General features: G+C 45.0%; 1 protein-coding gene and 3 long non-coding RNA genes across 8 annotated transcripts; 1 reads left to right on the forward strand and 3 right to left on the reverse strand.

Moving 5' to 3' along the window:
• Positions 1 to 1,927: 1,927 nt before the first annotated feature.
• On the reverse strand, positions 1,928 to 56,314 carry LOC144720189 (uncharacterized). 3 transcript variants are annotated; one of them, XR_013585723.1, is made up of 7 exons: positions 56,046 to 56,314; positions 51,971 to 52,017; positions 41,135 to 41,245; positions 13,049 to 13,130; positions 7,265 to 7,330; positions 3,339 to 3,488; positions 1,928 to 2,468 (listed from the first exon to the last, which is right to left on the reverse strand). It is a non-coding gene; the product is annotated as an uncharacterized LOC144720189 (long non-coding RNA). The 3 variants fall into 3 exon arrangements; XR_013585725.1 differs by lacking the exon at positions 51,971 to 52,017 and having other exon boundaries at positions 56,046 to 56,126; XR_013585724.1 differs by lacking the exons at positions 51,971 to 52,017; positions 56,046 to 56,314 and adding an exon at positions 49,236 to 49,335.
• Positions 8,038 to 10,469, forward strand: LOC144720190 (uncharacterized). The gene is made up of 2 exons (XR_013585726.1): positions 8,038 to 8,135; positions 10,377 to 10,469. It is a non-coding gene; the product is annotated as an uncharacterized LOC144720190 (long non-coding RNA).
• Positions 56,315 to 62,461: 6,147 nt separating the features above from the next.
• GTF2H3 (general transcription factor IIH subunit 3) lies at positions 62,462 to 90,761 on the reverse strand. Of its 3 annotated transcripts, none has more exons than XM_078596686.1 (13): positions 90,687 to 90,761; positions 84,251 to 84,330; positions 83,589 to 83,695; positions 82,301 to 82,449; positions 82,060 to 82,125; positions 80,540 to 80,569; positions 76,584 to 76,615; positions 75,883 to 75,957; positions 75,008 to 75,062; positions 69,996 to 70,063; positions 69,585 to 69,720; positions 69,015 to 69,051; positions 62,462 to 62,908 (listed from the first exon to the last, which is right to left on the reverse strand). In XM_078596686.1, the coding sequence occupies exons 1-13, from the start codon at positions 90,694 to 90,696 to the stop codon at positions 62,827 to 62,829; spliced, it is 927 nt and encodes a 308-aa protein (XP_078452812.1). In that variant the 5' UTR covers positions 90,697 to 90,761; the 3' UTR covers positions 62,462 to 62,826. The 3 variants fall into 3 exon arrangements, with proteins under 3 accessions (XP_078452812.1, XP_078452815.1, XP_078452813.1); XM_078596689.1 differs by lacking the exon at positions 90,687 to 90,761 and adding an exon at positions 90,489 to 90,594; XM_078596687.1 differs by lacking the exon at positions 75,008 to 75,062 and having other exon boundaries at positions 69,996 to 70,064.
• Positions 90,762 to 97,976: 7,215 nt separating this feature from the next.
• LOC144720192 (uncharacterized) lies at positions 97,977 to 116,785 on the reverse strand. The gene is made up of 3 exons (XR_013585727.1): positions 116,651 to 116,785; positions 98,752 to 98,815; positions 97,977 to 98,551 (listed from the first exon to the last, which is right to left on the reverse strand). It is a non-coding gene; the product is annotated as an uncharacterized LOC144720192 (long non-coding RNA).
• Positions 116,786 to 144,179: the final 27,394 nt, after the last annotated feature.

Genomic DNA, 144,179 nt, shown 5'->3' on the forward strand with positions numbered 1-144,179 from the left:
GCCGCAGAGACGCTATTGACGTCTTTACATACCTACTTTGTGTATTTGAACAAGTAGCTCCGCTTGTGATGCGGCTCTCGAACTATTTTGGTCAAGGACGAAAAAAGTGACTTCTTTGAAAGGTTGCCGACCCCTGCTGTACACACTTTCAAAGATATGTCCAGTCGTGAGCTCCTCACACAATCCATTGCACCAACCCCCATTCCCCTGACCCATCACCACTCCCCCTCCAAAACTACCACAAAAACGATGTCTGCAGTTCCTCCTGCAGCAGTGCCAAGTCTCGCATGGCGGGAGATGGCTACGGTCGGTCATTATCCCTCCTGAGTCGCGTTCACTGTCAACGGGGAAAACAGTGGCACGGGTATCAGCCGTGCTTCACGATTGAGATGTGGGTCAGGCCACCGAATGATCCCGACAGGTTTGTCGCGGGACCCTCCACCATCTGACACGGCCAAACAAATAAAAAAGTCGCGTGCACAAGTGTGTAATGTTTCAATTGAACAATTCTCACAACATAATTGGGCACTTTCACTTTGCGACTACGCCAGTCATCTTCAGGACAAGATCCAGGAAGTAAAGATAAACACCAGGATCATTACGGGGCTTGCAACCCAAACAAATCTAATATGAATCAGAGCACAGTATTGGCTGCGAAAACCCTGCATGTTAATGTAGCCATGCAGACCCTTTGACCTCGATGCGAAATGGCATGACAAGTGGCTCGCTATTAGGAATGTCGAGACAGCTCAATGTAAAACAATGATCAGAGGACCCCCATTGACTAAATACATCTTTATTCATAAGAAATATAATTGAAAATCACCAAAGCAGAAAAAATTACTCCATTAAGCTATTTTAAATTGTAAATGTGTTTTTTATATTCATGTATCTCTGCCTCAAACATTCAAAGCCGCCCCCCCAGTCAGTGGCAGCTGTCTATGTGCGGCACAAGATGACTGAACGGCCTGCAAGTGGGCATTCTGTCAGTAGGAGGCGATGAATGCTGCTCTGTGTAATCCCCGCGGAGTAGTTCGCTGGTAACGTTTCGAATTTAGCAAATGTGGACAATGACGCAGAGCCACACAATGACCTACTCATTGCAAATGACGTCACGGGATCTTTAACATCCACTGTAAAGATGGTGCGTAGTGTCATGGGGTTAACACGCTGTAGCATTAACCAGGGCGGCCTGCCGGATTCAAACCGTGAACCTCAGCAACAAGCGACGAATGTGCTTCCACTAGGCCGCGTCACCACCACCCCCCCCCCCCCTAATCATTACTTAAGGGACGCGCAGGCAGCCGCGAGCAATCTGCTGTCACCTGGCTTTCTGACGAGATGTCCCTCTTCACAGCACCCTGGAACCGCCACCCACAGGTTGCAAAGTCAATCAATGTGCAGACTGCGACTTGGATACCATGCAGGAGAAATTACGAATACAAGTCGCACGTGGAGTTTATCACGGGTAGTTTGTGTGTGCAGCCAGTGTCGCTATAACGCAGCATCTGCCACTCTCTAATGGTATTTGGAATTAGACCAAAACTGTCTCCTGGCAATAACTGGCACAGAGGTGCCCCATTCCAAAAGTGCACAGCTACATTTTAAGAATGGTATTTTCTTTACAGCTAGGAGAGTGGACATTGAGGGATGTTCCACAGTGAAAGATGAGGCTTGGGCAGGACACGTGATGGCTGGAAGGGATGATGGTGTTGATGATGGCCAGCGGGCGAGACTAATGACCGAGTGGCGGCCAAAGGAAGGGAAACACGCCTGAGGAGAATGTTACCACAGTTTGAGCAATGTGTTCCAGCAACTCATGCGTGCCAACAGCTGTGTAGAGTTGCCATGAGTGGACTTTGGGGAGAGGGGGGTGCACGGTGAACCGGTGGGGGGGGGGGTCTCCATACTTAAACGGTTGAAAATCAATTAATTGCATCTTTAATGAAAGAGTGTTATTATTTCACAGCGAGTACGTAATGGGTTATCTGCCACTGCAGGGTACGCTGTATGTATGTACACACCACAGAGACCTAACACGTGTGTGTGTGCCGAGCGTCGGTGAATTGTGCTGTGTGTGAAGTCAATGTATCCACTGCAGTTTCCTGCCATGAAAAATAAGAGTCAAAACAACCAACAGAATAAAGTATGCCCATCATATACTCTAGACACAGTGAAGTTTTCCTGGGCAAAGACTATTAAACATATCCAGCTTGTATTACGTATGCACAATACACATCAAATGTAACGGTGTTATGTGTTGAAGTTTATATATTGTGCAGTATGTGATTCAATAAGCTAGACTCATCAGCATACACAGAACGCCTCGTGAATATTTATTCGTGGTAAGTTGACAAATTTATCCAAAATCATAATTTGTGTTTATGTAGCCTCATGATGGACACTGCTTTGCGTAGGGCATATTTACTCGACAGTATCCAAGCAGGAATCCAACTTATCAGCCATCCCTGCAAAGGCAAAAAATAGCATCATGTTAGTATGCACCAGAGGTGGGACAAAGTCATTGTTATGCAAGTCCAAGTCGAGTCGCAAGTCATCAAATTCATGACTCGAGTCTGACTCGAGTCCAAGTCACATGACTCGAGTCCACATCTCATAGGTGGGACAAAGTCATTGTTATGCAAGTCCAAGACGAGTCGCAAGTCATCAAATTCATGACTCGAGTCTGACTCGAGTCCAAGTCACATGACTCGAGTCCACATCTCATAGGTGGGACAAAGTCATTGTTATGCAAGTCCAAGTCGAGTCGCAAGTCATCAAATTCAGGACTCGAGTCTGACTCGAGTCCAAGTCACATGACTCGAGTCCACACCTCTGGTATGCACAAACAGCAGCAACTGCCAATCAGCTGAGCAGGGAACCTGACAGATAGATGCACTCTCTTCTGCCTCCTGTGATGGTATATTCCCTTGCCCAATCTACAGGGGACATTACAGGCCACTGGCACGAGCTCGGGCTATTCAGTTCCACATTCTCCTGCACCACATCCTGTACCCCAACCCCCCCATTCCAAACCAGCTCATCCCCACAAACATCCCCCACGTCCTCACTTCACCTCCTCTGGTCTAACAAAAATTATCAGGCTTGTTAGTGGCTGACACGCAGAACTGCATGACCCAGCTAATGCCAGCATTGATGCAGAGGAACTCGCACGTGATATTTGTGTCCAGATTATTGTAGCATCAATGAGGCCCCTTGAACAATCTAACCTGCTTTGTCCTTAAAGCTGGTGTCAATCGTGGCAACAGTTGCAATTTAATGTGGGTGTATATTTATTGTTATGTATTGATAACAAATATATATTCATTGAAACCCACCTGCAGGCCATGTGCTAAACAGCCATGTGTCCTCTCGGTTAGGCCAACAGTTCTCAGTGCTTCCTGAACAAACTGGTCTGGCTTCCGTATGAAAAAGCCAGGCTGCCTCCATTGGGTCATTGCTGTTGATACCAAAAAAGGCAACACGCTCTGTGGGAAAACAACGAGCCATGAGAACACATTGTGTCTGGCATTTCGCACTCATTGGCAAAGCTACCATCATTTGGCATCCGATCTAATCTGCAAACCTGAATTTCTAACTTTTTGATAGTTCAATAAACACACCAGCTAATGGTAGCCAATCTGATAACTTGACCATTGACCGTGGGTTTCACAATCATCTGCTGTGTTTTCTTATCCTTATTAACCACTTATTCCACTCGCAATACCATCAACTCCTTTGAAAAGTCTAAAATTCCCGTCACTCTTTAGAATTGCAGTAAAGTGTAGACGCTTTTTTTTTGCGTACACATATGTTGTTTACAACATCCAGTTTCTGAGGAATTAAATCAAAGTGATTTCCTGCTTGAGTGAAAATTTAGGCATTGGTGCTCATCTCCCATTTACAGCACGCAGCCAGTGATGTAAATTCCACATTCATAGATGGGGGGGGGCGAGTCTATCCATAACACACTCTTGACTCCCCCCCCCCCCCCCCCACAGAGAGGTACCCATTTTACGCAGCCTGAAGGATGATGGGCCGAGTCAACCCCCAACCAGGACTTGAACTCACAATTTTCCCACCGAGCCGTTCACTTGACCGCTGAGCCACTGGGCTGGTTTTCATGAATGTTCGGGATTAAATGTGAATTACCTTGTCTTTTTGGAGGCAATGGCAGTACTTTACAAAGAGTTTGCACTACAGGTCTCATTGCACCAACAGTCCATTGTGTTCATCTTCTTGGTTCTTTCGGTAAAGTCACGTAGAAGGGAAGTAATAAAATAATAAAAATAAAACACAATAAAATATTTCTCACGACGTTTCGGCTACAACGCAAGCAGCCGTCTTCAGGTGAAGAATGAGACACTGCCAAGCTAGGAGCTTATATATAAGCTGAGTTGGAGGTGTAAGAAGAGCGCCTTAACAGAAGAATGTGCATATCAAGAGGAATTCAGCATATTCATGGGAAATGCGTAGGAGGTGGGTGGGGGGGTTTCAAAGTCATATTATGCCCATGCATTATGCAGGATTATGCACGCGCACCGATCTAGATCAGTTTGACAAGACACTCTACAAATCACACTTATATTTGAGTGCAACAATGTCCACATCGGATTGGGAACATGTAGATAAAATGACTGCCTCTTCAGCTGCCGCTATGTCGACCAAATGTAAGGACAACTTGATTTCCAAATTCGATCGCCTCTCAAACAAGAAACCGGACCCACACATTGAAAAGCTAGATGTTAACAAAGTCGTAATTAATCGCAGTAACAAGTCTATTTCTGAAGGCCTGAAATCCGTTTTAGCTAAAGGACTAAACGTTGCAGTCACACCTAGACACATACCAGTTAATAATATAATTGCTAGAGTAGATGTAGCTCTCAAGGGCCTGAGTCACATCGCTGCAGACGTAGCAAGATCTGAAATCTCTGCAACCCTCAAAAACGCTAAGATGCCAGCTAGCAACATCAGCAAAGATGAGCGTTTTGAATTAGCTCAATTAAAAAAGAGGGATGACATTGTCATCCTCTCAGCCGACAAAGGCAATGCCACTGTCATCATGGACAAAACAGAATACAACAACAAGATTCAGGAACTACTCAACCATGGCAGCTATACAAAAATAAAAAGAGACCCCACCAACAGCCTCGTCTCCAAAACCAACAAAATCATTTCTGCTTCAACCGCATTAATTGATCAGACCAAACAGTTCTCGTTGAAACCTTCTGCAGCCAGGCCACCAAGATTGTATGGCTTACCAAAGATACATAAAGAAGATACACCTCTTCGTCCCATTGTCTCAACTATCAACTCCCCCACTTACAAACTGGCTCGTTTTTTGTCTGAAATCCTACGGCCTTTCACTGGAAAAACCACCTCTGCGGTACTAAACTCTACTGACCTGGTATCGACAATCAAGGGGATTTCCCTGTCCCCAGACGACCTGCTTGTCAGTTTTGATGTGGTTTCCTTGTTCACCAAGGTTCCTGTGCCTGACACCATCGCAATCATTGAAGACTTGGTTCATCAAGGACTGAATACTGGGGTACCCCCCCTGGTGAGACACTGCTTAACCAATACATACTTCACCTGGAATGGCACCTTCTACAAGCAAACTGAGGGCACCCCAATGGGCTCCCCCCTATCTCCGGTTGTAGCCAACATTTTCATGGAGAAATTTGAGACTGACGCAATCCAGACTGCCACTCTACACCCGACCTTATGGAAGAGGTACGTAGATGACACTTTTGTCATCTGGCCACATGGCCGGCCTGCTCTAGACCAATTTCTCGACCACATCAATTCCATACACCCAGCCATCAGATTCACCATGGAAGTCGAAAAAGATGGCAAGCTACCCTTTTTGGATGTCCTAATTAAAAGGAGACCTGATGGTTCAATGAGCCATTCTGTCTACAGGAAAGCCACCCATACGGATGCCTACCTAAAACCGGATTCCCACCACCACCCATCCCATAAGAACTCCCTAATCAAGAACTCTATACCATAGAGCCCAATGCATCTCCGACCAGGAACACATTGCCAGTGAACTCAAACACGTACGCCAAGCTCTTAAGGCTAATGGTTACTCCGACTACACAATCCGAAAAGCCATCACTCCAACCATCAAGAAGGATCCTGTTGATGAGCCTTTCAAAACCATCACCTTACCCTACATTGCTGGGGTCACAAAAAAGATCTCCAAAATCCTGATTAAACACAAGATACAGGTCCGATTCAACACAGTACATAAAATCCGTGATCTGGTCCCGTCTGTAAAAGATGTGGTTCCAGACATACAGTCCCCTGGCGTCTACAAACTAAGTTGCTTCTGTAGTAGCAGTTACATTGGAGAAACCAAACGACATGTCTCGGACCGCATCCGTGAACATAAAGCAGACCTGAAACACGGTAGGACAAACACCTCAGCCGTGGCAGATCACTGTTACAATTCAGTGGGCTCACATGACATTGACTTCTCCAAGACAGAGGTTCTCTGCAAGCTATCTGGCTACCATGAGAGATTCGTTCATGAGGCGATCCACATATACAAACACAGAGACAATTTCAACCGAGAAGATGGATTCTGGCTCAGCAATCATTGGAAGGACGTAATAAACAATTTCGGATCTTAACTGATTGTTGTTCACGTTTACGGTGACTTTCAGACCGCAGTCCACTCACTGGCATTAACTGTGTATCATGTGTTCTCCACAGGGAATGCATTATTTGCTCCGCTGCGGGTCTCCTGCCACCGTTCTCCCATTCACATGTTTCATTGCTTCTACATACTATTAACATTCCCTCCCTTTGTTAATGCTACCCCCTGCCCCCTCCCTTTGGTGCTGCTGATCCTGCATAATGCATGGGCATAATATAACTTTGAAACCCTCCCGCCCACCTCCTACGCATTTCCCATGAATATGCTGAATTCCTCTTGATATGCACATTCTTCTGTTAAGGCCCTCTTCTTAAACCTCCAACTCAGCTTATATATAAGCTCCTAGCTTGGCAGTGTCTCATTCTTCACCTGAAGACGGCTGCTTGCGTTGTAGCCGAAACGTCGTGAGAATTATTTTATTGTTTTTTATTTTTATTATTTTATTACTTCCCTTCTACGTGACTTTACCGAAAGAACCAAGAAGATGAATCCCTGCAGTCACGAAAGCTTTAAATCGAAATTTAGTCCATTGTGTTATTATGTTCACTGTGAGGTGTTTGAGAACGAACAACACAAGTCTCCGGCCATGGCCATGGTTACCTGCACAATAATCCCACGGTCCTTATATTCGGCATGCAATGCTCTTGAAAAATAATCTGTAAAAATCTAAAGGCAGAAAATGCAGGTGAACATGACAGTGCAAGTAAGAATTTTAATAGTATTGCTTGGCATTTCTATCCTTAAATTAACACCACCTTACAGGACAACCTATAACAATCTTGGGTTTTCAACCCTTGTTTCGTTAATATGGGCGAAATTTCACATCTGCACAAGAACCACTCGATATGTAGGTTATGAAAAATTAGAATAGGTTTTACCATTTATGGAAATAAAACAGCTGTCAAGATGTTTAAACACCAAATAGATACATTTTGCAAGGAATCAAGTCTGCATTAACCACACGTACTTGTGGTAGACATGCAAGCATGCTCTAATGTATGCAGGATGTTTCAGTAATAAAGTACACGTTCTTAGCGTTCAAATTAGCTGGAGCATATTGGGAGGTGGGGCAGTGGTTGTGAATGGAATATATAAAAACACATCAAGCGGTCAGTCATTGAGTCATGTGCCCCCTTGCGTTCACGAATTTTTTATTTCACTCTTACCCACGCGTGCTTTGACTTCTTTGCTGGACTTTGCTTTGTTTTTTCTCTCTCTATAAACTGCAATCTATTTTATTCACTAAGGGCCCGCTGAGCTATGTAGCTCTTTTCAGAAGCGACCCAGCCAACACATTATGCTCAACCAAGTGGCTTAATGTGTGGAAATTTCTCGCAGCCAAATTCTCTAAACGCATGTTTCTAAATGTGCAGGGAAAAAGCGGAGGACCCTGAGAAAATTCCACGCGACCACGGGAAGAACATGCAAACTCCAAAGAAAGAGGCGTCAGGGTCCACAACCTCAATACCAGGTGAGGTAGTTAACACCTCGCCACCGTGGCGCCCCATTCAGCAGCACAGATCACAACTGATGATTATGATGATTTTTACACCATGCCCCAACTGCCCGGCTAGCTCAGCTTGTATAAGTTTGCACCCAAAGTGTGGTATGTCGGCAATTTTTTTAAAATTCACGAATATATTTGCGTGAATGTCTCTTTAAATTAAATTCAAAGTCGACTATTGTGGCTCAGCACATGTTCTCAACCTGGACATTCGCAAATTTAAGAAACTCGTGGTTTAAACCCATCTACTACATTACCGGTTACATGGCTGTTCTGCCCTCTACAGACAGAGAGGAGTCATTGCAAGAGGCGCTGCAGCTTCATCGCCAGATCGTGACACACAAAACATTGCTAAAAAACTGAATTACTTGCTTTGTTGCTACAAAGACATTATTAACTAACGCCGGTAAAATGAATATGTAATATATTTGACCGTTTAGTTGAATAATGCAATAAAAAACCTGCCTCAACCCAGGCTTCCCGAAATTTGCACAAAGTTCAGCAAATAGAAACATATAATCTAAAATGGATATTATCGCATAAAATAAGAAATATTTTTTACGTAAAAATACTCTAGAATATGTAATGTAAGCAACTGAACTAGAACACTTTACAAAATCTTCATACTATATTTATATATTTTAAGTTTTGCTGGCTGGCATGCACACAATTATAGATTTGCTAGACTACCAGACATTAAACAAAGACGGCCTTCAAGACGGCGGCCTCGGTTTTCAATAACGTATTGAGGATATGTTTTGATTCTCAAAAGCGATTAAACGTTCATTCATATCATCCCCATCATCCCTTGAAATGATCGATGCTAATAAAAGGAATACCACGAAGAGCAGCAAACAGGGGTAGCGTACGGCTGAAAATGTCCGCAAATAGCATTTAAAAGTGGTTAGCGAGCAATGTGCAATGCTGACTATAATACTCATCTTGACAAAATAAGTTGTCGTGCCTTTCGAGGCCACTGGCAGTTATTTTGACAGTTAAATGGCATCTATATATATACAGTACAAAGAGTATTGCCATTATCCGGTCACGACATGCTAAGTTATGTTCTTAATACTATTTTTGATTCAACAATGTAGCCAATTTTAGTATTTCATTATTCGTCACGGACCCAATAATATCTTACCACGTTGTGTGTTGTAAACATTTATAATAATTCTGTTAACCCGAGAAACGTGTGAGAGAGACCCGTTCAACGTTCTACCGATGCCAAAATTAGCCAATTGCCTCTTCAATTCTTTAGTGGTCCTTATAAGAGGCCACATATATCATGATCCCATCCTAAGAGCTGAAGCTGTGGAGCATGTTGTTAACAACTGGGGGAGGATTCAGGAGTATATTGTTGGTTTTACGTGTGAGGAATATAATAATTATACGGGACCCTTCTGGGGTATATACGGTGGGCATATAGAAATTGGGGCATTCAGTGAGAAATATGCTAAAATATAAGCCCGTGTCTAAAACAATACAGCGCCAGTCCCCACAGACATAGGTCCTGAAAACTGTGAGAGGAAGATACACTTATTTTAGAGTGGGACTAGAGATGCTGGACACTATGGTGTTTTATTACCACATGTAAGTTAACAGAAACATCATCCAGAGGCAGAAGGTCAGATAGCACAGACGGTACTGAAGGAAAGAGATGCAGTACAAAAAATATGAGATCAAGAGACATAAAAAATAAAGTGCCGTAAGGCTTAAAAAATAAATCAAGAGGCAGAAAAGGAAGACAGCGATACGACATGATGAGAAAGCAAGAATGCTTGAAACTTTGGCAGCACAAACTAAACTAAAACTACGAACATTTTTTTATTTTATTTTACCATCATGGGACCTCCTTTGCCAGTACCAAAATATTAGAATAGGTTTTTCCCCTTTTTTCTGGCAACAAAACTGAAACCTTTTTACAATAAATCATGTCTGCATTAACCACAATACTTGTGGTCAGAATGCAAACAAAAAAACATACTCTGATAATATATGCATTGTCCTTGAAACTGATTGGTCCACACCAGTGACAGCTTTCTTTTGAGCTTCGTTTCAAACGGTGTTCGAGGCATACAGCTCAAAGACAATGCACTATCAGAGTAATGAGAGCTCGGGGTGAGCATCTATATCATGGGACCTCCTTTGCCAGTACCAAAATATAATAGGTTTCCTTCTGTCAACGGTGTCCCTGTGTGTCCTGAGGTTGGATACGGATGACAAGCGGCGATACAACATCCCCAGAGTAAACGGATGCGCTACGATCTTCAAGAGCATGGATGGCTCCGGTCTGACGGACATAGACCTGCGCATATACCCAACGGTCGAGCGGAGCCACATCTGGTAGATCGGGTTGTGTTTCCGCGGATGTTCCCCTGGAGGCGACTACGGTTGGACCTAGACTCTTGTTTGAGAACCAGAGAAGACCTGGACCTGAAGGCAAAAAGATGACTCCACTCCAACATTAGTTTCAATTTGGATCACCGCAAGGGGTTCAACGCCGTGCACAACTGTGGTCGTCTTATCACGACAGTAAGTGGTCCGTGCGTACATAATTATGGAGTAACCCACCTGGGTTAAATCAGACACCACCAAAAAAACCTCAGCATCGAGTGCTACGAGGCCCTGATGGACTACGTGAATTCCAGCGTTCTCACCGACAAAAAACTGTCTCGGATTGGGAATATGTTTGTGGCAACACGTGCGTTCTGCCCACAATGCACGGTGCACCACAATTCCATGCGCCATTCACGATTGAGCCCGCGGTCAAACTCCGTCGCCCAGAGCAAGTGGATGGGATCGTCCTTGCCGAGTTATCCGTCCTGGACTCGGATCCTGAGAACCACGCGATTGTCGTGGACTGCTTGCTCCATGGACCTCGCAGACTTCCCTGCCTCTTGGCGGGGAAGGTTGTAAAAAGAGGTTCCCCAAAGGGTTTGTAAGATGTTGTTCACGGCATCCCTTGCACCGTGACAACGTGGAGCTCGGATGCACACAGCCGAACGGCAATGACTCCCGTGGACAATTCGATGGTCGTGCCTCATTGACCCCCCAGTCAGACTCTTCCAGAAATACGATTGCCATGTGAACGCGCTTTGGTGGCCGGAGTGCAGCACGGACATAAATACACCCACAAGAGGGCATGACTGGGCAAAGGTCGGCATCAAGGTGGACAAGACACGATGAGATCAACACAAACATAGACACAAGGTTATGAGTCCCGTAGAGGCAGCTTGGCGAATACTGGAACTGCCTCTCCACGATAAGGTCTCGGATTGTGATGACACCTGGAAAACCTCCTGTCGTCTGAAAAATAAGTATATAGATATAATTGCTCTACCTGAGATATAAATGCTCAAATACTTGCATTGTCTATGTACTGTTCGCCTTTTGGCATTCTCTGGTCTAACATTGGTGGCGAGACAAGGCCACAAAGAAGGCTGGTGTAGGCCAATCAGCTTCAATGACAATGCATATATTATCAGAACATGTTTGCATGTTTTGCCACAAGTATGTGTGGTTAATGCAGACTTTACGCCTTGCAAAAAGGTATCTTTGGTGTGTGAACGTCTCAACACTTCCTGTTTTATTGCCAGAAAGGGTAAACACCAATTCTTATTTTTCATACCTTGATACTGGCAAAAAGAGGTCCTGTAAGATACTCCTGTCATCTACGAGGATGGCCAAGAAGCAGACACCGTGGAGAAGACGACTCACAAAGCACTCCGACCATTTACTTCCCCCTCAAAAGGCCGCGAATCCTAAAGTGCGCTCCCCCGCTCTATTCCGAGATCCCCGTGACCTTTACGCATGGCACTGCAGAACCAAAAGAGCGGAAGCGTCGATTGAAACCCGGCAAAATAATTGGACGGACCATTTCAAAACGATCCATCCGATCGGGCCGCCTGCGTCTCCACGACATTCTGAGAGGTTTCATCTGAAGCTGCTCCTGACCTGCGTCATCGGAGACAGGCCCTTCACAGAACTCCGGAGCGTGGACGGTAAGGTCTGGTTGAAGGAAGTGGCTCTTGGTTTCAGTACACAACACGCAATATGTACTGTACAGCACGTTTTGGTCTATATAGTAAAACAATTGGTATTCGCCACGAGGTGACGGTGATGTCACCACAGCGCCTGTGCCACTTTAGGGCCACGTAAAGTGTTGAACACCTGTCACTGGGCAAACCCAGGTGCCATGGGTTGACGGACTGAAATGACTGGCACCACACACACTGATGTATTGTTCACACAATAAAAGCTGGACATCTCAGCTCAATAAAATAGGGCTCCCCCACAATAGTCCAGCTAGCCAGGGTTCTATTGTCATGTTACGAGAGCTAGCCGAGGTTATACTGTTATATTGGAACTTTTAAAAGGAAAGGACATTTGGGCTCAAACCATTGATCTCATTACACAGGAGAACCGGATTAATCAGTCACCTCAATTGGGCGCACACAGATGAGTACTGCTGGTCCGGTGCTGTCACTCGGAGCACTATGACCCACCCAGGCGCTTCCCCAGTGCATAGCTGTCAATCCCTTATCAGTGCCTACCTTGTTACAGACCAATTCAGACCCTATTGGTCACCCCGTGCCCTTATAAATCTCAACGTTCATCCTGCAAAGCCCCATCACAAGGGGGAAATACAAACAAAACTTATTTTTTGCCCCTATTGAAACGGCTGTACGCCGTATGGACCTGAAAACTCAATTTCCCTGTACAAGAATACGTGTAAAATGTATGGGTCGACGGGTATGACATGAACACAAAATATTCAGTCACAACGATACTAAAGAATTTTTTTTGTTTAATGATCATTCACGTGACCATATAAAAGTTAATGTTATATTATTATTTGCATTTCAAAAGGGGGTTACCTTGGATGATGTGTACATCGTTAGCAAGGGAAACGGGTGTGCTGCCATGCCAGACGAGATGTTAATGATCACACCTTTGTTCCTGAAATAAATACAAACAAATTAGAAAACAAGAACAAACTAAATATTTTTGAGAAAACATATGGTGCAGTGCTGAGGGGCGATTGCAGTGATGATAGTCGTGGTGATGTTGTGATCATAATTATAGGGCCCAGATGATAATGATGTTGCCGATGGTTGTGCTGTTGGTGTAGATGTTGCTAAAGTTGACAATGTGGCTGACGGTGATGTTACTGATGTTGACAATGTAGCTGATGGTGTAGATGTTGCTGATGTTGACAATGCGGCTGATGGTGTAGATGTGGCTGATGGTGATGTTGCTGATGTTGACAATGTAGCTGACGGTGATGTTGCTGATGTTGACAATGTGGCTGATGGTGATCGGAAAAAGCAGGGAGTGTATGACTGGGACTCAAGACCAGTGGGCAGCAGGCAAGGCTACGGACAAATCAGCCGAGCCCTGGGTGGCATTCCGGAGTACTCAGCAAGAACCTGGGTTGGACTATGAAGTACACAGTGGGAACCTGGGAGACACTATGCAGCATCCAGAGGAAACCTGGGAGAGAATACGGAGCACTCGCGCGGGAACCTGGGAGAGAATACGGAGCACTCAGGGGAAATCTAAGAGGTACTATGGAGCACTGAGAATTTAATGTGTGAGAGACTATTGAACACTCAAAGGGAACCTGGGAGAGATTACAGAGCAAACAGAGGGAACCACGTGCAACGCTGGGAAGACATCGCCGGGAAAGGTGCTGCAGTAACTATAGCTGTAGTGATGATGCAGGGAATTTACATAGAGACCATGGGATTCTCGAGAGTTGTATTAGCACTTGCTGGAGGTTTTCCCACCAGTGTATTGTTATTGTTGTGTTAGCAATGTTTTCACAGAATTACTTTCCTGACTCCAAAGACACATGTTTGTGAATAAACTGTCGCCAAGCAAAAAGGGGTGTATGCTCTCAACTTCCTCGGGTAGGTTTGGAACTATGAACACTAAAATCGGCTAACAGGAGGAATACACAAGTGCCAATGATAATCAAACACATTGCCTTTTCTACTGTAGACCAAACCCATGCAAATTTTTCAGTCAGCCTAGATCTATCAATACTGCATTTTACTAAATAACAAGATCTAAGTTAACACTAAGCTACCAACAAGACCATTAAATCCAGGGTCAACATCATCCAAAAGCTGGCAGAGATTTCCTGGAGATGTGACACTGAGACCCTTCAGACATCAACACAGCAGCTTCATAAAACTTGGCCACCGCGGTGGCTGCCAGTACTCGTGAATATCTCGTTGTTGAACATCCATTGGGAATGCTGCAACAATTAGGGAGTGTAAGCTCTTTGAAAAAAAAACTGGATTCCGACATCAAATCCCCCCCCCCCTACCATTTGAAATCGAGACGTCCATTTCGGACAAACAGCCCTGACTCTTCTGCGAGCCAAAAAAGCAACTATACTACCCAGTGGAGTAACACTTAGCACACCAGCGGAGTCCCAATCAAGACAACCTTCAGAATCAGAATATTTATTTATAAAGAAAGAATCCGATGAGCGATAAAGCTCTTTTTCAGAGATATTCAGTAGGGGCGGGTAAGAACGTAACAACAACAAACAGTGCAAAAAACATGATAGTGCAAAGTAGAAGAAAGGTAAAAAATCACCCAAACACATAAAAATACAACTAAACGATCCCCATCTTACCAGGCAAAGCCCACAAGGTATTAACGTATTTTTCAGAAGCAACCTGGCAACAAATGATAGCTCAACAAATTGGCCCATCATTTGGGCATTTATAGCACCAAAACAATCTAAATAATCTCAACGAAAGAACAGCCTCGGTTTCTCTCTATCCGCTCTCAGCCGTCTCCAAACAAGCACGTTGACGGTGTGGATATTTCCTGCTTGAATGGAACAACAAGAGCCCACCAAACTGCAAATGCGGTGAGGTGCAAACCATGAGGTGCATATCAAAATCAGAATATATTTATATTTGAGGAATGCGATGAGCTATAAAGCTCTTTAACAGATGTCCAGTAGCTTCACTTAGCACTTATGACTACCCAATATAACACGCATGTTCTGGTGGAACAAGCAAGACTATACTCAGCTACCCCGGATGCCATGGAATGGCTTACAATTATATTCAGTTTCTGCTTTCAAATGCTATTCAAATAACGAAGAAAGTGCGAACGAATTCCTGCCATAGATGCCAGTTCCCGCACTGTACCGGGTCAAAATCGGACAGATATCAACAAGTCATTACCATAGTCACGATGCAGTCCCTAAATGAACCGCATGTGGCTCCTGAGCCGCAGGTTGCCGACCCCTATCCCATGAATATATTCGGCGTGTGTAATCCAGCAACCCTTTGTAAATGAAAGATTGGGTGATTCAGGCAGTTAAATGGTTAACTATCCCTTTGATGAGCAGTGAATTATTACATTTTATTTGGGAAACGTTTTGTAACCTCCATACACAAGCAACACTCTGGATTAGTTTATAACAATTATTGCCTCTTCAGCAGTCAAGGCTTGCTTGGTGAAATGCCAGATGTTTGTATGCAAGCACCCTTTATATTAGATATTGTTTAAGGGGATATGATTAAATCTCAGGTTTTTTCTTGCAAACAGGAAATATTTGGCAGTTTGGCAAAAGGACTGTTGTTAGGTTGTGATGAGCAGTTTCTTAGGGCTATTGAAGACAGTGAATGAAGGTGTGCTTTGGGCAGATTTTTTTAAGATGGGGGAGGGGGAATTAAAAAAGGGTTCGGGTTATATATGCGCGGGGAGATACGGTTGCATGGGGGTGGTGAGGTGTGATTTTTAAGCTCCGATTTGTAAAGGGAAAGGCTTTGGGATAGTTCACAATTGCCAGCTACAGAGATGTGCAGAGTATGACCTGCGTTTAGTGCTATCTATTTATGAACGAATTTAATACATTTTAATTAACGCTGCCTCTAAAACTATATGTCATTCTTTGAAGTCTCTCTGCACTTGGGTTCCCAGCTATTCAGGTTTGACCCAGTCAGCCCAGGAATTGGCATCTGTGATTGGGTGCCAGGGATTGGTTTTTAACAAGATCCGGTGGTACTGCGTTGAAGTTCATCACAGTAGACTGCATAACGTTGATAACAGATCTAGGCGAACTGAGGCACATATCTGGGTTTGGTCTACAGTGGAAGAGGTTGCGACCCTAATAAGTGTAAAGACCGAAATCAACAGACCACTTACCTATTCTTAGGTTTTTTCGGTGAAGTCACGTAGGTAAAAAATGTAAATTAAAATTAATAAAATTAAAATAAAATAAAAATCACGACGTTTCGGAGGCAACACAAGCTTCCGTCTTCAGGTGGAACCGTCACAGCACGATTGCTTTATCAAGTAAGAGAAATTCCAAGAAAACCGTCCTTGTATATATACTGGTTGAGGGTGGGAGTAGCCAAGGTAGGCCCCTGGATATTATTATTATACTGGTAGGAACGAAGTGGACCAGCCTACAATAGATTATATCGTCCGTCCGTTTGTCCGTCCGTCCATCCTTCCGTGTAGCAACATCGCCCCCTACTGCAAACACTTGGCATGACCCTACAAAAACCTTTAGACTCAGTGACACTTTCCTGGCTAAACAAGTGTAACATTCCCTTATAATTCCCTGAGACAGCTTTTAATTAAAACATTTAAATTACAAATTCACTCACAGCGGCCAAAAGCCTACAGCTAGGCCTAAAGCCTAGAACTAGGCCTCAAACTCTTCCTTCGTATCGTACCCCGCGTGTGTGAAAGGGAGTTAATGTTTAACAATGTTACATTCCCTGGTGTTTTTTAATAGAAACATTTACATTTAAAGCTTTTACATAAATAATTAAAACATTTATATTAAAAATTAACTCACAGCGGCATAAAGCCTACAGCTAGGCCTAAAGCCTAGAACTAGGCCTCAAACTCTCCCTTCGTATCGTCCGATTAGGTGTAGCAACATCGCCCCCTACTGCAAACACTTGGCAGGACCCTACAAAAACCTTTCGACTCAGTGGGGCTTTCCTGGCTAAACAAGTGTAATAATACATTATGTTTATATTTTTGGGTTATTCGTTCCTACCAGCCCACCCCGCAGAGTCCTGTTTATTGTGAGGTTGGTGCGGCTAAAGCCGCTGCTAGGAATGAGCCTTTGTTGTGTAGACTGGTTGAACTGGGAGGAGGTTCCAAGAGTTGTTAAGGTGCGGCTGATGTAAAGGTGTGGCTGCTGTAAATGGGACTGAGCCTTTGTTATGTAGAGGTTGGTGTGGCTGAAACCGCTGCTAGGAATGAGCCTTTGTTGTGTAGACTGGTTGAACTGGGAGGTTCCAAGAGTTGTTAAGGTGCGGCTGCTGTAAATGGGACTGAGCCTTTGTTATGTAGATGAAACATCCCTTTGCTACGTTGCTGGAATTAATTCTAGATTTGCCAAATATGTGTGATAAAACTTAAAGCAGGAAACCAGTGTATGAAAAAAGAAGAAGAAACTATACGGTAACTGAAGAATAGTGCCTGTCAAATAAGATGGTCCAAATATGTGGTGACGTTTCGGAGGCAACACAAGCTTCCGTCTTCAGGTGGAACCGTCACAGCATGATTGCTGTATCAAAAAAGAGAAATTCCAAGAAAACCGTCCTTGTATATATATACTGGTTGAGGGTGGGAGGAGCCAAGGCAGGCCCCTGGATATTATTATTATTGTGAGGTTGGTGTGGCTAAAGCCGCTGCTAGGCTCAGTCCCATTTACAGCAGCCGCACCTTTACATCAGCCGCACCTTAACAACTCTTGGAACCTCCCAGTTCAACCAGTCTACACAACAAAGGCTCATTCCTAGCAGCAGCTTTAGCCACACCAACCTCACAATAATAATAATATCCAGGGGCCTGCATTGGCTCCTCCCACCCTCAACCAGTATATATACAAGGACGGTTTTCTTGGAATTTCTCTTACTTGATACAGCAATCGTGCTGTGACGGTTCCCGTTAAGAGTGTGCTCCTAATCCCAGCTCGTTACCTGTATAAAAGACACCTGTTCACAGAAGCAATCAATCAATCCGATTCCAAACTCTCCACCATGGCCAAGACCAAAGAGCTCTCCAAGGATGTCAGGGACAAGATTGTAGACCTACACAAGGCTGGAATGGGCTACAAGACCATCGCCAAGCAGCATGGTGAGAAGGTGACAACAGTTGGTGCGATTATTCGCAAATGGAAGAAACTCAAAAGAACTGTCAATCTCCCTCGGCCTGGGGCTCCATGCAAGATCTCACCTCGTGGAGTTGCAATGATCATGAGAATGGTGAGAAATCAGCCCAGAACTACACGGGAGGATCTTGTCAATGATCTCAAGGCAGCTGGGACCATAGTCACCAAGAAAACAGTTGGTAACACACTACGCCATGAAGGACTGAAATCCTGCAGCGCCCACAAGGTCCCCCTGCTCAAGAAAGCACATATATATGCCCGTCTGAAGTTTGCCAATGAACATCTGAATGATTCAGAGGACAACTGGGTGAAAGTATTGTGGTCAGATGAGACCAAAATGGAGCTCTTTGGCATCAACTCAACTCGCCATGTTTGGAGGAGGAGGAATGCTGCCTATGCTTTGGGGGTGTTTTTCTGTCTAAGGGGACAGGACAACTTCACCGCATCAAAGGGACGATGGACGGGGCCATGTACCGTCAAATCTTGGGTGAGAACCTCCTTCCCTCAGCCAGGGCATTGAAAATGGGTCGTGGATTGGTATTCCAGCATGACAATGACCCAAAACACACGGCCAAGGCAACAAAGGAGTGGCTCAAGAAGAAGCACATTAAGGTCCTGGAGTGGCCTAGCCAGTCTCCAGACCTTAATCCCATAGAAAATCTGTGGAGGGAGCTGAAGGTTCGAGTTGCCAAACGTCAGCCTCGAAACCTTAATGACTTGGAGAAGATCTGCAAAGAGGAGTGGGACAAAATCCCTCCTGAGATGTGTGCAAACTTGGTGGCCAACTACAAAAAATGTCTGACCTCTGTGATTGCCAACAAGGGTTTTGCCACCAAGTACTAAGTCATGTTTTGCAGAGGGGTCAAATACTTATTTCCCTCATTAAAATGCAAATCAATTTATAACATTTTTGACATGCGTTTTTCTTGATTTTGTTGTTGTTATTCTGTCTCTCACTGTTCAAATAAACCTACCATTAAAATTATAGACTGATCATTTCTTTGTCAGTGGGCAAACGTACAAAATCAGGGGGGATCAAATACGTTTTTCCCCTCACTGTATGTGTCTGTGTGTTGAATTATGATCGTATAACATTTACTGCGTGTCGCTTCATCAGCTGTTAATTCTCCCGCAAACTCTATCCCTTCCAAAAGGTAACCGTCAGACAAATTATGAAGTCGTTTGATGACTGCACTCACAAGTTCATTCCAGCAAACTCGCTGACCTGCAGGCACTCTTCCATCGCTACTACCACGGAGACTCTTCCCAGGAAACGTCACTCGGCGATTCCGCCACCCATGCCGCAGACTCGGTCCGCCAGACACTCACTGTTCCGTCTCATCCACGCCTCATCTAACCACCGCAGTTTGGAATAATTCCCTCAAGTTTAACACGTAGTAGGCTTTCGTGACCAATAATATCCAAAAGAGGTTTTTGGGTTAGATTGCGTAAATATAAATGTGTCGTTAAACCCGCCACCACCAGACAGCCAATTAGTAAGCTTTGTCTCATGAACAGAACATGCCAATGTTACTCGTACAGCACACCGGTGTGTTGGAGAGTAAATCCAATTGTTGTGGGTTTACTCTCCAACACACCGGTGTGGTTAACTAGTAACGAATTGCCATGTTTTCTTTACGTGACAAACCTTACCAATTGGTTGTCGGGTGGTGGAGAGTTTAACGACACATTCATATTTGCGTGATCCAACCTACAAAACCTCTATTATGGACGCTTATACTAACCTTGCTCAATTCTAGAAAGGTGTCGACTAATTATCGACGACAGCTTTGATAGTGCTGCTTCCATTGCTGGCTGCTTGATGTAAAAAAATAAAGAGCCAAATGTGCTCAAAAATAACATCGCAACGTGGTGGCTTGTGTTTATTTATCTAGAGCAGTGGTTCTTAATCAGGGGTGCACGCACCCCTTGGGGTGCGAGATGACCTTTCTGAGAACCAAAGGGGTGCAAGGTTGCATTGAAGTTTAATAACCACTGATCTTGAGTTACAATACATACAGTCACTTGGGTTGAGGATTACCCAAATTTGATGGTTACCAACATGGATTTATATGAAACTAAAATAATGGTGGCAACAGTGCACACCCATCATACCTTATCGATTGCAGGCGTGTTGAGGAAGTGACCTCTATATTCATGAAATGTCATTCCAACATTGTTCACTGCAAATTTAAAATAATGTACAAATTACAGCAGACTCTCGATAATCGGTTTATCTGATTTAACCGCGCACCTGAGATTTTGATAAAAAAGGAAAACTCACAGATTTTCCCAGCCCAAATTAATAGTCTATAAACAGTTATACATTTTTATTATTATTAAAAATGTTACAAGTCACGTGCTTAAGCCGAACAAATATGTGCTCTGGTTAATCTGAAATCCACGTGATCGCGCTACAGTACAGTAGTTGCAATATCTTTACAACAGTGGGCGTAGTTTGTTGTTGATTGGCTGTGGCTCTGCTGCTGTCCACTCAGTGGGCAGTCTTATTATGCGCAGTAACAGGAAAGTGTTATAAAGTGTTGGCCTAGAAATCCGTGGAATATAGTTATATTTTTGGATTATCAGTGATTTAAGTATCCGTGGCTGCCCTCCCCATCATTAGCACGAATAAATAAGAGTTCTACTGTATAGCTTTTAATAGAATGCACCAATTCCATATCCAAACAATACAATGTGGGCCATAAATTAATAATTAATTCACTCAACCTTTGCAAAGTCACTCGGTAACTCGCTCAGTCACTGGAAAACAAATGAATTGGCGGTGCCCGAGTTGGCAGCGGTTCACAAAGCACAATTAACCAAAAACAACTCAACAGCTCAACAATTGTGGCTTTAATTGAAATATATAATTGATGATGTTCCTGGGTGAAAGCCCTTCTTCATAGAGGAGTTTCCTCGAGATGGAGTGGAAAATAAGACTAAGTAAACCCGGTTTGGACTCAAACTTGACCAACTGTAGAGTCTTAATGCACCACTGCACCAAGTTAGTCCGGCAGACCAAATACCATCATTTTCAGGATTCCCCTTTGGGGTATTTTTTTCATACCCTCTTGGATAAAAAAAAGATTATCCCATTTTTTTACTGGAAAGCTACAAAGAAAGACTTTTCGAAGGTAAGACGTCCGAATGAGTGCCATGGACGCTTTTTTGGCTCAATAGCAGTTGCTTTTGTGATCAAACTACGATTGTACATGGAGTTTACCCCACATCTTCCATGGCTCTTGTGCCACACCCTCTAAAATCGGGAATTACATTTTTCTCCCAAATCTCGGAATTTGAAGGCTATACATCAGAGGTGGGACAAAGTCATTGTTATGCAAGTCCAAGTCGAGTCGCAAGTCATCAAATTCATGACTCGAGTCTGACTCGAGTCCAAGTCACATGACTCGAGTCCACATCTCATAGGTGGGACAAAGTCATTGTTATGCAAGTCCAAGTCGAGTCGCAAGTCATCAAATTCATGACTCGAGTCTGACTCGAGTCCAAGTCACATGACTCGAGTCCACACCTCTGCTATACATAAATAACGTTAACGGTGTTAGGTTTACCAAAATTGATAGGTAGAATGCCATGTTGTTACCTTTTTTTATAATCGCTTATATAATATCGTTAAAAAAAATTGAGCACTGTTGTTAGGTTGTGATGAGCAGTTTCTTAGGGCTATTGAAGACAGTGAATGAAGGTGTGCTTTGGGCAGATTTTTTTTAAGATGGGGGAGGGGGAATTAAAAAAGGGTTCGGGTTATATATGCGCGGGGAGATACGGTTGCATGGGGGTGGTGAGGTGTGATTTTTAAGCTCCGATTTGTAAAGGGAAAGGCTTTGGGATAGTTCACAATTGCCAGCTACAGAGATGTGCAGAGTATGACCTGCGTTTAGTGCTATCTATTTATGAACGAATTTAATACATTTTAATTAACGCTGCCTCTAAAACTATATGTCATTCTTTGAAGTCTCTCTGCACTTGGGTTCCCAGCTATTCAGGTTTGACCCAGTCAGCCCAGGAATTGGCATCTGTGATTGGGTGCCAGGGATTGGTTTTTAACAAGATCCGGTGGTACTGCGTTGAAGTTCATCACAGTAGACTGCATAACGTTGATAACAGATCTAGGCGAACTGAGGCACATATCTGGGTTTGGTCTACAGTGGAAGAGGTTGCGACCCTAATAAGTGTAAAGACCGAAATCAACAGACCACTTACCTATTCTTAGGTTTTGTCGGTGAAGTCACGTAGGTAAAAAATGTAAATTAAAATTAATAAAATTAAAATAAAATAAAAATCACGACGTTTCGGAGGCAACACAAGCTTCCGTCTTCAGGTGGAACCGTCACAGCACGATTGCTTTATCAAGTAAGAGAAATTCCAAGAAAACCGTCCTTGTATATATACTGGTTGAGGGTGGGAGTAGCCAAGGTAGGCCCCTGGATATTATTATTATACTGGTAGGAACGAAGTGGACCAGCCTACAATAGATTATATCGTCCGTCCGTTTGTCCGTCCGTCCATCCTTCCGTGTAGCAACATCGCCCCCTACTGCAAACACTTGGCATGACCCTACAAAAACCTTTAGACTCAGTGACACTTTCCTGGCTAAACAAGTGTAACATTCCCTTATAATTCCCTGAGACAGCTTTTAATTAAAACATTTAAATTACAAATTCACTCACAGCGGCCAAAAGCCTACAGCTAGGCCTAAAGCCTAGAACTAGGCCTCAAACTCTTCCTTCGTATCGTACCCCGCGTGTGTGAAAGGGAGTTAATGTTTAACAATGTTACATTCCCTGGTGTTTTTTAATAGAAACATTTACATTTAAAGCTTTTACATAAATAATTAAAACATTTATATTAAAAATTAACTCACAGCGGCATAAAGCCTACAGCTAGGCCTAAAGCCTAGAACTAGGCCTCAAACTCTCCCTTCGTATCGTCCGATTAGGTGTAGCAACATCGCCCTCTACTGCAAACACTTGGCAGGACCCTACAAAAACCTTTCGACTCAGTGGGGCTTTCCTGGCTAAACAAGTGTAATAATACATTATGTTTATATTTTTTGGTTATTCGTTCCTACCAGCCCACCCCGCAGAGTCCTGTTTATTGTGAGGTTGGTGCGGCTAAAGCCGCTGCTAGGAATGAGCCTTTGTTGTGTAGACTGGTTGAACTGGGAGGAGGTTCCAAGAGTTGTTAAGGTGCGGCTGATGTAAAGGTGTGGCTGCTGTAAATGGGACTGAGCCTTTGTTATGTAGAGGTTGGTGTGGCTGAAACCGCTGCTAGGAATGAGCCTTTGTTGTGTAGACTGGTTGAACTGGGAGGTTCCAAGAGTTGTTAAGGTGCGGCTGCTGTAAATGGGACTGAGCCTTTGTTATGTAGATGAAACATCCCTTTGCTACGTTGCTGGAATTAATTCTAGATTTGCCAAATATGTGTGATAAAACTTAAAGCAGGAAACCAGTGTATGAAAAAAGAAGAAGAAACTATACGGTAACTGAAGAATAGTGCCTGTCAAATAAGATGGTCCAAATATGTGGTGACGTTTCGGAGGCAACACAAGCTTCCGTCTTCAGGTGGAACCGTCACAGCATGATTGCTGTATCAAAAAAGAGAAATTCCAAGAAAACCGTCCTTGTATATATATACTGGTTGAGGGTGGGAGGAGCCAAGGCAGGCCCCTGGATATTATTATTATTGTGAGGTTGGTGTGGCTAAAGCCGCTGCTAGGCTCAGTCCCATTTACAGCAGCCGCACCTTTACATCAGCCGCACCTTAACAACTCTTGGAACCTCCCAGTTCAACCAGTCTACACAACAAAGGCTCATTCCTAGCAGCAGCTTTAGCCACACCAACCTCACAATAATAATAATATCCAGGGGCCTGCATTGGCTCCTCCCACCCTCAACCAGTATATATACAAGGACGGTTTTCTTGGAATTTCTCTTACTTGATACAGCAATCGTGCTGTGACGGTTCCCGTTAAGAGTGTGCTCCTAATCCCAGCTCGTTACCTGTATAAAAGACACCTGTTCACAGAAGCAATCAATCAATCCGATTCCAAACTCTCCACCATGGCCAAGACCAAAGAGCTCTCCAAGGATGTCAGGGACAAGATTGTAGACCTACACAAGGCTGGAATGGGCTACAAGACCATCGCCAAGCAGCATGGTGAGAAGGTGACAACAGTTGGTGCGATTATTCGCAAATGGAAGAAACTCAAAAGAACTGTCAATCTCCCTCGGCCTGGGGCTCCATGCAAGATCTCACCTCGTGGAGTTGCAATGATCATGAGAATGGTGAGAAATCAGCCCAGAACTACACGGGAGGATCTTGTCAATGATCTCAAGGCAGCTGGGACCATAGTCACCAAGAAAACAGTTGGTAACACACTACGCCATGAAGGACTGAAATCCTGCAGCGCCCACAAGGTCCCCCTGCTCAAGAAAGCACATATATATGCCCGTCTGAAGTTTGCCAATGAACATCTGAATGATTCAGAGGACAACTGGGTGAAAGTATTGTGGTCAGATGAGACCAAAATGGAGCTCTTTGGCATCAACTCAACTCGCCATGTTTGGAGGAGGAGGAATGCTGCCTATGCTTTGGGGGTGTTTTTCTGTCTAAGGGGACAGGACAACTTCACCGCATCAAAGGGACGATGGACGGGGCCATGTACCGTCAAATCTTGGGTGAGAACCTCCTTCCCTCAGCCAGGGCATTGAAAATGGGTCGTGGATTGGTATTCCAGCATGACAATGACCCAAAACACACGGCCAAGGCAACAAAGGAGTGGCTCAAGAAGAAGCACATTAAGGTCCTGGAGTGGCCTAGCCAGTCTCCAGACCTTAATCCCATAGAAAATCTGTGGAGGGAGCTGAAGGTTCGAGTTGCCAAACGTCAGCCTCGAAACCTTAATGACTTGGAGAAGATCTGCAAAGAGGAGTGGGACAAAATCCCTCCTGAGATGTGTGCAAACTTGGTGGCCAACTACAAAAAATGTCTGACCTCTGTGATTGCCAACAAGGGTTTTGCCACCAAGTACTAAGTCATGTTTTGCAGAGGGGTCAAATACTTATTTCCCTCATTAAAATGCAAATCAATTTATAACATTTTTGACATGCGTTTTTCTTGATTTTGTTGTTGTTATTCTGTCTCTCACTGTTCAAATAAACCTACCATTAAAATTATAGACTGATCATTTCTTTGTCAGTGGGCAAACGTACAAAATCAGGGGGGATCAAATACGTTTTTCCCCTCACTGTATGTGTCTGTGTGTTGAATTATGATCGTATAACATTTACTGCGTGTCGCTTCATCAGCTGTTAATTCTCCCGCAAACTCTATCCCTTCCAAAAGGTAACCGTCAGACAAATTATGAAGTCGTTTGATGACTGCACTCACAAGTTCATTCCAGCAAACTCGCTGACCTGCAGGCACTCTTCCATCGCTACTACCACGGAGACTCTTCCCAGGAAACGTCACTCGGCGATTCCGCCACCCATGCCGCAGACTCGGTCCGCCAGACACTCACTGTTCCGTCTCATCCACGCCTCATCTAACCACCGCAGTTTGGAATAATTCCCTCAAGTTTAACACGTAGTAGGCTTTCGTGACCAATAATATCCAAAAGAGGTTTTTGGGTTAGATTGCGTAAATATAAATGTGTCGTTAAACCCGCCACCACCAGACAGCCAATTAGTAAGCTTTGTCTCATGAACAGAACATGCCAATGTTACTCGTACAGCACACCGGTGTGTTGGAGAGTAAATCCAATTGTTGTGGGTTTACTCTCCAACACACCGGTGTGGTTAACTAGTAACGAATTGCCATGTTTTCTTTACGTGACAAACCTTACCAATTGGTTGTCGGGTGGTGGAGAGTTTAACGACACATTCATATTTGCGTGATCCAACCTACAAAACCTCTATTATGGACGCTTATACTAACCTTGCTCAATTCTAGAAAGGTGTCGACTAATTATCGACGACAGCTTTGATAGTGCTGCTTCCATTGCTGGCTGCTTGATGTAAAAAAATAAAGAGCCAAATGTGCTCAAAAATAACATCGCAACGTGGTGGCTTGTGTTTATTTATCTAGAGCAGTGGTTCTTAATCAGGGGTGCACGCACCCCTTGGGGTGCGAGATGACCTTTCTGAGAACCAAAGGGGTGCAAGGTTGCATTGAAGTTTAATAACCACTGATCTTGAGTTACAATACATACAGTCACTTGGGTTGAGGATTACCCAAATTTGATGGTTACCAACATGGATTTATATGAAACTAAAATAATGGTGGCAACAGTGCACACCCATCATACCTTATCGATTGCAGGCGTGTTGAGGAAGTGACCTCTATATTCATGAAATGTCATTCCAACATTGTTCACTGCAAATTTGAAATAATGTACAAATTACAGCAGACTCTCGATAATCGGTTTATCTGATTTAACCGCGCACCTGAGATTTTGATAAAAAAGGAAAACTCACAGATTTTCCCAGCCCAAATTAATAGTCTATAAACAGTTATACATTTTTATTATTATTAAAAATGTTACAAGTCACGTGCTTAAGCCGAACAAATATGTGCTCTGGTTAATCTGAAATCCACGTGATCGCGCTACAGTACAGTAGTTGCAATATCTTTACAACAGTGGGCGTAGTTTGTTGTTGATTGGCTGTGGCTCTGCTGCTGTCCACTCAGTGGGCAGTCTTATTATGCGCAGTAACAGGAAAGTGTTATAAAGTGTTGGCCTAGAAATCCGTGGAATATAGTTATATTTTTGGATTATCAGTGATTTAAGTATCCGTGGCTGCCCTCCCCATCATTAGCACGAATAAATAAGAGTTCTACTGTATAGCTTTTAATAGAATGCACCAATTCCATATCCAAACAATACAATGTGGGCCATAAATTAATAATTAATTCACTCAACCTTTGCAAAGTCACTCGGTAACTCGCTCAGTCACTGGAAAACAAATGAATTGGCGGTGCCCGAGTTGGCAGCGGTTCACAAAGCACAATTAACCAAAAACAACTCAACAGCTCAACAATTGTGGCTTTAATTGAAATATATAATTGATGATGTTCCTGGGTGAAAGCCCTTCTTCATAGAGGAGTTTCCTCGAGATGGAGTGGAAAATAAGACTAAGTAAACCCGGTTTGGACTCAAACTTGACCAACTGTAGAGTCTTAATGCACCACTGCACCAAGTTAGTCCGGCAGACCAAATACCATCATTTTCAGGATTCCCCTTTGGGGTATTTTTTTCATACCCTCTTGGATAAAAAAAAGATTATCCCATTTTTTTACTGGAAAGCTACAAAGAAAGACTTTTCGAAGGTAAGACGTCCGAATGAGTGCCATGGACGCTTTTTTGGCTCAATAGCAGTTGCTTTTGTGATCAAACTACGATTGTACATGGAGTTTACCCCACATCTTCCATGGCTCTTGTGCCACACCCTCTAAAATCGGGAATTACATTTTTCTCCCAAATCTCGGAATTTGAAGGCTATACATCAGAGGTGGGACAAAGTCATTGTTATGCAAGTCCAAGTCGAGTCGCAAGTCATCAAATTCATGACTCGAGTCTGACTCGAGTCCAAGTCACATGACTCGAGTCCACATCTCATAGGTGGGACAAAGTCATTGTTATGCAAGTCCAAGTCGAGTCGCAAGTCATCAAATTCATGACTCGAGTCTGACTCGAGTCCAAGTCACATGACTCGAGTCCACACCTCTGCTATACATAAATAACGTTAACGGTGTTAGGTTTACCAAAATTGATAGGTAGAATGCCATGTTGTTACCTTTTTTTATAATCGCTTATATAATATCGTTAAAAAAAATTGAGCACTGTTGTTAGGTTGTGATGAGCAGTTTCTTAGGGCTATTGAAGACAGTGAATGAAGGTGTGCTTTGGGCAGATTTTTTTTAAGATGGGGGAGGGGGAATTAAAAAAGGGTTCGGGTTATATATGCGCGGGGAGATACGGTTGCATGGGGGTGGTGAGGTGTGATTTTTAAGCTCCGATTTGTAAAGGGAAAGGCTTTGGGATAGTTCACAATTGCCAGCTACAGAGATGTGCAGAGTATGACCTGCGTTTAGTGCTATCTATTTATGAACGAATTTAATACATTTTAATTAACGCTGCCTCTAAAACTATATGTCATTCTTTGAAGTCTCTCTGCACTTGGGTTCCCAGCTATTCAGGTTTGACCCAGTCAGCCCAGGAATTGGCATCTGTGATTGGGTGCCAGGGATTGGTTTTTAACAAGATCCGGTGGTACTGCGTTGAAGTTCATCACAGTAGACTGCATAACGTTGATAACAGATCTAGGCGAACTGAGGCACATATCTGGGTTTGGTCTACAGTGGAAGAGGTTGCGACCCTAATAAGTGTAAAGACCGAAATCAACAGACCACTTACCTATTCTTAGGTTTTGTCGGTGAAGTCACGTAGGTAAAAAATGTAAATTAAAATTAATAAAATTAAAATAAAATAAAAATCACGACGTTTCGGAGGCACGATTGCTTTATCAAGTAAGAGAAATTCCAAGAAAACCGTCCTTGTATATATACTGGTTGAGGGTGGGAGTAGCCAAGGTAGGCCCCTGGATATTATTATTATACTGGTAGGAACGAAGTGGACCAGCCTACAATAGATTATATCGTCCGTCCGTTTGTCCGTCCGTCCATCCTTCCGTGTAGCAACATCGCCCCCTACTGCAAACACTTGGCATGACCCTACAAAAACCTTTAGACTCAGTGACACTTTCCTGGCTAAACAAGTGTAACATTCCCTTATAATTCCCTGAGACAGCTTTTAATTAAAACATTTAAATTACAAATTCACTCACAGCGGCCAAAAGCCTACAGCTAGGCCTAAAGCCTAGAACTAGGCCTCAAACTCTTCCTTCGTATCGTACCCCGCGTGTGTGAAAGGGAGTTAATGTTTAACAATGTTACATTCCCTGGTGTTTTTTAATAGAAACATTTACATTTAAAGCTTTTACATAAATAATTAAAACATTTATATTAAAAATTAACTCACAGCGGCATAAAGCCTACAGCTAGGCCTAAAGCCTAGAACTAGGCCTCAAACTCTCCCTTCGTATCGTCCGATTAGGTGTAGCAACATCGCCCTCTACTGCAAACACTTGGCAGGACCCTACAAAAACCTTTCGACTCAGTGGGGCTTTCCTGGCTAAACAAGTGTAATAATACATTATGTTTATATTTTTTGGTTATTCGTTCCTACCAGCCCACCCCGCAGAGTCCTGTTTATTGTGAGGTTGGTGCGGCTAAAGCCGCTGCTAGGAATGAGCCTTTGTTGTGTAGACTGGTTGAACTGGGAGGAGGTTCCAAGAGTTGTTAAGGTGCGGCTGATGTAAAGGTGTGGCTGCTGTAAATGGGACTGAGCCTTTGTTATGTAGAGGTTGGTGTGGCTGAAACCGCTGCTAGGAATGAGCCTTTGTTGTGTAGACTGGTTGAACTGGGAGGTTCCAAGAGTTGTTAAGGTGCGGCTGCTGTAAATGGGACTGAGCCTTTGTTATGTAGATGAAACATCCCTTTGCTACGTTGCTGGAATTAATTCTAGATTTGCCAAATATGTGTGATAAAACTTAAAGCAGGAAACCAGTGTATGAAAAAAGAAGAAGAAACTATACGGTAACTGAAGAATAGTGCCTGTCAAATAAGATGGTCCAAATATGTGGTGACGTTTCGGAGGCAACACAAGCTTCCGTCTTCAGGTGGAACCGTCACAGCATGATTGCTGTATCAAAAAAGAGAAATTCCAAGAAAACCGTCCTTGTATATATATACTGGTTGAGGGTGGGAGGAGCCAAGGCAGGCCCCTGGATATTATTATTATTGTGAGGTTGGTGTGGCTAAAGCCGCTGCTAGGCTCAGTCCCATTTACAGCAGCCGCACCTTTACATCAGCCGCACCTTAACAACTCTTGGAACCTCCCAGTTCAACCAGTCTACACAACAAAGGCTCATTCCTAGCAGCAGCTTTAGCCACACCAACCTCACAATAATAATAATATCCAGGGGCCTGCATTGGCTCCTCCCACCCTCAACCAGTATATATACAAGGACGGTTTTCTTGGAATTTCTCTTACTTGATACAGCAATCGTGCTGTGACGGTTCCCGTTAAGAGTGTGCTCCTAATCCCAGCTCGTTACCTGTATAAAAGACACCTGTTCACAGAAGCAATCAATCAATCCGATTCCAAACTCTCCACCATGGCCAAGACCAAAGAGCTCTCCAAGGATGTCAGGGACAAGATTGTAGACCTACACAAGGCTGGAATGGGCTACAAGACCATCGCCAAGCAGCATGGTGAGAAGGTGACAACAGTTGGTGCGATTATTCGCAAATGGAAGAAACTCAAAAGAACTGTCAATCTCCCTCGGCCTGGGGCTCCATGCAAGATCTCACCTCGTGGAGTTGCAATGATCATGAGAATGGTGAGAAATCAGCCCAGAACTACACGGGAGGATCTTGTCAATGATCTCAAGGCAGCTGGGACCATAGTCACCAAGAAAACAGTTGGTAACACACTACGCCATGAAGGACTGAAATCCTGCAGCGCCCACAAGGTCCCCCTGCTCAAGAAAGCACATATATATGCCCGTCTGAAGTTTGCCAATGAACATCTGAATGATTCAGAGGACAACTGGGTGAAAGTATTGTGGTCAGATGAGACCAAAATGGAGCTCTTTGGCATCAACTCAACTCGCCATGTTTGGAGGAGGAGGAATGCTGCCTATGCTTTGGGGGTGTTTTTCTGTCTAAGGGGACAGGACAACTTCACCGCATCAAAGGGACGATGGACGGGGCCATGTACCGTCAAATCTTGGGTGAGAACCTCCTTCCCTCAGCCAGGGCATTGAAAATGGGTCGTGGATTGGTATTCCAGCATGACAATGACCCAAAACACACGGCCAAGGCAACAAAGGAGTGGCTCAAGAAGAAGCACATTAAGGTCCTGGAGTGGCCTAGCCAGTCTCCAGACCTTAATCCCATAGAAAATCTGTGGAGGGAGCTGAAGGTTCGAGTTGCCAAACGTCAGCCTCGAAACCTTAATGACTTGGAGAAGATCTGCAAAGAGGAGTGGGACAAAATCCCTCCTGAGATGTGTGCAAACTTGGTGGCCAACTACAAAAAATGTCTGACCTCTGTGATTGCCAACAAGGGTTTTGCCACCAAGTACTAAGTCATGTTTTGCAGAGGGGTCAAATACTTATTTCCCTCATTAAAATGCAAATCAATTTATAACATTTTTGACATGCGTTTTTCTTGATTTTGTTGTTGTTATTCTGTCTCTCACTGTTCAAATAAACCTACCATTAAAATTATAGACTGATCATTTCTTTGTCAGTGGGCAAACGTACAAAATCAGGGGGGATCAAATACGTTTTTCCCCTCACTGTATGTGTCTGTGTGTTGAATTATGATCGTATAACATTTACTGCGTGTCGCTTCATCAGCTGTTAATTCTCCCGCAAACTCTATCCCTTCCAAAAGGTAACCGTCAGACAAATTATGAAGTCGTTTGATGACTGCACTCACAAGTTCATTCCAGCAAACTCGCTGACCTGCAGGCACTCTTCCATCGCTACTACCACGGAGACTCTTCCCAGGAAACGTCACTCGGCGATTCCGCCACCCATGCCGCAGACTCGGTCCGCCAGACACTCACTGTTCCGTCTCATCCACGCCTCATCTAACCACCGCAGTTTGGAATAATTCCCTCAAGTTTAACACGTAGTAGGCTTTCGTGACCAATAATATCCAAAAGAGGTTTTTGGGTTAGATTGCGTAAATATAAATGTGTCGTTAAACCCGCCACCACCAGACAGCCAATTAGTAAGCTTTGTCTCATGAACAGAACATGCCAATGTTACTCGTACAGCACACCGGTGTGTTGGAGAGTAAATCCAATTGTTGTGGGTTTACTCTCCAACACACCGGTGTGGTTAACTAGTAACGAATTGCCATGTTTTCTTTACGTGACAAACCTTACCAATTGGTTGTCGGGTGGTGGAGAGTTTAACGACACATTCATATTTGCGTGATCCAACCTACAAAACCTCTATTATGGACGCTTATACTAACCTTGCTCAATTCTAGAAAGGTGTCGACTAATTATCGACGACAGCTTTGATAGTGCTGCTTCCATTGCTGGCTGCTTGATGTAAAAAAATAAAGAGCCAAATGTGCTCAAAAATAACATCGCAACGTGGTGGCTTGTGTTTATTTATCTAGAGCAGTGGTTCTTAATCAGGGGTGCACGCACCCCTTGGGGTGCGAGATGACCTTTCTGAGAACCAAAGGGGTGCAAGGTTGCATTGAAGTTTAATAACCACTGATCTTGAGTTACAATACATACAGTCACTTGGGTTGAGGATTACCCAAATTTGATGGTTACCAACATGGATTTATATGAAACTAAAATAATGGTGGCAACAGTGCACACCCATCATACCTTATCGATTGCAGGCGTGTTGAGGAAGTGACCTCTATATTCATGAAATGTCATTCCAACATTGTTCACTGCAAATTTGAAATAATGTACAAATTACAGCAGACTCTCGATAATCGGTTTATCTGATTTAACCGCGCACCTGAGATTTTGATAAAAAAGGAAAACTCACAGATTTTCCCAGCCCAAATTAATAGTCTATAAACAGTTATACATTTTTATTATTATTAAAAATGTTACAAGTCACGTGCTTAAGCCGAACAAATATGTGCTCTGGTTAATCTGAAATCCACGTGATCGCGCTACAGTACAGTAGTTGCAATATCTTTACAACAGTGGGCGTAGTTTGTTGTTGATTGGCTGTGGCTCTGCTGCTGTCCACTCAGTGGGCAGTCTTATTATGCGCAGTAACAGGAAAGTGTTATAAAGTGTTGGCCTAGAAATCCGTGGAATATAGTTATATTTTTGGATTATCAGTGATTTAAGTATCCGTGGCTGCCCTCCCCATCATTAGCACGAATAAATAAGAGTTCTACTGTATAGCTTTTAATAGAATGCACCAATTCCATATCCAAACAATACAATGTGGGCCATAAATTAATAATTAATTCACTCAACCTTTGCAAAGTCACTCGGTAACTCGCTCAGTCACTGGAAAACAAATGAATTGGCGGTGCCCGAGTTGGCAGCGGTTCACAAAGCACAATTAACCAAAAACAACTCAACAGCTCAACAATTGTGGCTTTAATTGAAATATATAATTGATGATGTTCCTGGGTGAAAGCCCTTCTTCATAGAGGAGTTTCCTCGAGATGGAGTGGAAAATAAGACTAAGTAAACCCGGTTTGGACTCAAACTTGACCAACTGTAGAGTCTTAATGCACCACTGCACCAAGTTAGTCCGGCAGACCAAATACCATCATTTTCAGGATTCCCCTTTGGGGTATTTTTTTCATACCCTCTTGGATAAAAAAAAAATTATCCCATTTTTTTACTGGAAAGCTACAAAGAAAGACTTTTCGAAGGTAAGACGTCCGAATGAGTGCCATGGACGCTTTTTTGGCTCAATAGCAGTTGCTTTTGTGATCAAACTACGATTGTACATGGAGTTTACCCCACATCTTCCATGGCTCTTGTGCCACACCCTCTAAAATCGGGAATTACATTTTTCTCCCAAATCTCGGAATTTGAAGGCTATACATCAGAGGTGGGACAAAGTCATTGTTATGCAAGTCCAAGTCGAGTCGCAAGTCATCAAATTCATGACTCGAGTCTGACTCGAGTCCAAGTCACATGACTCGAGTCCACATCTCATAGGTGGGACAAAGTCATTGTTATGCAAGTCCAAGTCGAGTCGCAAGTCATCAAATTCATGACTCGAGTCTGACTCGAGTCCAAGTCACATGACTCGAGTCCACACCTCTGCTATACATAAATAACGTTAACGGTGTTAGGTTTACCAAAATTGATAGGTAGAATGCCATGTTGTTACCTTTTTTTATAATCGCTTATATAATATCGTTAAAAAAAATTGAGCACTGTTGTTAGGTTGTGATGAGCAGTTTCTTAGGGCTATTGAAGACAGTGAATGAAGGTGTGCTTTGGGCAGATTTTTTTTAAGATGGGGGAGGGGGAATTAAAAAAGGGTTCGGGTTATATATGCGCGGGGAGATACGGTTGCATGGGGGTGGTGAGGTGTGATTTTTAAGCTCCGATTTGTAAAGGGAAAGGCTTTGGGATAGTTCACAATTGCCAGCTACAGAGATGTGCAGAGTATGACCTGCGTTTAGTGCTATCTATTTATGAACGAATTTAATACATTTTAATTAACGCTGCCTCTAAAACTATATGTCATTCTTTGAAGTCTCTCTGCACTTGGGTTCCCAGCTATTCAGGTTTGACCCAGTCAGCCCAGGAATTGGCATCTGTGATTGGGTGCCAGGGATTGGTTTTTAACAAGATCCGGTGGTACTGCGTTGAAGTTCATCACAGTAGACTGCATAACGTTGATAACAGATCTAGGCGAACTGAGGCACATATCTGGGTTTGGTCTACAGTGGAAGAGGTTGCGACCCTAATAAGTGTAAAGACCGAAATCAACAGACCACTTACCTATTCTTAGGTTTTGTCGGTGAAGTCACGTAGGTAAAAAATGTAAATTAAAATTAATAAAATTAAAATAAAATAAAAATCACGACGTTTCGGAGGCAACACAAGCTTCCGTCTTCAGGTGGAACCGTCACAGCACGATTGCTTTATCAAGTAAGAGAAATTCCAAGAAAACCGTCCTTGTATATATACTGGTTGAGGGTGGGAGTAGCCAAGGTAGGCCCCTGGATATTATTATTATACTGGTAGGAACGAAGTGGACCAGCCTACAATAGATTATATCGTCCGTCCGTTTGTCCGTCCGTCCATCCTTCCGTGTAGCAACATCGCCCCCTACTGCAAACACTTGGCATGACCCTACAAAAACCTTTAGACTCAGTGACACTTTCCTGGCTAAACAAGTGTAACATTCCCTTATAATTCCCTGAGACAGCTTTTAATTAAAACATTTAAATTACAAATTCACTCACAGCGGCCAAAAGCCTACAGCTAGGCCTAAAGCCTAGAACTAGGCCTCAAACTCTTCCTTCGTATCGTACCCCGCGTGTGTGAAAGGGAGTTAATGTTTAACAATGTTACATTCCCTGGTGTTTTTTAATAGAAACATTTACATTTAAAGCTTTTACATAAATAATTAAAACATTTATATTAAAAATTAACTCACAGCGGCATAAAGCCTACAGCTAGGCCTAAAGCCTAGAACTAGGCCTCAAACTCTCCCTTCGTATCGTCCGATTAGGTGTAGCAACATCGCCCCCTACTGCAAACACTTGGCAGGACCCTACAAAAACCTTTCGACTCAGTGGGGCTTTCCTGGCTAAACAAGTGTAATAATACATTATGTTTATATTTTTTGGTTATTCGTTCCTACCAGCCCACCCCGCAGAGTCCTGTTTATTGTGAGGTTGGTGCGGCTAAAGCCGCTGCTAGGAATGAGCCTTTGTTGTGTAGACTGGTTGAACTGGGAGGAGGTTCCAAGAGTTGTTAAGGTGCGGCTGATGTAAAGGTGTGGCTGCTGTAAATGGGACTGAGCCTTTGTTATGTAGAGGTTGGTGTGGCTGAAACCGCTGCTAGGAATGAGCCTTTGTTGTGTAGACTGGTTGAACTGGGAGGTTCCAAGAGTTGTTAAGGTGCGGCTGCTGTAAATGGGACTGAGCCTTTGTTATGTAGATGAAACATCCCTTTGCTACGTTGCTGGAATTAATTCTAGATTTGCCAAATATGTGTGATAAAACTTAAAGCAGGAAACCAGTGTATGAAAAAAGAAGAAGAAACTATACGGTAACTGAAGAATAGTGCCTGTCAAATAAGATGGTCCAAATATGTGGTGACGTTTCGGAGGCAACACAAGCTTCCGTCTTCAGGTGGAACCGTCACAGCATGATTGCTGTATCAAAAAAGAGAAATTCCAAGAAAACCGTCCTTGTATATATATACTGGTTGAGGGTGGGAGGAGCCAAGGCAGGCCCCTGGATATTATTATTATTGTGAGGTTGGTGTGGCTAAAGCCGCTGCTAGGCTCAGTCCCATTTACAGCAGCCGCACCTTTACATCAGCCGCACCTTAACAACTCTTGGAACCTCCCAGTTCAACCAGTCTACACAACAAAGGCTCATTCCTAGCAGCAGCTTTAGCCACACCAACCTCACAATAATAATAATATCCAGGGGCCTGCATTGGCTCCTCCCACCCTCAACCAGTATATATACAAGGACGGTTTTCTTGGAATTTCTCTTACTTGATACAGCAATCGTGCTGTGACGGTTCCCGTTAAGAGTGTGCTCCTAATCCCAGCTCGTTACCTGTATAAAAGACACCTGTTCACAGAAGCAATCAATCAATCCGATTCCAAACTCTCCACCATGGCCAAGACCAAAGAGCTCTCCAAGGATGTCAGGGACAAGATTGTAGACCTACACAAGGCTGGAATGGGCTACAAGACCATCGCCAAGCAGCATGGTGAGAAGGTGACAACAGTTGGTGCGATTATTCGCAAATGGAAGAAACTCAAAAGAACTGTCAATCTCCCTCGGCCTGGGGCTCCATGCAAGATCTCACCTCGTGGAGTTGCAATGATCATGAGAATGGTGAGAAATCAGCCCAGAACTACACGGGAGGATCTTGTCAATGATCTCAAGGCAGCTGGGACCATAGTCACCAAGAAAACAGTTGGTAACACACTACGCCATGAAGGACTGAAATCCTGCAGCGCCCACAAGGTCCCCCTGCTCAAGAAAGCACATATATATGCCCGTCTGAAGTTTGCCAATGAACATCTGAATGATTCAGAGGACAACTGGGTGAAAGTATTGTGGTCAGATGAGACCAAAATGGAGCTCTTTGGCATCAACTCAACTCGCCATGTTTGGAGGAGGAGGAATGCTGCCTATGCTTTGGGGGTGTTTTTCTGTCTAAGGGGACAGGACAACTTCACCGCATCAAAGGGACGATGGACGGGGCCATGTACCGTCAAATCTTGGGTGAGAACCTCCTTCCCTCAGCCAGGGCATTGAAAATGGGTCGTGGATTGGTATTCCAGCATGACAATGACCCAAAAAACACGGCCAAGGCAACAAAGGAGTGGCTCAAGAAGAAGCACATTAAGGTCCTGGAGTGGCCTAGCCAGTCTCCAGACCTTAATCCCATAGAAAATCTGTGGAGGGAGCTGAAGGTTCGAGTTGCCAAACGTCAGCCTCGAAACCTTAATGACTTGGAGAAGATCTGCAAAGAGGAGTGGGACAAAATCCCTCCTGAGATGTGTGCAAACTTGGTGGCCAACTACAAAAAATGTCTGACCTCTGTGATTGCCAACAAGGGTTTTGCCACCAAGTACTAAGTCATGTTTTGCAGAGGGGTCAAATACTTATTTCCCTCATTAAAATGCAAATCAATTTATAACATTTTTGACATGCGTTTTTCTTGATTTTGTTGTTGTTATTCTGTCTCTCACTGTTCAAATAAACCTACCATTAAAATTATAGACTGATCATTTCTTTGTCAGTGGGCAAACGTACAAAATCAGGGGGGATCAAATACGTTTTTCCCCTCACTGTATGTGTCTGTGTGTTGAATTATGATCGTATAACATTTACTGCGTGTCGCTTCATCAGCTGTTAATTCTCCCGCAAACTCTATCCCTTCCAAAAGGTAACCGTCAGACAAATTATGAAGTCGTTTGATGACTGCACTCACAAGTTCATTCCAGCAAACTCGCTGACCTGCAGGCACTCTTCCATCGCTACTACCACGGAGACTCTTCCCAGGAAACGTCACTCGGCGATTCCGCCACCCATGCCGCAGACTCGGTCCGCCAGACACTCACTGTTCCGTCTCATCCACGCCTCATCTAACCACCGCAGTTTGGAATAATTCCCTCAAGTTTAACACGTAGTAGGCTTTCGTGACCAATAATATCCAAAAGAGGTTTTTGGGTTAGATTGCGTAAATATAAATGTGTCGTTAAACCCGCCACCACCAGACAGCCAATTAGTAAGCTTTGTCTCATGAACAGAACATGCCAATGTTACTCGTACAGCACACCGGTGTGTTGGAGAGTAAATCCAATTGTTGTGGGTTTACTCTCCAACACACCGGTGTGGTTAACTAGTAACGAATTGCCATGTTTTCTTTACGTGACAAACCTTACCAATTGGTTGTCGGGTGGTGGAGAGTTTAACGACACATTCATATTTGCGTGATCCAACCTACAAAACCTCTATTATGGACGCTTATACTAACCTTGCTCAATTCTAGAAAGGTGTCGACTAATTATCGACGACAGCTTTGATAGTGCTGCTTCCATTGCTGGCTGCTTGATGTAAAAAAATAAAGAGCCAAATGTGCTCAAAAATAACATCGCAACGTGGTGGCTTGTGTTTATTTATCTAGAGCAGTGGTTCTTAATCAGGGGTGCACGCACCCCTTGGGGTGCGAGATGACCTTTCTGAGAACCAAAGGGGTGCAAGGTTGCATTGAAGTTTAATAACCACTGATCTTGAGTTACAATACATACAGTCACTTGGGTTGAGGATTACCCAAATTTGATGGTTACCAACATGGATTTATATGAAACTAAAATAATGGTGGCAACAGTGCACACCCATCATACCTTATCGATTGCAGGCGTGTTGAGGAAGTGACCTCTATATTCATGAAATGTCATTCCAACATTGTTCACTGCAAATTTGAAATAATGTACAAATTACAGCAGACTCTCGATAATCGGTTTATCTGATTTAACCGCGCACCTGAGATTTTGATAAAAAAGGAAAACTCACAGATTTTCCCAGCCCAAATTAATAGTCTATAAACAGTTATACATTTTTATTATTATTAAAAATGTTACAAGTCACGTGCTTAAGCCGAACAAATATGTGCTCTGGTTAATCTGAAATCCACGTGATCGCGCTACAGTACAGTAGTTGCAATATCTTTACAACAGTGGGCGTAGTTTGTTGTTGATTGGCTGTGGCTCTGCTGCTGTCCACTCAGTGGGCAGTCTTATTATGCGCAGTAACAGGAAAGTGTTATAAAGTGTTGGCCTAGAAATCCGTGGAATATAGTTATATTTTTGGATTATCAGTGATTTAAGTATCCGTGGCTGCCCTCCCCATCATTAGCACGAATAAATAAGAGTTCTACTGTATAGCTTTTAATAGAATGCACCAATTCCATATCCAAACAATACAATGTGGGCCATAAATTAATAATTAATTCACTCAACCTTTGCAAAGTCACTCGGTAACTCGCTCAGTCACTGGAAAACAAATGAATTGGCGGTGCCCGAGTTGGCAGCGGTTCACAAAGCACAATTAACCAAAAACAACTCAACAGCTCAACAATTGTGGCTTTAATTGAAATATATAATTGATGATGTTCCTGGGTGAAAGCCCTTCTTCATAGAGGAGTTTCCTCGAGATGGAGTGGAAAATAAGACTAAGTAAACCCGGTTTGGACTCAAACTTGACCAACTGTAGAGTCTTAATGCACCACTGCACCAAGTTAGTCCGGCAGACCAAATACCATCATTTTCAGGATTCCCCTTTGGGGTATTTTTTTCATACCCTCTTGGATAAAAAAAAGATTATCCCATTTTTTTACTGGAAAGCTACAAAGAAAGACTTTTCGAAGGTAAGACGTCCGAATGAGTGCCATGGACGCTTTTTTGGCTCAATAGCAGTTGCTTTTGTGATCAAACTACGATTGTACATGGAGTTTACCCCACATCTTCCATGGCTCTTGTGCCACACCCTCTAAAATCGGGAATTACATTTTTCTCCCAAATCTCGGAATTTGAAGGCTATACATCAGAGGTGGGACAAAGTCATTGTTATGCAAGTCCAAGTCGAGTCGCAAGTCATCAAATTCATGACTCGAGTCTGACTCGAGTCCAAGTCACATGACTCGAGTCCACATCTCATAGGTGGGACAAAGTCATTGTTATGCAAGTCCAAGTCGAGTCGCAAGTCATCAAATTCATGACTCGAGTCTGACTCGAGTCCAAGTCACATGACTCGAGTCCACACCTCTGCTATACATAAATAACGTTAACGGTGTTAGGTTTACCAAAATTGATAGGTAGAATGCCATGTTGTTACCTTTTTTATAATCGCTTATATAATATCGTTAAAAAAAATTGAGCACTGTTAGAAAGGTTGTCAGTTGATACAGTAGAATGCGATGTACAGATTATAATCGTTTATCGTTATTATAAATAATGTTAACCATGTTATCAGATTATCAAAGTTGATGATATAGTAGATTGCAATGTTAATTTTATAATTTGAGTATATCGTTAGAAATAATGTTGATGTTAACTCAAACAACCAGAACCGTACACCTCAAGAAGCGCTAAAACAACAACAACTACACACCACAACGAGTCAACCACAATAACGACTCAAAACAACGACTTAACACACAACGACGACTCCCAGAGACTTCTCGTTACACCCAATAGTCGTGGCAGGGGGTGATGGCAGACTCACGGATGCTTGCTATTATTCGTAAATTCCCGTGGGGAATTTGCAACAGGACACGTTATTTTGTTGTTACCAGAAAGAGAGGCAAGAGGACACAAGAAGTTATTTTGACGTTTTCAAAAAGAGCAGTAAGAGGACGCACGATGTTATTTTGGCACTATCACAACAAAATAACTCAACAGTAGCAGAGAGATAAACTTACCCAAAACCCCAATGGTGAGATGTTCGATTTCACTTGAAATTTGAGGATACATTTCCACTCCTCCCGTGAAGTCTGTAACGATTACTTTCGTTTTCACACCAAACCCCGTTTCTTGGATACGCAAAACAAATGTAAAAAACACAGTGCAACACTTTAATATACTCTCCCAATAAGCACTTTTTTATGGATATAAGTATGATTGAAATGTGTGCGATATTGTTTCATAGGTATTTACAAAAAATATATACATTTGTTGGATTACACTGGTCTACAATTTTTTAGATGTCGTCTGTTTCAGAGGTTAAATGTGCTGTTTATTATGGATTTTGATGTGCTGAAGTCAAATATGACAATTAAAACAACCGATTGGCTACTGTTCAAGATGTTTAAGTTTTTACATTTTACATCTATGTATAGTGTAGATGGAGTATTACTCATAAATTGTAAACCTAGGTCTTTTCATGTGTTTATGGTTGCTTTACATGATAACATGTCACCTGTCCTGTTCATTTAACACTTAAAAAATCAGCAAAAGGGTTATATAAATACAATGTATTATGAAACAAAAGACAAACAACTATTATGTATGTATAAGTATATAGTTTATTCATTAAATGGAGCATCTCTTGTCATTGTCCAGCAATAGTCTGCAAGCATTGAGGAGCTCCATTTGCCCTGATAGCGTTTCTCCATTGTTGCAATGTCCTGGTGAAGTCACTCGCCATGCTCGTCGCTCGGTGGGAAAAAAATCTAGATGAGAATGCTAAAAATGTATCTTTAGTGACATGTTGCAACCAAGGCTTTTGTATGCCTTGAGGTTTTCCACCTACTCCCTGTCGTTATCTTGCCTTGTTGTTGCCAAGGAAAAAACTATTTTAGAAAGTACATAGTTTAGTCCTTATTCAGTGTCATCTCGGTGCTTCTTGGCTTGTCTCTTGTATTTGTAGTGAGTAACTTCGGAGACATTAGTAGTAGGAGGCACTCTCGTTTATTCCGCCATCACAGGCACAGGGGATAACTATATAACTGGTCAGGACAGCCGGCACACTGCCTGACCAACAACGCCGAGGAGGTGAAGATGAAGACGTAGCACGACGGGTTACATTCCAAACGACAGCCCTGACCCAGCGTCGGGACCTCCCTTTTATCCCCCCAGCGTGGCCTGGCTCCGCCCTCGGCCACGCCCCCTTCTGGAACCTACCCGAAGGTTTTGGGCTTCACCCCACGTGTCCCCTCTGTCACCTTTGCCTTTCATCCCTTTCTCCCGCCTATCACGTGCCCTGCTAGCTGACCGGGCTGCTACGTCCTCGGATGCCCCTTCTCTGCCAGCAACCAGCTCTACACACCCTAGTGACCCATTCTATGTCACTGCATGCCCTGCAGGCAGACCGTGCTGCTACACTCACAAATCCCCCTCTCTGCCAGTACCCAGCGCTACGTGCCTTAGTGACCCATTCTATGTCACTACATATTCATTAAATGGAGCATCTCTTGTCACCGTCCAGCAATAGTTTGCAAGCATTGATGGGCTCCATTTGCCCTGATAGCGTTTCTCCATTGTTGCAATGTCCTGGTGAAATCGCTCGCCATGCTCGTCGCTCACTGCTCCGCAGTTCGGTGGGAAAAAATTTAGATGAGAGTGCAATTTTTTTTATACAGTGATACCTCGGTTCACGAACGCTTCTGTTCACGAACAACTCGGTTCACGAACAGAAAAGTTCATAAAAATATGCTCCGGTTCATGAACTCCGCTTCGGTTCACGAACAGGAGCCGCGGCCATTTTAATGCTATTTCCAGGCTGTCACATGGTCGTGACTTCCTGTAGGAAGATCGTGGAGAGAAGAAGAGACACAGAAAGAAGTACTGTGAGTACTGTGAAGACACTTTCAGTGACTTTTTGCTTTTTGGTGTGCTTTTTAGCACATACAGTACTGTACTGTACTACTGTACTGTACAATACTGTACTTACTGTATTGTACAGTTCACCCGTTTGAGTGCTTACTGAAGTCATCTCAAGCAAGGTTAGTGTTCTCTCTTTATACATTACTATACTGTACAGTACTAATGTGTATTGTAATTTGTTTCATATTTTTGTGCTTCAAAAACCAAAAAAAAGGTCAGAACGGACTAACCGGATTTACATTGAACCCTATGGGAAAATGTGCCTCGGTTCACGACCAATTCGGTTCGCGACCAGAGTCAGTTCACGAATTAAGTTCGTGAACCGAGGTATCACTGTATTTAGTGACATGTTGCAACCAAGGCTTTTGTATGCCTTGAGGAGGTTTTCCAATAACTCCCTGTAGTTGTCTGCCTTGTTGTTTCCAATACAATTTGCTGCCACTAACTGGAAGGCGTACCATGCCGTCTTTTTCTTGCCACACAGTGTACTGTCAAATGCATCATCTCGAAGAAGTTCACGAATCTGAGGACCAACAAAGACACCTTCCTTTATCTTAGCTTCACTTAACCTTGGAAATTTTCCACAGGAGGTACTTGAAAACTGCTTTGTTTTGTCCATGGCTTTGACAAAGTTCTTCATCAGACCCAGCTTGATGTTTAAGCATGGCAACAAAATCTTCCTGGATTCAACAAGTGGTGGATGCTGAACACTTTTCCTCACAGGCTCCAATGACTGTCGGAGTGGCCAATCTATCTTTATGTAGTGGGAATCACTCGCACGACTATCCCATTTGCAGAGAAAACAGCAGTACTTTGTGTATCCAGTCTGCAGACCAAGCAAAAGAGCAACAACCTTCAAATCGCCAAAAAGCTGCCACTGATATTGGTCATAGTTTATGCACCTCAAAAGTTGTTTCATGTTGTCATAGGTTTCCTTCATATGGACTGCATGACCAACTGGAATTGATGGCAAAACATTGCCATTATGCAGCAAAACAGCTTTAAGACTCATCTTCGATGAATGAATGAACAGTCTCCACTTATCTGGATCATGAACGATGTTGAGGGCTGCTATCACACCATCAATGTTGTGGCAGGCTACAAAATAACCTTCCATGAAGAAGAATGGGACAAGATCCTTTTTACGGTCACGGAACATGGAAACCCTAACATCCACTTTTTATTCTTTGACACACCTTTCCAAACTGGAGGCGCCATGCAGAAGTAACAATTGCTGATATGATCGGTTGGCTCTCTCCAAATCATTGGCACTGCAAAAAGGCATAGATTTCCTTTTCCTGTTCAACCACTGGCAAAGATTTGTTGCACAAGTGTTGCAGATTATGTGTGGGCCCACATATTGTTCTGATCTCCAATTTTGCAGCTAAAATAAATGTGATACTTTTTTAACCATAGTGGTTATACTGCACTTTTGTGATGCAAAAGTCACTTCACCACAACCATAGCAGAAGTTATCTGCTTTGTTCACACCAGTACGAGGTATCTCTGCTCACTTTGACTAAACAGAAATGTGTCCCTTTGCAAAATCAAACACTGACAAATACGAGAGCACAACACTGCATGATTTCTAGAGCTGATGTAGGGCAATTTGTTCAGCAGAGGGATATAAGCCTAGTTATGATTGTATCATCCATGACTTCTAGGAATAACATGATGGAATTTATATCATGTATGATGCAATACCACGTTCAGATTGCATCAATGTTTTTCTCAAAAAGCAAGTACTGTCCAAATCCAGTCATAGATGTATAGATCCAGTCAAAGATGTATTTTAGTCATTTCTGGTTTAAATTGAGATCCCTTCCCTTCATAACCAACGTATCCTCGGCCATTCCAAAGTCAAGGGTCGTATATACCAACTCGGTAGAATTTATTGAAAACTAGAGCCAATCAACAATTTGAAGCATCATTTTCATTCTCAGCGACCCAGAATTAGTAAATTTGGACTACATTTATTTCGGAAGCATTTTGGCTAGAGACCAGTGTTATCAGAGATGTAGAAATATACAAAAAACAATTTCTTCTGCCACCTTCACCAACTTGTGGCGGGTCCTGCTGACAGCACCACGCTCAATCCTTGCCTCGCCAACTACAGACACAGCAACCACCATGTTCAATCCATGTTCCTAACCCCAACAATAGCCCTAACCTCGAACTGTACAGGTTTTGTGAATTCGAGTATGGGTTTGCGGTACTGTGCCCCTCCATAATCATGGCAACGATTCACGCAATGGCGATTATGAAATCACGCACTTGGTTGTTAATTTTTTACTGCCATTTGCCATAACATATCGATGATTATTAAGTCTCATTCTATCGTGTCACAGTGCCATTTTGCATACCTGTCAACCCATTATCAGTGCCTACCTTATTACAGACCAATTCATACCTTATTGGTCACCCTGTGCCCTTATAAAACTCAATATTCATCCTACAAAGTCCCATCACAAGGTAGAAACACAAAGACAAATTTAGGCTTTTTTTGCCTGTATTGAAATGGCTGTATGCTGTATGGACCCGAAAACTCAATTACCCTGTACAAGAATATGGCTAAACTGTATGGGTTGACAGGTATGATTTCAGGTCACAATCTTTCTCCACTGTAGACCAAACCAAGAATAAATTTTCGATTTAAAGCTTTCGTGACTGCAGGGATTCATCTTCTTGGTTCTTTCGGTAAAGTCACGTAGAAGGGAAATAATAAAATCATAAAAATAAAACATAATAAAATACAATTCTCACGACGTTTCGGCCACAATGCAAGCAGCGGTCCTCAGGTGAAGAACAGGTCTGTCGGAAAGACAGCGTCTGAATGAACACCACCAAGCTTGGCAGAATATATTTAAGCTGGGTTAGAGGGAAGGGCGCCTTGACAAAGGAATTTGCATATCAACAGAGGAATTTATCATATTGATGATATTGATGTAGTTTATATTTTAGTTTTTTACGTGGTGGTTTGGCTGCTGCAGCTCCTTACTATTAAAATTCCTTCCCTTTATTACTGCTAACCCTACTTCCTCCATTTGTTGCTGCTAATCCTACATAATGCACGGGCATAATATGACTTTGAGACCCCCCCCACCTCCTACGCATTCCACAAGTAGTGACTAATCCCATATCTGCATTTTCCATAAATATGATGTTGATTGGCTGTGGCTCTGCTGCTGTCCAATTGGTGGGTTGAGTCTTCTGTGCAGGAGTAGCAAAGTGTTATTAATTAGCACGCGCACCGATAGGTAAACAAATTTTTGTTTAGTTCATTAACAAACTAAATTTTCCTAACGTATACATCATTTATATCTATATTAGTGGGTTTTTGGCATAGAGATCCGCGGAAAATGGATATTTTTGGATTATCCGCGATTTTGAATTAGCACGATTAATTGAGAGCTTTCTCTATAACAAATATTCATGACAATGCGTTATTTGTGTAAGTGACCGTGCTGACACAGGCAAGAGTGTTTATTAGGCAGGCTAAATTTATATGGTCCAGATGTGGTGGAAGGGCAATGTGGTTTTCATTGTCATATTGTGATTGTCGTTATATTATGGCTGTTGTGGTTACAGTAAAACCTTGGATTGCGAGTAACTTGCTCTGCGAGTGTTTTGCAAGACGAGCAAAAATTGTAAGTAAATATTAATTTGATAACCGAACGAGGTCTTGCAATACGAGTAGTATATATACGCTTTGTCTGCCGAGCGTCACGTGATCACAACTGATATACGAGTGCTTTGATATACGAGTGCTTTGATATATAAAACACATTTCCGGAACGAATTATGCTCGCAATCCAAGGTTTTACTGTATTTGGTTATGGTTTTAACTGTGGGGAGCAGTAGTGTAGTGGTTAGCACGCTGTGCTATGAACCTTGCAACCCGAGTTCGATTCCCACTCACGGCCAACACCAGTGACAATTGTCTGAAAGGGTCATGGGCCTCCCCTAGGTCGACTCAGCCTCAAATTTGTACCTGGTGTTGTATAAACATCGCCACTAGGGATACAAAGGCGGCTGGGCGTGGTGTTGGCCACCCACCCCCTCGTGTGCTGTGCCAGCCTTCACAGGTGCTTGCTAACAGCACTTGCCTCAACAGTCTGTTAAAGGCTATACGGGGGTCTTTGTGTTTTTTTTATATGATTGTTACTATAATGCCGGTTTGCTTATGGTTGTATTGCAGACGTTTTGGTTATAATGTGGTTGTAGTTATAATGGTTGTGGATATATTATGGCTTCAGTTGAGGTTGTAAAATAGTTGTACATCTGTCTTAGTCATATTTATACATGTCATGATGTTATCATTATTGTTGTTGATAATGATTACTTTTTCGGTTGTTGATATACTGTTGATGTTAATATGAACAATATTATTATATTTTGGTTTTGATGTTGATGTCTTGTTATTGATATTATTATAACCAAAAAAATAAGTTTGATTATCGAGGGAACATTAAATCACCAGGTATTAAACATTTTCCATGATAAAACATAAATATGCTGAATTGGTATGTGTTGTCGATTATCAAACATAGATTTATGCTGTAATATTAAATTGGTCTGCCCCACGGCAGATATGGGGGTGTGTTTACACAGGAACTTCCTGATATGTTGAGTTTTGTCACGTGACCAGGAAGTTAGGGGTCGTCCATAAATTACATCACGCGATTTTGGCAGATTTTCGACCCCCCTCGTCACACGGCGTCATAAAAAGTCAGACCCCCCCCCCCCCTAAAATATGACGCCACAAAGCTCTGCCCCCCCCCCCCCCAAAAACTATATTTCCATTTTGAAAATAAAACATGCTTCAAATCACTTTAAGCTATTGTCATTGTAGTGCGTATTTTATGTGGCGCTGCACTCTAATGTAGGAGGCGTTGGAAAGCTGAAATTTAGCATAAAATTCACTTCTAAATATTCATCGTTTAACTAAAACTGCAGATGTTCAGAATATTATTTTAAAATTATCTTATAATTATCAAATATTTAAAGTAATTATAACTATAAAAAAATACTTGAAACTTTGTAGTAGAACGAAGCAAAATGGAGAGTACAATTATAACAATCACATATTCCTTCCACAGAATGAAAAGCCCTGGTAGAATCAAAATTTTTAATAACAATCATTAAATATTTTTTTTAAAAATGTAGCTTCTCCATTCTCCCATGTTGAAGCAAAATGCTCCTTTCATGGAAAAGAAATATTATTTTTTGCGCATAAAATACTAAATCGTGCACAAGATATACTGAATCGTGAGCGGTTTAATTTTTTTTTCATAAGGGAACTCCGTAGTTAAATTAAAGATCCTAATGGTTAAATTCAGTCACTCATGGTTCATAGTAGGCCAATGGCGAAAAAAAGGATGACGCCATTTTCTGGTTACAAAGAACTACAATTTCATGGAGGAACAATTAATCATGGAGAACGCGTTGGCTATTGTACGCTTGCCTAATTAACGTATATTTAGTAGGTACTCCATGATTAATTATCCCTCCATGCTCAAAAATGGCTGCTTGATATCTTTGTACCCAAAACCGTTTCTCTCTATATTATTATAAATGTTATCGTAACATAATAATATAAAAATGTAATTATCTCGGCCTCGCTGTGCGCTGCGTTGCACCGCTAGTCGAGTAGATAACCATGTGTTCAATAAACCCTCGGAGCCAGGATGACCGTCCAACTCCGATCGTCATTTATTGATTGTAACAGGTAAAACTGGTGAGAAAACACAGATACAGCATCTGTTATAATTCGGAAACACCCACACAATGAACACCACAGCATCAGAACATTGTCTCAGATAACAATAGATCCTGGAAGGACCAGGCCCCCACATTACCCCTGAACAACTAGACAAAGGCACAAGCTGGTGCATTGCATACAGGCACATAGTGTAGTCATCCCACTGCACCCCAAATGTACAGCATTACACTTAACACTAAACTGTGGATGAGATACTTCGTCATCACTCTCAGGATCGCAACATAGGCACAAGTCTGACTCGACCTACTAAATCACAAGTAACATCCACAATAAGGAACGTCACAGGCTTCGTTACTAACTAGGCCTCGTATTTACTACAACAACTTAACGGCACCATAAAGGCATTTACATTGCTATAACGGTCATTCCAACATTACAACAGCATTTCCAATATTATAGGAATATAAACAACTTACAGATAATGCTTCTTAAGCTCCCACAATGGACAAGTGCAGCTGTGATCTCACTGAGATGCGATGCGTGCCGCCATCTTGACTTATCTGTGTAGTGGCTGACGCCCGCGTGGTACAGTGGAAATCTAACATCGTCACTTCCTGGTCACGTGACCAACATTAGCATAAAAAAACAGGAACTTCCTGTGAACACACGCTCCACATCTGCCGTGAGGCAAGACAGTAATACTGATATTAAAAATTTAATAAACAAATGTGTGATTTAAAATTCTGTCCATTGATATGACAGGAAAAAATAGTGCTTACGTTTTTTAAAATTCGTATTCGAAACTATAAAGCGTTTTTAATATAACGACTGCATTACATTATTATTTGCACTTCCTCGTCCTGACGAAGTATTATTCTCTATAAAAGTGTGACGTAGTTTGACTGCCAGTTCTTATGTTTAACATTATAATATAATCTATACTATTAATAAAAGATGACCTTAATAAATTTAAATAATCAAAACGTAAATAATGAAAATTTACTGTTATACCAATTATATTTAATTAAGTAGAACGTTTTGTTTATATTTATTTAAAGTTGTGCATTTGAATGCGACGTCACATTTCTCAAACCCCCCCTCCCCCCCACTAGGTGCGTGACGTCATTTATGAACGGCCCCTTACAAGTTAAGGGTCTCGAAGCCACGAGGCAAGGCAGGGGTGTCAGCCATTACAAAGAGTACAAAATGGAGGCACAATTAGCGTCTCAGTGAAGACGGGTGCATCTGTTCATTGTGGGACTTTAAGAAGCATCATCTCTAAGTTCGTTTATGTTCTTATAATACTGGGAATGATGTTATGTTAGGATTGACGTTATAATGCTGTTACATTGTTATGATAAATGAGGCCTAGTTAACAACGAAGCCTACCTCTTGCATTATTGTGAGCAAGGATGAAGAAGTATCTCATCCGCAGTTCAGTGTTACGTGCAGCGCTGTACATTTGGGCTGCAGTATGGTGATTACACAAAGTGACCTTATTTAACACAGTAGCTTATTCTCTTGATGTATAGCTATTCAGTGCTAATGTAGGTGTCTGGTCCATTCAGGACCTATTATTGAGATTCATGTTATCTAAGACAATGTTATGATGCTGCAGTGTTCATTCATTGTATTGATATTGCAAGTATTAACAGATGCTGTATTTTGTGCTGTGTTTTTCCATCAGTTTACCTTGTACTATTTATTAAATACGTTGGAGTCGGATGTTCACCCTGGCTCTGAAGGTGTATTGAATGCGAGGTTAACTACTCGGATAGTGGTGCAACGCAGTGCACAGCGAGGCCAAGGCAAATACTTTTACTAAATATGTTGGCATTTTTTGAATGGATACAAAACTGCAACAATTAAACTAAAACTCAACTATATCTTTATTTGATCAGGTAAGGCCCACCGAGCTATTTAGCTCTTTTTAAATCCTTTATATTAAGTTTGCTTGCTTGCTTGCTTGCGTGCTTGCTTGCTTATGACCGTGCAAATCTTTCGGTCGTTTTTTAACCCACTTCCCGTGATCCAATCGAGCTGACATTTTGCACACAGACTCGTTGTGCGTGACAATTTATTTTCTTGAAAAAAAATTTCCATAACTTTACACTTTTTAGGAATTTTTTTTTTTATATTTAATTACCAATTGCTTAATGGTGGCAGGCAATCATCTGACCCATAGGTGGCAGCCATCTCAAGCCAGAGGACGAGAGGACTCTAGCCGCCACGCATATAAAGGATTTATAGTGAAAAACTTTGTTTTTACAGGTTAATTTTTTGAGAAGCTACGTGGCCATAAATGATAGCTCAACAAAGTGGCTTATCATGTGGGAATTTATATCAGCAAAATACTCTAAACGCATGTTTCTAAACTTGGAGAGAAAAACCAGAGGACCCGGAGAAAAATCCACACGACCACGGGGAGAACACGCAAACTCCAAATATACAGGTGTCAGGATCGAACCTATGACCTCATGTATACCAGGCGAGGTAGTTAACATCTCGTCACCATAGGACAAATTCCATGCCATACAAATGCGCAGGCACTTTGTGCCATTTAGTCTATAAATGTGTCATTACTAATTGGCTGATCGCTATTCCAGGACGATCCTGATTGGTTAGGTGGAACAGCCACTGAAAATTGATGGTCTGTCCGACCAACCAGCATTGGGATGGGCAAGGGGATTTGAACGGGAACTGGTGGGAGTTTATTTCAAGTTGTCATCGGCTGAGAGAAGGTTCTAGTAAGGATCGTGAGAGAGTGCTAGAAGGGACAGGAGAGCTTAGGGTCCATGGAGGATCTCCCTGCGGGGTGGACCGCTGATGGTGTGAGCTGTGAAGAAGTGTGCATACAGTGGACTTTCAACTTACGCATGCAAACTCTACTGCACTCAAATAAAGTTGTCGGTCGAGTTGCCACCTTGTCTGGATTGGGCCCCGCACAGTCTGGAAATTTGGTGGTGGTCTGTATACGGGTGCCAAGACATGATTTGTACCGAGATCTGGTATTGCTGTGTTGAACGTTATCACCCTTGACTGCAGACCTGGGCTTGATTGAGACATATGTATGGGTTTGGTCTGTGAAAAAATATATTATCACCCTATACAATAGTAATATCACTATGGCTATGTATGTGGCAATGTAGCATGCGCTCAACGTGTCAAATGCAGTAATAGAAAATGCCTAATAAACATGCACTGTACTCACTTCAATTGCATAAGCCTTTCCAATTCCATCAGAGGCACCTGTAACAACTGCAATATGGAGAAGAAAAATAGAATCATGAAACATCCCCAGACGTCTGTGCAGCGTTTTACGGAGTCAACTGGAACGACGTTCCCTTCATCTCCGAATTAAAGGCGGAGAGAAAGGACGGAAGCACTTGTGGTTATTGTACGGCTTAACAAAAACAAACTAAAACTACGCTATTTTGTATTTTACCAGGTAAGGCCCCACTTAGCTGCTGTGTAGCTAATGTTTAGAAGCAACCTGGCTATCACAAATATTAGCTCAACAAAGTGGATTGTCACGTGGACATTATTGTGATCAAATACGTGACCACGGGGAGATGCAAACTCCAAATATACAGTAGGCGTCAGTCGGAATCCAACCTACGATCTCCTGTATACCAGGCCACCACGGCACCCAACAACAATGATGATCGTATCACTCTACCAAAATCGCTTCATCCATTCCCGTAACAAAAAAACAGTGCATTATCGTATTTCGTAACGTAATATTTGCGAAACACACACTAATTATGTTTAAAATGTAAGACAGCTATATCACACGTCGAACAATGTGCTTTTATTTCGCATCACAACCGAAAGCCCAGACTACCCTAGTCACGCATGTTATTTATACCTTGTGTTACCGCGAGTTGTGTGCGCGACAAGTGTTAAAGATTGTAAAATTGTCATGATTAATAGGAGACTCGCGGCAGACAACTAAACTGCAAGTGATGTTTTTACTTGCACTGGGACTATCTGCTGTATAGCAAAGCATGAAAATAGCCGCATGATTAGAATGTGACAAAACGTAATTCGATAAGACGGGCGATGGTCAACTGAATAAGTGCGACGGGTACGCATCCAAGAGGATGTAAGCTGAGGAGCCAGAGGGACGAACTCTGACCGTGGTGCGGCACGTTGGGTTGTTGCGTCGCAGAAACGTGAGGTGGCCGACGGCTTGCAGAGACCTTGATCCAGCAGTGGTTTGATCGCGGTTTTGTGACGACGAATACTGTCCCGAATAAGGTACTGTTCGTAATTACTGCCAAATGCTTTTTTTTGGGCCTGTTATGGGCGTTTCACTAGTTATATTGTAAACCCCTTCAAGCAAAACTAATTCTAGTTTTGCTTGAAGGCAAATAACCCTGGTCCAGTAGGGCCATTTTACTTGTGAAATTTTGGAAAACATGCCACACATTCGTCAATTCAAGTGAATGATCTACGATTCACGTGTTTACTTTCCACCTCAGAGCAGTCAGGGACATTTTGGCATTACGGTGATGCCACCCGATAGCATGAATCTCCTTACTAACGAATCGAAAAGTGTTCCCATGCGGTCGTACACAGTGCTGGCTCGTGGCAGGTATTTTCACTTTCCTTCAGTGAGAACCCATCTGTTCTCCAGTGAGCACCCATCTCTTCTTCTGAGGTCCCACCTCTTCTCTCTCTCGTAAGAGGAATTGTCGAGTCTATCTTGACTGTGGATTTACCATAAGCACAGTGATCGTGAGCATAATGATTGAAAATAAGTTACCCCATTAAACGATTATGCTTTACTTAACATGTAATCGTGTCTGTGCCACGGTGGCGAGATGTTAAATACCTCGCCTGGTATACAGGAGATCGTGGGTTCGATCCCGATCCCGACCCTAACGCCTGCTGCTGTATATTTGGAGTTTGCGTCTCTGTCTCTCTCTCTCTCTCCGTGGTCGTGTGGATTTTTCTTCAAGTCCTCCGGTTGTTTCTCTCCAAATTTAGAATCAACATTACTCGTTTAAGAGTATTTGGCTGATATGAATTTCCACGTGATAAGCCGATTCGTTGTGATAGCTAGGTCGCTTCTGAAAAAGAGCCGTTATAGATAACTCAGTGGGCCTTACCTGGTAAAATAGAAATAGTTCACTAATTGTTTTATAATTATCACCAGCTACGATCTACCCCCACCACTCGACGAACGCCTTCCCAATATGGTGGCGTCGGCGCTGGTCCTGCCATGCAACAATCCAGCCAGCGCCCGCACACGGAGCTGATTTCATCGCTCCATCTCCTCGGCGGACATCCTCTCTGACGCGTTCACATTCTTCGGCTGCCACTCCACGTTATTATTCTTGACCATGGTCCATCGTCCGCTGCTCGCGACGTGTCCTGCCCATTGCATTCGTCGTTTCGCTCAATGTGGTTGTTTTCCCTCGCAGAGTGATTGAGGGCATGGCGATTATGTATGCCATCGTTTTAGTAGCTTGTTTTAACGGACTTGTGTGTTGTGTAACTGACAGCGTGTGCACTATACATTAATGAGAGAATTGTTTGTGGGTAGGCTCGTTCTGCGTGCACTGCGGTTAATTAATTTAATAATTTTTTTGTTCGGACCGGCAGTACAGCGCACACGCACAATAACAGTGTGAGATACGGGCAAAGCGTAGTGCTGCCCACCAACGATATCGCGATAATCGTGGCATGATGTAATTGTATATCTTATCGTGAAAAAATATATTTTGCAAGCCCAACAAACACACGTACAGACAGACTCACAAACATGCCCTCGAAAATCTAGTATTAACACACGGACTCATACAAATACACACACACACATCCCGCAAACGCACGTTCTTGGGACATTAGCAAGCGCCTTCGAAGGGCGGAATGGTGCCGGTAGGGGTGGCGTGGCCAGCCACTCGCCCGGCCGTCTTTGTCTCCCCAGTGCTGATGTTCACACACCGTGCCGGGTACTCATTCAAGGCCGAGTTTACCCTCTCACCCAAACAAAGACAATGATCCCACATAGACCCTTTACGTGACTGTTTTTGGCGAGCACCAATGAAGACTGACACGGTACGCGAGGGGGTGGGTGGCCAGCATTGCGCCCGACTGCCTTTGTCTCCCCAACGCTGATGTTTACACACAGCACCGGGAACTCATTTAACGCTGAGCCGACCTAAGGGAGGCCCAGGATCGGTTCAAAATATTTCTCACCGATGTCGCCGCCGCGAGCAGGAATTGAACTCGAGGGGCCGCGGGTTCGTGGTGCAGCGCGATAACCACTGCGCCACCGCTCCCCCCAAACGCGCTGTCACGCGCTGACCCGCAGAGTGCGCGTGTCAGTGTGACCCACACTGACACGCACGTTGACCTACACTGACCCTCTCGCGCTCAACACAGAAATGCCTGTGTCCAAAACACTCACGGTGTAGCACAATGAGTGGTATTCATGTCCACACAACACACTCACACGGAGACAAAGACCCTCCGTCGAGCCGAGAATAAACAATTGTGGCGAGCGCCTCTGAAGGCCCGGACGCACACGATGGGGCGGGTGGCCAGCACCCACGGGTGCCTTTGTCTCTCCTAGTGCTGATGTTTAACACAGCGCATCACAGAGTACCCGCGCGTACCCCGCATCGAATGTTGGGGCTACTGCTGCTAGCGACTCACACACTCACACGCCGACTCGCTCACACACTCACACACGGACTCACACGCTCACTCACACGCCGACACACACGGACTCACTCACACACTCACACACGGACTCACTCACACGGACTCGCTCACACACTCACTCGCTCACACTCACACACGCCGACTCGCTTACACTCACACACGGGCTAACTCATGCACACGGATTCACTCACACCCACTTACGGACTCCTTCACACTCAGACGGACCCGTACATCCACGGACTCGCTCACACGTTCTCGCAGACTTGCTAACACACACGGGACACTCTCACACACTCACACAATGACTTTCACACACGGACACTCTCAATCTCACACGCGGACTCCTTGAAACACGGACTCGCCCACACTCCCCCACACGGATTCATTCACGCACACTCACGGACTCACGCACATACTCGCACACACTCACACACACGGACTCACGCACACACACACACGGACTCACGCACACACACACGCACTCACGCACACACTCACGGACTCGCGCACACACACACGGACTCACGCACACACTCACGGACTCACGCACACACTCACACACACGGACTCACGCACACACTCACGGACATACTCACGGACTCGCGCGTTACCTGCCCAGTCCCCGCTGGCGCGGAGGAGCGGAGACACCGCGCGGGGTCGGCCCCCCCAGAGCGCGCGGTGCGTGCGGAGCGCGATCGCGAGGAGCCACGCGGCGCGACCCGCGGCGAGCAGCAGCGCGCAGAGACCCATCACGGAGAGGCATCCCCACGTGGCGCTCATCCCCAGCCCCGGGACGGCGGTGGGGACACTGCGCACGCAGCGCTCACTCACAGAGCGCGCGGACGGACGGACGAGCTCCCCGCAGTGTCCGGGCGGGGATTGCCCACCACGCACACTCGGCGAGGACGGCACGCAGAGGGGGGTTTAGGGAGAATTGACGAAGCGCACACGCAGAGCAGGAACCGCCCATATATATAACAAGAGGCAAAGATCACCGGTGTAGCCTCAATACACTTTTGGGGCAAGTGAAGGCCAGAACCGCACTCCAGCGGGTGGGTGGCCAGCACCACGCCCGTGCCGCCTTTGTCTCCCTCGTGACGATGTTTACACACCGCACCAGGTACTCATTTGAGGCTGAGTCGCCCTAGGGGAGGCTTATAACAGGTTCAAATATTCGTCACTGTTCTTGGCAGTGAACAGGAATCGAAATCGGGTTGCCGGTTTCCTAGCGCATTGTGCTAACCATTACACCACCACTCCCCACAGCTCCCCCATACACATATACCCAGGAACCCCCATTCGCTATACGTGGCTGGTCGTCACACATGCCACTTTGGCTGCACTTAAGAGGGCACAGGAAGTCAGTCCCCCTGTAGAGAGGAAGGTCCCAGGTGGTTTTAGTTAATACTAATGACCGCCAGATGCGCCGATTGCACTCCCAAAAGTACCAAATTGCTCCAGTCATGATACATTAAGGAGCGGTTTAACATACCGTCACTCATGCAGGCTACACATTAAAATGTTGCACCATCCGCAACATACGGAGGCTCAGGCATATGCAGATGCTTTCACCCGATTAATGGGCGTTTATCCACGCGAGAGGAAACCGGATCAACCGGAGAAGGGTCAGATGATAATTATACTCTTGGGTTCTTTCGGTAAAGTCACGTAGGTAGAAAAAAAATAGATCACGACGTTTCGATCGCAACACCAACAATCGTCATCAGGTGAGACTACAGCAAAAAAAACTGCTGTAGTAGACGAGAGCTGCCGTGGCACGAGGTTATATAGGTATCGGCGGTAGGGGGGAGAGAGAAGGGGGGGAGGGGCGGGGCAGAAAGTGGGACCCCGCAGCAGCACCGGGTGAGAGATCTGCTGAGAGGCCCCGCAAGCAGCACCTGAGTCACTGGGGGAGAGATCCGAGAGAGGCACAGAGAGAGACAAGGAGTCGGAAATAACAGCTGACATAGGCAGGTAGGATGGAAACATCACAGTCAGTTAAGACTTTACCTGGTTAATAATGTCCTTCCAATGATTGCTCAGTTTGTACCCATCTTCTCGGTTGAAGTTGTGTCTGTTTATATATCTGGATGGCTTCATGAACAAATCTCTAATAGCCGGTGGGTTTGCAGAGTACCTTCGTCTTGGAAAAGTCAATTTCGTGTGAACCCACTGCGTTAAAACAATGATCAGCAACGGCAGAGGTATTGGTCCTACCGTGTTTCAGATCCGACTTGTGTTCGCGAACACGGTCCGAGACATGTCGTTTCATTTCTCCAATGTAACTGCTGCCGCAGCCACAACTTAGTTTGTAGACACGAGGGTATTGCATGTCAGGAATGACATCCTTTACAGATGGGATCAAATCACGGATTTTGTGTACTGTGTTGAAACGAACCTGGATCTTGTGTTTGTTTAAGATTTTGGAAATATTTTTGGTAACCCCTGCTATATATGGCAAAGTGATGGTATTGGTTGGATCCTCAGATGTTTGTCTCCCCATGGCTGGGGAGACAGCTTTGCGGATTGTACGGTCAGAATATCCATTCATCCTGAGGGCTTGGTGTACGTACTCCAGCTCACTAGCTAGGTGGTGCTGGTCGGAGATGCAATGGGCCCTATGGTGTAGTGTTTTGATGAGGGAATTCTTCTGGGCTTGATGGTGGTGGGAGTCAGGCTTTAGATAGGCCCTGCCCCCCCCCCTTCTCTCTCCCCCTACCGCCGATACCTATATAACCTCGTGCCACGGCAGCTCTCTTGCTGTAGTTCTCACCTGATGACGATTGCTTGTGTTGCGATCGAAACGTCGTGATCTATTATTTTTCTACCTACGTGACTTTACCGAAAGAACCAAAAAGTATGGATTCCTGCAGTCACGAAAGCTTCAAATCAAGATAATTATAATTCGTCCACACTTGGGCTGTTGCCGCCTTCTACTGGCAAGCCAGGGTAGGGCACCTCGACACCCACGAGAAGGAAGTTTCACTACACGTGTGATCCACCAGCCCACGTCACCTCCACGGAGTTTAAGTACAGGCCCTTTTGTGATAACCATCTAGTGCTTTGCTCCTGTGGTGCGCATCACTCCCATTGTTGCTGTAAGCCGACTGCTGCCAACCGCCAAGTTGCATCGTTATCAGCAAAGATCTCGCATATGATTCTTATGGCGGTACCCCGGGGTACCAAATAATACAAAATGGCCGCGGCAATAAAATATTTTATTTCTGGGACACTATTTTTTCCCAGGGGTGTACTTAACTCCGCGACTGGGGTACCAATCAATCCGAAATTAGCGGTACTCCGCGATGTCAAAACGTCAAACAGCATTAAAAAAATCCGTTATCGAAAATGCAACTTTGAATAGTGCATCGTGTCCAGCTCGTCGAGATGAGTCGATTGCCGCATCGCCGACCATCAACAGACTAGAAATGACTGCATCACGGACATATAGCCTGTAAACAAACGGAAGTACTATTAACGAGTAGCGCCTATGAAAGGCAGCACGGTGCACGAGGGGGTGGGAGGCTCAGCATCACGCCCTTTTGTCAAGTGACGATGTTTACACACCGCACCAGGTACTCAATTGATGCCGAGTCGACCTAGGGCAGGCCCCAGGACCGGTTCAGATAATTGTAACTGGTGTTGGCCGTGAGCAGGAATCGAACTCGGGTTTCCGAGTTCGTAGCGCATCGTGCTAACCTCTGCACAGCGCACAGTCTGAGCTAAACACAGCTGGTACCATTCATCAATGAATTCACTCAATTATAAGTCCTCCTTTACCACATCTCATCTCCCTAGCCTGTCAGGCTCCCTCTCTCTAGCCAGCCAAACAGAAGCTGCTTGGGCATCCGGTGGCTGGGCATGTGGCTACATGACCCAGCCAACTAATTATCGCCTGCTGGCAGCTCACTACGTCCACAACTATCAAGTCTCCGAGCTTCTACCGTAATCTAATCTGGTTAAATCAATCTCGAACGTTTCAAGCTGGCACACATGTTCAATGCTGTCAAACAATATTTGGAGCTTTGGGTGGTGGCTGGCTTATACACTGCCCTGTAACTGGGACTCCTCCACCCTGTAGACCAATACACGGTAACTCAAGAAGTTATCGGGGTTTGATGACACCTGACACATCTTCTATATACATATAAAAGGGAAATTTGTGAATGTGTCTGTTCAAAATGTTTAGCGTACCTCCCGACATGCAACAAACTGGAAATTTGCCTGTACACCATGCAAAAATTATAAAAATAGACTTTTGTATTTTGGGGGGGGGGGGCGCAATAATGGATATATTTTGCACGCAAGTGAGCGGTGACGTCACATCTGTTGTCACCCGCATGTGGAAGCGTGACGCTGTGTGCCTGCTGACGTCACGCATCCTCCCCCCCCCAACCGTCCGCGGAGGCCGTGTATCCCGCACAAATGCGCGGCTGGGGGAGGGAAAATAGGTAACTTTAAATTTACCATGTGGCTAGCTCCCATACTGTACACAATGTAAAATGCATAAAAAATACTTTTGTATTTTGGGGGGGGGGGGGAATGATAAGCAGGTGTTTTTCTTTGGAGGGGCTGATGGAAAGGTATCACCACCTCTTTATAGCAAGCTCCTGGTGCAGAAGTCTCCAACCACTCAGCGAATGAGTAGAAATGTCCAGGTCATCAGCAAATGTAACATGGCTGACCGGAAAGAAGCCATTCCTTGAGCACACTGGGCATTTTGCTAAAATACATCCATTTAACCCTGAAATATACTTTAGGGGTCCTACCGATTTCCCATAAACACAAAAACAATTCCGGCCATTAGTTAATTACGATTGCGCAGTGCCAATTGGGTAGGGTGGCCACCTGTCCGTGTTTGACCAGAACAGTCTTGTAATTTGATCCGTGTTCTGGTGGGAAGAGTTGATTTATACCGAGATCAGGTGGTGTTCTTTTGAGCTTCAGGACAGTTTTCTGTGTCGGGGTTGCCGTGTGATGTCACGCAATGCGAAATCTACATGTGCTGGGTGGCGGAATTGGTTGATCGGTGCCACACGAGGCCTTGCTGGCATGGCGAGTACTGGCCCGGGGTAGCTCCCGCCTCTGGTAGGCCATCATAGCTGGTCTTGGTTAGCAACTCCTCCGGGGGCGCGTCGCGTGGCCCTCTTAATACGCCGCCGGGCCTGGCTGCAGACTCGATGGGCCCGCCTCCGGCAGGTCTCCATCTCTTCCTCATTGTCCTCATCCCCTGTATAGGACAGTCCTTCCCCCGAGCACGGCAGCTCCTGGGAGGTACTTCTCCACCTGGTGTGCCCAGCTCGGTGGCAATCGAACCCAAAAGTTGTGGGTTCCAGCAGGACACAACGCCTCCCCGTTTCTCCGCACGTCCACTCCCCAGTTCGCCCTCTGCCTCCCCTTTCCTGGTTCCCGCCCACTCTGGGCCCTAGCTTCCAGATTCGCTACCGAACAGGAGGGGTCGTGCGGGACTCGTCAGCGCCGATCATATCACCCAGACTTTCCCATTCCAAACCCACCCCTCCTCCCTTAAACCCCTCAACTGCCCGTTAACTGCTAATTAGCTTTTGAATTAATCCCAGCGAGAAGTAGTCGTTCTCACAGGCTTTGGACCAGGCCATTTCCTTCATTCTGCTGGGGACCACCACGTGTATTATCAACATTGAGCCTCGTACATTCGGAAAACACATAGTCAGGCCTCCAACTTGGGAGTGACTTGCTTAAAGACTTTTGTCCTGGGTGTGGGGAATGACGGTCCTAACATAGACCAAGTGGCAGAGAGAGATCCGTAAACAATGTGTATTTCACATTGAGCTTGTCCCTGCGTAGTAAACGGGGATTTCCAAAGGTTCCTTTGTGTTTGTGTGCTTATCTACATCTGCATGGCTGCATTATATGCATGGCATCTTTGGCACACGCAGGTGTGTGATGATGACGTTAATCATGTGAGAGCTGTGCCTCCTGGGGGGTGCACCTGCCCTGCTGCCCACATTAGCAGGTAAATGGTGCAGGCTTGAGCACAGGTCATGGTCCGCTCGGTGGTCTATGGCTCCACAGACGTTTGCCGGGGAGGTGAGCGGGGTGTATCGGTTGCATCAACTCTCAGCCCGAGTTAAGCTCGTTCTTCAGTAAAAACTTGAAAATTTATCAAACTCACCAAAGTATGCAATCGGTCAACTACAATAAATGATATGTACACAGTTTTCACAGTTGAAAGGAATTATCTTGAATGCGATTACTCTCCGTTAAATCGCCGGTGTGTAACCCAGCCTCTTACCGACCCCCAGCCGAACAGCAGACCGCCCGCCCCGGGTCTTCTCCCTGTCCGTGGGCTCCCAACACTCCTACTTTTAACCCCCCCCCCCCAACACTGCTCGTCACGTAGGCCACCCGTCTCCCCCTAGCCCCTCCACATGAAACCTTGCCTCATTAACTTCAACATTCTGTAGCCCTGGGTGGCCGTTTTGAGAGATATCGCAACTGCGAGGTGCGCTGCATCGTGTCAACCTCGCTGCGAGCCCTGTTGACCTCCCCTCTTCAGTAACCCCCCACCACACTATTCTCCAACTTATCGCTGGCCCCCTCGCTGAGGCAACCTCAATGCTATTCTAAGTGCTGCCCCTATCCGTGGCAGCACCGCAATGACTCCCAAGTCAGTGCGACGACGTCACTGTACCTATTGCCCTATTTTAGGTTTACAAAAACGGTCACTGCATCGCGCACTCTCAGATGCGCTTCTGCGGCTGTCTGGAACACTCTTCCATCCCATATTAGTAAGCCACTGGAGCTACGAACCTTTAAATCTAAATTGAAAACTCATTTCTTTAGAACTGCCTTTTGTGTTTAGTTTGTCCTTCTCTGTACCTCCAATTAGCACGGTTGGCTACGCACGGTGCAAAAGAAGTTCAACATACATATGTTCTTTGGTTCTTTCGGTAAAGTCACGTAGGTATAAAATAAAATATATACCTACGTGACTTTACCGAAAGAACCAAAGAGTATGGATTCCTGCAGTCACGAAAGCTTCAAATGAAGATCATTCATATGTTGTTGTTGTTATTCACCAGCTAAATAAAATTTTGACATCAATTGGCTTATTTTATGGCTCAATACAACTGCACGTTACTGACAGACCGAGGCTGACTTTGAGAAATATGTCCGGGGTTGGTGAGTGGAACCTGCAGTAACCCCCAACACCTCCAAGGTGGTTCTTGCAAAGCACGTGTGGGTCACTTGTTGCATCTGTATGCCAAATGCATTTGTATGCCAAATGCAATAAATGTGCCTTTGCCAGCGGGGGAGGGACAGGGGTAAATCTGAAATAAGAATGTACACAATGCTTAACGTAGCGTCGTGTACGTATACACAGTGCACATGCACATTCTGTTGGCATGTCTAAGATGTCAGCCCAGATGGAAGTTTTGATTTCTTCTTCTTGGTTTTGAGTCCAAGAGGTAGAGCCAGCCGGAATGCTGTCCTGTATGTGCATAGTGATGTAACATAGTGATATATTTAGCAGTCAAGCATGTAGCATAGTGATGTATGTAGCATCGTGACGTATGAAGCAGTCATGTATGTAGCATCGTGATGTAACAAACATACATGTAGCATAGTGATGTAACATGATAGAAATAACAGTGAAATATGTAGCATAGGGATGTATGTAACATGGTGATACATGCAGGATAGTGGTGTATAATGCAGATATTTAGCGTGTATGTGCGATGTGCAGCTTTCAATGAAGGTGATAGGTTTATGAAGAACTAGTGTTAAGTAACTGGCGGTGCCCCGGCGAAAAAGACAAGACACACACATTGACTTACACACAGACATCGACCCACACACATCGAAACTTACACGCACACACACATATAAGGACTCACACACACAGACATCGACTTTAGACACACACACATCGACTCACACATACATATATAGATTCACACACACCTTGACCTACACACACATATGGACTTACAAAGACACTCATATGAGACACACACATGGACTGAGATGACTGGCTGATGCACCACCTGTGCCCCCTACTGTGCCAAATTTCTGTGCTTTAGCCACCCGGCACTCCGCTCGTCGTTGTGAGCGTCACTCCTCTGCCCTCCGTTGTTGTTGAAGGGCAACTGTGCCTTCAACTGCCAGCATCCTTCACGAGCCTCCTCCACATAGGCCGATCTTGACACCGCTTGTACCAATCATCGGCAAGTCCACTCAGCTCCACATCCTCTTGTACCACATCACTCCATCTCTTCTCTAGCCAGTGCCGCGTCCGTTTAGCCCCCTCGATCCGGCCGAACAAAAGTTGTTTAGGCATGCGGTGACTTGGCATGCGGGCTAACTGACCCAGCCAACGCAGCCTTGCCTGCCGGAGGAGCTCACCGATGAGACTGTGTCTAGATCTTTCAAGGATTTGTGAGCTCCTCACATAATCCAGCCTGGTTAAACCCAGGATGAATCGTAGGCAGGCCAGCCTAAATGTTTCTAACCGGCGAAGATCTTCCATTAGGGGGGTCCATGTTTCGCAAGCGTAGAGAAGGGAGGGAATGACTGTGGCCGAGAAGACCTGAAGCTTCGTGTGAAGCGACAGACAAGGTAGCTTCCACACAGCATTACGCAACCGATGAAAAGATAATGCCGCTCGACTGATTCGGAGTGAGACCTCTGCTGTTAAACCGGAGCCGGTCATAAGCACACTGCCCAGATATGGGAAACTCTCCACTCTCTCCACAACTGCCCCATCACCAATTGGGAGTTGTAGGGGTGAAGTGTCCAATGGTACAAAATACCCTGGCAGGTGCTTAGTTTTGGTGGGGCTGATGGTAAGGCCCCACCTCTTAGTGGCAAGCTCCAGGTTTAGCAGCAGCGCCTCCAACTCCTCCTCTGAGTGAGCAGCGATTACCAGATCATCGGCATACATAACATGGTTGAGCAATAGGGAGCCATCCCTTGACCGCATCCGGGCATCGATCAGCCTCCCATTATATCTGTACCAGATGGAAATTCCTCCCGTACAGCTATTGAAGGCCTCACGAACTACGTAATCAAAATAGATGTTAGATAATGTGGGAGCCAGAGGACATCCCTGTCGCACCCCAAGGTGTAAAGCTAATGGCTCTGACTCCCGGCCACATAGTTTTACCCAGGCCCGCTCACCATCATGAAGGTCTTTAATGATCGTGAGCAGAGGGTCAGGGAATCCGAAAGCACGAAGAACAACCTAGAGCCCAGGCCTACTGATGGTATCATAGGCCTTGACCAGCTCAATAAAGCAGAGATGTAGGTCTTGTTGGAATTCCCTACACCTCTGCTGTAGCAAACGGACAGAAAATATGGCATCCGTGCAGGACCGCCCTTTCCTGAAACCACATTGAGGCTCCACAAGCCTCTCCTCAGCGTGCCTAGCAAGGCGATGTTGAATAATCCTTGCCAGGACCTTTTCCGGCACACTGAGGAGTGAGATGCCCCTGTAGTTGTTACAGTCTGTGTGGTCCCCCTTCTTAAAGAGGGGGACCACCAAGGCATCCTTCCAGTCCTGCGGAACCCATCCAGTGGTCCAGACTGTTGTTATGATGTCATGTAGGGCAGTCTGTGCACAAACGCTACCCTCCCTCAGCATTTTGCTTGGGAGATCATCTCTGCCCGGTGCCTTTCCTGGTCTCAGACTCTGGATCGCCTTTAGTACTTCCTCAACAGATGGCACCTCAGCCAGCCACTCACAGGGGGTGACTTCTTCAAATATTTGGGGCACCGCAGCCTCCGCAGGGTCATCCCCACTTTGTCCCACGATGTTTCCCATGTTCAGGGTTTCCCCTCCCCCAGGACTTCACAGAAATGCTCAGCAAATCTGCAAACCTGCCACGCACACACAGCGACTAACACACACGCACATTGACTGACACACACATGCACATATCGACCCACACACACAAACACATCGACTTACACACACACATATGGACTCTCACACACACATAGACATCCACTTTAGATACAGACACATGGAGTTACACACACATATCGACGTACACACATACAGAGACTCACATACACATTGACCTAAACACACATATGTACTTACATACACACATATCGACTAAGACACACACACATGGACTTACACACACACATCGAGTGACACGCACACATCTATGGACTTACACACACATGTGAATTAACACACACACATTGACTGACACACACACATCGACATACACACACTCACTTCGACAGACACACAAACGCACATTGACTTACACACTCACATGGAGCCATGCACACACATCGACTACCACACACATCGACTAACACACACACACAGCGACTGATACATACACATGGACTGACACGCACACTTGGACTGAGAACAACAACAACCGCCATTCGCCACTAAGTGGCGGTGACGTCACCACGACGCTTGTGCCAGGCTGATACACACACACACATAGACGTACGCACACGCATGGACCTACACGCACATACATATGGACTCAAACACACACACATCGACTCACACACACATACATCGACGTGCACAGCAGTCCCCGATGATGGCACAGCTATTAGCATCGCAGTACTATGTATCACTAAATAGCATGATGTGAGCAATCGAAACAATGGAAATGAATTGAAGATATAAGCTAGAATAAGTCGACATTATAGAGCAGCAGTATGCGCAGGTAAGTTAAGAAGCAGGCTACAGTCTAGATTATAGACCTCCAGGACGCAGACTCAATGACATAGGCATCACAAGAGTTGACATAATAAGCTGGGAATATGGTCAGCAGCTGAAAAATCCGGATACAGTCTACATGAAAGGCTGGCACTACCCTGAGTGAGATAAAGAAGCAGGCAACATTATACAGTGGCATACACTCTAAATGGCCAAAATAAATATTAACAGTGGAAATAATAGAGTGGCAGTGCACTGACGTTAATTAAGAAGCAGGCAGCAGGCCACATGACAAGACTGCCAGTACACTGGCTCAGCCTCATGAAAACATACCTAACTAAAAAAATGAGCTACTTTATATTGAAATCTAAGTTGTCTACACACAAACATTATTAAAGTAATATTTGCAAACAAAATTGTTTCATAATAGTAAACGATCTACGTGAGTTATTCGTGAAAGAAGCAATACAATTGTAACGAGCATTGCCGTGGTGAGGCCTAGTCCCGTGCAGAGCCTGCGTACTTGCCTAGATTGCCCAGCCGGCCGAGGTGCCTCCCTGGCAGGCTGTGGGCTGTGCCGCGACACCCCCCCCACCATGAATAATAATGCGAAAGCACTATAACATATACATATAGGGACTTTATAGTAGTAACTGCACGCATGTTGGTAGGGGGGGGGGGACATAAGACTGTGAGGAATTAACCTCAGCGTTGTGTGTATTTGGTGCATTTTTATCGCGAATTGAAATGTGTGCCGATCATGTGTGCGTTGCTAGGGGCAACCCCTGTCAGCAGTTAAAAGTATAATTTTATAAATACGTAGTGAGGGAAAAAAGTATTTGATCCCCTGCTGATTTTGTACGTTTGCCCACTGACAAAGAAATGATCAGTCTATAATTTTAATGGTAGGTTTATTTGAACAGTGAGAGACAGAATAACAACAAAAAAATCCAGAAAAACGCATGTCAAAAATGTTATAAATTGATTTGCATTTTAATGAGGGAAATAAGTATTTGACCCCCTCTCAATAAGAAAGATTTCTGGCTCCCAGTTGTCTTTTATACAGGAAACGAGCTGAGATTAGGAGCACACTCCAAACTCTCCACCATGGCCAAGACCAAAGAGCTCTCCAAGGGTGTCAGGGACAAGATTGTAGACCTACACAAGGCTGGAATGGGCTACAAGACCATCGCCAAGCAGCTTGGTGAGAAGGTGACAACAGTTGGTGTGATTATTCGCAAATGGAAGAAACACAAAAGACCTGTCAATCTCCCTCGGCCTGGGGCTCCATGCAAGATCTTACCTCGTGGAGTTGCAATGATCATGAGAACGGTGAGGAATCAGCCCAGAGCTACACGGAAGGATCTTGTCAATGATCTCAAGGCAGCTGGGACCATAGTCACCAAGAAAACAGTTGGTAACACACTACGCCGTGAAGGACTGAAATGCTGCAGCGACCGCAATGTCCCCCTGCTCAAGAAAGCACATATACATGCCCGTCTGAAGTTTTCCAATGAACATCTGAATGATTCAGAGGACAACTGGGTGAAAGTGTTGTGGTCAGATGAGACCAAGATGGAGCTCTTTGGCAACTCAACTCGCCGTGTTTGGAGGAGGAGGAATGCTGCCTATGACCCCAAGAACACCATCCCCACCGTCAAACATGGAGGTGGAAACATTATGCTTTGGGGGTGTTTTTCTGCTAAGGGGAAAGGACAACTTCACCGCATCAAAGAAACGATGGACGGGGCCATGTACCGTCAAATCTTGGGTGAGAACCTCCTTCCCTCAGCCAGGGCATTGAAAATGGGTCGTGGATGGGTATTCCAGCATGACAATGACCCAGAACACACGACCAAGGCAACAAAAGAGTGGCTCAAGAAGAAGCACATTAAGGTCCTGGAGTGGCCTAGCCAATCTCCAGACCTTAACCCCATAGAAAATCTGTGGAGGGACCTGAAGGTTCGAGTTGCCAAACGTAAGCCTCGAAACCTTAATGACTTGGAGAAGATCTGCAAAGAGGAGTGGGACAAAATCCCTCCTGAGATGTGTGCAAACCTGGTGGCCAACTACAAGAAACGTCTGACCTCTGTGATTGCCAACAAGGGTTTTGCCACCAAGTACTAAGTCATGTTTTGCAGAGGGTTCAAATACTTATTTCCCTCATTAAAATGCAAATCAATGTATAACATTTTTGACATGCGTTTTTCTGGATTTTGTTGTTGTTATTCTGTCTCTCACTGTTCAAATACACCTACCATTAAAATTATAGACTGATCATTTCTTTGTCAGTGGGCAAACGTACAAAATCAGCAGGGGATCAAATACTTTTTTCCCTCACTGTATAATACTAATGTGTGCGACTTACCTTGTAGAGTGTGCAGGCGAATAAAGAACCACACACACCTCTGGCGATGGCGCGTGTGGATTGCTAGGGGCTAACCTTGTGGGTGTTGTGCGCAAGTGCAGCCTGCTGCGTTGTCGCTGCAGAAGCGGCGAACGGAAATAAATAATACCAAAACTAAATATATAAATAAAGAAAAATCGCCCCGAAACACTATTTAAACTAATTTCAAGGTGACGGACGTGAAAAAAAGCGCTTGCCAACCGCGGGGCTTACGGCGTGGTACCTGGCAAAATATTTTTTATGTAAACCCCACCGTTTGAGAGCCAAATCCCTCGCAAGCGCGTGAACACACACAAACAAAAAATGACATTTATACATAAGATGAGACATGACATAGTACGTGACACGGTACGTGGCATGTTCATGAAATATTTGCACACGAGAGAAAAAAAAACGAATTATGCATTGTCAATAACAATAATATTGTACCTTTTGGAAATATTACAGTTTAAAAAAACTAGAACTCTGTCATGATGTGCAGTTGGGAACACTTACTCGCAAGTTGTGCAGATTGGGCTAAAGGTGCAGAAAACTGCAGGGCAGAGGGAGGGAGGAAACACAAATGGACTTAACACATTAAACAAACGTGTGTTATGGTTTATCGTCCTCGAGTGGCAGATCGCTATTTCTTCTGCACTTCGAGATGAAGGCCTCTGCATAATGATGTCATCCCTTACAATCCCACTGTGTCACAATCCATCTAGCTTCTGGAAACTAGCTGATCTCACAGCTCCAACTCCGTGGTGGGCTTCCTTTCGGGCATGTTCCCTGTTTTGACTGCTTTTCAATCAGCAGTTTTAACAATGGGCCATCATCCTGTAAAAGCTACATGTCTTGCCCAACCCACTTACTTTTAAGAAGTCAAGATGATATCTCTGACTGTGAAAGACACACATTTAATATGATGCGAGAATGATGCTTGCAGGATAGGTATGCCACCATTTCCACAGACCAAATGCGTATTTCTCTACAATGTTTTGGTCAACCAAAACCCAAACACACAGATGCCAGTTCCTATACTAATTGGTTCAAACCCGGCCGGGTGGTACACGCGTAGGGCCTTACTGGAGAGGCAAACAGAGCAGACGTAGCCGATGGCGATGAGGTTGCGATGGCAGAAGCAGGCAGCGCGGTAGTCCACCTGCACGGGGGGTGGGAGGACCAAGCTGGCACGCAGCTCAGGGTCTGGGAGGAACACCCACTGGGTGAAGTGGGGGGAGAGCAGGAGGGGGCACATTAGGGTGCGACGGAGGGAAGGCAAAATGTGGCAGTGGGGAACAGATCCAAGTGGAATTGGGAGGGGCATGAATGATGAAGGAAAAGGGAAATTGAGAATAGAAAGGAAATTACACAAATCAGGGAAAAACAATAGTTAGCAAAATTTGCAAAGTACAAAATTCTACGTTAAAATATTAAGTTGCATAGTTTATAATTAAAGCACGTGTGTGTAATTTTACAATTAAAATAGTTACAAACCTGCAAATATTGCAATAAGGCTGCTATCTGTGGAACTTGCAGATAGATGCCACCTGTGATGTCACATGCCTGTCAAAATATGAAATACTCTTAATGGAGATGCAACTTTCCATGATTTACTTTTACAAACTTGCTAGCATAGCCAAAACATTCGTATGTGTAAGTACAGTAGACTCTCGATAATCCGCGCTAATAATGCGGAGGCCGCGGATAATTCACAATCATGGATAATCCAAAATAACCATTTTCCGCCGATCTTGATGCCAATAGCCACTAATATACATTGTTACTCTTTGGGTCTTTCGATAAAGTCACGTAGATAGAAAAATAATAAAGAATTACGACGTTTCGATCGCAACACAAACAATCATCTGCAGGTGAAAAAATACAGCAGGGGAACTGCTGAGGCAGGATAAATATAGTGAGAGAACTACTGCAGAAAGAGGTTATATAGGTTTTAGATGGGTACAACCCAAGGGTAAGTGGGCGGGGCGAGACATGGAATTTACTAGTAATATCCCTCGGCCATTGTATTGCTAGAGATTAGCATGTCAATCTGTTAATGTAACCCCATGACTACAGTGCTGAAGAAGCCATTGTATTTCTAGAGATTAGAGATAAGCATGACAATGTGAGATGGCTACCGCAGCAGCGGCTATATTAATGAGACACATTAAGCCTATTAAACAATGAGCCACCGCCACATCGAGGAAAAGGAAAGCAGCGGCTATGTTAGTGAGACATTTAGCCTGTTAATGTAAAGACATTTAACAAGGTAATGTAACTCAGAATCGGAAATAACTGTTAACATCGGCAGGTAGGATGGAAGCATCACAGCCAGTTATATGACTTTACCTGGTTAATAACATCCTTCCAATGATTGCTCAGTTTGTACCCATCTTCTCGGTTGAAATTGTGTCTGTGTTTATATATCTGGATGGCTTCATGAACAAATCTTTGTTGATAGCCAGTGGGTTTGCATAGTACCTTCGTCGTGGAGGAATCAATTTAATGTATGCCCACAGCGTTAAAACAGTGATCAGCCACGGCAGAAGTATTAGTCTTACCGTGTTTCAGATCCGCCTTGTGTTCACGAACACGGTCTGACATGTTGCTTGGTTTCTCCAATGTAACTACTGCCGCAATATAGTAATATACCTCGGCCATTGTATTGCTAGAGATTAGCATGTCAATCTGTTAATCCATAAAGAAGGTACACCACTCCGTCCTATCGTCTCCACCATTGACTCATCCCACCTACAAACTGGCCTGATTTCTGAGACCTTGCTTCCATTCACTGGCAAGACCACCTCAGCTGTACTTAATTCAGATCACTTGGTATCTCTAATTAAAGACATCTCACTATCTCCAGGTGATTTGCTTGTCAGTTTCGATGTAGTTTCTTTGTTTACCAAAGTTCCTGTGCCTGACACCGTTGCAATCATTGAAGATGTGGCCCAACAAGGACTGAATGCTGATGTACCGGCCCTGGTGAAACACTGCCTCACCAACATTTACTTCACCTGGAATGGTACATTCTACAAACAAGTTGAAGGTACCCAAATGGGTTCTCCATTATCTCCAGTGGTAGCCAATGTTTTCATGGAAAAAATTGAGACAGATGCCATCCAGGCATCCATCTTACGTCCTTCCTTTTGGAAAAGATACGTAGATGACACGTTTGTCATCTGGCCACATGGCCTGCCAGCTCTGAACCAATTCTTGAACCACATCAATTCCATACACCCAGCCATCAATTTCACCATGGAGGTGGAAACGGATGGCAAGTTACCGTTCTTGGATGTTTTAATCGAAAAGAGACCAGATGGCTCATTGGGACACTGTCTACAGGAAGGCCACCCACACGGATGCCTATCTAAAACCTGACTCCCACCACCATCCAGCCCAGAAGAATTCCCTCATCAAAACTCTACACCACAGGGCTCGTTGCATTGCCGACCATCACCACCTAGCCAGTGAACTAGAGCACATACACCAAGCCCTCAAAATGAATGGATATTCGGATTGCACAGTCCGTAAAGCTATCACCCCAACCGTTGGGAGAGAACCACCTGAGGACCAATCAAAACCATCACCTTGCCATGTATAGCAGGGGTCACCAAAAATATTTCCAAAATAATGAGCAAACACAAGATCCAGGTTCGATTCAACACAGTACATAAAATTCGTGATCTGTGAAGGATGTGATCCCTGACATGCAATACCCCGGTGTCTACAAACTAAGTTGTGCCTGCGGCAGTAGTTACATTGGAGAAACCAAGCGACATGTCTCAGACCGTGTTCGTGAACACAAGGCGGATCTGAAACACGGTAAGACTAATACCTCTGCCGTGACTGATCACTGTTTTAACGCTGTGGGCACACATTAAATTGATTTCTCCAAGACGAAGGTACTATGCAAACCCACTGGCTATCAACACAGATTTGTTCATCTTCTTGGTTCTTTCGGTAAAGTCACGTAGAAGGAAAATAATAAAAATAAAACATAATAAAATAATTCTCACGACGTTTCGGCCACAACGCAAGCAGCCGTCCTCAGGTGAAGAATGAAACACCACCAAGCTTGGAGCGTATATTTAAGCTGGGTTGATGGGAGAAGAGCGCCTTGACAAAGGAATTTGCATATCAAGAGGAATTTAGCATATTTATGGGAAATGCAGATATGGGATTAGTCACTACTTGTGAAATGCGTAGGTGGTGGGCGGGGGGTTTCAAAGTCATATTATGCCCGTGCATTATGCAGGATTAGCAGCATCAAACCGAGAAGATGGATTCTGGCTCAGCAATCATTGGAAGGACGTAATAAACCATTTCGGATCTTAACTGATTGTGTTCACGTTTATGGTGACGTTCAGACCGCAGTCCACTCACTAGCATTGACTATTTATCTTGTATTCTCCACAGGGAATGGATTATTTGCTCCGCTGCAAGTCTCCAACCACCACTCTCCCATTGACATATTTCGTTGCTTCCTCTTAGTATCTTTCATGCGACGATCAATGGTATAGTGTATAGCAGATTGTATAAATAGTATAAAATTGTAATGTTTAATACAATGTATAAGGTAATATACAGTATCGTAATTGTATAGTGAATATACAGCAGTGTGGTATACAGTAGGGTAGGTAGAATAATACTTAGTGTAATATTATAGTCGAAGGTATAGGGTGGTGTATAGTAATCCAGTATATAATTTAATTTTGGGTTTGTCTATGGGAGTATATAGTTACGGGGTAGACACGTGTGATGTAAGAGAAAAAAGTTTAGCTGGAAGCATATTAAATATATATATATTTTTTGCGACATAAAATTGTAATGTATTACTTACTGTTAGTAGCTCAGCTTATTGGAGAGTATATTTAGTATACTGATGATACTATGTAGTTTATACTTTCGTTTTTTACGTGGTGGTTTAGTAACTGCAACTACATACCATTAACATTCCTTCCCTTTGTTAATGCTAAACCTATCCCCTCCCTTTGATGCTGCTAATCCTGCATAATGCACGGGCATAATATGACTTTGAAACCCCCCGCCCACCTCCTACGCATTTCACAAGTAGTGACTAATCCCATATCTGCATTTCCCATAAATATGCTAAATTCCTCTTGATATGCAAATTCATTTGTCAAGGCGCTCTTCTCCCAACAACCCAGCTTAAATATACGCTCGAAGCTTGATGGTGTTTCATTCTTCACCTGATGACGGCTGCTTGCGTTGTGGCTGAAACGTCGTGAGAATTATTTTATTATGTTTTATTATTTTATTATTTTCCTTCTACGTGACTTTACCGAAAGAACCAAGAAGATGAATCCCTGTAGTCACGAAAGCTTTAAATCGAAATTTAAAGATTTGTTCATGAAGCCATCCAGATATATAAACACAGACACAATTTCACAATTTCACAATTTCAAACTGAGCAATCATTGGAAGGATGTTATTAACCAGGTAAAGTCATAACTGGCTGTGATGCTTCCATCCTACCTGCCGATGTTAACAGTTATTTCCGACTCTCTGAGTTACATTACCTTGTTGAATGTCTTTACATTAACAGGCTAAATGTCTCACTAACATAGCCGCTGCTTTCCTTTTCCTCGATGTGGCGGTGGCTCATTATTTAATAGGCTTAATGTGTCTCATTAACACAGCCGCTGCTGCGGGAGCCATCTCACATTGACATGCTAATCCTAATCTCTAGCAATACAATGGCTTCTTCAGCACCGTAGTCGTGGGGTTACATTAACAGATTGAGATGCTAATCTCTAGCAATACAATGGCCGAGGGATATTACTTGTAAATTCCATGTCTCGCCCTGCCCACTTACCTTTGGGTTGTACCCATCTCAACCTATATAATCTCTTGCTGCAGTAGTTCTCTCACTATATTTATCCTGCCTCAGCAGTTCGCCTGCTGTATTTTTTCACCTGAAGATGATTGCTCGTGTTGCGATCGAAACGTCGTGATTATTTATTATTTTTCTATCTACGTGCTTTACCGAAAAAAACCAAAGAGTATGAATTCCTGCAGTCACGAAAGCTTTAAGTCAACATTATGTTACGGTTAAGAAATTTTGTTTGTTAAGGAACAAAACTAAAATTTGTAGTAAAGAATGTGTTGATCTTGTTTTCTAGCAAAATTCCAGAAGACTCAGCCTACCAAGTGGACAGCAGCAGAGCCACGCCAATCAACATCAATCAAAGTCCGCCAACTGTTGTAAAGATATGCCACCACTGTATTGTAGAGGCGATCACGTGGATTTAGGATTAACCAGAACACATATTTGTTCGGTTTAAGCAGGTGACTTGTAATAAATATTTCCTAGAATAACAATGTATAACTGTTTTTAGATTATAAATGTGGGCATAAGGGAAAATACATGAGTTACTAATTTATGTAAAAATGTCAGGTACTCGGTTAATCCGCAAATCGGATAAACCATACGTGGATAATCGAGTCTACTGTACACAGTAAAAACATAGGAAAACTACTTTCCTGTTGCAGAAGACCTGAGTCTGATCCCAAAACACAGGCATCAATAAATATATTCTGTGGGAAAGAGGAACATATCAGAACAGCATTGGCATCATACCGTACATACACATGATATAATTAATGGGAGGTTTTAAAGAGCGCATCTTAGAATTTGCAGGGAATTTGTTGTAATTGGTGCAATGGTAAGCGAGGCAAGAAGGTGGTGCGAGTTGAAGGCAAGGTGGAATGATAACAATGGAGAAGGTTTCAATAGTTGTAAAGATGCAAGCAAACTGATAGGGAACAATTACAGAACAGTGATACGTTCAGTACTGTTATATGGTGCAGCGACGTGTTCACCAAGGGACAAAGAAGAGGCTTGAAAAGACAAACATGCCGAGATGGGGTTTGAGATTATCTTCCAAGGTAAAGGAGAATTGGAGAAGTTAAAGCCTCTTCACAGGTGACTAAAATATGTTCTAGGTCAGAGAGGTGAGACTTCGAAGGAGATTAGAGTTTCAAAGACTCACATAAAGACCCACAAGTCTCACACGGAGACCCATAGACTCACACAAGAGACCCATTTACTCACATAAGAGAGCCATAGATTCACACAAGAGACCCATAGAGTCACTCAGATACCCACAGATTACAAGAGCTAAGGAGATGCCAACAGTGCAGGGCAGAAGTATAATACTGAGAAGGCAATGGGAGGATGTGGTGGAACAAGATACGTGGACAGCGGACCTTACTGGAGAAGAGGCACAGAATATAAGCTCATGGAGCAGGGAAATCCGAACAGCCGACTGCCGTGCAAAGATGGGACTTTTTGGCTGAGTGTAAGTATAGATGTATACACAATTGTATACATTTTAAGTAAAGTGTTGATACAAACCTGTTTCTGTGCAGCAAAAATGACATTCATGAAGTTCATGTACTGAGAAGCACTGTCGTCCGCAGCTTTAATCACCTGGCAAGACACACACCGGAGTTTCAATAGTTGCAGGTCAATATACATTTCAAAGCTTTTAAGGTGGTTAAGAAAATTATCTGCATGGTTGTTGGTCTATATAACAGATGCTGAAACAGAATTTTTTTTACGTGATAAAGGCAAAATCGATGTTTATCACAATTTAAAATAAACATTTTCATTGAAATAGAATTTTTAATTAAATTGGAATTTGAAATTGTCTCATTAAATGTTAATGGATGATTAAGACAAGCGTACTGTAGAGTTCCACTGTGACCCTTACAATTAATCGAGCATTCTCCATCTCCCTTGGTGCTGATAGCATGAGCAAAGCTCCACATGAGCCGCAAGACTGCGCAGCCTGGAAGGCTTGTGGGGGATGTATGTTGGTGAATACAAAACAAAAGGATTGTGGCTCTGCTGATTTGTATCTTTATGTGTCTATGCCATGCTGCTTAATACCAGATGTGTATTCAGGCGAGTCTAATTGCTGTTACAAGAAAAAAATACAGCTCACACTAATACATTTTAATAAGGGGCCAAAAATGTGTATCGTAGAAGCTGTAGTTGAGACACTGTGTATAATGTGTAGGTGATGGGATTTCAGTGTATATGAATAAACCGACCAGAATTCTGGACTTTACATCTTGTCCTGCCCCTACACACATTGGTGAACACATGCGCACACAGTTAGAAGCAAATAAGGGCTTGGATAATGCATATAGATTATAACATTAATAAGTGCATCACTACAATGTTACTATACTCTTTGGTTCTTTCGGTAAAGTCACATAGGTATAAAATAAAATAAATCACGACGTTTCGGGCGCAAGACAAGCGTCCATCATCAGGTGGGAAAGCATGGTCTGCCTCAGCAGCAGACCATGCTTTTCCACCTGCCTCAGCAGCAGACCATGCTTTCCCATCTGATGATGGACGCTTGTGTTGCGCCCGAAACGTCGTGATTTATATTATACCTACGTGACTTTACCAAAAGAGTATGGATTCCTGCAGTCACGAAAGCTTCAAATCAAGATACAATGTTACTCTTAAGATGGTTAGATGAAGGAGGCATAGAGTAGTATGGCTGGAGAGAAATAACTGCAAAGCCTTTGCCAATGCACTCAAGTGCGAAGGCCTCTCAATCTAATGAGGAGCTGTTTGACCATACATCATCATCCTAAGTCGGTGCAAGTTAGTGAAAGCGGGGCCCAAAGACTAGTCCAGATATCACTTGCCACCGATGTTAACTGTAGACATCTGTTCTCAAATAACCGAGGGCATCGAATCTGCCGTATACTTTCTGCCCATGTATCCTAAATTATAATCAGAATTTGTATTTATACTGGAGGAATCCGATTAGCTATAAAGCTATTTTTCACAGATGTCCAGTAGGGGCAGGTAAGAACGTTACAACAACAAAAAATAAAAAAAGCACCAGAGGAGTGTAAAGTAGAGGAAAGGCAAACATATCACTTCAAATATACAAATCTAAATATTTTTTTATCTTACCAGGTAAATCCCACTGAGGTATTAACTTATTTTTCAGACGTGACCTGGCCACAAATGAAAGCTTAAGAAAGTGGCTTATCATGTGTAAATTTATAGCAGCAAGTTAATCTAAATAATCTCAATGTCGGGCCTGCCACCAGTCTCTTTACCACACTACATAGTTTAAGTTTATTGTATTTGTCATACAGATGGTCTCGTTTAGCCAGTTTCCTGGCTATTTTACAAGGGGGATATGTGGTGCATGAGCACAGCAACAACAAAACAAAAACATAAATGTCGCCAAGGTTGAGTTACTTGATCCTTCTGGAATATCGCACAACAATCGAGGTATTTAACGGTTGTCAATGACACACACACGAATAAAAAAAACTGTGCAAATATAATGAGATCAAAATGCGCCAAAAAAAGTGATCTATAAATGCAATTAAGCTCTGTGTATTTGTTGTTTAATAGAGAAATAAAGAAGGGGAGTGAAGCGAGGAATAAGGGGGTGCTTTTGAGGCTAGGGGAGAGGGCGTTAGAGGAACAAGTGGTCCTTTCAGTAATTGGCGGATTTAAGACGACGTTTAGGATGAAGACAGACCAGTGACGGTCTCTCTGGATATCCAGGGGGGACAGGTTTGAGTTAATTCATTCATTCAAAACTGTTTTGGAGTAAAAACTCACCCCCTCTAAGCAGGGCATCACAATACTTTACAGTATAAATTAAACGAAGGTAGTCCTACCTATAAAATCAAGACATAAAAACATTAAAATAAGGGGACATGCTCAAGGAAAAGCTAATTTATAGGTTGTGCTGATGAGGAGGCATCAAGGGCAAAACAGAGTGGAGTTGTGCAATGGAATAAGACATCTTTGGGGAAACTAAGCGACATGTCCCGGACCGTGTTTGTGAACATAAGGCAAATCTGAAACACGGTAGGACCAATACCTCGGCCGTGGCTGATCATTTTTTTAATGCGGTGGGCTCACACGAAATAGATTCCTCTAAGACGAAGGTACTTTGCAAACCTACTGGCTATCAACAAAGATTTGTTCATGAAGCTATCCATATATATAGACATAAACACATTTTAAACCGAGAAGATAGGTACAAACTCAGCAATCACTGGAAGGATGTTATCAACCAGTTTAAGTCATAACTGGCTGTAATGTTGCCATTTTAGACCTGGCAGCCCTTTAATTGGTGGAAGCCCACCACCGGGACCATCACTGTCCACTACTACCATCACCACTAGCAGTAGCCCTTTATTGGTGGAAGCCCACCACCAGTGCCGTCACCTCTAGCAGCAACCTCCACCGTCAACAGTGTGAGTGTGTAAAGCGAGGTGCAATGATTACTTGGCAACCCTTTAATTGGTGGAAACACACCACCAGCGTAGTCGTCACCCTCTACGAGTACCATCACCTCTTACGCCTCACTACATCACCTTCTAGCACCCCCTACATGCTGGGGCACACCGTTTTTAATCCTTTACATTAACATTAGCTTCCCCACCCATGCCGCTGACACTTGGGCTACACCCATTTCAAACCTTTATAAACAGTTTGCCTTTAGAGGCTAACCCCCTTTTCCTGATGACGACCGCTTGTGTTGCGATCGATACGTCGTAGTTTTTGTTATTTTCCTTGAAACTAACAATGTGACTTTTACCGAAAGATCCAAAGAATATGGAATGAGACATTTTAAGGAATATACAGAAGCTAGGTGGTAGATAATGTCACATTTGACAAATATGAGCAGGGTGGTAGCTTAAACTATATTCAAACGGAGTCGAGGTGGAATACAACGTTTGTTTATGTATAGGAATCCAATTGTGGGTTTTACATTATTGGCCATGTGATCAATGTGGGACTTGAAAAACGATTTTGAGCCCAGGAAAATAACTAGATATTTAAAATTGTCAACCTGCCCAACAATACTATTACTATTGTTGTCGATTATCAAACATAGGTTTATGCTGTAATATTAAATGTTTTTTGAACGTAAACAAAATGGCAACAAATCTAAACAAAAACTCCAGGTAAGGCCCACTGAGCTTTTCGCTCTTTTTCAGAAGCGACTTGGCCACAAATGATAGCTGACATTTCTAACAGTGTTGAGGATGAGTTTTAGGGCATTAAGAAGAAGTTGAATATGATCAAAGTCCTGTTCGAAGATGCTGTTGCAACTCCTCCATGAAATGACCGAAGGCCATGGAAGCAAAAAGGTTAATGTCAGAGTACAGATTGTTGAAGTAGAGAGAAAACAGGATAGGACCAAGGACAGAGCTCCGAGGACCTCCCTTAGTAAAGGCACATAACTGCATTCATTAGTAAAGGGAGGTCCTGTCAAATGATGTAGTATTGATGGAGACAATTTGATATTGGTCAAAAAATTAGTTACAAATCCAGTGGATTGCACAATCCAAAAATTAACGAATTTAAGCCTTTGCAACATTACAGCATGATCCACAGTGTCAAATGGTGCAGGCACGTCGAGGAATAGGTTGTCACGATGACAACGAGACTCAAGACTGTTGAAGACAGAGTCAGGAGTATGGAAAACCGCAGAGGCTGTGATAGATTTTTCTCGAAAGCCAGATTGCTTAGGGTGGACTAAGAAATGTTCTGAGATGAAATTTGTGATTTGTGATTTTAAGACCTTCTCAAAGATCTTGACGAGAAGATTCAGATTCAGAAATTGTTTGGGTCGTCTGCAGCGCCACCTTTATGATGAGGGTGTGCAAGAGCAGTTTTCCATTCAGGAGGGATGCATGCCTCCAGAATGGAAAGGCACATTGAGGTACATCGTCATTCTCTACAGTTGGGCTTTCAGTCTCAGTGGCACACGCTTGTCACATGCAACCCCCTCCCCCCGAGGTATTATTTCACTCTTGCATCAGGCCCTTGCACAAATAACCATGGCAGCAAGGAATTTAACTGCTCGCTCACAAGGGGTTGTTAATCTAAATTTTATAAGCTGAAGATATTACTATTTTTGACCCATAAATTGTACAACTATTGGCCCATTCGGTGTTTGTCCCCACAGGGAAAAAATGTCACACAGACATTTACAATAAATACGTACCTTCATTCTCTTTCATGATTCTGTGAATGTCTGATGAGGTCAAGTCAAGGTTATGGTCATGGTTGTTCATGTACACGTAGTAAGCCGAAGATAATATTACATATACATATTAAGTATAGGCACATAACTGCATTCATTCATCCATCAAATGAAATCGATTATGCTCACAATACATATGAATCGTGCAAACGAGTCAATTATCTTATATTCGTGTTTGTTGTCATGAGTAAACATCAGCTTAGCCACTGTTCCAAAACACACGTTTCTTGAATTTAATCACGACCCAGAATGACAATTCTTATAATCGCGAGGGAGAAGCATTTAAGCCTTATTGAATCTCAAGATTGTTTTCATGAGGGTCCTGATAGGCATTTTTGCAGCACAGGCAACAATTGCAATGTTTTCCAATTGAGCAATGTGCCATGTAATTTTTCTAAATTTGTATCATGATGCTGCACGCAACAGCCTGCTCTTCTTCGAATTACATCACAGGTAACTTCAACATCTTCCGTGAGCACACGACACATTTCATGATTAATACACCCGCACAATAAACCTTCTGGATCACAGCAACCTCACTCCATTCCACAAATACAAATGAAGAGGAGAGATGGAAGCAAGTCTGGACTGCGGCCGACATCAAAAATAAACATCTCATACAGGACCCTACCGTTGAATCTCCCCGTTTCAACCTTCCACGCCGCCAACGGTCGACCATCAACCGAATGGGGACCGGGCATGGCCGATGCGACCACCCAATGCACAAATGGTGCATCGAAATTAGGGCGGCCTGCGAGTGCGGCCCAAAATCCCAAACCATCAACCGCATCGTAAACACCCAGCTGCTGTTGTGGTGCCACGACCGCGGAGCCACTCCGCAAGCGCCGCGATTCCCCCCCTACCCCCGCCCTGAACGCAAACACGCCGCGCACACACACACGTAGCGTCCTGGCGGGGGATCGCCTGGCACCATGGGTTTTCATCTGAAGGGTCCCTAGGTGGGAAGTCCCGCGGTTTCCCGGTGCCAGAATGGCCGACCCCCCCAGGACAAATCACATTGCGGCCCCCCTAAATTGGCTTGAAATTGTTTGGGCGCACAAAAGTTCACCGGGCCAGCCGCAATGAGTCACTCACAACGCCGGGGAGGGGCCAGGGTGAATATTAAGCGAGCGGTGCAGGCGATGAGGTCAGGGGGAAATCCTAGGGCACACTCGCAGGTGTGTATTCGCCAACTGGGCGGCCTTCCAGATTAAACCGGTTGAGTCAGGGGTTAATGAGACAATGGGAAGAAAAATAGCATAACGTAATGCTCTAGATAAGGGCAGAGAAACGTTTGAAAATCAAAAGGTAAGCGCACAATTGGCTGCGCAGGATGACGTAACGTAACCCTGTATTTTCGAATCACAGGGCATAAAAAGGGGAGCCGAAAACGGTTAAGGCAGTTCTGATCTTCAACAGCTTGGTCGACAAGACCCCCTCTGCCTTCCAGAATAGCGGACCCTGAATTGAACAAAGGATACAACACAGCGCCTTTGCCAAAGATCCAGCCAAAAGTGAATCAGACCTCATATCTGCTGTCACTTCAGCTGAAAAAAACAAACAGAAGGCATTTTGAGAGCTTTAGAATAATATCATCATCATTAAGTAGCCCCACTCCTTAACCTTCTTCCATTCCTCTCCCAAAGCTTACACTGGACAAGTGGTAACACCACTACAATGTAAATAGGGAAGTGGGGAAGTGGGGAAGTGGGAGATGCCTACTGTTGGCAAGCAATGCCGTGATCTGGGTGGCGATGGCGTGGTTGGCGGTCGCCAGCAGCTCACAGCGGCCGTCACGTGGGCCAGCCGAATCCCCCGCATCACTCGCCTGCTGTTCCGTGGCTGTCCCACTCGCCGGGTACAGGAACCGACTGTGCACACGTACGTGGAAAAAGAAGCATCAGTCACACGAGCACAGGCCCAGCAACAAAACAGCACCATCAAAGTCGTAACAGATAAAGAGTTCACATGTCCCTTGAATTGAGCAGTCATACGAGCGTGGGAAAATAAACGACGGGAAGATATTCCAAAGTGGAGAAGTGCGAGGGAAGAAGGAGGAACAGAAGTGTTGTGAGCGGCAGTGTGGTGGGTGGGTGTGTTGTTGTAACTTGCAGTGTGGTGGGTGGGTGGGTGTGTTTATATGACCTGCAGTGTGGTGGGTGGGTGAGAGGGTGTGCTGTTGTGACCTGCAATGTGGTGGGTGGGTGAGAGGGTGTGCTGTTGTGACCTGCAATGTGGTGGGTGGGTGTGTTGTTATGACCTGCAGTGTGGAGGGTGGGTGAGTGGGTGTTTTTGTGACCTGCAGTGTGGGGGGTGGGTGTGTTGTTGTGACCTGCAGTGTGGTAGCTGAACACAGTACGAATTAGTCCAAACAATCAGTTTTGTAGGCCGTGTCCTTAATATGGCTTAATGAATAAATGAGTGAAGTTCACCCAAACAGCAACCATGACAGCAGCGATATAAGCATGACTAGGAGGCGATTGACTGCTGGTGACTGAGCAACCAGAACATCAATCAACTTGACTGCTTTACGTTGAAACCTATTGAGTACTGTGAGGTAGGACTGAGTGCTCCACTCCAGATATGAGAATAGCATTCCAACTTCAGCCAAATTTGCGCTTGGTACAGTTGTAATAATTGTTTGAAATTAAAAAGCGTTTGACACGGAGGGGAAATGGAATGGGATGTGCCCACGGCACTATTCGTGGGGGTCATGACTCGGCCTGGCTAGTATGTATGTCTTTGTATGTTGAACTTCTTTCGCACCATACGTAGCCAACCGTGATAATCGTGGTTTTGGTTTGGCTCAGATCCCAGCATGGCTGTAGCTGCAATGAAGCGAGCGTGCAACCATGGCATATGTTGATGAGATCTGATAATGTGGTCCACATGAAAACATGGCTTCAGGCAAATGCGTTGTTCACGCCAGGAGATGCAACTTCTCGCACGGAAAATCACAGGCAAGCGCACACACGCACGCCCATAAAACCCCCAGCACAAATGGTCTCGCCTCTCTTGGTTGTGGCTTGCGATGACTGCAAGCCGATGGTTCCTGCTCATTGCCAGATGGGAGTTGGCGAAGACCATCACAGCATCCACACAACGTGGCAGTGTAAACTAGGTAAAAAAAACATTACCGAGTTATAATCGTAAAATGTACATTTATTTCTAAATAGAGGCATTACATGCCAGTACCACACGATGACAGCCAGTGAAAATGACAGAACTGTCGAGTCAAAAAGCAACTATTAACGATGCCACATATGGTCAACAACATCCAGCTGTCTTTCTCCCCGGCTGTGATGTTGACAGATTGCACCCAAGCCAATTTAGGGGAGGGCTCGGCCAAATGCAAAAACAATTTGCCAGCGATTGTGAACATGGAAAGGAATTGAACACAGGTCAATGAAAACCTAGTGCAGTGCAATGATCACTCAAACACGACTACCCATAAAAATAAGAGGTAAACATTACATATTATTTTATTATTTCCCTTCTACGTGACTTTACCGAAAGAACTAAGAAGATGAATCCCTGCAGTCACGAAAGCTTTAAATCGAAATTTAAACATTCCATAATTAAGAGTTATAAAATACCAGAGCAAGTTCTGTTAGTTATCAGGATGTATGTCACTAATAGACACTCACACACATTTAAAGTTGAATCAGATACCTCCAGGTTTTGGAGTTTTCTTGTTCCCCACCATATAGGATTCACATCCAACACGATCACCAGCAGGTTAATGTCCTCATCTGTTAAAGAGAGTCAAATCACTTAAAACGTAGGTTTGTGTACCCAATATTGATCCATATTTGTTATTTTCCTTTAATCTATGTGACTAGATTTACTATCTTGCTTCGCCCGAGATTTGGATTCTTGTCTTGGATTAATACACGGCCTACGTGGAGGGTTGGGGGGGATGCGTGACGTCAGCAGGCATACTGCATAATGCTGCCGCATGCGGGTGACATCACAGATGTGACGTCACCGCTCACTTGCCGTGCAAAATATATGCATTATTGCGCCCCCCCCCCCGCTCCCTAAAATACAAAAGTCTATTTTTATACTTTTTGTATTGTGTACAGTCTGGAAGCTACCCACATGCCAAATTTCAAGTTTGTTGCATGTCGGGAAGTACGCTAAACATTTTTAACAGACACACATTCGCAACTTTGTCTTTTATATATACAGTATGGAGATTGAAGGGTTTGTCAGGAACTCAATATCTACTAATAGCAAACTATTTATAGGACAATTTGAGAACTGTTCATAATTATAATTTTTACTTAATGTTATTAGGTTCCATGGTTTAAAGTGCAGACCCCAACTGTTATACTCATCCACTCTGTCTCTGTGGCCTATGTTTGTGCCACGAAGGAAGGCCATTGCCTAAAACGTCGCCTAATGCAATGGTTCTCAACCGGGGGTACGCGGGCCCTTGGGGGGGGGGTACATGGCAATGTCCCAGGGGATATGTAAGGTGATTTATAAATAAAAAATGTGAAATTATATCATGCATGAGTCATCGGTGAATAATGATGTATTAATCTGGCAATATAAAACTACGATGAAATTAAAATCCATAGGGTAACCGATAACGGTATCGAATAACTTTCTAAACTCATTGATCATCAACAATGCGGTTTCCAAGAGTAACCAGCGAGAGCATTCAAATCACGTGACGCGTGCAGTCAGTTATTTAACTAGTTAGGATACCTGACAAAAAAACAATTGGGTTTAAAATATTGACGTTCATTATTCATACATTTATTTCTCAGAAGCGTTTTGGGTCAGTCACGGGGGATTACTCGGTTAAAAAAATGCAACAAGGCGGGCAGAGTAGGAGCAATACAAGGTTGAGAATCACTGGCCTCAGGTACACTTTAACATGCAAGGCAGTCTTAATTTTAGAACTTTCGTGACTGCAGGAATTATTATTTGTTTCTTTCGGTTAAGTCACGTCTAAAGATAAAATAATAAATTAAATTAAATAATAGAATACGACGTTTCGATTGCAACACAAGCAATCATCATCAGGTATAATGAAATAGCGACATAAAATCTAACCAGAAAACTATAGACAGACATATTAGCAGACAGATATCACCAAGATACATAGCGAGAGCAACACAGGTAACAGAGAGGGTGATCGTCTCTGTGTGGTGGCCTTAAATAGACAGAGGGGGGGGGGGCGGAGGCAGAGAGAGGGAGGAGGGTTAGAGAAAAAATTAGCATATCAATGAGTGGTCAACAGACGTGGTGCTGCGAATGCGATGGCACGGCAAGCAAGCCTGAAAATCAGAAGGACACACTAACATTAAATAACCTAGTAAAATATCGAAATGTAATGTAATACAACACAGAGGGTCGGTCAACACACAATTAACGCATAGCCTGGTTGATTACGTATTTCAAAGATTGCTAAGTTAGAATTTAAGTGTGAACAATCTAAAGAGAGGACACAGGCAGAGAAAACAAGTCGCCAGAGAGAGAGAAAAAAGATAAGCTTAAAACTTCCCCGTAGAAGTGGTTCAATCTTAATTTTAGAACTTTCGTGACTGCAGGAATTATTATTTGTTTCTTTCGGTTAAGTCACGTCTAAAGATAAAATAATGAATTAAATTAAATAATAGAATACGACGTTTCGATTGCAACACAAGCAATCATCATCAGGTATAATGAAATAGCGACATAAAATCTAACCAGAAAACTATAGACAGACATATTAGCAGACGATATCACCAAGATACATAGCGAGAGCAACACAGGTAACAGAGAGGGGTGATCGTCTCTGTGTGGTGGCCTTAAATAGACAGAGGGGGGGGCGGAGGCAGAGAGAGGGAGGAGGGTTAGAGAAAAAATTAGCATATCAATGAGTGGTCAACAGACGTGGTACTGCGAATGCGATGGCACGGCAAGCAAGTCTGAAAATCAGGAGGACACACTAAAATTAAATAACCTAGTAAAATATCGAAATGTAATGTAATACAACACAGAGGGTCGGTCAACACACAATTAACGCATAGCCTGGTTGATTACGTATTTCAAAGATTGCTAAGTTAGAATTTAAGTGTGAACAATCTAAAGAGAGGACACAGGCAGAGAAACAAATAATAATTCCTGCAGTCACGAAAGTTCTAAAATTAAGATTGAACCACTTCTACGGGGAAGTTTTAGGCTTATCTTTTTTCTCTCTCTCTGGCGACTTGTTTTCTCTGCCTGTGTCCTCTCTTTAGATTGTTCACACTTAAATTCTAACTTAGCAATCTTTGAAATACGTAATCAACCAGGCTATGCGTTAATTGTGTGTTGACCGACCCTCTGTGTTGTATTACATTACATTTCGATATTTTACTAGGTTATTTAATTTTAGTGTGTCCTTCTCCTGATTTTCAGGCTTGCTTGCCGTGCCATCGCATTCGCAGCACCACGTCTGTTGACCACTCATTGATATGCTAATTTTTTCTCTAACCCTCCTCCCTCTCTCTGCCTCCGCCCCCCTCTGTCTATTTAAGGCCACCACACAGAGACGATCACCCCTCTCTGTTACCTGTGTTGCTCTCGCTATGTATCTTGGTGATATCTGTCTGCTAATATGTCTGTCTATAGTTTTCTGGTTAGATTTTATGTCGCTATTTCATTATACCTGATGATGATTGCTTGTGTTGCAATCGAAACGTCGTATTCTATTATTTAATTTAATTTATTATTTTATCTTTAGACGTGACTTAACCGAAAGAAACAAATAATAATGCAAGCCAGTGTTTTGATGAGTGTGTATTGTTTTTTTATCTTTTCACACAATCGAAATAGTTCGATTGAAACATCACATGTTGGTGTTAAATTAAACAAGTTAAATTCAGGAATCAAATTCTTACACCACCAGTGAGGCGTTTTGATCGGTCACAATTTGATCAATCTGGGATGGATAATAAGTATATTTGTATACGCAACAATCTTTTTGAGCATAGGAGTTGACATGAATTTTGACAGAAAACTAATAATTACTGAACCCAAAAACAAATATGGATCAGCAGCGTCAAACATCTTAGATAATACACATTGTTATTTTGCGTCATTGTGGAGAATATAAGTAACAAAATAAATGAGCAGATAAATTACAACTCATCGGCCATGTCACCCATTACATCTTGCCCCCAGTGTTATCGCTGTCAAAGGGTTACCACTCGCCCAGTGTCACCACTATCCCACTGTCACCGTCCCGGTGTCACCACTAGCTCAGTGTTAACACTGTCTAACTGTCACCACTGGCACAGTGTTAACACTGTCTAACTGTCACCACTAGCACAGTGTTAACACTGTCTAACTGTCACCACTGGCACAGTGTTAACACTGTCTAACTGTCACCACTGGCACAGTGTTAACACTGTCTAACTGTCACCACTAGCACAGTGTTAACACTGTCTAACTGTCACCACTAACGCAGTGTTAACACTGTCTAACTGTCACCACTAACACAGTGTTAACACTATCTAACTGTCACCACTGTCTCAGTGTTAACACTGTCTGTCACCACTAACACAGTGTTAACACTGTCTAACTGTCACCACCAACACAGTGTTAACACTGTCTAACTGTCACCACTAGCACAGTGTTAACACTGTCTAACTGTCACCACTAGCACAGTGTTAACACTGTCTAACTGTCACCACTATCTCAGTGTTAACACTGTCTAACTGTCACCACTATCTCAGTGTTAACACTGTCACCACTGTCTCAATGTTAACACTGTCTAACTGTCACCACTAGCACAGTGTTAACACTGTCTGTCACCACTAGCACAGTGTTAACACTGTCTAACTATCACCACTAGCACAGTGTTAACACTGTCTAACTGTCACCACTGTCACAGTGTTAACACTGTCTGTCACCACTAGCACAGTGTTAACACTGTCTAACAATGACCACTAGCACAGTGTTAACACTGTCTAACTGTCACCACTAGCACAGTGTTAACACTGTCTGTCACCACTAGCACAGTGTTAAACACTGTCTAACTATCACCACTAGCAGTGTTAACACTGTCTAACTGTTACCACTGTCACAGTGTTAACACTGTCTAACTGTCACCACTGTCTCAGTGTTAACACTGTCTAACTGTCACCACTGGCACAGTGTTAACACTGTCTAACTGTCACCATTGTCACAGTGTTAACACTGTCTAACTGTCACCACTGGCACAGCGTTAACACTGTCTAACTGTCACCACTGGCACAGTGTTAACACTGTCTAACTGTCACCACTAGCACAGTGTTAACACTGTCTAACTGTCACCACTGTCTCAGTGTTAACACTGTCTAACTGTCATCACTAACACAGTGTTAACACTGTCTAACTGTCACCACTAGCAGTGTTAACACTGTCTAACAGTCACCACTGGCATAGTGTTAAGACTGTCTAACTGTCACCACTAACGAAGTGTTAACACTGTCTAACTGTCACCACTAACACAGTGTTAACACTGTCTGTCACCACTAGAACAGTGTTAACACTGTCTGTCACCACTGTCTCAGTGTTAACACTGTCTAACTGTCACCACTAGCTCAGTGTTAACACTGTCTAACTGTCACCACTAGCACAGTGTTAACACTGTCTAACTGTCACCACTGGCACAGTGTTAACACTGTCTAACTGTCACCACTAGCACAGTGTTAACACTGTCTAACTGTCACCACTGGCAGTGTTAACACTGTCTAACTGTCACCACTAACACAGTGTTAACACTGTCTAACTGTCACCACTGTCTCAGTGTTAACACTGTCTGTCACCACTAACGCAGTGTTAACACTATCTAACTGTCACCACTGTCTCAGTGTTAACACTGTCTGTCACCACTAACAGTGTTAACACTGTCTAACTGTCACCACTAGCACAGTGTTAACACTGTCTAAGTGTCACCACTGTCTCAGTGTTAACACTGTCTGTCACCACTAACACAGTGTTAACACTGTCTAACTGTCACCACTGTCTCAGTGGTAACACTGTCTGTCACCACTAACACAGTGTTAACACTGTCTAACTGTCACCACCAACACAGTGTTAACACTGTCTGTCACACTGTCTAACTGTCACCACCAACACAGTGTTAACACTGTCTGTCACCACTAGCAGTGTTAACACTGTCTAAATGTCACCACTGTCTCAGTGTTAACACTGTCTAACTGTCACCACTAGCACAGTGTTAACACTGTCTGTCACCACTGTCTCAGTGTTAACACTGTCACCACTGTCTCAGTGTTAACACTGTCTGTCACCACTAGCACAGAGTTAACACTGTCTAACTATCACCACTAGCACAGTGTAAACACTGTCTAACTGTCACCACTGTCACAGTGTTAACACTGTCTGTCACCACTAGCACAGTGTTAACACTGTCTAACTATCACGACTAGCACAGTGTTAACACTGTCTAACTGTTACCACTGTCACAGTGTTAACACTGTCTAACTGTCACCACTGTCTCAGTGTTAACCCTGTCTAACTGTCACCACTGTCTCAGTGTTAACACTGTCTAACTGTCACCACTAGCACAGTGTTAACACTGTCTAACTGTCACCACTGTCTCAGTGTTAACACTGTCACCACTGTCTGTGTTAACACTGTCTAACTGTCACCACTGTCTCAGTGTTAACACTGTCTGTCACCACTGTCTGTGTTAACACTGTTTAACTGTCACCACTGTCTCAGTGTTAACACTGTCTAACTGTCACCACTGTCTCAGTGTTAACACTGTCTAACTGTCACCACTAGCACAGTGTTAACACTGTCTAACTGTCACCACTGTCTCAGTGTTAACACTGTCTGTCACCACTGTCTGTGTTAACATTGTCTAACTGCCACCACTGTCACAGAGTCACCATGGGCCTCGCCGCACGAGCGCGGAACTCACTCGCCAGCGGCACCCCTCGCTGTGCCACCGGCTACTGCACCAACACCGCACAGCGCTGCACCAACACCGCACAACGCTGCGCCAACACTGCACCAACACCGCACAGCGCTGCACCAACACCGCACAGCGCCGCACCAACACCCACTTAGCCCGCGTGCAGCACAGCGGCACAATGCCGCACTGTACACACCACTGTACCTGTGGCCATGTCGCCTCCACCAGCGCGCGACGTCCGCGGGGGGGGGGGGTCCACGTGATGCACGCGGGGGCGTGGTCAATCAAAGGGGGTGGTTCAGGAGGCGTGGTCATGCGGAGGGGCGTGGTCAGGCAGGGGGGGTTACGCAGGGGAGGCGTGGTCACGGGATATATGGGCTAGGTATGCGTATTTTTATTACACGCTTTTATTATACTGGTAGGAACCTGGTTACACCAGCCCACATGGGATTATTGTGTCCGTCCGTCCGTCGTGCATCCAAAAATGGGAGGGGTGGGGCTGGGTGGAAAGGGGAGGGTGGGGAGGGGCTGTGTGGGGAGGGTGGGGAGCGGCTGGGTGGGGAGGGGAGGGGCTGGGTGGGGAGGGTGGGGAGCGGCTGGGTGGGGAGGGGAGGGTGGGGCTGGGTGGGGAGGGGAGGGTGGGGAGGGGCTGGGTGGGGAGGGGTGGGAGTGGTGGGGCTGGGTGGGGAGGGGCTGGTCACCCCGTGGTGCCCTTATCAAACTCAATGTTTAACCTACTCAAGTCGGCTTGTGCCCGCCCTCACAGTCGGCCATATTTGCGGATTACACCACGCCGCCGTTGACCCTGGCCATTGACGAGCAACCCAACGTTCCTACCAGCTCCCTCCGCAGGAATGTGTTTTAACTCTGTTGTCGTATCCTCAAAAAATCTTGTAGGTAAATTTTTACCCACTTCCCAATGTGCTAACGACTGCAAACTTGGTAATCTTATGTCATACTGATGACAAACCTATATTCTATCATAAAAAAAAATCTAAAACATTTATTTTAAAACATTCTTTTACACGCTTTTGATAAACTCACTCTGTCTGTTGTCGTATTCTCAACTCTGTCTGTTGTCGTATCCTCAAATCTTGTAACTCAATTTTAACCCACTTCCCAAAGTCGTATCGACTGCAAACTTAGTATATGTATGTCATACTGGTGACAATACTATATTCTATCATTAAGATTAAAAACATATGTTTTTATACAATCTTTTTTATATGTTATGTTTCGGCTTGGGTCTAATTGTCCACGCTCAACTCACGTTGGCTGTAAATCACCACGGTCCCTTGCTTATGGCAAGCCTCGGGATCACATTCTGGAGTCGTGGAGTTCTGCTATTTCTCGTACGGTACATTTCATTAAAGCGTGTTTAAAAAAAGTATTTTTAAATGTTACTTATTAAAGGAGCCTTTTGGCGTCCTCTGGTCGCACACCGTTTGAGACGAGTGTCTCTGGTGTGGACCAATCAGTTTCAAAGACAATGCCAATATATTATCAGAGTATGTTTTTGTTTGCATTCTGACCACAAGTATTGTGGTTAATGCAGACATGATTCATTGTAAAAGGTTTCAGTTTGGTGTTTTAACTTCTTAACACCTGTTTTGTTGCCAGAAAAAAGGGGAATGATTTCCACACAACTCAGACATGACTTCAACCGTGAAGATGGATGCAAAATGTAACAATATTTGGAAGGACGTTGATCAACCAGGTGTAGTGTTAACTGTTGTGTTGGCCGACTCTCTGAGTTGCATTACATTTCTAAGTTCGCTAAGTTTGATTTCTTTTTTCTCTCTGTCACCTTTTTCCCTCTGTAAATTTCACTCCCACCCACTCGCCCGTTGCGGCAGCCCCCCCTCCCCCCTATTTTGCCAATGACTCGGTCTCTTTGCTGGGCTTGTCTGAGTTCACACCTTGGGATTGGTTGCACCGAGCAAGCTAGTGAGTCACAATCCTCCTGTATTTCAATGACATGGAGTGTTATCAATCTGGACCAGACTGTTGATTCCTTATGCTGAATGGGGACTCCATGCATTGTTGCACTAATCACCTCTGGGCTGACTTTTTCAATGCACTGAGCTATGAATCCATCAATGTCCAGTGGCATCCTTGACAGTCCATCAGCATCTGCATTGGTTCTACCTGGGCGGTACTTGATTGTCAAATCAAAGTCGGCCAATTCGGCAACTCATCTTTGTCCAGTTGCATTGAGTTTGGCAGTGGTGAGGACATACGCGAGAGGATTATTTAACACGTAGGCTTTTGCGACAAATATCATCCATAATAGAGGTTTTTTGGGTTAGATTGCGTAAATATATAAATGTGTAGGATAGTGACAGTCTAAGAAGTGAAATTCAACATGTTAAAGAAGTGCTGCAAATGAACGGTTACAATGATGCACAAATCAACACGACATTGAATACCAAAACCAAATCAAATAACAAGAGCATTGAAACTGCCCAAGTAATTAAAACGATCAAAATACCGTACATTGCGGGAGTAACTGATAAACTAGCCAAATGTTTGGAAAAACAAAACATCCGAGTCAGATTTGGCACGTTACATACAGAATTTAATATCTGGTACAAAATATGTATTACTGAAGCTATCAACAGGTGTGTATAGGATTAACTGCACGTGTGATAAATGTTATATCGGGCAAACAGGACGAATGATCAGCACGAGACTAAAAGAACATCAGAGAAATATTAAATTCACCAAATGCAACTATCAGCAGTAGCAGAACGTAGGTTACTGCAGGTCCCCCTGTTCTTTAGATGCAAATCATAGTCTGTCCTTTAATTCGATAGCTCAGAAAAAAAAGTTTAGTGCAGTTGCTCTTGGCTCCTGAGAGATGTTCATCAACTTCTGATAGAGATCAGATGTGCTTTCTTATCTATAGTGTCCCTTCAAAATGTTTTTTTTTACTTAAAAATAGTCAAATCAGTTTTTATTTCTAGCATGTCCCTCAAATTTAGACCAGGACTGATTGGTCTGACTACTGTGACTCTTGTATTTCACCATCCATATCTTCAGATAATTTTGATGGTGGAAGTGTTTGACCTGTTCCCTTGCTGTCTTTGTCTTTCTGCTGTATTGTTTTAATTAAAGACAGCAGGTTTTAAACATATGCACAGGTCTCATCATCTTCTTCTTGGTCTTCAACTTCATCGAGTACCCTTTCTGCCATACGAATCAAAGCCCATCTGCTTTTTATCTTTACCAGTCTCATCATCATGGAAACACTTCAAATATCTGCATGTTTCCATGAGCTGGGCTCTTTGCAGCTGATTCAAAGCAGTACTGGCCTTATCCTGCAGCTGTTCCAGTGCCATGATGTGAAGACCGTTCCGATCCTTGCACGACTGTCTTTACATATGCTGCCTGTACAATTGCTTGGTCCGTCTCATTGTAAGAGTTGATCCTCGTCTGTGAACTCTGGGAAACTCTCCTTCCTGACTCACCAAAATATGTTGCACACTCAAAATGAAGGACGTGGGCAGGTGCTCCAAATCGAGGGCAAACACATTTATTGTGGTCAATCTGTAAAATGTAACAGCACGTGGTGCCACACACACCAATCCGCGTGACTGGTGTACAAGTCTCGTTAATTAATAACAGTTTCTCTTAAACCAAATTCTACTACTGTAAAAAAACATCTTTGTCTTTGACAATAACCCTTGCACTTTACTATTCAAATATTACTTTAATCCTAAGCTGTAGGTCTATCTATACCATCCACTTATATCTGTATCTTACATCCATTATCGGTACTGTATGTGTACCGTATACGTAATGTACTTGTCACCATTGTACAACTTACTACTATAAATGTGTTCTATTCTCAATAGCATTGCAAGTCAGGGGCGGTTTCTTCATTAGGGCGATTGGGCGACGCACCACCAATGTCATTCAACCACAGAGTCACGCTAGCCGTCACTGTGCCTCTGGATATAGTCCAATCAGCGTCATGTCACGTTCTGTGGAGTACCGCCTCCTTTTGGGCGATTTCACTCCGGCTGAGAATCGCCCCGTGTGGTCCCATAGACTTACATTCAAAGATGTTTTTTTTCGAACGGGGGGCGCTGCAATGCATTCTCTATGGCTTCCGGGAGGGCTCGCACTAACGTACTTACATCATCATACGTAAGCACGTTTCATCCAACAATATTATTTATCGCCACCTAGTGGAATCTTTAATAAAAGAAACTTGAGTGGATTGTATTAATAGTGAGTATAGAAACAAACAAGATGTATTGTAAGAGTCACTTTATTTTTCATTAATATTAAAGAAGTGAAGTTGCCTTTACATGCTTAAGCTGTTAATTTATCCTTTGCATGGGTGGACCTTATCCTTATAAATCATCCAGACATTTGCCCCCCCTGAGAGATTTTGCAGGAGCCGCCAATGTTGCAAGTAGTCATACTCTGGGTGCATGGGCGTGGTTATAGAATAAACAGTATTAGGGTTAGATAATTACAAATATTAACTACAGTACATCATCCTTTACAGTGCACAGTGCTAAAACCCCTCCTATTGAATATATTACAAACGAACATTTCAAAGCCAAGCTTGAAGTCTAGAACAAGTCTAAAACATTTCTATAACGATCAAAAACAACCTTTGGGTCCTTTACCTGTGTAATGCTAGCAAGGACAGGGTGGTTGCCGGCCTCCGCGCCGCTCACACGCACCGGTGTAGTGAGAGCGTGTGGGAGGGGCCACTGCTCACCTCGCTCCAATGGGAGCGGGGTGAACGGGGGGGGCGGAGGCAGAGGCAGGATGGAAGGTGGAGTTGGGTCACCTGGGAGAGGGGAATATAAGAGGAGGGCCAGAAGGAGAGAGGGAGAGGAGAGAGAGAACCAAAAAGGGATTCACGCAGGAGGGTGGAAGGAGCCGTGGCGCCATTGCCACGTGGTCGAGAAGGGATAGGCGCCCACGGGAAGGCAGCGTGCGTGGGGGCGGCCAGACAGGGGAGCGTGCGGGATCGCACGGAGAGAGACAGAAGGGAGCGTGTGCGGAGTACCCGAAGGGTGGTGTGGCCGGGCCGGGTGAGGGAGAGCGCACGGAAGGGAGCCAGGTGACGGCGTGGGCGAGAGCCACAGGAGAGCGTGCGCAGGGCGCACGGACGCGCGGGAGGCGAGGCTGGAGCGAGGAACAGCGGGTGCGTGGAAGAACCCAATAAAGGACACGGAGAACAACGAAGTGTGAAGGAGTCCTTTATTACACCTGTAAAATGCAACAGCACGTGTGTCACACAGTAATCCTCAACCGAGTCGCCATTAACCACGTGACTGGTGTACAAGTCTGGTTAATCAATAACCCTGCCAGCCACCCACAGGCCCAACTCAGTTATCGCATGCTGGTGTACACACGTGCATTGATGTACTGCACAGCACATAAGGACTGTCACAAAACCACACTTTACTCCCTTGCTGCACGAGGAAATAATTAAAAGAGTGGTTCATTCCTCATGTGCCACACTTATATGTGAGTTAATTGTGGCAAGGTAACGTTCTGTCTTAACTTTTGCTTAAACAGCCCCTTCTTGACAGGATGCCCATGGAATGCTGTGAGGCTGTCTTGGGATATTCCTCCTCTGCAACATGTCTTCAGCTTCTGTCACCCAGGCATAGTAGGAGGCACTAAGTTTCTGTGGATTAGTCCCTTTTAAGGACTTGCAATGTCCTCAGTTTGGGGTTCAGACCACTTGCCAACAACAAGTCATAAAATCCGATGACATTTTCTGCCCAGAAACAAGCCTTTACTCGTCTAAAATAAGATATTACACATATTTTATCATTTTACCTAAACATTTTACACATTGCATCACACTGTACACGTGGAGTACTGACGAAAATTTAAATTAAGAATGTTTCCATAATTAATAGTACCGTATTTTATTTGCATATGAGCTGTTATCATTTAGAATATATTTAGAAACAGAGGAACCCTTCAAAACATAAAAATGTATTATGCATAAACCAATTTGAAGCATAAGTAAAAGCAAATGGATGGCACGTTGCCTATGTACTATGCTGTACACATAAACATGCGGTACTGTAAGATGACACAGATAGGGTATAGAGATGTTATCGGCATACACATGCATGAAGACAGAGTTAACCATCTCAGATTGTGCTGCTTTTTGAACTATTGGGAGGTCATCCATTGTCGTTTGTCGCCACACTGATGGCATTAGTCAAAGCGAAACACTTAAAATTCAACAAGGCTGTGATAGACATGCTGCACATGTGTGTAACTCATGATGTGTGCCCTTAAATTACGTTCTCCACATCTTCATAATTAATGTACTGTGAAGGAATACTTTCATGTTCAACAACCTCTATGTGTGTGGAAATCCACACACAAAACGAATTCCTCTTCATTTTTAACTTCATGACAAGCTTTGCTGCATCAGTCGTGTTACCTGCCCATCACGTCACACCGCTTATCCTCCCCACACAACGGTCGAGTGAGTACTTGGTAATCCGAAGGGTTGCGAGTTCTAATCCGAGTTGGGAAATTGACAATGCACATGAGCCCTCCACCAGGGTCAATTAAACAAGAGTACCACTTTGTTGGGAAATCGACAGTTATTGTCTTATTCATAGACTTTCCCCCACTTTAGACATTTAGATTTTCCCCACGAGCTCAGGGACTGAGCACCACCTGAATGCCCATTTAAGCAGCAAATCCATTGATTGGACACCCTTAATAAAGTTACCTGTCTCCTACTTGCGCAGTTTCTTGATTTGTGTTTTTCATGTTTATAATGCTAACGATAAGCTTAGATCAAGACAAGATGGGGGCTCTGTTGGTGGTACCGAGATAAGTGGCGGAAATTCCAAGTTCACATGGCAGGGACAAATGTTGAATCCATAGGACAACCACTTTTAACTTCAAAGTGGTTCTTATTTTGTTGCCTGTCAAGGTATGATGGGCCGAGTCGATATTCAAACAGAAATTGAATAAGACTATCGGTCTTACGATGTACCATAGTAACATCCATACAAATTTTAAGCAGTCCTGAAGTGAAGTGTTTACCTTCATTCTACACATGATTAAGGAAATACTTAACATGCAATTATAGGTTCTGTGCACGAATTTACTCGGTCAGTAAATTAGTGTAAGTAGTATTTTTTCAGAAGAAACACAATTCTTTGCATGATCCAAGCAGGGCATTACCTGGGCGTATGTGTCACCATTCAGGGGGAGTGTCACTGCACGTAGCCCAGGGGGTATGGCAGGAAGGGAAAGAAGCACCAATGCCATCTCAACTTCACCGCTATTAACGGTGTTTTCACGAGCTTCATGGTTTACATCATTATTAGCATGTATACCAAATATATCCCTCTTATCTGCAACGTTATCATTATGCCCGACATTAACATTAGCATATTCGTTTGGGTCTTCATAAATATTGCCGCGAAGAAGCAAGCATGAACGGACAGCGCCGTCGTCATGTGTGTGGAAATCCGCACACACCTCCCGCAACCCTTGCAGCATGAGCACGCAACCACCACCACCATTTTCTTCCGTTTTGGTGCAATCACCGCCAACGGCTCCCTCCGTGTTGTAGGCACCTCCGTCTTCATTAGTGGGGTTGTCACTGAACATGCAGCGCGATATGTGAAGTGAATTCAAATGCAGGGGGCACTCGCTGGCCAGGGCATGGGACAAACGCACAGCCAGGTCAGGTGAATCTTTCCAAAGCCACAGTGACAGACTTTCCATGGCTGCATCAGCATCTGTAACGAGTTTGCTTATTTCCACGTGTGTCTCTTGGATGGATGTCTCATTATTAGCAGAGGCTGCGTGAGATTTGCAGACGCAGTTTGTCAGAGCGAAGTGGATATCGCAGTGTGCGGGTGGCAGTGACGCACAGATGCAATGAAAGGACGAAGAGGAAGTGTTTGGTGTTGACGATGCTGAGGATGATGTAATTGGCATTTGGTGTGGGGGTGACCACTGTTCCACAAACAAGATGTGCTTTGCCGTCGTAAAGTGTAGCATTACGTGCACCGTAAGTGCAAGCGCAAGAAGCCCACGTGGTGCCATAGCTGTTCACACATACACACACGCCCCAAAAATCTGTTAAATTTCACAAGAATGTCATCACAAAGGGTCCCAACATTTCCAAAAAAATAATCTAATATTGCATTGAAAATGATTACAAACAAGCACAAAAAACACATCTATGTTGAGATCAACAGCAATAAACAAAAAATTGTGGAAAATTCAATCATTAATCTAATCTTACCAGACAGAAGGTATTGCACTGAGAGATTTTTATATTGTCAACGTAGTTGGATCCAATCTATTTTCTGTAAAAAAAAAAAGATGGGATTTGGTGAACGAGTTTTTCAATGCAAGCATAAAACATATCGATCAGAACCAACCGTTCGCAAAAACAATTGACCAAAAACTGCAAAATTTCGACACTTGAAACTCGACAGTATACAATAGTTTGCAGTATTAATTAAAACAATACTCATGTATTTAATTAAAAGTCACAATTTCCATTGTTTTCATCTGAGGTATTAAATCTTAGTTGTTACGGAATGTTAAGAATCGACGGCTCTGTCGTGTCGATCATGTGACTCGCAAAACGGTGCAGCGTCAGCTGTGTGGTGTTACTTTTCGTTTGTTGACGACGTGCGGCATTAATTTACAGAAAATAAGTTGCATACAACAAACAAAGTACCATTGCCTATGTGGAGACGCCTTGGAATTTATTTTATCCAGCAGGAAAATAATCGGCATGTTTAACATCGAACCCGCAAGTATATGTCTTTTTCTGAGTAGTTAAAATATGTAATTCGCCAAATATCTGATAATTACCAATGTAATCGAACATTTTTAACGGCAAAAATAAATGTAATTTTTTAATGGACAAAAGTGAGACTATGCACTGGTAGCAAAATATGATCCGAAGAAGGATCTGGAGGAGAGCTCGTTCAGAGAGATGCTCACGACTGAAGGCCAACGACAATCTGACGTTGAAGGAGACATTATTGGTGTGAAGTGGTTGTATGAAAAAAGCTCTTGTTGGTTAGATTTAGAAAAATCTATACAGCATTTGTAAATTGTTGTTATTCATTGGTTAACTTTGAATAGTGAAGCTATTTTGTGTAAATTGCGATTTTTGGTTATTGTAAATACTTGCATTGCTATTCTTTCAATATATTTATACGTAGGAATTCTAAAGTATATGATTAACATGAGAATAGTTTTTCCATTCTTTTTGGCAATAAACAGGTGTTAAGATGTTAAAACACCAAACTGAAACTTTTTACAAGGAATCATGTCTGTATTAACCACAATGCTTGTGGTTAGAATGCAACCAAAAAATATACTCTAATAATACAGTATATGCATTCAATCTTGATTTGAAACTTTCGTGACTGCTGGAATCCATCCTCTTTGGTTCTTTCGGTAAAGTCACATAGATAGAAAATTAATAGATCACACAAGCGACCGTAAAAAGGTTTCAGTTTGGTGTTTTTAACATCTTTACACCTGTTTTGTTGCCATAAAAAAGGAGAAACCCCTATTATCATATTTTGGTATTGGCAAAGGAGGTCCCATGATGTAGATGCTCACCCCGAGCTCTGATTACTCTGATAACACTGGTCAACAAACAAAAAAATCTGGCCTGGACTTTTGCAGCTGTTTTAGACTAATTTTAGGGTGCTGATTCTAAATCTGATCTCAGATTTGCTCTATCACATCTCATCTTTATGCTATCGGCATACCCCATTTACATTGATTTTACCCGAAATTAACTCTGTCACTTATGATTGCAAGTTGTTGCGAGTCAGTGACGGCTTTAGTGTTAAAATATGGTGCTGTATTTTTAGGATAGTGTGTTTATAATATAATTTTATGTAGATATCCACATTTATTTAATATTTTTCTTCTGCAGGGCGTGATCTAACAATGGCTACAACATCCGAAAGAAGGAAATGCAGTAATGACCCAGATATCTTCTGCTACATCTGTGGCAGCTTCACTTTGCAGGATCAAAGGCGCAACATCAATACCTTTGTCAAGAAGGTTTATCTTGCCTACTTTAAAGTACGACTTGGAGACCAAGACAAAATTGGGCTCCTCACAAAGTGTGTAAAACCTGTGTTTAAACTTTGCGATCATGGTCTAAAGGAAAGAATGCTAAGCTGAAGTTTGGTGTGCCAATGGTTTGGAGAGAACCTACAAACAATTTGGATAACTGCTACTTCTGCCTTGTCAATGTAAAAGGTTTCAATAAGAAAAACAAATAACACTTACAATACCCAGATATCCCATCTGCCAGACGACCAGTTGAGCAATGTGAGGAAATACCTGTGCCTGTATTTACTGAGCTACCAGAAATTGATGTTGAATCTCTCAGTTTACCTGCTTCTACAGATGATGATGATGATGCTCAGATCGAATATACGCCATCTAATGCAGATTGTGATAAAATTTCTCTATTTAGTCAGCCTGAATTGAATGATCTTGTAAGAGATTTGTATTTGCCAAAGCAGTCTGCTGAATTGTTGGCTTCCAGGCTGCAAGAGAAAGGACTACTCAGACCTGGCACTAGTGTCTCCTTTTATCGTAACAGAGAAGCAGCACTGCGAAAGTACTTCTATTCAGATGGTCAACTTGTTTATTGTAATGATGTTGAAGGGCTTCTTCTCAATATGGGACTGCCCGCATATGATTCAAGTGAATGGAGACTTTTTATTGACAGTAGTAAAAGGAGTTTGAAATGTGTGTTACTTCACAACAGAAATATATACGGTTCAATCCCAATAGGACACTCTGTAAAAATGAATGAAGAGTATGCCAACATCAAGATTGTTCTGGATAGATTGGAATACCATGTTCATGGATGGCTAATTTGTGTTGATTTGAAAATGGTTAATTTTATGCTGGGTCAGCAAGGAGGTCACACCAAATACCCTTGTTTCCTGTGCTACTGGGACAGTAGGGCTAGATTAGAACACTGGGTTAAAAAGAACTGGCCACCCAGAATCAGTTTGACGCCTGGTGACAAGAACATCAAGAATGAGCCTCTGGTTGATAGGAATAAAATTGTATTTCCCCCACTGCACATAAAACTTGGGTTAATGAAGCAATTTGTCAAAGCTCTTGATCACACTGGAGACTGCTTCAGCTATATATGTTACAACCTTTTCAAGTCTCAGTGCCGAGAAGAAAAAGGCAGCAATATTTGATGGCCCTCAAATAAGAACACTAATCAGGGATCCACACTTTGTTACATCAATGACTGAGGCAGAGGCTAGAGCTGGGAATGCATTCTCTGATGTGGTGCGGAATTTCCTTGGGAACAGGGAAGCGGGCAACTATCGAGAGATTGTGGAGGAGCTGCTCTTGAGTTTCCAAGCACTTGGATGTAGAATGAGCATCAAGGTTTACTACTTACATAGTCACTTGGTCCAGTTTCCAGAGAACATGGGTCACGTGAGCAAAGAGCAAGGTGAACGCTTTCATCAAGACATTACAGTTATGGAAGAACGTTACCAAGGCCGATGGGACTCAAACATGATGGCAGATTACTGCTGGTCCTTGATGAGAGACATTCCACAAGCTGTACATCGGAGATCGTCAAAGAAGAGGTCGTTTATGCAGATGTAACATCACTATTGTGAATGACCTCTTTGTACATATTTTTCTTATCTTCACAATTCAATTCTTACATGGTAATATGCATTCACTCACATTGTTATGCAGTCACTCTCACAACTTTGTGCTACGGCTCATTAAATGTTTGTTTCATTTTTATTGTATATTGTATCTTATCTTATTCTTGTATGGATGTCTGTTTAGCTATTCGTATATGAGCATAAATTTGCTGTTTTTATTGAAAATGCAATATTTGATATCTCAAAAACCTGATGTGATAGACAAAAACTGATGCCAAATTTGGAATCAGCACCCCAAAATTACCTTAAAACCGTTGGAATACCTTATGCCAGAAAAAGTGTGATGACCAGTGTAATGCTTGTCTTTGTCCTGTACGCCTTTTGGCGTTCTCTGGTCTAACACCGTTTTGAGACGAGGCTCATCAGAAAGCTGTCTCTGGTGTGGACCAATCAGTTTCAAAGACAATGCATATATTATCAGAGTATGTATTTTGGTTGCATTTTGACCACAAGCATGGTGGTTAATGCAGACATGATCCCTTATAAAAGGTTTCAGTTTGGTGTTTTAACATCTTAACACCTATACTCTTTGGTTCTTTCGGTAAAGTCACGTAGGTAGAAATGAAACAAAATAAATCACGACGTTTCGATAGCAACACAAGCCATAATCTTCAGGTGAAAATCGCGATAGCCGCGATGTTTGCTGCGAGCAGCACGATGTCTGCTGCTTTGTGAAGAGAAGCTGTTACCAGCAAAAGTTTATATAAGTTTTTGTGAACAAAGGTAGCCGAAGTAGTTATCGGTCTGTGTTTATATATCTGGATGGCTTCATGAACAAATCTCTGATGATAGCTAGTGGGTTTTCAGAGTTCCTTCAATTTCGTGTGTGCCCATAGCGTTAAAACAATAATCACCAATGGCAGACGTATTGGTCCTACCGTGCTTCAGATCTGCCTTGTGTTTGCGAACACGGTCCGAGATATTTCGTTTCGTTTCCCCAATGTAACTGCTGCCACAGCCACATAGTTTGTAGATACCAGGATATTGCATGTCAGGAATCACATCCTTTACAGATGGGATCAAATCACAAATTTTGCATACTGTGTGGAAACGAGCCTGGATCTTGTGTTTGTTTAAGATTTTGGAAATCTTTTTGGTAACACCTGCTATGTATGGCAAGGTGATGGTTTTGATTGGGCCCTCAGATGGTTGTCTCCCCATGGCTGGGGAGACAGCTTTGCTGATTGTACGGTCAGAATATCCATTCATCCTGAGGGCTTGGTGTAAGTGCTCTAACTCACTGGCTGGTGGTGGTGGTCGGAGATGCAATGGGCCCTATGGTGGAGTGTTTTGATGGGGGAATTCTTCTGGGCTGGATGGTGGTGGGAGTCTAGCTTTAGATAGGCATCCGTGTGGGTGGCTTTCCTGTAGACAAAATGTTCCAACGAGCCATCAGGTCTCTTCTCGATCAAAACATCCAGGAATGGTAACTTGCCATTCTTTTCCACTTCCATGGTGAATTTTACGGCTGGGTGTATGGAATTGATGTTCATAATCAACGATTTTTGGGTTTAGATCGCGTTATTTATAAATGTGTCGTAACCCTCCACCACCCGACACGGCCAATCAGTAAAAAAGTGTCACGTTGACAAAAGACAAATAGTTCACTGCTTTAGCCCACCGGTGTGTTGAAGCGTGAAACCATAACATTTACAATTTGAGTACGACGTTTCGCTGGTAATTGCATCCAGCATCATCGGGCAATTCGCCAGAATGGTGAGGCTCTGCTGTGTCTCCCGTTCTTTTTAACTGATTGGCCGTGTCGGGTGGTGGAGGGTTATGACACATTTATAAATAACGCGATCTAAACCCAAAAATCGTTGATTATGAACAATATTGGTCGCGAAAGCCTACGTGTTAAACTGGAATTGATGTTGTTGAAGAATTGGTTTAGTGCTGGCTGGCCATGTGGCCAGATGACGAACGTGTCATCTACGTATCTCTTCCACAAGGAAGGACGTAGAGTAGATGTCTGGATGACATCTGTCTCAAATTTCTCCATGAAAACATTCGCTACCACTGGCGATAAGGGAGAACCCATTGGGGTACCCTCCTCTTGTTTGTAGAATGTACCAGTCCAGGTGAAGTGTGTATTGGTAAGGCAGTGCCTTACCAAAGTTGGCACATCAGAATTTAGTCCCTGTTGGACTAAGTCCTCAATCATTGCAATGGTGTCAGGCACAGGTATCTTGGTGAACAGAGTGACTACATCGAAACTGACAAGCAAATCATCTGGAGACCGTGAGATGTCTTTGATTAGAGAAACCAAGTGAGCTGAGTTAAGTACAGCTGAGGTGGTCTTGCCAGTGAATGGAAGCAGGGTCTCAGACAAAAATCGTGCCAGTTTGTAGGTGGGTGAGTTAATGGTGGAGACGATGGGATGGAGCGGTGTACCTTCTTTGTAAATTTTTGGAAGGCCATAAAATCTGGGTGGTCTAGCAGCAGAAGGTTTTAGAGAGAGCAGCTTGGTTGGTTCGATTAGAGAAGTCGAGTTAGTGATGACATTGTTGGTTTACGTAACCAAGCAGTTGGTAGGATCTCTATTGATTTTGGTATAGCTACCATCTATAACAAGGTCCTGAATCTTGTTGTTGTATGTGGTTATATCCATGATGACAGTGGCATTGCCCTTGTCGGCTGAAAGGATGACAATATCATCTCTCTTTTTTTATTGAGCGAGTTCAAAACGCATAGTGTGCTGATCTTTAAAGGTGTATTGAAACATTTGGATACTGCGACTGATACTCCTGCTGTTATGGAGGGATTCATGCAGCCAGCTATGGCTGCAAAGTTTGGTCGTAAATGTTATGTATATCGTTTATTGTTAAATTTGAATCACAGTTCATATGATCACTGTTACATTGTTTTTATAGCTTTATTTTGGTGATTTTGAAAACGTTTTGGTTTAGCCATTTTCGTTTGTTGTAGTACAGAGTTAGCCTTATAACTTTAATCTAAATTGACTTATGGTTGTTATTGTTTGACTTGCATCCCACTGGGATTTTTGCACACAGCGTTTATATACGGTGTTTTTTTCTGGAAGACTTTGCTGTTTTTTTTAATGGATTTTCTGTTGCGTGTAGTCACTTTGAGATGTTTCTTGTTCATGTTTTTGTTTGTTGCGGTTGCACACGAGTCAAGAACCGCATGGCTCACAGGGTTATACCTAATAAATGAAATGAAACTGAAATCCCAGTGGGAACAGTGGCCAGCTTATTGTGACTGCAGTGCGTTGCACTCAGCCATTGCTTTGCTGGCAGGGATGGTGACACACTTGCTCAAGCTGATGACCGGGTTTGGACTCTTATTTGTACTCATTCAAGTACGAAGGGTAAAATGTGAACGTGGGGTTTTCTGACATTTCAGTTTTAATTAAACGCAATCGCAAATGTAGCAGTGTTATTGTTATTGTGCAATCACATATTTACACAAAACATACGATTTCACTTATTGAGGACTTTTGTCCTGTTATTTACTTGTTTTGCTCATTTAGCTTTTTGGTTTTATTGCTGTTACAGTTAAGTGAATTATTTACCAATTAAATTGTTTCCAATAAAGCCAAAACTGATTAATTGAGCAGTTGAATACTATGTTTTTCCTGGGCAAGGCTACTTATTTATGGGCTCTAAAACTAGTGGTGCCAACTGTCTGGTTTTGTCCTTGCTTTACAGTCTCAGGCCAATTACACCCAGCAGAGGATCTTACCTTTGCTCTAGAACAAATTTTCAGCGACTCCTATAAACCATGGGCCGTATTACATGCCACTACTAATATGTGTGAACCATAGCGACTCCGTTTATCAATGGGCACTGTGACCCACGACTCATTATGCGTGCACCATAAGGGGGAACATTAAACATTGTCAGGACAATTATACGTTGGACAGGGCATTACAATTGCTATCGGACAAATTAGTCATGACTTCTATTATCCATGGACCCTACTATGCGCAACTACTACATAAGGTTTGAAAGAAGTTCAGCATACATACATCTGTGGACCATAACTATTACCCACGACTCAGCATTTTCCATTACCAATGACTCCTGTTATCTGGGGGAAACTGTAGGGTTTACACAAGCTCCTATGATCCGTGGCCCTCAGCTTCCAATTATCTGTATCTGCCTTTATTCTCATCCTGCTTTGCATATTGGCTTCTTCCTGAAAATATGTGAAGTTTTTGTGTGAAAATAACGACTTAACAATAATAATCTGTAATCTTTCCGAAGAGTATTCTGGTGGATGCAGCTGGTTTTTCAGGGAATTGACTTGTAACTTTATAGTGGTTGAGTGCACTTTAGCAATCATTAATTACAGAAATCCCATTGGAATTGATGATTGTAGACAAAGCATGATAACATGCTGTTTAATTTGATATCACTTCCTTCCTGCAAGTTGTATTTCAAAACTCTGTATAATTAGAAATGCGCAGTTTGTGTATGGAAACCACAGGCAGTAGGGAATGCAGTCAAGACCGGCACTACCAACATTTGCCCAAACTCAGTGGTTCTATATGGGGATGTTTGTCAACTCTATGACCGAGTAAGGGTCTGTGTGAAAGGAGACCGGAGCAACTGAAGAAACACCACATGTGTGAAGGGGCTAACACTCAATCCCAGTGCAGGATTCCTGATTCGAAGTTCATCCGCTTGCTCTGCTGAGATACCCTGGCAAGTCAGGAAATGGCCACTGCGGCGCCCTTGAGAGTTTCACGAATGTGTGATGTATGTGTAATGAGCAACTTCCGCGACATGTCGTGTAGAGGGTACTTCTTTTATTACTCACACTGGGCACAACACAGGCCAACACGTATTCTTGCTCACATTGAGTACAACACTCAATATTAACGTCTCTACTGGCTACACACAGCCAATCACTCGGCGTGGTCCCATCGCCCTCACTTGGCTACACTGCTGGCTGGCAGCGTGACGATGACGGTGATGGAAACCACGCAGGAGATCTTCCACGTGGCCAGACGACAGAGAGAGATGTCGGCGAGCAGCGACGCAGCCTGGACCCAGGACCCCACACACGAGCTCCGAGCCCCTTTATATCCCCCCAGGCATGGCTAGGCTCCGCCTCTGCCCACGCCCTCTCGTGGAACCTTCGAGCAGGTTCTCGAAGTATCTCGGCTAGCCCCACCTGTTATCTTGCCCCAGATACACCTCCTTCTCTGATTGGTTGGTACTTAACCGTGCCCGTACCCCTGATTCCCTTCCCGGCCAGCAGGTGTCACCCTGTCATTACATCACCCCCCCCTCATTAAAAAAAGATAGCCGTTCCGGCTAATAATAACGAAATTTCAGGTAAAAACACCCCTGTACAACACCAAAGTACAGCAATAAAAGAGTTAATGAAGCACTGACTCCAGTTTTTTTAAGCAAGGTGGAACAATCCGCAGGAACAATCATGAAGCACTTAACAAGGCAAGGGATAACGAGAAAATTGCGAGAAGTAACAAGATCGAGGGGAGAGAAAAAAAATCACAAATCAAGGAACAAACCACAATCCCCCCTCCCTTATACAGCACACAGGGACATCCATATTTAACGGAATCTTAAGCATTTAGACCGAGTTCGTGACGCCGGTCCGTCGACGGGAACGGTCTTCATCTCCTGCACAGGGGGTGTGCACACCGCCGGAACCACCCGGAGAAGTAGGTGGCAACATCGGCTTCACAGGTGCTAAAGGCTCGGCGGCAGCAGGCAACTTCTCACGTTTGGTGAGGCTTTGAAGTCCATCCACTGTCATGGGCTCGGATGCTGTGGGTGGCATGACAATCTTTCTGATGTATGCCCTCAGCCCGCACCACCTCCGGCTCGTTGGACACAACAAACACCAGCTAAACAAAATTAAACAATTTTTGGAGATTAAGAGTCAGCCTGAGGAGGAACAAATGGTTTCAACCGAGACAGATGGACAAACCAACGGCGACGGCCCACCCGTACACTCACACACTGTGGCCGTTTGACCTCGATCACTTCCACGGGACCCTGCCAAGGCTTATGCAGCTTAGGGGACGTACCCACCGGCACCTGTAGGCAATACAACCATGCACTGTCACCTATGGACCATGGCACAACGTGCATTTCGTGCTTTGGCGGTGTTCACTTTGGCTGCTTCCCAAGCCGCCGACATTCATTCCAGCGTAATTTGCACATGCACAGGCAATTTGGATTTCCCCTTTTCCTGCGACGAATCCAAATGAGCGTCCATATGAGGAAAAATTTTCCTCCCATACATGAGAAAAAACGGCGAAAATCCCGTGGAAGCATGGGGCCATTCTATACGCATCTAATACACTCGGAACATGCAAATCCCAATCCGTTTGCGTCGCGACAACTGTCTGACAAAGCATGGATGTCAGAGTCCAATTCAGCCGCTCCACCATCCCATCTGCCTGGCGATGGCATGGCGACATTCTAATTTTCTTAGTGCCCAAAGCGTCGCAGACCTCGTGCAGCAGTTTCGCCCCTGATCAGTGAGCAACTGCTCAGCGGCCCCCTTGTCCATTATGTATCCGTACAAAAACGCCTCAGCAATCGAAGCTGCCGACTGGTCAGGCAGCGGCCAAGCCATAGGCCATCATGAGAAATATTCAACCCCCACCATGAGAAATCTATTCCCTATTTGAGTGGTCGGGAAGGGCCCAAGGATATTGAGTGCTACTAACTGCGAAATGGATTGCAGCGGAGGCTGGGACTTCCTCAGCGGCGGTATCCTACGCGCACACTCCGTACACCCTTGGACCAAGTGGCACACATCACTTGACATACCCGGCCAATAATAATCACGCTGCAGCGTTAGCAAAGTCTTCCTGACCCCAAGATGCAACAATTTATCTTCGTGCACCACTTGAATCAATTTATCTCGAAGGGCAGTGGGGATGACAACACGACAACGGTATAACATATCTTCTCTCAACATCAACAGGTCATCCTGAAGGACCATTCGCGGCCCGTCAACAGGCGCGGGAGCCTTTTGTTCCAACTCTGTGCGATGCCGCAATGCCGTTAGGGAATTATCATCCAATTGCTCTCGAACCCATTCAGAGCGCGTAAGGTGCAAAACGCTATCCGCAGGTGCAACCACCTGGGCAGGCTCAGCGTCCTCAAACGCTGCCTTGACAGTAGCTGAGCTTGCCGTCGGAGATTTACAACGGCCCGCACCGGTCGAACATGCACAGCTAGATGATTGAGGCAACCGGGACAATGCATTAGCGTTGCAATGCCGAACCCCTATCCGATATATCACACGGAATGAGTATTCCTGTAAAATTTCAAACCAATGCGAAAGTTGGCCAGAAGGTTGATCAACCTTCAAGGAGTACTGAAGGGCCACATGATCTGTGTGGGCAATTAATTCTCTACCATACAAATAAGGCCTTTCTTAACAAGCACGACGGGCGCTCCCCAAGGGCTGGTAGACGAAGAATATTATCAGTGGCCAATATCTCATCGACCGCCTGTTGCACACGTTCCTTTTCGAATGGACTCAATCGATACGAGTTCTGATGAATAGGGCTGGCCTCCCTCGTGTCGATACGATGTTGCAATAAGGAGGTATGGACAATATCAAATTAACTTTTGCTAAATACGTCAGAGAATTCACACAGCAGTGATCGCAATTCCCCTCGCTGCACCGAAGCCAACTGCAAATTCTCCTGGCATAGCACTTCTGCGTACATCCCGTTCACAAATCCAGTCTCTTCCACTGCAGCAATCACACCACTGGTCGCATCAGCATTATTCTCACGAAATGCGGTCATCATGTGAGCCGATACCATACCTGCCTGGACCGAAACCGTTCCCGGACCCACGTTAAGCACTTGTGTAGTGAGTCCAACTGAGTCGCAGACGTTATCTTGGGAGCAACACTATTTATTCCGCATTAACACGTAACACAACACAATCTACACTCGGGTCTCGAATGCCCATCTAACCACGCTACAGCTGAACTAGACACGTACGCTATCCCAGTCCGGACCACAAGCTGGGTCCTGGACCGTGTGGCTAGAGGCTTCTTCTCCCCGACGTGGATCTTCCAACACCAACCCGTGAAGAACCCCGAGCTGCTCACGGAGCTTTCTTTATATGCCCCCGGGTTGGGGCTGGCTCCGCCCTTAGCCCCGCCCACCTTCCAGGCTTCTCGAGCTCCTTCTCGAATGTTCCTGAGAGCCCCTCGGGACCATGTGACTGCCCCTCGGCCCCCGTCCACCGGTGACCCCCCTCCAGTATTGTCCAGTCACGTGACAACAGGTCAGCCAGAGAGTCACGCCCCAGAGTAACCCTGGCTGGTTGACGTTCCCTCTCGCTCCCTTACTGGGAGCCGGTATCACACACTGCTCGCGGTGCCTCTGCACTAACCAGCGCTGACTCAACCACCCCTAGGATTGGTACTGCAGCCCATAACCCGGGCTGCCCGTAATGACAACATTACCGGCCGTGACTTCACAAGTCCCAGCACCATACAGTGATGAGTACAGTCACTACACTTGTAAGAACGTCTGTGCGCCAGTAGCGCCAATCCACGGGACGGAGTCAGAAAGACGCCCGCCTTCGGATCAACCTTTGCCAACCGCTTGCAATAGCGTAATGGTACAAGCATCTGCGAGCCCGGTGGAATCTCCACCAAGTCCCTAGCAAGGACTTGGACCGTGACACACACAGCCGTACTCATATGCAGAGACGCCAAAAAACAATTTGCGACCCGATGGCATTTCCACACAACCCTGATCGACCAGGATCTTAACAGGCATTTTTCTTAGAAAATCGGTACCCAAAAGGCAGGGCACCACCAGCGTCCTCGAGATTAGCACAGGCCCTACCACAGTGACCTCGCCAATTTCGATGCGGGTCTCCACTTGCCCAATGATACCCATGCTCCCATCGTTCGCCGCAACACAAGCATTTACAACAGGTCGCACTGGTTGTTCAGACATCGGCAACAATAAAACAAATGACATCATAAATTATGGTGGCCAAAGCTCCTGTGTCCACCAAGACATGAACCTCAATTCCTTGAATAGAGCCAGATACCGCCTAGGAACCCGCAGCCGCCACGATCACTCGATGTGCCAAATTTCTCCACTGCGTCCCAAAAACTAGGCCACCCATACGCAACAAAATTCGGCTGCCCGGTGTCAATGTGTGTATCATGCTGGGTGGAGATGACCCTCGAACCCTTAGATGTCTGAGATTGCAATATGGGCCGGGTGTCTGATGTGTCTCGACTCGCCTGTTGGGGTTGAGATGTAGCCGTCAGTGGAGCTGTGGGCGTCGGAGTCGTGGTCGCTGCCCGAGGACGGTTCTGACAACCCCGTGCGAAGTGGCCCGGCTGGCTGCAGCGAAAGCAGGTAAGCGAGGGCCTCCACAGCGTCCAATCTTCCTGCTCCTGCGGTCTCCAGCTCCTCTGACGCCGTGCAGCATCTCCTCTCCTCCGACTCCACACCCGGAGGGCAGCAGCGATGTCCTCCTCTGAAGTCGCACTCTCAGCCGGCTGCACCACGATGTTCCGTGGCGACCACCCCTTCGGCTCCCCATCTCGGCTGGGGTCCCTTGTCCACGCCGCCATTTGAGCCCATCGATGTAAATTTGTGTCGGCCTAAAGACACCTGGCGGCCCACCTGGAAGTCTGTTCATCTTCGTCACACACCGGCATGACAACCCCCATCTCTCATGCCAGTCCCAACATCCTTTCAACGATGAGCGAGTCAAGGGCTTTCGGATCCATCCCAGGGAAAGCTGCTCCCGCCAACGCCAACAACGCGCTACAGTAGGCGAGAGGCGTCTCGGTCTCTCCTCGCCTATGCTGAAGAAATTTCCTGCACGTGTTGGAACGCGGCTCGTACACGTCCGCTATCTTAGTATAAGCACCTTGAAGTGTAACCTTATTAGCAATGGGAACAGCCCTGACAACAGCAAGAGCGTCGTTGTCCAAAACAGTCGGCAGAGCCCTCAGCGAATCATCTTCTGTCCAATGTACTGATCAGAAAACCATTTCAAATCGCCACGTGAAGGCTCCTGCTGCGATTAATTCCTTAACCTGAGGTAATCTGTGAGCACGTTCGGTTCCTCTTTCTACGTTTCTAGCGGCAGACGCCGCGTCTTGCGTATCACGCTTGTTTCGTAAAATGGCAGACTACGTCCACGCCTCCCCCATGCCGCCCATAATAGCAGCCTCCGGTTGCGCATCCTTCCTGCCACGTGTAATGGTGGCCGTCGCGCTTGCAGATATTCCCGCCAGAACATCAATTCCGGCTCAAGGTCACTCCTTCCCGGCGATGTCCGTGGAGCGCGACCCGCGATTGTAGTCTCTATCACGAGCGTCACCAACTGCACGACAACCACCCGCAACAGGTCCAGCTATACTGACACCATCCACCAGCCGTCTTCGGGCTGCTGTTGCGGAGTAGCTGCTCCCGGTTCCACCGTCAACTCACTCGCCGTGGCTTCAATAACCAGGACCACAGTTCCCGGGGCAGGTAGGAAGTCTTTAGTAGCATTTTCATCGTCATCGGCAGACGCCACAGGTGGGCTCCATTTGTTCTAATGCTTAGACAGACTTCCTTCTTCGCTGTCTAGCACTAATTAATGTTTTCAACCACTTCTGACTCCAATGGAATGAGCGACTTCCGTGACACGTCGTGTAGAGGATACTTATTTTATTATTCACATTAGGCACAACACAGGCCAACACTTATTCTTCTTCACACTGAGTACAACACTCGATATTAACGGGTTTACTAGCTACACACAGCCGATCACTTGGCATGGACCCGTCGCCCTCACTTGGCCACACCGCTGGCTGGCGGCGTGATGATGACGGCGATGGAAACCACACAGGAGATCTTCCACATGGCCGGACAATGGAGAGAGATGTCGGCGAGCAGCGACACATCCTGGACCCAAGACCCCACACACGAGCCCCTAGCCGCGGGTCCACTCCCCCTTATATACCCCCAGGCATGGCTAGGCCCCGCCTCCGGCATCGCCATCTCGTGGAACCTTTGAGCAGGTTCCCGGAGTTCTCGTCTAGCCCCACCTGTTACCTTTGACCCAGATACACCTCCTTCTCTGATTGGTACTTAACCATGCCCGTACCCGTGATTCCCTTTCCGGCCAGCAGGTGCCACCCTGTCATTACATCTGAACCATATATTCTTTGGGTTTTTCGGTAAAGTCACGTAGATAGGTTTAAAGAAAATAACAACATATCTACGTGACCTTTACCGAAATACCCAAGGAATATGAATTCCTGCAGTCACGAAAGCTTTAAGTCAAGATTTATGTACTATATGTTTAACTTATTTCACACCGTATGTAGCCAACCATGCTAATCGGAGGTGTGATCCACCAACCCTTGCCATCCCAGTGCTAGATTACAGGGTAATTATATCAGGCTGTCGCTTTCTAAACACACATGAGAAATGTACATTGATACGTACTCCCAACTTGTAAACATATCTTCTTGCTGAAACGAGCGTGGAGTGGTGCCAATTTTCATTGGAGTCAGGAATGTAAAGTCTGCATTATAACTAACTATTAACTAATGTTATTTACCAGGTTAAGACCCACTGAGCTGTAAAGCTATTTTTCAGAAGCTCAAATAAGTGTTTTATCACGTGGAAATTTATCGCGACCAAATACTCTTCACAGATATTTCTAAATGTGGAGAGAAAAAATTGGAGGACCCGGACAAAAATCCACATGACCACTGGGATAGAGACATGTAAAGTCCAAATATACAGCCGACGTCAGGGTTGAGATCGAACCCACGACCCCTGTACACTAGGCAAGGTAATTAACATTTCGCCACAATGGCGAGACCCTACTGCGTAGCTGAGATTGAGGTGTTTGGCAGTTAACTTAAGCAGAAAGTGGCTACTGGGAGAGCTTTCATCTTTTCACAATTTGAATGTTCCGCAGCAAGGCCGTTTGAGGGACAAGGCGTCTTCTGCAAGCGGCAATGAGCCGGAGGGGACCGGTCTATCAATAAGAACATCGCCGTTGGCTCCCAACACATATACATTTTTGACCTCAGGTGGATGATAGTCCGAGTTGAATCCCCATTGTGACAATAACTTGCAACATTCCAATTGCTCGTTTAGGTGCTCAGACACAACACCGCGTTAGCTGCATACAACATTCGCCATTCGCGACTTAGTAGCAGTGACGTCACCATATCACTTGTGACAGGCTAGGTGTACTTTGGAAGCCACGTGAAGTGTAGTAAACTCACCGACAGGCTCATATTTACTTACAGCACATCTCTGTATGAGCCATGTCGTTTCATCGCCTTTCATTTAGCTATGTCCATAATATCACGCAAGGACTTTACATTACATACTGCCAGTTGCATCCAATTATTAACTTTGCTTATGCACTTAATTCACTCTCTTCCCCGGCTTGTTGTACCTATACCGTTTCGAATAAAACGTTATATTCGAAATCTTATTTTCTCATTACATGTTCAAGACATCTAAACTAGCCTTTCTAGAATGTCTTATACTGGTAGGAACGAAGTGGACCAGCCTACAACAGATTATATCGTCCGTCCGTCCATCCGTCCGTCCGTCCGTGTAGCAACATCGCCCCCTACTGCAAACACTTGGCATGACCCTACAAAAACCTTTAGAGTCAGTGAGGCTTTCCTGGCTAAACAAGCGTAACATTCCCTTATAATTCCCTCAGATAGCTTTTAATTAAAAGATTTAAATTAATGAGGCTTCCCTGGCTAAACAAGTGTAACATTCCCTTATAATTCCCTGAGATAGCTTTTAATTAAAACTTTTAAATTAAAATTTAACTCACAGCGCCCTAAAGCCTACAGCTAGGCCTAAAGCCTCGAACTATGCCTCAAACTCTCCCTTCGTATCGTACCCCCGCGTGTGTGCAAGGGAGTTAATGTTTAACAATGTTACATTCCCTGATGCTTTTAAATAGAAACATTTAAATTTAAAGCTTTTACATAAATAATAAAAACATTTAAATTTAAAATTAACTCACGGCGGCCTAAAGCCTACAGCTAGGCCTAAAGCCTAGAACTAGGCCTCAAACTCTCCCTTCGTATCGTACCCCCGCGTGTGTGAAAGGGAGTTAATGTTTAACAATGTTACATTCCCTCATGTTTTTAAATAGAAACATTTACATTTAAAGCTTTTACATAAATAATTAAAACATTTAAATTACAATTAACTCACAGCGGCCTAACGCCTACAGCTAGGCCTAAAGCCTAGAAGTAGGCCTCACACTCTCCCTTCGTATCGTCCAATTCGGTGTAGCAACATCGCCCCCTACTGCAAACACTTGGCAGGACCCTACAAAATCCTTTAGACTCAGTGGGGCTTTCCTGGCTAAACAAGTGTAATAATACATTATGTTTCTATTCTTTGGTTATTCGTTCCTACCAGCCCACCCCGCAGGGTCCTGTTTAATTGTCTTGCTGTTGCACCCTGCTATCTATAATACATTCATGTTACTCATCGTATTTGTCCATGAAGTTGTTTACATACATAAAACAAAATAAACTTTTCTATTGCTGCTAGTTTGCTTTGTATTGTCATTGTAATAGTCCATATATATGAGAATATACCACATGCGACACTGCAGTATTTTAATTATTGTTTTCATTATTAATTCTGTTTCAATCTAGATCCTATTGTCTGAAGTATATATTTTGCCAGTGCTCGTTTTTAGTTATCACGCCACCTAAACAGTTGAAATGCTCCACCCGTTCAATGTTGGTGCCACTGACTTGTACTTGACATGAGAGTGTGATGTTCTTCTCTGATACAACCTTTCATATTGTTTTCCTTTCACAGTTCATTGTTAATCGTTTCTTTCGACTTTCTATAATTTTACCCATATTTTGCAAATATATGTCGAGATTCTGCACCTCTGGTTAGTACGGATGGCTACATACAGTGCATACATTAATATAATTCAGGTATCATCAGGCGTATCTCGGGTGATTTATATTCTGAGCACCAACCTCTCCTGAATATCGCTGCTCTATCTCTCAGAATCATTTCACGATATAGAGAAAACGAGTCAGCTGATTATGCACATCCTTGTCTAAAGCCTCTCTTTACGGACACAACACTTAACCTCTCCATCAACTCTAATAGCTGCTGTTTCCCTCCCAAAATAAACGAATTATTACTCTAAGGTGTATTCCATATCGATGGACATTCCCGAGCGCAATCATTTCTTCTTCACGCCTCTCTTTATTGTCATCTTTCGTGCAGTCAATAAAATGTAAAATATTAACATATTTCTGAACCACTACTGCCCGTTTGCTCAACATTAATATTGTAAGACATTTTTACTTACGGCATACGATTATAAATGTGCAATTACAAGAAATCAAACTCGTACACATAAACGTATGTTATCGATAGAACCAGCAACGGATGTGTGTTTAGGCACGAATGTGGATGCTGTTTACCTTTACAAAGGAGTTAACTGCAAACGCTGTTGTTTAAATGTATTGATGACACGAACAGAGATCTCAGGTTATTGCGGAAAATTGTATTAACACGTGCAGTGTCGAGTTATCACTCAAACATCGGCTGTCGCTGTACTTTGGAATGCCTTAAAATCACATACCAGTTGCCTTTATATAAGGGAAGTGTTGTTGGTGTTGAGACTTCAAAATAACGCCTAGTCATACGGCCAGTTGCCTTGGCGTTCCAAAGTAAAAACACAGTATGCCACTTAATGCTGCAGTGCCTTCAAGAGTATATGTGCAGGTGTTCTGGCGAGGTTGTTAACATCTCGCTACCGTGGCGCCGTAGTCACACATTTATCCACTTTATTTTGGTGAAATGCATTAATACAAGCCATGCAAAGTTTTTACTCAAAATCTGCGTTCCCTGTACTTTCAAATGTTTAAAAATCGTATACAAGTCACCGCAATGTGAAGAAAGTGTCGTTTAAGTTGAGACTTAAAAGTAAGTCATACAGCCAGTTGCCTTAGCGTTCGAAGTAAAACCACACAACAGCATGCCACTTAACGCTGCAGTGGCTTCAAGTGTATCTGTGCGGGTGCATGTTTGAGTGCCACTGTGAGGACAATGCGCACCGACTCCACAGAAGCCCATGGCTGGCTGAGCTGCGCTCCCCAACCCTGTAGCACTGAGCACTCAAAGCCCCTGGTCGGCACACGCGCAATCTTGCCAGCTGGTTGTACTGTAGCTCTAGTTTCTCGGTGCTTGCAGGAATCCCAGTAGGAACAGTGGCCAGCTTCTTGTGACTGCAGTGTTACAGAGTCACTGCACGCAGGCATGGTGAAACACTTGCTCAAGCTGATTAAATGGTTTAGCATCTTTTTCAATATTCATCGGGTGGAATGTTAGCGCAATGGTAGAACACATTTTCCTCGCAGAAAGAAGGGCCTGGCGTTCGTTTTCCAACGTGGGCACCTTTCTTTGTTACGTGTATAATCTCCCATTGTTCATCAGCCCTTAACCAGTTCACGATATGGAACAATAATAAAAGTCAAAGATCGAATTGTTCAACACGTGAAGGGCTCGGTGCCTATGAAGTCGACAATAATTGCAAAGCAAAGTGAGTGGTGCGATCAGCGAAATGGGAAAAAAAACGGTTGCTTATACGGTGTCAGGGCCAGAATTAGCATAATGCTGATAAAAAAGCGTGGGTGCTTTCACAGATTTTTGATAACATTAAATTAAGTGGGGAAGCCGCTAATGCTGATGTGGAAGCAGCAGCTCGTGAATACCCTGACCGTTGGGCTTATACGATTCGCAATGAGGGGAGGGGGGGTCAGTAGGTGTTCAACGTGGATTAGATGGGGCTTTTTTGGAAGAAGATTCCTGCTCGTACTTACATCGCACAAGAGGATACGTCTTATGCCAGAGTTTAAAGCCGCAAAAGACAGGTTAATCATATTGCTTGGTGATAATTCAGCTGGCAGCTGCAAACTAAAGCCTCTTTTGGTCGAGAACCCTAGGGCCCCCTAGAGGGCATCTCCAAGGCATCATTTATTCTCATCTGGAAGTCGAATGCCACGCCGTGGGTGACTGGGAACATTTTCGAGGACTGGTTTTGGCATACTTTAGTGAACGAACTGGATAGGTTACTGTTCATCCAATTAGCTGGCCTTTAAGATATTGATCACGTTGGATAATGCTCCTGGCCACGCTGCACACTTAAATAATTTTCATCCCAGTGTAGTGTCCTCTTCAGTGTGTGTGTGTGTAGCGCACACTCAGTCGAAGACGAAGTAGTTGCAGGAGGCACCTTCTCTCTCTTTATTTCCGTTACACCAACTCGGCCGTTCTCACTCACACGAATCGCCTCCTCTCTCGATCACGTTGCCATACAGCCCAGCCTAGACACAACCCTGACCACATTGCTCTGACAGCGTCGACGGAGACAGCAAACTACTGTCTGGCCACTCAATTATTGGGCGAAGGCGGCAGCGACGAAGGTGGCGAAGATGACAGCGACAACGAGATGAGTCCACTCCCAGAACCGGCAGCCCAGAGCTCTTGCTCTTGACTGCTTTTATTCCACTCGGTGTGGCCTGGCTCTGCCCTGGCCGCGCCTCCCTTCCCGAACCCACTAGCGGGTTCCAGGGGCCTCCCAATGAGGTCTTCCGTGACCCTTTCCCCAGTTCCTTCGCCCTGCCGGCACACTCGTGTATATGCTCGACGCCATGTGCGCTAACTGTCCGCCGCAGTTGCCGCTGCTGGACAGCAGTAGGCGCTGTGTCACTACACCAGTATGAAGGTTGTCTTCCTGCCACCCAACGCAACATTCATCTTGCAACAAACAGATTAGGGGATTATTGCCTCATTTAAAGCCTACCACATACGTAGGACATTTGGAGATGCAAATAGACAAAACAGAAGGTGATGCCAAACTTTAAGGAGTTTTTGAAGGGTTTAAATATTGACCAAAAGACATCAAGAACATTTCAGAGTCATGGGAAGAGGTGAAGCCAATTATTTCAGGGGGTGTGAGGACACTGTGGACACAGTGACAGACAAAGCGGTTGAATTGGGAAAGCAACTTGAGAGATGATGATGATGCTAAGCAGTTACTCGGCTCCCATTAGCAAGAGCTAATCAATGTGCATATCGTGGAACTGGAGGCACAGACTTATGCAGACGAAGCCAAAGTCGCTGACATTCCGGAGCCCAAGAGGTTCACAATCAAACAATTGGCGGAAACTTTCCGTCATTTTGAAGCTGGCTTGGCTGTCCTTGAGGCACAAGACCACGACGCGTCTCGATTTGCCAATGTCGTGAGAGTTATCAACGATGGGCTGAGTTGCTACGAAGAGATTTATGAAGAGGAAAAAAAGAAGATGGCATCTGTTCCAGTTCCCCTTGGTCGGCTTTTCAGGAAGGTTGAAAGAGAGCTAGAGCCGACCTCATCAACATCGTCATCAATAACTCTGGAAGAGTCTCCTGAAAAGTCCACTTCACCATCCTGGCCTACATCACTATCTTCTTCCAATTAATCATCCATCTCTCCTCTTAGACAAGCAAGCCAGTATCAGGACTAAAGGTAAGGATTTTTTTTTCATGTTGATGTATTTATGTTTATTTACTATAAAATATGTATTAGAGTATTATGTGCAGGTGTACAATATGTATTCTTATTTATGAGTTTAACAATGCTTCCGTTTTTTGTTGAACCATAACAGATTTTACAACACTTATTGTATGTACAATTAAACAAAGTAATTGTATGAGTTCCGAGATACGAACAAATAGACTTATGAACGGGTCTCCAGAACGAAACCCTTTCATAAGTCGGGCCCGTAATTAAATACCATTGCAAAGTTAGCTGTAGTATATTATTACTACTTTTGTGTGGAAATTCATAAGAACATATAATTGCAGTTATTTCTTTGCTTTGCTCATTTTGCTATTTGGATTTTACTGATTGCTGTTCTACAGTTGAGTGAATTTATTTGCCAAGTAAGTAGCAACCGGCAAAGGCAAAAAAGTTATGATTTGAATATATGTATATTTGTTATTCAACACATTATTCACTAGTGTTTGGTATTTAATCTGGCAACACATTTTTTCCCGAATCTTTGGGGCTTTTTAAGTATTGCTAATTTATTTAGCAAGCCACAATGAGTGGTAATATTCTTTTTCAGGAGGTTCCTGCTAAATTGTGATTTTTGTTTAAGATGCATAGAGCTAATGAATGGTTGTCAATACGAGTGGGGCTGGTCACCCCGTGGTGCCCTTATAAAACTCAATGTTTAACCTACTCACGCTGGCTTGTGCCCGCCCTCACAGTCGGCCATATTTGCGGAATACACCACGCCGCCGTTGACCCTGGCCATTGACCGAGCAACCCAACGTTCCTACCAGCTCCCTCCGCAGGAATGTGTTGGAAGACACTGTTTGGTTCTTTCTCTCCCCCGGCTACCGCGGGGTGGTTTCAACACAGCTCTTTCATTGACATGCTCATTTCTCTGCTCCAGCAGACACACCTCTCTCTCTGCCCAACCCCCCCCCCCCACCTCTTTATTTAAGGCCTCGACACAGAGGCGTTGGGTCTCTGTATGTCTATGTTGTGTGTCTCTTTCTGTGTGTCTCTGTGTTTCCTCTCTCTGCTTGTGTGTCTGTCTGTGTCCCCGTGGCTGTGTTTTGTCTCTCTCTCAAATTTAGCAATCTTTGGAAGAACGTAATAAACCAGGTAGGGTTAAATTTCGATTTAAAGCTTTCGTGACTGCAGGGATTCATCTTCTTGGTTCTTTCGGTAAAGTCACGTAGAGTCACGTACGTGACTTTACCGAAAGAACCAAGAAGATGAACCAGGTAGGGTGTTGACTGTTTACTTAGCCGACTCTCTGTGTTGTATTGCATTATATTTCTAAGTTTACTAGGTTTGTTTGCTCTTTCATTTGTACCTGATGATGATTGCTTGTGTTGCAATCGATACGTCGTATGCTATTAAAAAAAATTCTACGTGACTTTGCCGAAAGAACCAAAAAGTAATTCCTGCAATCACGAAAGCTCCAAATCAAGTTTGAACCACCTCCACGGGGAGGTTTAAAGTTTGTTTTCTCTCTCTCTTTGTGTATCTATGTGTTCTCTCTCTGCTTGTGTGTCTGTCTTCATGTCTGTGTCTTGTCTCTCTCCCTCAAATTTCACACTTAACTTCTAATTTAGCAATCTTTGGAAGAACATAATCAACCAGGCTATTGTGGGGGCAGACGCCCACCTCCTCCACTCCCCCTCCTCCTCGGCCACTTCTTGCCAGGCTACCCCGATCGGGTGATCGGCCCCCCCGCACCAGCGCCCTCTCTGTAGGACATGGCGAAGTGGCTGGCTCACCATCGCCCAGAGTTATCCCACACACTCCCCACGTACACCACCACTAATGCGGAGGTGGCTACGTGCACGCGCGTGCCCGTGCAGGAGCACATCGCCCACCACGGCTAGCGCAAAAAATCGCCGTATGAATATGCACGCGCCCTTCCCCCCTCTTGTGGGTCGGCCTTAATCCGCTGTTCAAACAGATGCTAATGCTAGCGGGAAGGGGACGATTGGGACAGGGCTGTATGAATATGCACTCCTACCCTACCACCACTGATATAAACGAAAAGTAGGAGATGGCCTGCGGCGGGACCCTGGGTGCAAGTCTCGCCGTTAAGGCTATTTCTACCGTGTAAACGCGCCGCATAAAGTGCTCTGTGCAAACACGCGCGCGAGCGCAAGCACGCGTAAACAATGACGGTCGTATAGATGGTAATTGATGCGCACCTCAAATGCCAACCCCGCGCTGACACCCTGCAGCCCCGCGCTCGCTCTCTCACGCACCCCGCCATGGCACGCACCACACTATGCGTTAATTGTGTGTTGACCAACTCTCTGTGTTGCATTGCATTACATTTCCAAATTTTACTCAGTTTGTTTTCATTAAGTATGTATTCTCTCTCTCTGTGTGTCTCTGTGTTGTCTCTCTAGTATTTCCTGCAGTTTGTTTTTTCTCTCTCTCTGTGTCTCTGTGTTGTCTCTCTGCTTGTGTGTCTGTCTTTGTGTCTCTGTGTCTGCGTCTTGTCTCTCTCTCAAATTTCACACTTAACTTCTAATTTAGCAATCTTTGGAAGAACGTAATCAACTAGGCTATGCGTTGTGTATTGACCGACTCTCTGTGTTGCATTGCATTACATTTCCAAATGTTGCTGAGTTTGTTTGATTAAGTGTATTTTCTCTCTCTCTCTGTGCCCTCGTGTTGTAGTATTTCCTGCAGTCACGAAAGCTCCAAATCTCTCATTGACATGCTAATTTATCTACCCCCCCCCCCTCTCTCTGCCCCCCTCTCTCTCTATTTAAGGCCTCGACACAGAGGCGTTGTTTCTCTGTGTGTGTGTCTCTGTGTCATCTTTCTCTGCTTATGTGTCTGTCTATGTGTCTCCGTGTCTGTGTTTTGTCTCTCTCAAATTTATCAATCTTTGTAAGAACGTAATCAACCAGGTAGGGTGTTGACTGTTATGTTAGCCGACTCTCTTTTTTGTATTGCATTATATTTCTAAGTTTACGAGTTTTTTTTATCTTAAATTTGTACCTGATGATAATTGCTTGTGTTGCAATCGAAACGTCGTATGCTATTATTTAATTTATTTATTTTCTACGTGACTTTACCGAAAAAACCAAAGAGTAATTCCTGCAGTCACGAAAGCTCCAAATCAAGTTTGAACGACCTTTACGGGAGGTTTGAAATGTTTCTCTCTCTCTCTGTGTGTGTCTCTGTGTTATCTCTCTCTGCTTGTGTGTCTGTGTCTTGTCTTTCTCTCACATTTCACACTTAACTTCTAATTTATCAATCTTTGCAATAACGTAATCTACAATGCAATGCGTTAATTGTGTGTTGACCGACTCTGTGTGTCTCTGTGTTATCTCTCTCTGCTTATGTGTCTGTCTATGTGTCTCCGTGTCTGTACTTTTTCTTTCTCTCAAATTTAGTAATCTTTGGAAGAAAGTAATCAACAAGATAGTGGGTTGACTGTTATGTTAGCCGACTCTCTGTGTTGTATTGCATTTACGGCTGGAGTTTGCAAGTAAATGTAAGGCTAGCAAACATAAGGCTTTTAAACGTCAGCTAATGGTATTTACAGAGGGAAACAAGGTGACCCAGGTCCTCGAACTGCCAGGGGGCCTCCAAGCCTCAGGCCACGTGCGGTGCGTGACCCAAGACTTCTGAAGGAAGTTGAACGCCAGGATCCTCAGTGGTCATAGTACAAGCTGATCACTCGGCCCATGGGTGCTCATAGCGTGAGCTAACCACTAGGGCCCCCCGGACCCCTCAGCGCTTACATTGTGAGAGCCCCCGGGCCCCTTGGCGTTTACAGAGTGAGCTGACCACTAGGGACCCTGGGCCCCTCGGTACCTACAGTGTGAGGGTCCCTGGGCCCCTCCGCGCTAAAAGAATGAACTGACTACTAGGGCCCTCGGGCCCCGCAGCGCTTACAATGTGAGGCCCCTCGGTGCTTAAAGCATGAGCTGACTACTAGCGCCCCCGGGTGCCTAGGTGCTTACAGTGTGAGTTGACCACTAGGGCCCCCAAGCCCCTCAGTGCATCCATCGAGCATAACACCTGTGCCCCTTGGTACATACAGTGCATGCATAAAACGAGAGCCTCTCAAAGAATACAGTGCTTCCGTAGAACTGAGCCACTGGTTGGCATGCTACAATATGCTGTGACATGATACAATATTCACCAACAAGTTAGTTTATTCTGGATAATAGGACAGTTTCAAGGGCGTCATATTATAATAATAATAGTTCAATTTGTAACGCGCGCAAATTTGCAGACGTAGTGGCCGCAACTCAGAGGCGCGGAGCCAAGCTCAGAGTCGCTCGAAAGCATGATTGTAGAGCTGAGTTTTTAAGTCTCTCTTGAAGGAGGCGATTGAGGTGATGCTGCGAATGTGCAGAGGGATATCGTTCCAGACTGTTGGGGCTGCCACCGAGAAGCGGTGCATAGACATGACCATCCTGGATCTTGGTAACAAAAGGAGGTCGTGAGTCGCGCTGCGCAGGCATCTGCCGTGTGCTGAGCTGCAAGTTGTCAATAATGAAGAAAGGTACAACGGGCAGGCGGATATGAAGGCATTGTGGCAGAGGCAGGCGGTCTTGTATGTGACCCTACTGGCGATGGGTAGCCAGTTGAGAGCACGGAGACAAGCTAGTGAGTCGAGACGGGGATGAGTGTGGGCAATGACGACGTGTGCTAGGTTATTTTGTAGTCTTTGAAGTTTCTTTAGGTTGCCAGCGGAGGTCCGGACTAGGACGGAGTTGCAATAGTCAAGGCGAGACCCAACTATGCAACATGCCAATGTGTTGGCAATTTCAGTAGTGATGAGTGGACGGACGTATGTGTCTGAGAGCCTTCAGGTGAAAGTTACATGAGCTGATGATATGGTTGGTTTGATGGTCGAAGGATAAAGTTGAATCTAGGATGACACCGAGGTAGCTGAAGTGGTCGGTGAACTTGATGCTGTGACCGAAGATGTGTATGTGTGTTGGGAGTGATAATGAGTTGAGACGTTGCTTGGTACCTAACATGATGGCCACTGACTTTTTCGGATTAAGGGCTAGGTTGTGTGCAGTGAACCATTGTTGCACGGCGGTGGTACATTCCGAGAGCGTCTCGAATCCAGATGCATTGATAGAATCGATGGCGGTCAATATAATCGTGTCATCCGCGTATAAGTGATGCTTAACACCGAAGCTTACGATGAGCCGGCCGATCGGGGAAGTGTAGGCTGTGAAGAGCAGGGGACCTAGTACAGAGCCCTGGGGAACCCCACATAATGCTATTGTTTCAGGCGATGTGGACATGCCCACCCTGACTGAAGATTGCCGGTCAAAAAGGTACAAAACTATCCACTTGAGTGCTATGGCAAGCCGTTCGTTATTTGACTTACCGTAACTATCCCTTTATTTTAGCTAGCTGCCCCTTTTCCCTAGCTAGCTGTCCATATCATTCAGCTTGTTAACAGAAATTGGTAAGCTATCTGCCATTTTTGCAAGCTAGCTGCCCTTACCACCAAATTATCTGCACTAAAAATCCAGCTTGTGAGACCGAGTGCCCGTCGTTTGTTGAGAGCTTAGTTAGCCGTTGACAAATCAATTATTAAAAATACACAGCAGTTTCGTGAAACATATAAAATATATGCCAAATCTTGATTTGAAGCTTTTGTGACCGGAGGAATTAATACTCTTTGGTTCTTTCGGTAAAGTCACGTAGATAGAAAATAGCTAATAGATTACTATGTTTCGATAGCAAAACAAGCCATCGTCTTCAGGTGAAACAATACAGCAGGTGGACTGCTGAGGCAGGAGGAAATACTGTATAGCGACGGAGTTACTGCAACCAGAGGTTATATACGTTTGTGGTGGGTACCACCCAAGGGTAAGTGGGCGAGACAAGGGATTGAATTTGCAAGTAAATGTAAGGCAAGCAAATGTAAGGCTAGTAAACATCAGCTAATGAAATTTACAGATGGAATTTGCAAGTAAATGTAAGGTTAGCAAACGTAAGTCTAGTAAACGTCAAATAATTAGATTTACAGAGGGAAACAAGGTGATGGAGAGAAAAAAAGAAAAAATATATCAAACTTAGCAAACTTATAAATGTAATACAACTCAAAGGGTCGACCAAAACAACAGTTAACATTTTAATACACTGCAAAGTTTGCAATAGTATTTAAATACAGTACAACGGAAACGTCAATCCCCGACCCAGCGAATCAGAAATATGCCAATTCATTATTAGTATAGCACACCGGTCTGTTGGAGATTAAACCCACAATATTTACAATTCGATTTCTTGCACCCAAAAACGGCAGGATGTACATTCATGGTGTGCATGCATAATATATGTGTATTACCATGTGAATAACCCAACCGGTAATGGGTATCCATTGGAAGTGATTTGCATACATTACACCCCGCCCCCCACAAGTGACGACATCACATGTATCCCTCTATTTGAGACTGAAACAGCAGGAGGATTTCTCCACAACTCTGGCTGTCGCCTGGTGATGCTGCTTGTAATTACTGGCGAAACATCATACTCGAATTGTAAATGTTGTGGGTTTACTCTCCAAACCATGGGTGTGCTGAACTATCAAAATATTGGCATGTTTTGTTTACGTGACAAACCTTACTACTTGGCTGTGTCGGGTGGTGTCGGGTTTAACGACATATTCATATTCACATGATCTAACCCAAAACCTATATTTTGGATATCGATCGCGAAATCCTACCTGTTAAACAAAGGAAATAAAAGTCAGAATATACTCTATACATTAGTTTTGGCGAATGTCCACAGAAATAATACACTGCAAAGTTTGCAATAGTATGTAAATACAGTACAACTGAAACGTTAATGCCCAACGTGAGTTTTTTTCTGGAGTGCTTAAATGAGTCGTAATACTGAGCGTTCAAACCCTGCTTGAGCAAGTGTTTCACCATGCCTGCATGCAGTGACTGTATAACACACTGCAGTCACAAGAAGCTGGCCACTGTTCCCACTGGGCTTCCTGCAAGCACCGAGAGACTACAGCTACAGTACAACCAGCTGGCAAGCATGCGCGTGTGCTGCCGCAGGGGCTTGACTTGTCCAGTGCTAGTGGGATAGAGAGCACAGCTCGGCCGTTGCTGCGAGGCAAATTGAAAGTTCAAAGTGGAGAGTGCCAAGTGAGTTTCGTCGATGTCATCGGGAAGAGAAAATGGTATGGGCGAGATGTATCTGCTTGATGTAGCTGGCATGACGCTTTTTCTTCAGTTATTAGAAGTGAGAGCACAGGCCGACTCAACAAAAAAAAGATGTAGGAACTGATCATATGGAAGGTCTGCGTTGTGCTCTGGTTCCCCTTGGATTCTGTAAGCATGCCACTTCAAGAGGCAGGAACATGAATGGTTGAGGTAATGGCGACAGTTTATTTTCATTGGTCCTCCGAGGGTGCACTTGTGTCAACTAGACCACTGTAACTCTGGTTAGGAACAGCATATTCAGTCATCACGCCACAGACACCACAGTGCCAATTCCCCTGAATTCAGCCATTCCAGAACTGAAAATAGACCAAACGCAATGTAAACAATATACCTGGCCATGCAGGAAGGCCTTATCGCCAAGGCTGGATTATGGACCGGGCCAGTGGGGTCAGTGCCCCAGGGCATCGAACTGCCAGGGGGCCTCCAAGCCTCAGGCCACGTGCGGTGCGTGGCCCAAGACTTCTAAAGGAAGTTGAACGCCAGGGCCCTCAGTGGGCACAGTACAAGCTGACCACTAGTCCCTGGGTGCTTATAGCGTGAGCTAACCACTAGGGCTCCCCGGACCCCTCAGCGCTTACAATGTGAGGGCCCCCAGACCACTTGGTGTTTAAAACGTAAGCTGACTACTAGGGTCCTGGGCTCCTCAGCGCTTACAGTGTGAGAGCCCCCGGGCCCCTTGGCGTTTACAGAGTGAGCTGACCACTAGGGACCCTGGGCCCCTCGGTACCTACAGTGTGAGGGTCCCTGGGCTCCTCCGCGCTTAAAGAATGAGCTGACTACTCGGGCCTCCGGGCCCCACAGCGCTTATAATGTGAGGCCCCTCGGTGCTTAAAGCATGAGCTGACCACTAGCGCCCCCGGGTGCCTGGGTGCTTAGTGTGAGTTAACCACTAGGGCCCCCAGGCCCCTCAGTGCATCCATCGAGCATAACACCTGTGCCCCTTGGTACATACAGTGCATGCATAAAACGAGAGCCTCTCGGAGAGTATAGTGCTTCTGTACAATTGAGCCACTGGTTGGCACGCTACAATATGCTGTGACATGATACAATATTCACCAACAAGTTAGTTCATTCTGCATAACAGGACAGTTTGAAGGGTGTCATATTATGGTAAGCCATTCGTTATTTGACTTACCGTAACTATCTATCCCTTTATTTTAGCCTGCTGCCCATTTTCCCTAGCCAGCTGCCCATATGATTCAGCTTGTTAACAGAAATTAGTTAGCTAGCTGCCATTTTTGCAAGCTAGCTGCCCTTACCACGAAATTAGCTGCACTAAAAATCCAGCTTGTGAGACCGAGTGCCCGTCGTTTGTTGAAAGCTTAGTTAGCCGTTGACAAATCAATCATTAAAAATATACAGCAGTTTCGTGAAACATATAAAATATATGCCGAATCTTGATTTGAAGCTTTTGTGACTGCAGGAATTAATACTCTTTGGTTCTTTCGGTAAAGTCACCTAGATAGAAAATAGCTAATAGATCACTACGTTTCAATAGCAACACAGGTGAAACAATACAGCAGGTGGAATGCTGAGGCAGGAGGAAATATTGTATAGCGACGGAGCTACTGCAACCAGAGGTTATATACGTTTGTGGTGGGTACCACTCAAGGGTAAGTGGGCGGGACAAGGGATTGAATTTGTAAGTAAATGTAAGGCTAGCAAATGTAAGGCTAGTAAACGTCAGCTAATGAAATTTACAGAGGGAAACAAGGTGATGGAGAGAAAAAAGAAATCAAAGTTAGCAAACTTATAAATGTAATGCAACTCAAAAAGTCGGCCAACACAACATTTATCATTTTAATACACTGCAAAGATTACAATAGTATTTAAATACAGTACAACGGAAACGTCAATCCCCGACCCAGTGAATCAGGAAGGTTTGTCACGTCAACAAAATATGCCAATTCATTATTAGTATAGCACATCGGTCTGATGGAGATTAAACCCACACTATTTACAATTCGATTTCTTGCACCCAAAAACGGCAGGATGTACATTCATGGTGTGCATGCATAATATATGTGTATTACCATGTGAATAACCCAACCCGTAATGGGTATCCATTGGAAGTGATTTGGATACATTACACCCCGCCCCCCCACAAGTGACGACATCACATTTATCCCTCTATTTGAGACTGAAACAGCAGGAGGATTTCTCCACAACTCTGGCTGTCGCCTGGTGATGCTGCTTGTAATTACTGGCGAAACATCATACTCGAATTATAAATGTTGTGGGTTTACTCTCCAACCACCGGTGTGCTGAACTATCAAAATATTGGCATGTTTTATTTACATGACAAATCTTCCTACTTGGCTGTGTCGGGTGGTGGCGGGTTTAACGACACATATATATTCACATGATCTAACCCAAAACCTCTATTTTGGATATCGATCGCGAAATCCTACCTGTTAAACAAAGGAAATAAGTCTGAATATACTCTATACATTAAATAGTTTGGCGAATGTCCACAGAAATAATACACTGCAAAGTTTGCAATAGTATTTAAATACAGTACAACTGAAACGTATTGTGTTGCTATAGAGTCGTAATAATGATAGTTCAAACCCTGCATGAGCAAGTGTTTCACAATGCCTGCTTGCAGTGACTATAACACACTGCAGTCACAAGAAGCTGGCCACTGTTCCCACTGGGATTCCTGCAAGCACCGAGAGACTACAGCTACAGTACAACTAGGCCGCTGTCGGTAGCCTAAAAGAGGCCTAGAAATAGGGTTTCGTTCCACCAAGTGGGGCACTACCTATTTTTTTTATATTTAACATCAGAAATATATACATTCCTTAGGAAAAAGTTATCCGCACACAACCTTGAAGTTTTTGAGAAAAATGATGCTAAAGGTCCCCATTTTGAAAAAAAGGGAAACCATAGGGAATTTTGCACTTTCAAACCTGTTCATCATATAAACCCAAAAATGCAGAATTACCACTTGAAGTACAAAATAAACCAGTTTGAAATGTGTGATATACCTGAAGTTGCTATTTATGCACAGTAAACATGATAAGATTATCAAGAAAACTTCTACTGTAGCATTAACATCCCAATTACTTCTCATTATGTTGTTCCAATTCAAAGGTAATATTTGAGGTAAAATCTGAACAAATAGAATTACGCCAAAATATAATATATAAAAAAACACTTTTTAAAATAACACATTTAATGGTGAATTGTCAATTCACATACACGAGCAGTAACTGCACTACATGTACATATTCACAGGAATGATTATTGTAAACAAGATTTAATTTTGATTGATTTATATTACATATATATGTCCTATATTAATTGTATTATCATATACACAGCACTAAATATCAAGATCACTGTCCTCACTATAAGATTCACGTGAAACAATATCCTCAGTTAATCGCACATTGTCACAATGAACACATTTACATAGGTCAGTGCAGGCCAGGTCAGCCTTGTGGCATGAGCACCTTCCACCTGTACAAGTACCAGACTTACACCCACAGTGGAGTGACCCCAAAATCTGTTGAGGAGCTGGATCTTTAGTCATCCATATGATGAGATCACCATCCTTGACAATCCATCCAAAGCCGTCTGGACTGGGAGCATTTATAAAAGGATCCAATGCTCTCCTGTGGATTGCAGCTTGGTAGTTAGCACGCTTGAAGTGCTCTGTAAGTGCATCTTTTGTTGGAGGTAATGCCTGTTCGGAAGAGGCCTAGACACAGAACCTATTGTATCTGGCCAAATTAACATTTGATATCTTTTCTCCATACAGCTCACACACAAAACGTTCTATGGTCACAAATGTGGTGCTGTCCATTTCAAATTGCCTCCCAAGAGCAACAAATGCACTGATGTACTCTGCATTTCCAGACACTATATTTAGTGGTTTCTCTTTTCCTTTCCCATAAAAGGAACTAGTTGAGTCACAGCCAGTGAATGTGTGTAGTCCTATCAGTGCCTCTGTTAGTGAAGGACTCAAAGCAGAACCAATAGCCTGGAGATCTAACATTCTTTGCCTGTCTTTTGTTCCTGTCAGAAAGTACATCTTTGCTGAGGGAAGCTTAGCCATTATTGAAAGTGAAATGATAGCAACATCAGTGTCAGGACTCTGGATGATTATCTTATTATAAAGTTCACTCCAGGCATGTTTTGCATGAAGTAGGAGCCTCGTGTCAGCTTCTTCATGGTCACAAGTCAAAGATTCTACCTCTTTGACAGACATAATGCCATCTTTAAGAGTGAGTTGATGACATACATTTCTGTGTGCCACAAAGATAGCTATGTCTTTTCCAGCTGCTTGTAAAGGCACAGTTCTCCATGTCTCAAATAAAAAGTCTGTCAAGGCTTCTTTATTTTCACCACTGGCTAGAAACTTGGTCCACTGACTTGGAGTCTTCTGCTTGATGCTGTATATTTGCAGTAATTGTTGTCCAGCAACAGCACGTCTTGATCGTTCAGCATTTTTGATGCTCACTGCCGGGTAGCGATCAATGACAAAATCGACCCTTGGACAACTGAACTTTCTACCCATCTTAATCATAAGTTGAAGAAGATCATCAGCAAGCTCACCGAATGTGTCTGGTATATTCTTGAGACTCCTGATCAATGCCATGCCATCGATCAGTAGGGCACCATTATCACCAACAGTCTTGTTCACATGACAGTCCTTGTTCTTTCATTCTAAACAAGCTAGAAGAGCAGCCTTATTTGTTTTGGCTAATGAACCATCAGTGCTTACTAGCGGGGATGAGATATTGCCAAGTGAATATGTCAGAATCTCTTTCAAGTTTACAGACCGGGATTGACTTATCACTAACAGTCGTGCAAAGAGTCTCCTGTCATTTTTTAGAATGACTTGATTTCCATCTTTTGTCTTGGATGATTTCTTCATTTGATCCCCAAACGTAGTGAGCTTCAAGGACTTTATTGGAGAGAAGAAGTCTGTTTTTGATGATTGGACTCGATCTTGGATGAACATTTTCAGAGCTGTTTCACCTTTATCACAAACACTTTGTATGTCATATCTGACAGTCTTTGTAGCAACAACACCAGAGCTAATACATACAAGATCTTCACGAGGCAGGAAGGGATTGCCAGAGAGAGAAGAGGCATCTTCTTGTTTCCTCTGATCTTAAAAAAAGGAGAGCACAGAGAGAGAAAGAGAGTGAAGGGGAGAGGTAAAGAGGAGAGCACAGAGAGAGTAGGGAGAGAGGGGGTAGAGAGAAAAAGAGGGAAGGGGTAAGGAGAGCAGAGCGTGAAATCTTTCATTTTTTTCAGTTTTCAGTTTCATACCTGAGTAAACATACCTGCATTTTCTGTCTCAGACTGCACCAACTTGTCAAGCTGGCGCTTTCTGTTGATTGTAATAAACCGATCAAACATTTTGCAAATTATCGCCGCTATCAGATGAAGCTGCGCTGCTTACGTCCTCCTCCATGTTTACATGTGAAGTATTGGAAAATGACGGCAGGAAACTCCTTGACGGGAACACACTTCTTTTATTAAATCTTGACTTGTAACAATACAACGCGTGGCCTCTCTTCTTCACAATGCGCTTCTCTTGACTCTGGATTCTGTGCTGCCGGCTCTCTGTGCCTCGTGTAGACTCCGCGCCTCGGCTACACTCCTCTCTCGCCTCGTGTAGACTCTGCGCCTCTGCTACACTCTCCACTCGCCTCGTGTAGACTTTGCATCTCTCTCTCTGGCTACACCGTATGCATACTCGGCTCGTGTAGACCTTCCTCTCTCTCTGGCTACACCGTATGCATACTCGGCTCGTGTAGACCGTTCTCTCTCGCTGGCTACACACTATACATTACTCAGCTCGTGTAGACCGTTCTCTCTCGCTGGCTACACACTATACCTTACTCTCCTCTACTCTCCATTACTCTCCATTACTCTCCTCTCCGGGCTCTATCTCTGCACCTTCGTCTTCCTTTCTTAGATGGTTCCACTTCCGCCCCTGCTCCTCTGTGCATCACCTTATATACCCCTTCTTCCCGGGAGACGGAGCGGATGCGGACCTCAACGTCGGCACCGCTCCTCAGTTACCCAATCCCCACGCGCTATCCCTACGATCCGGTTCCGCTCAGTGCGTGTTTCCACTCCCCGACCAATCACACCGCGCTGCTACCCGATCACTCCCTCTGGGCGCGTCACCGGCACACAGCCAATCAGCAGCACTACCCCCACCCGCGCACTGACGCCTGCTCCTCCCCGTCAGCGCGCGTCACCACACACACACCCGTACATACGCGCTGGCACACGACATATACACCCAGCGCGTATCACCACTACACATGTGCGTAGTGATATTGGCTTGATTTTGGCTATGACCTACTTACATTTTCGATGCTGATTGGTTGAAAATCTAGCTCAACAGTTTTATATGTCTCAATACGCAGTCAATATAGTGCGCCACTAAATTACACTTTTCTCATTAACTGCAGGATAATGCGTGGAGAACTTTTTGCTTGGATACCTTTTATTAACGTTGAACATATTGAGAAAAAGAAAAAGTAGTGCCCCGTTTGTCGGAACGAAACTGAACGATACAGCTCACGTACAGCAGCCTAAACCAGCTGGCAAGCATGCGCGTGTGCTGACCCAAGAGCTTGACTTGTCCAGTGCTAGTGGGATAGAGAGTACAGCTCGGCCATTGCCGAGCTGTACTCTCAAAGTGGAGAGTGCCAAGTGAGTTTCGTCGATGTCATCGGGAAGAGAAAATGGGGTGGGCGAGATGTATCTGCTTGATGTAGCTGGCATGACGTTTTTCTTCAGTTATTAGAAGTGAGAGGACATGCCGACTCAACGAAAAAAAGATGCAGGAACTGATCATATGGAAGGTCTGCGTTGTGCGCTGGTTCCCCTTGCATTCTGTAAGCATGTCACTTCAAGAGGCAGGAACATGACTGGTTGAGGTAATGGCGACAGTTTATTTTCTCTCGTTTTATGCATGCACTGTATGTACCAATGGGCGCAGGTGTTATTCTCGATGTATGCACTGAGGGGCCTGGGGGCCCTAGTGGTCAACTCACACTGTAAGCACCCAGGCACCCGGGGGCCCTAGTGGTCAGCTCATGCTTTAAGCGCGGAGGGGCCCACGGACCCTCACACTGTAGGTACCGAGGGGCCCAGGGGCCCTGGTGGTCAGATCACGCTTTAAGCCCCAGGAGCCTAGGGTCCCGAGTGATTAGCTCACTATTTAAACGCCAAGGGGCATGGGGGCCTCCCACTGTAAACACTGAGGGGCCCAGTGACCCTAGTGGTCAGCTTACGTTTTAAACACCAAGTGGTCTGGGGCCCTCGCATTGTAAGCACTGAGGGGTCTGGGGCGCCCTAGTGGTGAGCTCACTCTGTAAGCACAGCGGGGCCCGGGGGCCCTAGTGGTCAGCTCATCCTTTAAGCGTGGAGGGGCCCACGGACCCTCACACTGTAGGTACCGAGGGGCCCAGGGGCCCTAGTGGTCAGATTACGCTTTAAGCCCCAGGGGGCCTGGGGGCCCTCACACTGTAAGTGCTGAGGGGTCTGGGGGGCCCTAGTGGTGAGCTCACGCTATGAGTACCCATGGGCCTAGTGGTCAGCTCTTACTGTGCCCACTGAGGGCCCTGGCGTTCAACATACCTTCAGAAGTCTTGGGCCACGCACCGCACGTGGCCTTAGGCTTGGAGGCCCCCTGGCAATTCGAGGCCCTGGGGCACTGGCCCCACTGGCCCGGTCCATAATCCAGCCTTGGCGATAAGGCCTTCCTGCATGGCCAGGTATATTGTTTACAGTGCGCTTGGTCCATTTTCAGTTCTGGAATGGCTGAATTCAGGGGAATTGGCACTGTGGTGTCTGTGGCGTGATGACTGAATATGCTGTTCCTAGCCAGAGTTACAGTGGTCGAGTTGACACAAGTGCACCCTCGGAGGACTAATGAAAATAAACTGTCGCCATTACCTCAACCATTCATGTTCCTGCCTCTTGAAGTGACATGGTTACAGAATCCAAGGGGAACCAGAGCACAATGCAGACCATCCTTATGATCAGTTCCTACATCGTTTTTGTTGTTGAGTCGGCCTGTGCTCTCACTTCTGACTGAAGAAAAAGCGTCATGCCAGCTACATCAAGCAGACACATCTCGCCCATCCCATTTTCTCTTCCCGATGACATCGACGAAACTGACTTGGCACTCTCCATTTTGAACTTCCAACTTGCCTCGCGGCCGAGCTGTGCTCTCTATCCCACTAGCACTGGACAAGTCAAGCCCTTGGGTCAGCACACGCGGATGTTTGCCAGCTGGTTGTAGTGTAGCTGTAGTCTCTCGGTGCTTGCAGGAATCCCAGTGGGAACAGTGGCCAGCTTCTTGTGACTGCAGTGTGTTATACAGTCACTGCATGCAGGCATGGTGAAACACTTGCTCAAGCAGGGTTTGAACGCTCAGTATTACGACTCATTTAAGCACTACAGAAAAAAACTCACTTTGGGGATTGGCGTTTCAGTTGGACTGCATTTAAATACTATTGCAAACTTTGCAGTGTATTATTTCTGTGGACATTCGCCAAAACTATTTAATGTATAGAGTATATTCAGACTCTTATTTCCTTTGTTTAATAGATAGGATTTTGTGATCGATATCCAAAATAGAGGTTATGGGTTAGATCACGTGAATATAAATGAGTCGTTAAATCCGACACCACCAAGTAGTAAGGGTTGTCACGTAAACAAAACGTGTACATGTTTTGCTAGTTCAGCACACCGGTGGGTTGGAGAGTAAACCCACAACATTTACAATTCGAGTATGATGTTTCGCCTGTAATTACAAGCGGCATCACCAGGCGTCAGCCAAAGTTGTGGATAAATTATCCTGCTGTTTCGGCCTCAAATAGAGGGATACATGTGATGTCGTCACTTGTGAGCCAATCCGGTGCGAAGGCCAGAGGGGGGGGGGGGGGGGTTAATGTCTGCATATACATTGAAATGGATATCCATTACTGGTTGTGTTATTCCCATGGTAATAAACATATATTATGCATGTGTAATAATTCTCTGGAGACGGATTCGGAATCGGTCTTCTTTATTTTCACTTCACGGTACACTTGTTCCCACACGCTCCGTTGCTGGCAGACAACGGAGAGCGGCAGACTCCCACAACTCCCACCGCGCACGTGGCACCCGGAGCCCCGTTCGCGCGTGGCTCTCACCCCGTTCAGTTCCCCGTCTCCTCTCGATCATCCCTCTCTCCTGCCTCTTAATCCCTTCGTCACGTGGTCCCCCCAGCCAATCCTCCATGGGCAATCTCGACCGTTCTCGATGGTTCCCTGTCACTCCCGGGACCACGCCTCTTATCCGGATCCCCATTAGCTGGGGCCCCAATGGCTGGGCCGATCACCCCTGATGACATGCCGTGATCACGCCGGCCCCACGCTCCCTATTTTGACCCTTATTGGCTACAAGCAGGACCGGCAAGCCAATCCCCCACGTGAACCCACTATAGCTGTTATTACATCACCCCCCCCCCCCGGTGAAAAAAAGTAGCCGTCTCGGCTGGGAAAGGGTGATAAACCAATTCCGAACACATTATTAGGGCACCAAGGTGCATTTAACGATACGAGGGTGAACCGGCGTCCCTGCGCCCAACAACATTTAAAAAAGTCACCCATACAACAAGAATCACCACATACATTAGGGCGCCCCTGCAGCGCAGTAACAACAGGGAAATAAACGAACGATCAAACGTTAACGAAACGGAAGAGATTTCGACCGCGTACGCGACGCGGGACCCCCTCCGCTTCCAGCGCATGATCCATTTGCTTCCGGATGGACAGGAGGTGGTAGGCTCGAAGAAGAAGTAGGTTGTTGATGCTCGGTCACGTCCAGGGCAGGTCTCATTGGAGGGGGGGCGGCTGGGGCCGCCTCAGCCCTCAGAACCTGTTCATCTGTAGGAGGCACAACACAGTCCCCCTTGGGATCAATGGATGTGACAATCGGCGTGGTCGGCTCGACGGAACCCGGCAGGTCAACTAGTGGGGATGAAGGGCTGACACGCGCGTCAACATAGGGTTTAAGCCGTGACGAGTGGACATACCACCGCCGATTTTCGTACTGAACACGGATACTCTGCAAGTTCCGAACATCCACTAGTGTCACAGGCCCTCGCCACGGCCTGTGCAGCTTGGGGGATGTGCCCGCCGGTACCTGGGGGCAGTGGAGCCACGCCCGGTCCCCCACTGACCAAGACATGTGAGTATGCGATTGACGCGCATAACGTTCGTTCCTTGCCTGAGCACGGGCCGTCGCACACCGGGCAGCCTCTCGCGCCTCCGTCACTCGTTCAAGCGAGTCACGCACGTGGTCAGGCAAGGAACGGGACGGTCGCTTACTCGGCTCACCCAATTGCACATCGATGGGTGGAACATTTTCACGGCCATACATCAAAAAGAATGGTGAGTATCCCGTGGACGTGTGTGGAACCATGCGGTAAGCCGCTAAGACGCCTGGTATGTGCAGGTCCCAATCGGTTTGCTTTTCACTGACCGTGTGACAAAGCATAGCCGAGAGGGTGCGGTTGAATCGTTCCACCATACCATCTGTTTGTGGGTGGTAAGGAGAAGTGCGAATTTTCTTCGTACCCAACGCGTCACAAACTTCCTTAAGCAATTTGGAAGAGAAATTCCGCCCTTGATCTGTGAGCAGCCTCTCAGGTGCCCCCTTGTCCATGACATACCCGTTCAAGAAAGCGTCGGTAATGGATGCTGCCGTCTGGTCGGGCAGAGGCCAGGCCATCGGCCATCGAGAAAAATATTCCACCCCGACGAGAAGGTATTTATTGCCTCTCGCCGATGGGGGAAACGGGCCCAGAATATCGAGAGCAACCAATTCGTTAATGCGGGACACCTCAATGGAACGTAACGGTGGTACATAGGGGTTCTGAGGCGGCTTCCTCTTTGCACAGTCCTGGCATGAGCGAATAAAGTCCTTGACGTCTGCCGTCATACCGGCCCAAAAGAAATCCTTCTGCAGCGCGGCCAAAGTCTTTTGGACACCGAGGTGCATCAACTTATCAGCGTGCAGAGCACGAAGCAGGTCGTAGCGAAGCGAAGTAGGCACCACCAAGCGTGGTCGGTCAGACAACCCGTCAGTACACATTAACAATCCCGACTTGCCTCGGAACATCTGCCATTTCCAACCCGCCAATTGAGATTTTTGTTTCCCTATCAATTTCCGTAGCGGAGACAGCGAGGCATCAGCCTCCTGCTCACGTAGCCAGACCGCGTGTGGTAGCCGTAAGATATCATCCGTGTCCACCGACCCTTGCTGGTCGTCCTCCTTCGCTTTCGCCCCTGCATCCTCATCCGCTATCGCCCCCATAACCAGACAAGGCGAGGTGGCTGGTGCCGCACAGCGGTGCGTGCCCGTCAGGCAAGTGCACTGAGGAAGGGGCGGCAGCCGTGAGAGCGCGTCAGCGTTCGTGTGACGGGTCCCCTTCCTGTATGTAATATCAAAGGAAAATTCCTGTAGCGATTCCAACCACCTAGCCAATTGGCCTGACGGTTGATCTAATTTCAAGGAGTATTGTAAAGCCGCATGATCTGAGCGAACTAGGAATTTCCGTCCATACAGGTACGGCCGGTACAATCGGACAAAGTGAACAATTGCCAAAAGTTCCCGTCTTGTCACACAATAGCGTGTTTCCGCAGGGGACAAAACCCGGCTGCCGTACGCCACTACTCGCTCTACCCAGTCCTTACGTTGCGACAACACGGCCCCAATGCCGATATCACTAGCATCCGTATCGAGGATGAACGGCTGTGAGAAATCTGGGTAATCCAGCGTTGGCGCCGTGGCGAGGTGGTCCCGAAGTGCCATAAAAGATTTTTCCTCTTCCGCTCCCCATTTAAACCTTTGATTTTTGCCAGTCAGAACGTGTAATGGCTTTGCCAACGTCGCAAATTTTTTTACGAAGCGGCGATAATAGGAAGCGAACCCAATAAACCGCCGAACATCTCCCACCGAAGTGGGTGTAGACCACTCTCGTACACATTTCGTTTTCAGAGGGTCAGTGGATACGCCGTCCGAACTGACAATATGACCCAAGTAACGGACAGAGTGTTGCAGAAGGTGGCATTTTTTAGGTTTAAATTTAAGGTCAGCCGTACGCATTCTTTGAAAAACCGCCTCTAGACGTTGGAGGTGTTCTTCGAACGTGCGGCTGAAAACAATTATATTGTCAAGATATATGAGGCACGTTTCCCACTGCAGTCCCGTCAACACCAATTCCATGAGCCGCTGAAACGTCGCCGGTGCCGCATTCAAGCCCATAGGCAACCGATTAAATTCAAAGAGACCTTGCGGCGTGCGGAACGCCGTTTTCGCCTTCGACCCATCGTCGATGGGAAGCTGCCAGAACCCCGAGGACAGGTCAAGGGTGGAAAAAAACTTAGCACCCGATAAAGCATCCAACGAACCATCCATCCTCGGTAAGGGGTATGCATCTGCCACCGAAACTTTGTTTAACCGGCGGAAATCAACACAAAATCTTGTACCACCATCTTTCTTCTTTACCAGAATGACGGGCGCGGCCCAAGGGCTGTTGGACGGCGAAATGATGTCCGCCGCCAACAATTCATTTACCGCTCCGCGCACGTGATCCCTTTCCGCCGGGCTCATGCGATGAGGGTGCATACAGATGGGAGGCGTCGCACCGGTGTCAATATGGTGCGACAAAAGCGACGTGCGGCCGAGGTCCAAATCATTTTTACTGAAAACATCAGTGTACTGTATCAATAATGAACGCAGGGCGTTCCTTTGTTCGTTCGACAAGGAAGAATTTTCTCCGCACAAATCAGCGATCCAACGTTCTTGAGAGCGATCGTGTGGGGGCCTACCAGCGGGCATTCGTGCGTGCGGCGCTGCGTTGCAAGAGGCGAAGTCGGTAGTGGCGTGAGCCAACACCGACCCCTCCGGAACAATAACGCAGTCAGGTCCCCCATTTAACACCTGTGTAGGGCTGTTACGGGAGGGCTGTAAGTGCATACGATCCAATGGGTAACAAACACAGTGGGCGGAGTTACGGGAGTACACGGGGGGGGTGCCCGCAGCGACGTCCGCATCAGGCAGCCTGGGGGGTTGTGATCCTGTTGGGGGGTATAAAGGGGGAGGACAAAGAGAGCTCGGGGCTCAGTCTGGGAACGAAGGAGGAAGAGTGAAGATCCTCTAGCTAGAGCCCTGGACTCCCCTCGACGCCGCCCTTGTCAGGGCTGCAGAGGAGCGAGCCAGAGGCGTGGTTCCGTGAACCAGGGTTAGACCCTGGGACTCCGGAGACCGTAGCCCGACTCACCAGTGTCGGGCCAGTTAGCCTCCCCTAGCTCGTTAGAGGAGGACTTGGGGATAGGTGAGATTAGCTAGGGGGTATCCCCAGTTATCCGGGTGAGGGGGCCGCTACCCCCTCTAGTGTTGTCCTGTACCGATAAGCTGAAATAAATATACGTGTGCCTCAACCTGGGTGTCCAGCGTCTTCACCGGTACTTCATCTGGTGTCAGAAGTACTACGGACATGGAAACACGTCAGACAGCTCGAGCCAGAGTACCGGAGGAGGACACTGCTGAAGTCGTTGAGCCCGAGGCGGCTCACCAAGACATGGCGCAGCCGGGGGCCGACGCCTTCCTACCGGGGCATCGGCATGAAGAGGGGCCGCAGCCAGACGCGCTACGGCTGGCTCACGAGAGACTGGCGGAGCTACTGTACGCCGCTGCCGCCACGCTGGAAAACATCACGCGGCTGGGGGCTGGTGGTCCACCACGGGGCGAGGGGAGTCGTCAACCTGAGCGCCTCCAGTTGGAGGATGCCTCCCTCCTCGCGTTGCGTCGTCGCGCCGGGGAGAGGGGGCGTGTGACGGGTCATGCCGACGCATGGGAAACCCATGCGGGCTTGCTTATGCATTGGGACGGGAAATCCCAGCGTCACCGGCTGGTGGTCCCTTCTGGCCTACGAGGTAAGGTGGTGTGGGCTGCTCATGAGCGCCTCCTCCACCTAGGTACCCAGAAAACACTCGCCTTGCTTCAGCTGAATTTTTTTTGGCCGGGTATGACAAGGGATGTCGCTGATCTGTTGGCGGCATGCCCTCAGTGTGCGCAGCGCAAACCACCGGCACGGGAGTCGAACCCGCCCTTACAATCCATCCAGGTCTCCAGAATAAATGAACTGGTCGCACTGGATATTCTGGGGCCATTCCCCGCCACCTCCAGGGGAAATAAATATTTGCTTACTGGGGTCGAATATTTTACGCGCTGGCCTATGGCCTGGCCCCTGGCGAATCAGTCGGCAGCAGCCATCGTCGACGCCTTTGTCCAAGGTTATGTCATGGACAAAGGTGCCCCGGAGCGGTTGTTGACCGACCAGGGTAGAAATTTTTCGGGGAAACTCCTAAAACAAGTCTGTGATCTCCTGGGAACGAAAAAAATTCGAACCTCCCCCTATCACCCGCAAACGGACGGGATGGTCGAGCGTCTGCATCGCACCATCACGTCTATGTTGTCGCAGCAAGTTTCGGACTCACAGGCTGATTGGGACTTACAAATTCAAGGGGTTCTAGCGGCATACAGATTGGCTCCCCATGCTGCGACGGGGTTTTCACCTTTCTTTCTTATGTATGGCCGCGAACCCGACCCACCTGTTCGGGCACAGTTGCAGATCCCCGTGCCGCTGGGCAAATCTAAATTGGACGATCACGTTAAATTTAACCTTGACAAACTGACTGAGGCGCGGGATGCGGCGAGGCTAAATTCTGACAGGCGTCAGAAGGCGAACGAGCGCCTCAGACTGGCTCGCGCGCACGTGCTGCAGTGGAAGCCGGGGGACAGGGCATGGCTGCACTGTCCCCAGGTACCACTCGCGACCTCCTCTAAACTCGTACGCCCGTGGCGGGGCCCCGTCGAGGTTATTGAGGTTTTGAGGCCTCAGTGCGTTCGAATCCAATGGGGGAGGCGCCGGTGGTTTGTACACCCCTCTAGGCTGAAGCCGTTTGTTGCGGTGCGGGGGCCCACGCCACGCACGCGAGGCCAAGCATGTGGGGGGTCGACCGACTCGGAGGGTCCGTCGCTGCTCTCGCCTGATGTGTTGCCGGCTGTCCCACCCACAGGTGCACCGGGAATGACGGGCTCACGCCCTGGAACCCCCACAGGTGATGCCGACAGTCGCGCGACTTCAATCGCGACCTCACCTCGCATGGGACAGCCGCCACCGGATGGTCCGCCGTCCGGGGTTGCCCCGTGTGACGGGCCTGCGGCAAGGACGCGCGCTAAAATGCGCAGACTCTTATAATATACAGCAGGAAGAAAAAGAAAAAAATTTATTTTCCTTCACGTGTCATGGTTACTGTATGCTGCGTCGGTGGTGTGCTCCTTGCACACTGAGTGTGTTGTGTTGTGTGGGCGCGGTGTGTGTGTTGTGGGTGCGTTGTGTGTCGTGGGTGTGCTGTGTGTGATGGGGGAGTTCCTGGCTAGTTGTACATACGTGCTTACGGATTTCGTATTTATGCGGGGGGGGGGTGCGTCGGACATTCCCTTCGGGGGTATGGTTGTTGTTCTTGTTGTTGTTCTTCTATTTGCATTTTGTTGAAAAAATGAGGCACACACGGGGTCGAGGGGTAATTGTTCCTTTATTTGGAATTGTTGCAGCCGGGACGGCTGCGAGCTGTAATGGGGGGGGTGATGTAGGGCTGTTACGGGAGGGCTGTAAGTGCATACGATCCAATGGGTAACAAACACAGTGGGCGGAGTTACGGGAGTACACGGGGGGGGTGCCCGCAGCGACGTCCGCATCAGGCAGCCTGGGGGGTTGTGATCCTGTTGGGGGGTATAAAGGGGGAGGTCAAAGAGAGCTCGGGGCTCAGTCTGGGAACGAAGGAGGAAGAGTGAAGATCCTCTAGCTAGAGCCCTGGACTCCCCTCGACGCCGCCCTTGTCAGGGCTGCAGAGGAGCGAGCCAGAGGCGTGGTTCCGTGAACCAGGGTTAGACCCTGGGACTCCGGAGACCGTAGCCCGACTCACCAGTGTCGGGCCAGTTAGCCTCCCCTAGCTCGTTAGAGGAGGACTTGGGGATAGGTGAGATTAGCTAGGGGGTATCCCCAGTTATCCGGGTGAGGGGGCCGCTACCCCCTCTAGTGTTGTCCTGTACCGATAAGCTGAAATAAATATACGTGTGCCTCAACCTGGGTGTCCAGCGTCTTCACCGGTACTTCACCTGTATAAAAGGTGCTTGACCCGGTCGCACGATCGTTTGTGCCGCCGCTAAAGAAAAGGATTTAGATGCCGAATTCGATGGGGATAGCAGCACGCCTTCTGCACCCTTCCCCATTCGAAGGGGTTTACGATAACGCAACGGTATTAGCATCTGTGCTCCCGGTGGTACTTCTACCGTAGCAGCAACAACGGCAGTAACTGCGTTACTTGCAGGCGCGCTGGCCAGCAAGGAAGGCAGGAACGCCATTCGACGACCCCCCGGCATTTCCAAACAGTCCTGGTCGACTCGTATTTTCAGCGGCATCCGACGCAGGAAATCAGTACCGAGTAAGCATGGAACAGCTAGCGAGCGAGAGATCAATACAGGTCCTGCGGCAGTAATATTCCCGATAGTGATGCTCACATCTGCCTGGCCACAGATACCCATGCTTCCCCCATTCGCGGCGACACACGCATCATTAACCTTACGTATCTGCGACGCAGGGATGGACAACAAATGAAAAATAACATCAGAAATGATGGTGGCCGACGCGCCCGTGTCCACCAAGATGCGCACATCAACGCCGTCGATGGTACCGCGTACCGTCGACGAGCCCGAAGCCGCAGCTACAACCCTGCGAGCCAATTTTTTCCACTGCGTAGCAGAGCGCGTAACTGTAGCGGGGGAAGTAAATTTTTCCTGAGGAGTGTGAGAATGAGTGCGAATGGATGGGTGATGTGACAGGACCTGCCGGGTGTCCGATGTGTGCCGACTCGCCCGAGGTTGTTGCGGCTCCGCAGTAGGTGGAGGAGATGGAGGTCCCCTCGTCGGAGGAGGCGACAGTAGAGGTCGACAGCGGCAGTCACGGGCGAAATGGCCCCGTCTGCCGCACTTGAAGCACGCCGCCGACGTCGGCCGGCGGTCGGACGACCCGGCCCTTGCACGTGGACGGCCCATGTAGTTGCCACGCTGGTCGCGCAGCCGCCGTCCCGGAATCCCGTG

This window comes from Lampetra planeri, chromosome 8 (genome assembly GCF_965212315.1).
Source record: "Lampetra planeri chromosome 8, kcLamPlan1.2.h2, whole genome shotgun sequence".
Lineage (NCBI taxonomy): Eukaryota > Metazoa > Chordata > Hyperoartia > Petromyzontiformes > Petromyzontidae > Lampetra > Lampetra planeri.

Coding starts and splice junctions, on each gene's coding strand:
- GTF2H3 (XM_078596686.1), bottom strand. Junction 76,616..80,539: donor AATCATGAAAGAGAATGAAG/GTACGTATTTAT, acceptor CAATGTGTGTAG/GGGCAGGACAAGATGTAAAG. Junction 75,063..75,882: donor TTTTTGCTGCACAGAAACAG/GTTTGTATCAAC, acceptor TCTTTCCCACAG/AATATATTTATTGATGCCTG.